General features: G+C 40.7%; 2 protein-coding genes across 3 annotated transcripts in view; both read right to left on the reverse strand.

Moving 5' to 3' along the window:
* Positions 1-26,992, reverse strand: part of SRPX (sushi repeat containing protein X-linked) — a 98,744-nt gene extending 71,752 nt beyond the window's left edge. Inside the window, exon 1 of the mRNA XM_079910351.1 lies at positions 26,781-26,992. Coding sequence (XP_079766477.1) covers positions 26,781-26,883 — 103 coding nt within the window. The 5' untranslated portion in view covers positions 26,884-26,992. The remainder of the gene's footprint in view (positions 1-26,780) is intronic.
* A 32,619-nt stretch (positions 26,993-59,611) lies between these two features.
* RPGR (retinitis pigmentosa GTPase regulator) lies at positions 59,612-121,691 on the reverse strand. 2 transcript variants are annotated; one of them, XM_079909887.1, is made up of 18 exons: positions 121,510-121,691; positions 119,571-119,696; positions 118,820-118,912; positions 117,308-117,370; positions 114,678-114,836; positions 113,571-113,720; positions 110,084-110,242; positions 107,568-107,723; positions 102,699-102,823; positions 100,127-100,312; positions 99,006-99,177; positions 91,109-91,206; positions 90,657-90,722; positions 87,248-88,195; positions 77,201-77,344; positions 75,105-75,162; positions 73,537-73,613; positions 59,612-60,266 (listed from the first exon to the last, which is right to left on the reverse strand). In XM_079909887.1, exons 1-18 carry the CDS (start codon positions 121,535-121,537, stop codon positions 60,057-60,059), a joined length of 3,018 nt encoding a protein of 1,005 aa, XP_079766013.1. In that variant the 5' UTR covers positions 121,538-121,691; the 3' UTR covers positions 59,612-60,056. The 2 variants fall into 2 exon arrangements, with proteins under 2 accessions (XP_079766013.1, XP_079766012.1); XM_079909886.1 differs by lacking the exon at positions 87,248-88,195 and having other exon boundaries at positions 77,180-77,344.
* Between the last annotated feature and the right edge of the window lie 205 nt (positions 121,692-121,896).

Raw genomic sequence — 121,896 nt, forward strand, 5'->3', positions numbered from 1 at the left:
CACAATCACGGAAATAATAAAGAAAACCAAAGAAGTATCAAAAACTAAGGATGGGCAATTTTCAAACAGGTAAAAATATGGAGTGTGGAAACCATAGGCATGAAAAATTTCAATTCCACCCTAGGCTTTATTTTAGAACATATTACTAAACAGAAAAATAGGAAGAATTTTTTGGGGTTTTTGTTTTTGTTTTTTTTATTGAAGTATACTTGATTTACAACGTTGTGTTAGTTTCAGATGTACAGCACAGTGGTTCAGTTATATAATATATATATGTGTGTGTGTGTATATATATATGTATATAAACACACATACATATTTTTTTTCTTTTTCAGATTCTTTTCCCTTATAGGTTATTACAAAAGATTGAGTGCTATACAGTAGGTCCTTGTTGTTTATCTATTTTATATATAATAGTTTGTATCTGCTAATCCCAAACTCCTAATTCACCCCTCCTCTCCCCTTTCCTCTTTGGTAACCATATGCTTGTTTTCTATGCCTGTGGGTCTATTTCTGTTTTGTAAGTAAGTACATTTGTATCTTTTTTTTAGATTCCACATATAAATGATATCATATGATATTTGTCTTTCTCTGTCTTACTTCACTTAGTATGCTAATCTCTAGGTCCATCCATCTTGCTGCAAATGGCATTATTTCCTTCTTTTTTATGGCTGAGTAATATTCCACTGTATATACGTACCACATCTTCTTTAACCACTCCTCTGTTGATGGACACTTACGTAGCTTCCATGTCTTGGTTACTGTAAATAGTGCTGCTATGAACACTGGGGTACATGTATCTTCTTAAATTCTTTTAAATGGTGATACTTTGGAATCAGGTTTGGTTAGCCTCATTTCCTTCGTTTACTCAAGAGAATGTCTCCTCTGATATAAGGCATCTCATTTGCATCAAGACACATACACCCTCATTTTACATCCCTGTGACTGGATGGTAATATGTTCAGTGGTTGTAAATACCCTAAAGAAATATTGATTTATAAACTGTGTTTGTAAAAGCAGGGACTTTTCAGCTTTTTTGACCACAACCCACAGTAAGAAATAAATGTTATGTCAGTACACACATACATTCGTATGACTGAAAAATAAGTTCTTCAGAGCAATGCTTAAGGTGTGATGCCCTCTTGTATTTTCTACTCTATTCCATTTAAGTTTTGCAAAAGTGCTGGCGTGACCCACTAAATGGACTTCATAAGCCACAAATGCGTAACACTCAGGAGATGTGCTGTAGGGCTCTGTGTAGACTACGAGGGAAAGAAGAATTAAGAAGAATAGATTTTGTGGATGAAAAATGTCACCTGCCATATCAGTAAACAAAGGATGGTGCAGCCGCCCCCAATGGTGCACCCTGAGGGTCCTCAGGATGGAGAAAAGCAGGATACTGGCCCTAGATAGTTAAGGTGCATATCTAAGGAATGATTTCCATGAGCCCAGACCCTTGCATCTTCCCATACATAGAAAAGCGCTAAATTCAGTAACTTGATGTCTCGTTTTCCTTCATTAACAGTAATGTTAATGTTGATGTTCAAACTACCTGGTTTTTGTTGCAAAACTCCTGTATATCCTTGTTGCTCCCTTACCTCTTGGAAACAGTCCCTCAGAGTGATCTAATAGGCTGTCTTCGGGGCTTAACTCCTCAAAAAAATCGGCCAAATAAAACATAATTCTCAACTTTTAGGTTGTGCATTTTTTTTCAGTCAACAGTTTGGAGAAGATACAAAGTTGCAGAGGACAGGATCTTAGTTGTGTTCCCCCCAAAACAGGCCCTGAGACAAGGACGTGGGTAGGTCACTGGGGAGGTGATCCCAGGAAGCCCGATGCAGAAGCAGGGAGACTGACAAAGGAGAAAAAAAGAGAAAAGTCCATGATGATGCGTTACAGAGCAGGCTGTTTCCGGGGACAACCGGGATGCATTCCCATGGGGGACCCTCTGGGGAACTGCAACCAATGGGACTTGGCAGCTCGGGCACTTATCCACTGACTCCTGCCCTGCCTTGACTGAGGGCTGGCCCCAGGGCTGTTAAACCTCCTACTCTTCCAGAACCTCCTGCTGAGCCAGTTCCCACAACACTGGAGAAAGCATGCAGGCAGAGCCTCTCAGACACAAGGACATCTGAGGCGAAGAGCCGTCCCCAAGAGTGGGAACCGTCCACCTGGGCTGCAGGAAGACAGACAGGTGGGCTGAGCGGGGCGGGGGTGGTAGTGCATTGGATACGGGTGGGCAAAAAGGACAGATGAAGACATCATCAGAGGCAGTAGCCGGTTGGACACCTACAAGGAGATTATAAACATGAAGTCTTGTATTCCTCTTCCCACTTTAAGCTCTACATACCCAGTATGGGGGGAACTGGCAGACTTGGGAGAGAATGGTCAGCTAGTTGCCCAGATTGTGAGCTAGCAGGTGAAGCCGCTTCTAAAACAAAAGAGAAAGCAACAGTGACCAGGAAGAAGACAGACACTAAACCACAGAAGACTAGTTTATCCTACACTGAACCAACTGCACTGGGAATACCAATTAGGTTCACTCTTGGGGCCACCTGAGAATGACACAGATGTGCTGGAAGATGCTAGAAAGAAGAACCGAAAAAATGACCAACGTGGGCTACCTTTCATAGCAAGTAAATAAGTAAAAAAAAGAAGAAAAAAAAAAGGAATAAAGTTTGTTGAATGGTGAGGAAACTTTAGATTTATAGCCTGAAGAAAATTAAACTTAAGGGAAATAGAATCCTTGTGTTTTGATTTGATTTCTCCTGGATAAAAATAGAGACAAGGAGACTCACTCTGTATAATTCCAAAAGTGAAAACCAGGGACAGTGTCTGGAAGTTATCCAGAGGCTGGTTTCACGTCCCTTTGAGGCAGGACTTTCTAAGGCTTCGAGACCATCTTGGGACACCGTCAAAGCTCACTGAGCCTGGACATGTTCCCACAAAGCTGGAGGATGCTGGGGGAGCAAGTGAGATGGGGGTTCCTACTCTGGGGATTAGGCTGGAGGTCTAAGGCCCTTTCCAAGGTTAAAGTCTATGGTTCTCTGGGCTTCCCGGGTGGCGCAGTGGTTAAGAATCCACCTGCCAATGCAGGGGACACGGCTTCGAGCCCCGGTCCGGGAGGATCGCACATGCCGCAGAGCAACTAAGCCCGTGCGCCACAACTACTGAGCCTGCGCTCTAGAGCCCACGTGCCACAACCACTGAAGCCCGCGCGCCTAGAGCCTGTGCTCTGCAACAAAAGAAGCCACCGCATTGAGAAGCCCGAGCACCGCAACGAAGAGTAGCCCCCGCTCGCCGCAACTAGAGAAAGCCCACGCGCAGCAATGATGTCTCCCACACAGATCCCCGGACCAACCTATGTCATTGAAGAACAACCTTTGGGGAGGGAGGGATGGGCAGAAAGATGGAGGAAGGGACAAAAAAAGACTCTAAACATAAGAGAGAGGAATACTAAAAGGCAGAGTGCTGAACACCTACAAAAGATCATTCCATCAGCTCTGGGGAGGAGGGATAGATCTATGGCTTTCAATCCACCGTTGGTTACACACTTGGGCTCCTGCTCCTGTAAAAGAAAGGTGGGGAAGGGGGGGAGACAGAAGCCTCAACAAGTAAGCATTTCCTATATCTCAGATTCAAAGTAAAAGCAGAGAAACAAGAGGTCTCAGCGCTGCCATTTTAAAAATAAGCTACAGCCTCTCACACATATTATATTGTTGGAGCCTCAGAGCACGGATGTGCAGGAAAACTATAAATCCAGATGTGCCCTGGCTTGTTAGCAGCGTGCACAGCAAATATTAAACAAGCAAGAACCCCAGGGTGGGGCTAAGATCCCTGCATGATTATCGGTCTGATTTTTGGCTACAGCAAATGCCTCTTTTTAAGTAGGATTCAGCAGCGCTGATGGTACAAAGATTATGCAGGTGCCAGGAAGCAAAAGTACCCTGGAGAACAGGATAAAAGGGCTTTAAGAGGGAAATGAATTTTTTTTTTTTTTTTTTTTTTTTTTTGCGGTACGCGGGCCTCTCACTGTTGTGGCCTCTCCCGTTGCGGAGCACAGGCTCCGGACGCGCAGGCTCAGCGGCCATGGCTCACGGGCCCAGCCGCTCCGCGGCATGTGGGCTCTTCCCGGACCGGGGCACGAACCCGTGTCCCCTGCATCGGCAGGCGGACTCTCAACCACTGCGCCACCAGGGAAGCCCAGGGAAATGAATTTTTAAGATGGACGAGAGAGGTGACTTGTTGCACAATAAAGGGTATTAGTAGAATATTAAGTTTGGAAGCCCAGGCATGAAATCAGGGTTCATGCCCTATGCTACTGGTCTCCTCTTATGCTTTTCCCAACCTGTCCACCACCAGTCATCCCTATTCTGTAGACTTTTTATAAATGTTTTATTTAAAGAAAAGTGCATAGTTCAATGACTTGTCCCAAACTGAACACACCCAGGTCAAAGCGCTCAGATCAAGGAATGGATCACGCCACTGTCCTAACTTCTGACACCATTACAAGTTGACTTCCTTTCATATACTTAAAAAGTGCAGAAAAGAGGGACTTCCTTGGTGGTCCAGTGGTTAGGACTCCGCACTTCCACTGCAGAGGACATGGGCTCGATCCCTGGTTGGGGAACTAAGATTCTGCAAGCCTGACTTCCCTGGTGGCGCAGTGGTTAAGAATCCGCCCGCCAATGCAGGGGACACAGGTTCGAGCCCTGGTCCGGGAAGATCCCACAGGCCACGGAGCAACTATGCCCGTGCGCCACAACTACTGAGCCTGCGCTCTAGAGCCCGCGAGCCACAACTACTGAAGCCCGCACCCCTAGAGCCCGTGCTCCACAACAAGAGAAGCCACCGCAATGAGAAGCCCGCGCACCGCAACGAAGAGTAGCCCCCACTCACCACAACTAGAGAAAGCCCGCGTGCAGCAACAAAGACCCAATGCAGCCAAAAATAAATTAATTAATTAATTTAAAAAAAAAGATCCTGCAAGCCATGTGGCGCGGCCAACAAAGAAAAAAGAAAAAAAAGAAAAGTGTGGAAAGAAAGTTGAGAGCAGACGAAAAACTCAGTGTGGTATCTTTGGTTGTGAGTGGATTAAAAATCCAATGTGGTGTCCTGAGAGGTGAGGTTCTGCGAACAGCACAGTGACTTTCTAGAAGACTTGGAGTAAAACAATGGAGTGGGATGTTAGGAAGCCTCATCCACCTCTGCGACCACCCAGTTGTGTGCCTGTGGCCAGCCCCACCACCCCTCAGAGCTTTGGGTTCTTCCTGTTTAAACGTGGGGTCGGTGCGTTCTACTGAAGATTTTCAAAGTAAGACACAGGCATTGTATCAGAGGGAAAGACTTGGTTTCAAGAGTGTGGGCATGACTTCCCTGGTGGCACAGTGGTTAAGAATCCGCCTGCCAATGCAGGGGACGTGGGTTTGAGCCCTGGTCCGGGAAGATCCCACATGCCACGGAGCCACTAAGCCCGTGAGCCACAACTACTGAGCCCATATGCCACAACTAATGAGCCTGCGTGCCACAACTACTGAAGTCTGCCCGCCTAGAGCCCGTGCTCTGCAACAAGAGAAGCCACCACAGTGAGAAGGCCGCGCACTGCAACGAAGAGGAGCCCCCGCTCGCCGCAACTAGAGAAAGCCCGTGCGCAGCAACAAAGACCCAATGCAGCCAAAAATAAATAAATTTTTAAAAAGAAAACAAAAAAAGAGTGTGGTTAAAAGGATACAGATGAAGAGGGAGATGGGACTGATAAATGACAGTTGCTGGAGAAAAGGAGAGAGGGTCTCAGATAACAGGGTTGGATGCTCTAGTTGAAAGGAGCATCGTTCCATCTTAGACTTCAAGCCTGATTTATATTCCGAAAGTGTTTTGCTAAGCTAATGATGAATTACATGTCAACATTGTTGGTTCACAAGACAAGACTTCAAAAGAGCCTATTAAATTGGGGGATTTGGCTTTGTGGATGTTTCCAACAGAACTTGGATGTTAACACTAATGTTGTTTTCTGAACCTCAGCTATCACTGAGGAATTATGCTACAGTCATTTTCAGACATCTGCTCAAAATAAGGATGTGTGACTGGTTCACCTGTGATTAGAAATAGCTTGGGTGGTGTAGGAAGCTGAGCTAATTACTGTGCTAGGGCCGCCTCGTACATGACCTGCGCAGAGAAGCCACACCCTTCCTCATACTTCACTCTTATAGATAAGTGTCTATACTTTCAGTTGTGTTTTAAAGCTGCTTACCAATACTAGTGCCCAAAGAAAAGCAATTAATTGAAAAGTTTACCCAAAGCCTCATCTGCATGAAAGATTATGTTTTACTGACTCTCTCCCAATTCCACAATTTCCATTTCTCAGACTGAAGGCAGGATTGTTCAATCGCTACTATAGGACACACAGCATTGGATGCATAATCAGTCTGCATGGTTATGTTCCTTTAATTATTAACATATATTTGTCGGCATTACCTCATGAGAAAAAAAGCTTTGGATGGAACTGGGTTTGCTTAAAGGAACAAAAGTAACTTATACCTGTGTCAGATACAGATACATGATCCTTCTGCACTTTCAGTGTGACTCCATAAGAGCAGTATTCTCCACTTTTTAAATTATGATTCTTTTATTCTCTCATCCTGGTAGATATATCTTTGGAAAGCAGAAAGTGTTTTCCAGTGATAAGCATTCCAATCATTTCTCTAAATCGTAATATTTATAAAACCTCATGCAAAAGAATTTTCACCAACTGCAACAAAGTCGAATCAAAAGTTATTTATCACGGTCTAATAATCTACTTGGTACCACAGTCAAGAAAATGTAGGAAAGAAAGAAAAGAAGAAACAAAAGAGAGAGAGAAAGAAGGAAGGAAATCATCTATTTGACCACCATGAAAATGATCATATAACTTTAGAAAAACAGATCACAAGATTCCAATTTCGGGTAAGATGGAGTGATCACACTCCAACTCGTCCTTCCTACCAAATGCAACTAAAAAACCTGAACAAAGTGCACTGAACAGCTATCTGAGGACTCTGAAAAGTAAACATGGAGAAGAAGGCAGAATTTGAAGTACCACAGAATTGGTGGTGACGTTCCCCTGGGAAGTACTCAAGTCAGCCCAAATACAGAAGTAGACACTGGATGCTGAGAGGGTTCCAGAAGAATCTCTCTAGCTCTGGTTCAAAGAGTGGGAAAGAGGATTCCTAATGGTCAGAGAAAGTGGGGAAAATTCTCCAGTTTTTGCTTGTTTGCTGTCTTTGTTTTCTTGTGTCCCAGTCCCCAGGTAATCTTGTGGTGGCAATGGGCAGCTATAGCAATAGCAACATAGGCCTGCAGGCACCTAAGACTCTGGGTAAGGGGAACTTTTCTTATTGGAGAAGCTGTGGTCTCAAGAGGGTGGGGAGATCACCCATGGCTTTTTGCCCTTCTCTGTCTTCCCCTTGCTTGGTTTATTTTTCTCAAGCTTTTTTCTCTATTGTTCAGGGGACTGTAGGACAAGATCAAAAGGTCTAACATTCAAGGCATCAGAGTTCAAGAAGGAGAGAAGAAAGAGTGCAGCAGGATGCAGCTAAAGCGGTACTTAGAGGGAAATTTAGAGCACTAGACACTCATATTAGAAAAAAGGAAAGGTCTCAAAACAATAATCGCAGCTTCCACCTTAACAAATTAGATAAAGAAGAACAAAATAAATACAAAGGAAGAAGGAAATAATAAAGGTAAAAGCAGAATCAATGAATACAATAGAGAAAAATCAATCAAACCAAAAGTCGGTCCTTTGAAAATATTCATATAATTGATACAACTCTAGCAAGACTGACAAAGAAAAAGAAAGAAAGAAATTACCAATATCAGGAATAAAGCAGGGGATATCACTTCAGATACTATGTACAACTCTACACATAACTCTGACAACTTAGATGAAGTGGACCAATTCCTCGGAAATCACCAACTACCACGAATCACCCAGGATGAAATCAATAACCTGAATAGTCTCCAAATATTAAAGAAATTAAATTTGTAGTTAAAGTCTCCAGGTCCAGGTGATTTCACTGGTGAATTCTACCAAACATGTATAGAAGAAATAACACCAATTCTGCAGAATCTCTTCCAGAAAGTAGAAGAGGAGAAAACATGTCCAAATTCATTTTACAAGGCCAGCATTACTCTGATGCCAAAACCAGATAAAGAAATTACAAGAAAATAAAACTACAGGACAATATCTGTCATCAACATAGATACAAAAGTCCCCAATATAATATTACCAGATAAAACTCAGCAGTACATAAAAAGAATAATATACCAACATCAAGTGTCATATACACTGTGAACGTAAGGCTGGCTTAATAGTTTAAAAAAATCAATCATGGGCTTCCCTGGTGGCGCAGTGGCTGAGAGTCCGCCTGCCGATGCAGGGGACGCGGGTTCGTGCCCTGGTCCGGGAAGATCCCACATGCCGTGGAGCGGCTGGGCCCGGTGAGCCATGGCCGCTGAGCCTGTGCGTCCGGAGCCTGTGCTCCGCAACGGGAAAGGCCACAGCAGGAGAGGCCCGCGTACCGCAAAAAAAAAAAAAAAAAAAAAAAAATCAAACAATAAAAGAAATCAATCAATGTAATCTACCACATTAACAGACTAAAGAAGAAAATTCACATGATCATATAATTGACACAGAAGAAACATCTGTCAAATTTTAACATCATGACAAAAACTCCCAGCAAACCAGGAAGAGATGAGAACTTCCTCAACCTGATGAAGAAAATCTACAAAAAGCCTACAATTAACATTATACTTCATGGTGAAAGATTGAGTGCTTTCCCCCTGTGACTGGGAATAATGCAAAAATAAATGCAAATAATAATCCACTCTCACCACTCTTATTTAACATTATATTGGTTGTCCTAGCCAGTGCAACAAGAGGAAGGAAGGAAGGAAGGAAGGAAGGAAGGAAGGAAGGAAGGAAGGCACATAGATTGGAAAGGAAGAAGTAAACTTGTCCCTATCCACAGGTGGCATGATTATTTATAAAGAAAATCCTAAAGAATCTATGAAATAACTCCTGAGGTTAGCCAGGTTGCAGTATACAAAGTCAAAACACAAAAATCACTTGTATTTCTATATACTAACAAAGAATAGTTAGAAAATGAATTTTTAAAAAATATCATTTCCAATAGCTCCAGAAAACAAAATACTTAAGTATAGTTGACTCTTAAACAACACGGGTTTGAACCGTGTGGGTCCACTTATGCAGATTGTTTTCAATAAATATATGGTCAGCCCTCCATATCTGTAGGTTCCACATTGGCTGATTCAACCAACTCCATATCATGTACTATGTTTCTGAACTGTGGTTGGTTGAATCCATGGATACGGATTCTGCGGATATGCAGGGCCTACTATGGGACCTGAGCATCCACAGATTTTGGTATCAGCGGCAGGTCCTAGAAACTAATCCCTCGCAGATACCAAAGGATGACTCTATAAATCTAAAAAAGCATATACCAGACCTGTATACAAAAAACCTCAAAATGCTGATGAAAGAAATAAAAAATGATCTATATAAATGGAGAGATAACCGTGTTGGTGGATTAGAAGATTCAAAATAGTAAGGATGTTATATCTCCCCAAACTGATTAATAGATTTAACATAATTCCAATCAGATTCCCAGTGGGCTTTTTGGGTAGATGTAGACAAGCTTATTCTAAAGTTTATATGGAATTTTTAACCAAAACAATTTTGAAAAAGAAGAATAAAGCTGGAAGAAGCACACTACCCAATTTTCAGACTATTTACGAAGCTACAGTAATCAAAATAACGTGGTATTGCTGCAGCAATAGGCACACACATCAATGGACCAGAATAAAGAACAAACAATCAGCAAAAAACCTGCCAATTAATTTTTGAAAAATGTGCAAAGGGAATTCAATGGAATTTATTATATGTCAAGTATACCTCAATAAAGCTGCTTAAAAAAAAACAACCTGTGTAGGGACTTCCCTGGTGGTTCAGTGGCTAAGACTCTGTGCTCCCAATGCAGGGGCCCCGGGTTTGATCCCTGGTCTCGGAACTAGATCCAGTCCTGCGTGCCGCAACTAAAGATCCTGCATGCTGCAACTAAAGATCCCGCACGCCACAAAGATCCTGTACACGGCAACGAAGATCCCGCGTGCCGCAACTGAGACCCGTCGCAGCCAAATAAATAAATAAATAAATTCAAACAAAACAAAACCTGTGTATTCCTCTGTTTTTATTTTTTTTCATTTTAGGAATTTCAGGAATGTTAAATGCATGAAGGGGGCCTTTGGGATTCATAGAAATGGAAAATTATTTTTGATACTGCAGCTGTTCATCCAAGCTTCTTTATCCAAATTTAGAAACTAGGTGAAAAATATTCTGTTACTTACTCCTTATGTAATCAGTGTCCTTATTAAGCATTCAGCATTGAATTTAACATTAGGTCCCGGAGAAAAAATAATATATGAAAATGTAAAATAATCCATTTCAGATTACAAATGAATTCAAAGAAAAAATTAAGGTCAAAGTAAATCTCTTAGATATTGATAGTGCCAAGGAACAACTAAAGCTCTTTGTTAAGGGGCACAAATGATGCAAGTTCCTTGAAATGAAAGGACATAAGAACACTTGAGGGCAGAAAAAAGTAGGTAGTGGGAGATTTTTTAGGGAGACCTAAAAACCAGGCTGGCTTGGAAAAGCATGGTGGGAGACACCCACGTCCACTTGAGCTTACAGTAAATGACCTGCCTCAAATTGCTAGTGGCCAGTGGTTACCTAACAGTCATGGTCAGCAATCTGTGGGTGTCTGTCACATGAAGTCCAGTGAGGGAGAGAGAGAAAATGGCTAGTCAGCCCTCTACAAGGAACAGAAATGTGTGCAAGTTGTTTTTTGGGAGTTCTAACCATAACTTATATTTGCACAGTGCATTACAGATCACTCCCCTAGGAGAGCAGGTGGCATTGTTCACATTTGGCAGATAAAAGCAGGAACGGGGTTGGTCAAGTTTATCCAGCTAGTAGGTGAATAATGATGTTGAGCATCTTTTCATATATCTTCTTTGGTGAAGTGTCTGTTAAAATATTTCCCCCACTCTTTAAACTGGGTTACCTGTTTTCTTATTGAGTTTAGAGAGCTCTTTATATATTCTGGATAAAAATTCTTTATCAGATATGTCTTTGCAAATATTTTCTCCAGTCTGTGGCTTGTCTTTTCATTCTCTTAACTTTGTCTATCAAAGAACAGAAGTTTTAAATTTGGATGAAGTACTTTTTTTTTTTTGCAGTACACGGGCCTCTCACTGCTGTGGCCTCTCCCGTTGCGGAGCACAGGCTCCGGACGCGCAGGCTCAGTGGCCATGGCTCACAGGCCCAGCCGCTCCGCGGCATGTGGGATCTTCCCGGACCGGGGCACAAACCCGCATCCCCTGCATCGGCAGGCGTACCCTCAACCACTGCGCCACCAGGGAAGCCCCCCTTTTTCTTTTTTTTTTTTTTACTTTTTATAGCTCATGCTTTTGGTGTCATAACTAAGAAAGCCTTGTCTAACTCAAGTTTGTAAGGATTTTCTCCCACATTATCATCAAGAAGTTTTATAGCTGTAGTGTTATATTTAAATCTATGATCTATTTTGAGTTACCTCTTCTTTAATAAAGTGTGCCTTTGATGAAAATAAGAGAGAGAAGTACTAGGGAGTAAAGAACAAAGGTGATGCCAGTACCAGTCAGCATTGGGAAATGGACCTTGGATATTCCCAGGACTCCGCATTTATTCCGTTCTATGGACCTGCAATGAATCTGGGCATGCCACATTCTGTAGCTAAACAGCCTAATACATTTGGATAGCTAACCTGGGGTCCAGCAATTAATCAGAATGCTCCCAGGAAACATCCTGGGAAATTAAGCTCACATTTCCAATACACTCTTCCAAACCAGCTCTGTAGTGGATTGCTTGCAAAGTTGGCCACCAACAATTCCTCCCACCCTGCACATGTATACCACTCTTCCCATCTTAAGAGGTGGAATCTATCCACTACCACCACCACCCTGAAAGCAGCTGTGCTTAGCAATTTGCTTTGATGAATAGAACGTGACGGGAGTGACGTGCCTAGGCCTTAAGTGTCCTGGCAGCTTTGGCTTTCATCCCCTGGGAAGCCATCTGCATGTTAAAAAGTCCATTTACTCTGCTGGGGAGAAAGGCAACTGTGGGGGGGGAAGAGAGAGAGAGAGAGAGAGAGAGAGAGAGAGAGAGAGAGAACATAGAGAATAGGAGACTGTAAAGAGGTAGAGAGAGAGGCCCAGCTGGCCCAGCCATTCCGGTCATCCCAGATGAAGTGCCAGACACGGGAGGGGAGCCATCTTGGATTTGCCAGCCCCATATGAGCTGGCCCGGCCAACATCACATTAAGCAGAGATGAACCATCCCCACTGAGCCCTGCCCAAACTGCAGAACCATGGACAAATAAATGGTGGTTGCTGTTATAAGTCACTAAGTTTTAGGATGGTTTCTTACACAGCAATAGCTAACTGAAACACTCCTCAAGCTTCCTCGTAGAAGTCTGCCTTACAGTTCGCTTCCTAACCTAGACAGCTCTATTCAGCAGGCATCAATTCAGCAGTAGAAAGAACTCTGAATCTTGGGTTAAGTTCCAGCTGAGCCATTATTTGTGTGAATGCCCCCAGAAGACTCTAAGATAAGGTGCAGGTGGTTCATTTGGGAGGCATCCCGGGAGGCACACTCACAATGACAGACTGGGGAAGAGAGGCAGGGAAGGGAGGAAACTCAATAAACGTACCGCTGGCTGGGCAACCGTGGCTCCATCCTACTGGGGACTCTTCCTCCCTCTTTTGCATCCAAACCTCAGCTTTATGTAATTTCTTTCCCCATTAAGGCTACTCCTCCACTTTTAACTTTATTTCATCCAGGAAAAGAAAATAATAGTGGTAAGGTGGGGGACTGGTAAGAGAGTGACCCCCGCCAGGCATGAGGTCTCAGAGATGTCCCTGCTTCTACAGCTGCTTCACCTGAGAGGATGCTCCATCCTCCATTCAAGCTCTTTTGCACAAGACCCCATAGGGACAACTTTAGGCAGAGTTGATGGTACCCACCGTCCCCAGGCCCTCCGCCTTGAATTAGCAGAGACAATTAAGACAGCATGTGGCTTGCGCCATTTTAATTTTGGTCATATTTTACACGGCTAACAAAAAGAAAGTTAAAAGGATAACTTTTATAAATGAAGGCATTACCCTTGTCCAAGGGAAATTTTTTTTTTCCCAGTTTAGTCTCCTTCTATTATTTAATTTTCGGCTCATTGTCTAAAGCTGGAAAAGAGGCAAAACAGGAAAAAGGCACCTAACTCTGTGGAGATCAGCACAAAGCAAAGGCCCTCAGCAAATGCCAACTCCGGTTCCCACCAAGGGCATTCCCGAAGCCCTGGAGGCTGACTGTTGGCATTCAACATAGTCAGAACCAAAAAAGGTCTAGCCTTTAAAGTAAAACCAGACAGCGGAACAAAAGCAACAGCGTATGTGGTCTTCCAAAGGCTCAACTGTCCTCCACAGAGGTCAACTGAGACACAGTCAAAATCCAAGAAGGGAGCGAGGCTGCAGCGAGGCCTTCAGCAGAAGGTTCCTGATCGAGGCACTGGCTGAGGGAGGCTCTGAGGCTGGATTCGAGCTCTCTCTTGCTCCATATTCACACTGGGGGGCCATCACATCGCCTCTGTTTCCTGGCAAACATGGTGCTTCTGCTTCTTTACAATTCTGCTCAGAAGGCGAAACCACATCGAGAAGCTGCCTCACCTCCATTTAAACAAAGATACAGAAAAGATCTGGGCAGCAGAACTCGGGGGATTCCTCTCACCTTCAAGCTCGAGCCTCACTGCCACTGGGATTTTCAAACTAAGTGACAGTACAGCATTGACAAACTCTCTGATGGCAAAGAAATGAAAAGCGTTCACCTGCAGGTCCAAGGCTGTAACACCACTGGCCCTGATAGCAAAGGAGAAAGTTCTAGAATGAAAGGGAGGGAGCTGAGCTCTGAGAAGGAACGCGCAGCTACCCTGGGCTAAGAGGCTCTGTCTGGGGACAAACCACTTCCTCAGATCTGAAAGCTTCCTGAGACTTTCCATGGACAGAAAGAGGGCCACTCACTGTGGGCAAGGGCACCAGCAAAAGACACTTGGACCTCACTGACTTGGAAAGATGGGTTTGGGATTTGCACGAGGAAATTCTGCAGAAGAGGAAAGAAGAGTATTCTGAAAGGAGACAATGTTTAGAGGAGGAGAGAAATACATCCCAATGGCTGCGCCCAGCTTTCTTCACATTTTAATACACAAAAATGTTGCAAAGAACACAACGTTTACAACAGCCAAACGTTGGCAGCTTTCAACTGGAGTAAACTTCTTTTAACCAAGTAGGCACAGAACTGCCTAGCAGGCCAGAAGTGGGACAGATGGTGTTACCCAAAGATTTTTTTTTTTCGTTCTTTCCCCTCTTTATAGCCTGCAGTGCTCACTGCCACCAGTAAATGCTTCAGGCAATTCAATGTCATCTTCCCAAAGGACCTGTGCTGAAACCCAAAACACAGTTCCCTTTAAAAACAACAAATAAGAAACACTAGTCTATTAAGATGCTGTGAGAAAATAACTTGGAAATGTCCACACCAGTGGTTCTCACACTCGAGCGGGCATCAAAAGCACCTAGAGAGTTTGTTACAACACGGTTGCTGGCCTACCTTCCCCCAGGCCCAGCTTCTGATTCAACAGCTCTGGGGTGGGGCGTGAGAATTTATGCATCTATTAAGTTTGTACGTACTGCCGTTGCCGGTGGTCTGAGGACCACATTTTCAGATTCTGTGGTCCTTGTTATTTGTTCTCTCCCAGAGGGGAACAATTACGTTAGCATATCGATGACCCTGAGCCATCCTGCAGTAAAGAAACCTACGGAACTTATTTACCATGCATTCTGCTGCCCATAGAACATCTAGGAATCTCTCTGGGAAGCAGCGCTTCAAGGAAGCCACTTTGGGAAAATGTTCTACTAGGGATGGTCCTGACCAGCAGAAAGATCACAGGCTCCTGAAGGAACAGCCACCAGCAAGAGGCAGACAGCCAAGTCAAAGCCTCAGCAGCGATCGGGGTAAGGGGCAGTGAAGGGCTTCAGGCCACACCATAGAGCAGGACTGTGGCAGGGCAGCAGGTCTGGAGAGCCCCGAGCCTGCGGTCCAGAAACCCATGCAGCATCCAGGACGTCTCAGGAGGTAGCCAAGGCCAGTCTGCCTACAGCTTTGGATCAGGACCCTAGGCCTTGGCCAAGAATTGGTGAGAATAAACGGTCCCAGTTTCTAGAGGCTATCAGGAGGTTACCAAGCCTCAAACAGAGAGAATGAAACATCCAGTTATCTGTCAGATAAATGTGTTCAGGGCTAGTTATAGCATGCGGGCCTAGGCATCTTAAAAGACCCCCTGACTAAGGCCGAGACGAGTCCTGAGCTGAGCATCATGGTGAAGGCGCAGGAGCCACAAACACTTAGGGATCTTGTTAAAGGGAGGCTCTGATTTCATAGGTCTGGTTTCTACATGACTGTAGAGCTCCCTGACCAAGCAGGTCTCAGTCTATACTCTGAGTAGCAAGGCCCTAATTAAGGGGTTGGCAAACTATTTCTGTCAAGAGCCAGAGAGTAGATACTTTCAGCTTTGCAGGCCATATGTTCTCTGTCACAACTACTCAACTCAGCCACTTATCACCAAGTAGCCACAGACAACACCCAAACAAATGAGTGTGGCTGGGTTCCAGTGGCACTGATATCTAAATTTCAGATAACTGTCACGTGTTACGAAGTAGTCTCCTTTTGATTTTTTTCAACCACTTGAAAATTTTAACACCATTCTTAGCTCACTGGTCATACAAAGCCAGGAGTTGGGGTGCTGTGGCTTGGCAAGACTTAGTTTGCAGACCCCTACCACAGATTGCTGCTCTCCCCACCCCAGGTCTGCCAAAGCAAGACACACAGAGGAGGGGGGATCAGGGAAACCTCATCTCACCAGACTCCCTGGGTAATCCCGATGAAGCCTGTCCAGATATTGGGTTGGCCCAAAAGTTCGTTTGGGTTATTCCATACCATCTTACGGAAAAACCCGAACAAACTTTTGGGCCAAGCCAATACCACTGCTGGGCTGGGAACTACTTATTCACTCAAAGCCCTGAAACGGTGGGAGGGCCCCCCTTTTAGTGCTAACAGTTCAGCCTTCCTGACTTGCCCAGTTCAGGGGGGGTTGGGGGGCTTCACATGAGGGGTGGGGTGTGCTGTCCTGACTTCCCCATTGGTGTCAATCTCACCCATCCTCCAAGGGGCTGCCTTCTCCCTAAGCCCGGCGGCGCCGGTCTCTGGCACAAAGATGTGTAGCCCCTGTGTCTTTAAGGGTTGGTCAGTTGCAGAAATTCTCAATCCCAGGACAGGGTTTTGCTAGAGAGGCAGGGACCGCCCTAATCACACTCGTGTGGCCTTTTTTTTTTTTTTTTTGCGGTACGCGGGCCTCTCACTGCTGTGGCCTCTCCCGTTGCGGAGCACAGGCTCCGGTCGCGCAGGCCCAGCGGCCATGGCTCACGGGCCCAGCCGCTCTGCGGCATGTGGGATCTTCCCGGACCGGGGCACGAACCCGTGTCCCCTGCATCGGCAGGCGGACTCTCAACCACTGCGCCACCTGGGAAGCCCTGTGTGGCCTTTCTTAAAGAGCTGCAGTTATTTCTAAGCTGCAGCTGAGCTGCTGGGCAAAGGCACGTGAGGACCCTGTTACCCGAAGATCACCGAAGATGTGCTTTGCTACTGCTGGCCGCACTCCAGGCAGGAGGACTTCAAAGGAGATGAAGTCGAGTGCACCCCGAAGAGTTGGGTTTGTTTTTGAGTTAGAAGAGGGAGCAGAAAACGAAAGTCTGTACACGCTTATCTCAGGAATGTCGGGGACTTAGGAAAGGAAGTCTAGAAGATGCCATGATGACGGCAAAGCCAAGGGAAGAAGGGAGAGAGGAGGGAGGACAGCTATTTGGCGGCCCTTATAAACAGGCCAGCCACTCCGTCTTGGCAAAGGGCTGAATTCACCCAGCGGACCAGTCCTCAAATTTCACTGTGTATAAGAATCATCTGCGGGACCTTGTTGAAATGCATACGCTGATTCACTAGGTCTCGGGTGGGGCCTGAGCTTCTGACTCGCTTGCTAGGCTCCCAGGTGACCCAAGGATTCAAGCTCGCGAGGATGCCGCTGACACACAAGCACAGCTTTTTGTTTTGTTTTTCTTTTTAATAGAAGCAAACTGTCAAAGCACATGGCGCCCATAGCTCTTTCCCACCTGGAGCTGAGCTACGGACACCCAGGACTGCAGCACAGATGGGTGTCCAGGGAGTTGTCTACACCACAGCACCCACCATCACACCCGTCCAAAGAGCAGGCGGGGTCTCACACCGTGCTGCCCTCCACTCTTTAAGTCTTGAGTTCTGGGCCTGCCTCTCTATCCTTTTCCTACTCAGCACAAAGTCTGTCCCCTGACCAAGCCCTGTGCCCACGCATTACACGTGCCTAGACAAGGCATCTTTTTCTAATCCACCCAAAGGCACCTTATGGACTAGCCGCGCCCTGCAGCCAGCAGTGAGAGGGTGGCAGGCATCCTTAGATGACTCTCGCCAATATCCTGCCACAGCTGGCAGCACAGACACTGCTTTGTCACTCAACCCTTGAGTGGATGCTGTTAATGAACTGAGCTTTCATGACATCACTTAACCAAAAAGACAGATAATCTCAAGAGCTGATAAAAATGTGGAGAAATCAAAACCATCACACACTGCTGGTGGGAATGTAAAAGGGTACAGTCACTTTGGAAAACAGACTGGCCGGTCCCCAAATGGCTAAACACAGAGTTACCATATGACCCAGCCATTCCACTCCTAAGGATCTACCCAAGAGAAATGAAAACATAGTCCACACAGAAACTTGTATATGAATATTCACTGCAGCATTACTCGTAATAACCCAAAAATGGAAGCAACTCAAATGTCCATCAACTGATGAACAGATAAAATGTGGTCTGTCCATACAATGGAATATAATTCAGCCATAAAAAAGGAGTCAAGTACTGATACCTGCTACAATATGGATCAATCTTAAAAACATTATGCTAAGCAAAAGAAGCCAGACACGAAAGGATACTGTGTGATTCCATTTATATGGAACGTTAAAAATAGGAAAATCTAGAGACGGAAAGTACTTCCGCAGTTGCCTAGGCCTACGGAGAGGGCGTGGGGAGCAATGGCTAAAGGGTGTGGAGTTTCTTTGGAGGGTAATGAAAATGTTCTAAAACTGTGATGGATACACAACTCTGAATATACTACAAGTCACTGAAGTGGTTTAAATGGGGAAATGGTATGTGGATAATATCACAATAATGCTGTTAAAAACAGCATGACCTATCAGCTGCGGTGCTCAAAGCAAGTGGCATAGAGAGGGATCCTTTGGGACCTCGACAAGACGGGGCAAGGGCTAGCTCTGGGGCAGCAACTTCTCAGAGCCCTGAGGAACACCCAAGCAGCCCCGGGTGTGAGACTCTGAGATTGCGGCCAAGTGTTGGTATGAACAACCACGCGGAAATACACCAGGGCGCGGCTCTGGGAGTGCCCGAGGTGCCACTGATCCTTGCCTGCCTATCCCTGGTGCCCGGCCCGATGCCTAATGTGTAGTGGCTGCTCAGAAACTGAACTCTGTCCCTGCCTGTGGAGGAAAGGGAATCCTGGAGTCGGGGGACTGAGTTCTAAGGCCAGCTCTGCTTCTAACTCCCCGTGTGACCCCAGACAAATCCCTTCCACTCACTGAACCTCAGGGACTCATCACTGAGACGTGGGGAGTTACGTCTCGGGCGCCCTCCCAGGCTGAGATGCCACATGAATTAGGTGGCCCATGCAGGGGAGCCTGGATGTGGATGAGAAGCTCCTGTGGGCAGCTAGATAGAGCCCGAGACACCCAATCAGCAGGTCAGTCCCGGCCAGAGGTGTGCTCCCTTACAGATTTCACCGAGACCCACCGAGAGTCCCCCGGGGGCCAGGCTCCCTGCTCGGCCACAAGGGCACAGAATGAACAAGACCCCAGTGCCTGCCCACGTGGCTGAGGCCGTCGGGTCCGTGAGTAGCTCCTGGTGAAATAGTATGACCCTCCTCTTTGAAAAGCGGACTTCGAGTCGAAGTGGAAACAGGATTTCAACCTCAGATATTTAAAGGAACCGGAGACTTTGTGTGGCAAATGCTGAGTCAGTGGCAACAAGTCTGTCAGAGTTCCTAGAGGGAACGGCCACACTGGGGGCAGAGTCTCAGAAGGCCGGGGACGTGGCCAGGCCACCGCTTCCTCACCCCTCCACCAGGGGCCTGCCAAAGCTCGGCTCAATTCTCGCTCGCCCCGTGGCCCTCATTGAACCAGTGTTTTGGAACATTCTTGAATCCCTGGGACTGGTAGGGTCATCAGCTCAGCCACCCACACAGCTAGCGGCAGGCCAGAGGCATTCAGCAGAGGGTCCTGGGCTGCGCTCGGCATGGAAGAGATAGATGTTCATCAGCCCTAACTGGGCAGACGCTGCAAAGAGCCAGTGACAACAGGGGGAACAGCATGGAACCCATCACACAACAGGTCACTGTAAAAGCAGGGCAGAAGAAACAGGGCAACGATCTTCCAAGGCCAAGGCAGAAAGTCCACCCCCAAATTCTATAATTGGATCTATTACTCATTAAAAAAAAAAAGCTTTAAAACCAATATACTCAATTTACAACACCAAACCTCTGGGATAATCCAAGCCACTATGTCCAAACCCATTTATCTTCTCCCTGGAGAACAACGTATAAAGAGGCATGCAGTATGAGCTAAGGATTACGGGGCAGTGAATCACTCAGCTCGGGAATGATGACTCCAGAAGTTTCTGAGCCTAGAGTGTGCCCGTAAGACCCACGTGCAACCAATTATCATCTGGGCAACTTGGGAGCTCAGCAAAGCTACCAGCGACTTTTCTCTCAAAGAAGCTTTATCCTTAAATCTTTTATCTGAAAAATCCTGCCCCCTCCCCCCAAAGTCCCTGGTGTTTCTAAGTCTCCTAGAAGATTGTCCTGGGGTGATTTGAAATTCAAGAGCCTCAGCAATTAACTATGCCCCAACTTGTTGCCTGTCCAAATGGATCTTTCGTTCAGAGTCCTGCCAATTGCCTCTGACACCTCGCCTTTCTTTCTCTTTGGGGATTAGCAGCTTGGAAATTCTGGTTGAATCCTGCAGGGATATTGAAATAGAATGTGTTGATTCCCTGTCACAATGACCTCAATCATTCAATCAACCCACAAATAGCCACTAAAGATCCTGCCCCTAGTCCCAGACACTGTGCTAAGTGACACCGTGCTGTGCCAAGATGCCAGCCCAGACCTGCAGGTAATTACCACCTATGATTAGGACTGTGTTGTTTGGTGTCGATTTTTAAATGAGGAGAATGGGAAATTGTACCGCTCGTTATAATTCCGGAGGCCACCTGATCATTGGTTCAAAGTTCCCCTACTCTGGCAACTTCATCGCACTTTCTATGTTGACTTTTGTGCCCATTAAGTGCACATTCTCTCATAGAATTCACAAAAGTATCTGGTGAGGAGTGATTTTGAATTGGGATAGGGCCTTCTCCCCAGAAAAAGAACACCCACACAGATTTTTGTTTCCAATTTCAAAATGTTCTTAGAGAAGGAAGCCCAGAGACACCCTGCATTAACCTTCCTTGGGCCTGTAGTTGTCACTACCACTGGCATCAGCATCGCTCAACATCACTCTGCAATCTCCGGGCCCAGGGTTCCTGCGTGGCTCCTCTCTGTGCTTCACAGGGCTTGTGGACCCATCTGTGTTATAATATTTACCCCCATGGATAACCTGGTGTCTATTTCCCCACAAGACAGAAAGCTATTGACAGAAGGAATTCCCTACCGTTTTCATCCTAGTATCCCATGCACTCCATCCTTCCATGTCCACTTTAAAAAGAAAGTCTCTGGATACAGCCAAGGTTCCAAGAGAGAAGGCAGAATTCATATATCCAAGAGAAAGATCCAGGCTTAAAAGACGCCATAAACAATGGCCAATAAAAGCCGACAGTCAAGAAATCACACAATCAAGAACTGAGGACTAATACAACATTGTAAATCAACCATACTCCGATAAAAGTTAAAAAAAAAAAAAAAAGAACTGAAGGGCTGGCTTGAGAAATTCCTTATGAACTGGAACCCAGGCAAGGCGATTATTCACACTGCTATTTGGAAATGAATCCTTAACCTGGGTATTGATCATAATTTGGCTGCTAGAATTTCAGACTACGTTACAACCTGGCAAGTCAACCTTCTTCTCGTGAAACTCAATCTTCACTTTCAATTACCCATTTGAGTTGCATTCTCTGAAAGGGGAATTGATGTAGCACACATGTTTGCGTTGACTAAGGAAACCATTCAACCCCTTTGGAAGGGGCTCTAGCAAAGCGGCCAACAAAAATAACAAATGCAAACTCCGGCTTGTGGCTGCAGTGTCTCTCATCTTACAAACCCCAGCGGAGAAGGTTATTGCTCAAAGGGAGGGTGTTCACGGATTTAAAAGCAAACCTCTACAGCCAGCAAGGCATCGTCCCTGTGTATGTAGGTTCATGGTGGCACAAGCCCTGTTTACCTGCACGCGTGTTTCTCTCAGCTCCTCCGGCCAATGGTCTGTCACCCGAATTGCAGGAACTATTAACTCGATAAGTACAAATATCCACTTGGCTCCAGGGTCTTGGCTAGGCACCGTGGGAAATACAGAGGGGTAAGACAGAGCAGTGCCCTTCCTTCATGAGCTCAGAATCTACAAGCGTAAAGGAATGCATAGCTCATTGTAAGGTATGGCATGTATGATAAATATCACACGAGAGATATGAAACACCGTGGGTGTTTAAAGGAAGGCAGACGCTTCCCAATCAAAGGATCAAGTAAAAGTTTCATCGAACTGGGGGGTGTCGCTGGACAATGGGCAGAATTTAGACACACATGTGGCTGCAGGGAAGCATTCCAGGTGCAGAAAGCAGTAATCACCAAAAAGAGGGAAAATGGGACTCCAGGTCCATAAAAACAGGTAGTCTACTTTAGCCAGATTTTAGGAAGCTAGGAGAGAAGGACTGGAAAATTAGGCTGTGGCCAGCTGCCCTGTTTTTTTTTTATAACTTTATTTATTTATTTTATTTTTGGCTGTGTTGGGTCTTCGTTGCTGCGCACGGGCTTTCTCTAGTTGCGGCGAGCAGGGGCTACTCTTCGTTGTGGTGTACGGGCTTCTCACTGCCGTGGCTTCTCTTGTTGCGGAGCACGGGCTCTAGGCGCGCGGGCTTCAGTAGTTGTGGCACGCAGGCTCAGTAGTTGTGGCTCGTGGGCTCTAGAGCGCAGGCTCAGTAGCTGTGGTGCACGGGCTTAGCTGCTCCGCGGCATGTGGGATCTTCCCGGACCGGGGCTCGAACCCCGTGTCCCCTGCATTGGCAGGCAGATTCTTAACCGCTGCGCCACCAGGGAAGTCCTGCTCTATGTTTTTGAGTAGAGCAATGCGATCAAAACAGTACTAACGTTGCCTCAATTTTAAAAATTAGAAATAAAATGTTAAAAAAAACCAGTACTGAAGTAAAGCTGTACTTAAAAGAGCAGTATCTGGCCATAAAAAGTAGAATGAGTTGCTATAAGAGAGACTAAAAGTGAGAATGTTATAGAAATCACCGAAAAGAAAAGGGCAATATTTCAATTACGGTGTGAGGAAGGTCTGAAGACGGTGCTTTAGCGATGGTTTCTGGTGTCTCTTTCAGCTCACAAATCTGGGAAATGAGAAACAGTAATAGCAGGATACCGTACTGAAAGTGTTATCAATAAGAAAATGCCAGTTGAAAATGCCCTGCTCTCCCCAGCATTTTCCTTTTTAATGCAGAGGAATTTTGTCAGTTGATTACATGTTTTAAACCCAAATAGAAATATCTAGCCTAGCCTGCTCCTAATGTGACTTTAATTGTATATCCTGAGCCAGGTGTTCAGTTCCTAATACTTATCTCCAAATGTGGCATTTTAAAAGACTGCTTTGGCTGGTGTGCTCTGGTTTGGCTTTTAGCCAACCGCACTCGGTTTTCCTGGCTGGTGAAACCACACTACTTTACCAGTTTTCTCCAGGCATCAGATTCATGGAGCCTTTCTTAGTTGGCCATGGCGTTCATCCTCCATCTTCAGCCTTGCTTGCAGAAGGAGGTGCAGTGAACCTCCAAAATCTCAGATGTAAATGAGGCTTCAAGAGTTCAGGGCTTCCCTGGTGGTGCAGTGGTTAAGAATCCGCCTGCCAATGCAGGGGACACAGGTTCAAGTCCTGGTCCGGGAAGATCCTACATGCCGCGGAGCAACTAAGCCCGTGTGCCACAACTACTGAGCCTGCACTCTACAGCCCGCGAGCCACAACAACTGAGCCCACGTGCCACAAGTACTGAAGCCTGCACGCCTAGAGCCTGTGCTCCACAACAAGAGAAGCCACTGCAATGAGAAATCCGCACACTGCAACAAAGAGTAGCCCCCGCTCGCCGCAGCTAGAGAAAGCCCGTGCGCAGCAATGAAGACCCAAGGCAGCCAAAAATAAATAAAATAAAAAGAGTTCATTTAAGAACATAATAAAACAGAAATGCAAAGCAAAACCGCAATGAGGCAGCGCCTCACACCTGTCAGAACGGCTATTATCCGAAAGACAAGAAACAGCAAGTGTTGGCAAGAATGCGGAAAAAAGGCAACCCTTGTGCACTGTCGGTGGGAATGTAAATTGGTGCAGCCACTATGGAAAACAGTATGGAGGTTCCTCAAAAAACTAAAAATACAGCTACCATATGATCCAGCAATCCCTCCTCTAGGTATTTATCCAAAAGAAATGAAAACAGGATCTCAAAGAGGTATCTGCATCCCCATGTTTACTGCAACATTATTCACGAGAGCCCAGTTATGGAAACAGTCTAAGTGTCCATGAACCGATGAATGGATAAAGAAGATGTGGTATACACATACAATGGAATATTATCCAGCCATAAAAAGAATGAATGGAACGTTGCCATTTGTGACAACATGGATGGACCTAGAGGGCATTATGCTAAGTGAAATAAGTCAGAGAAAGACAAATACCGTATGATCTCACTTAATATACTGTGGAATCTAAAAAATGAAACAAACAAGCAAAACCTAAGCTCATAGATACAGAGAACAGACTGGTGGTTGCCAGAGGGGAGGGGGAGTGGGGAGTGGGCGAAATGGGTGAAGGGGATCAAAGTGTACAAACTTCCAGCTTTAAGATAAATAAGTCATGGGATGTAATGTACAGCATAGTAACTATCGTTAATAATACTCTATTGAGAGTAGATCTTAAAAGTCATCCCAAGAAAAAAGAATTTTGTAACTACGTACAGTGATCGATAGCAACTAGACTTACTGTGGTCACCATTGTGCAGTGCATACAAATATCGAATCACTATGTTATACACGGGAAACTAATGTGTTATATGTCAATTATACCTCAATAAAAGCAAAACCAAAGAACAGAGTAAGAATACTATCTTATAGGCATACAAACGCAATCCAACACAGACAACTTTGCTATGAATTTTCCATACATTTCATGTGGGTTTTTATAGACACTGCGTCTTTGCTAGGCCGCAAAGAATAAATCAGAGAGCCAGAAAAGCTGCATCAGATTCAAAGATGGAAGAACTCCAGAGACCTTCTAGAAGTGGGAATGGGAATGATTTACTCTCTCTCTGACAGATTTGCTATTAAATCTCAGATGTTTATATAAGTGGGGGAGGGGAGATGCCGATGGGGCCCTAGATCCCCATCTCCCTCTTTCAGAGGTTCCTGATTCCAGGCCTCTTACCAGAGACACAATGTCCACTTGCTGAGAGACTGCCTCTGAAATGATCTTCAAAATCTCTCTGTCACCCAGCACTTAGGGTGAACTCAGCTGACATGATTCGCCTCAGGACCCACAGGCCTAGAGAGTCTCCCCTCCCCAGCCTTCCGAAACCTCTGGCTTGGACTGAAATACCCTCCGTTGGAATCAACAGCCCCAGCAGAGCACATTTCCTGAAAGACCTCATTGGGATGTGCCAACTTGGGGGAAGCCTGCAGGCTGGCGCCAGAGGGAGCTGGGCCAGCCAGGGCCAGTTCCCAAAAGTAGTGAGCGCCCAAGCTGGAAACCCACGATTCTGTGGGTGGCTGGGTCCTGGCAGCAAGCTACGCTGTATAAGGGTAGAAGCTGAGGGAAGGAGAGCAGAGGGCAGGGTGAGGGAAGGGAGGAAGGTCAAATGGAAAGAGAGAAGAGGCCCCTTGACTGAGGAAGGCTCTGCCAGACAGATGTACAGGCGGCTTAGAGACGCCTCCCAGTTCAGCAGGAAAGGCTGCTTCTAGCTTCTCAACTTCTCCCCCTGCACCCTGTCCAGTACTGGCTTGCCCCTGCCCTCTACCTTCATATTAACCCGACTCCTGCTTGGGGGGTGGGGGCACTAACCTGCCCGGGGAACAGGGGGCTGGCCCTTGCCTGGCACAGAGGATAAAGTCTCCTTTCCACTTTGCCCTGAATCAGTTCCTACCAAAAAGCTTAACACTTACAACAGTTCAAAACGCAAATGTTCCTCACTTTACACGTTTGATTCATTCATTCATAAGGGGATGTGCAAGGAATTTCCAGCAGCCACCCCTACATCTCCCAAGCATGCCATCTGGGAACCCTCCCCCCTCCATCCTTCACCCAGAACTCGGTAGGTTCGTTTCTCAGACCCCAGACTTAAACCACCCACAGTGTTGAAAGTAAAGCCAGACATTTGCCCGCCACGTCACCCACTTTCCCATTAACACTAAACTAAAATGTGTCCATGGATTTCCTCTCCGGGGCGACAGGGGTGCATCCATGTCCCCCAGCTCCCCCGAAGCTCTTTGCTATCTTAAGACTCTTGGATGAGGGAGTCAGCTGGACCTTTTTAAAGGGCATCTCCAAAGAAGGTTTTGTCCACACCAGAAAAGTTCTAATAAGTACCAGGGTCCCCTTAGATGCTACAGACCACGCCCCCCAGCAACAAGAAGCCACACCCCCTGTCTAGCAGAGCCCGCGTGTGTAGTCCTCTTTCCCTGGGGCTAACCAAGCGCCTGCCACATGTCACCGCTCTCAGCTGGCACCTCTCTCCCGGAGGTGCAGACTTTCTCGGAATCCCCAGCAGGGGGGGTTGGGGGATGCGGGAGAGGCTCCGCCCGGGCCTTCCACGAGAGTCTTTTACTGTGGCTCGTGCCCTGCAGCCCCAAGGGGTGGCCTGGGGCCTCGAGTTGGAGGGGGTAGGGGCTCCTTCCAGGATGAGCTGCCAGCCACCTGGTCCCTGGCCGCAGGCAACTGTGTGAGAGGCAAAACTCCGGCGGGGTGAGAAAGTAACCCGCGGCCAAACTTCTCCTGGTCGCCTCCAGCGCCAACGGGGGTTTGATTGGTCCCCCTGGAACCCCAGGCGCAGAGGGTCCTCCAGCTCACGGCGCCCGGCGACGGGATGACAGTCGGCTCTCCCCTCCTGGTGCCCGCACGCGAGCCCCGTTCCGCGTCCCCCGCTCCCCCGGGCGGCGAAAGACGAAGTCCGCGCAAACAAAGGGCGCCCCGCACCACCCTCCGGACCGAGCCGAGGGTCCCGGCGCCCAGCTGGGGAGGCTGGCCCGCCTACCCTACCTGGGAAGCCGCGGCTCGGCGGGACTCGAAGCAGCAGCAGCAGCAGCAGCAGCAGCAGCGGCAGCAGCGGCAGGAGCGCGGGCCGGAGTGCGGGGCTCCCCATGGCGCGCCCGGCGCTGCGCTCGGCTCGGCTGCGCGGCGCGCTTCCCGGGGGCGGGAGGAGACCAACCCGACCGAGGGGCTGCGCGCGGCTCGCGGAGGCCAAGCTGGAAAACTCCTCCTCTCGCCTGTCTCCCTCCCTCCCGCCCGCCCGGGGCCGGCCCTCCTTCCTCCGCCTCCCCGGAGCGCTGGCGCGGCTGGGGCTCCGACCCACCCCCCTCTTTTTGTGCCAGCGCTTCTTCTGGAAGCGGGGCTGACACTCACGCACCCGCTCTGGGGGCCTGAGCGCGCCAGGGGCGTGCCCTAGCAAACCAGATTATCCTAAAATATCTTTTTGTTCCCCAATTGCGCGCCCTTTCACCACGAATACACACACTGGTGGCCCAAACACCTCCCAGATCCGGGGCCCCTACCACAAGGTCATCTGTGCAGAAAGCTACGTGAGTCACACGGAAAGAGAAGGGATAACCGAGGGGGTCCAAGAATGGCCCACCGCGGCAGGTTATTATCGCCAAGTTCGCGGGTTTGACCCTTCGGACCACGCCCCAAGTTCGGCGTCATTATGCCCATCCTATCCAAGAAGGAACGACGCTTAGAAACTTGCCCAGGTTCATGGTTACGGGCAGAGCAGGGATTTGAACTTAGGTGTGTGGCTCTGCCAGCGCCGACGTCCTTGCTACGGCTTTTTGGTTTCTCTTTTGCAAGGGAATGAATCAAGAGTTCGTGCCGGCTGCACTGCAGTTTGGGATGGGGCTTGAAGTACTCTTTCTAGGGTCGGCTGATGGGCGAGCACAAGGCCCAGAAAGTTCCCCGCCCCACCCACAGCCTCGGGAATCCAGCTGGTGTAGTTTACTGCAACCAGATTTCCCCATTTCCTGGATTGTTCGCAATCACTCCTAGGACACCACGATCAGCCTGGAGCCTCCACCCTGTGGCCTGGCGTCAGGATAGGGTTTCTAGGTGCCTGCAGGACGGATCAGGTTTCTTCTTCGAGGCTTTCTCAATTTTTTTTTTTTTTGGTAAACCCCTAAGGCAGGACCTCGCCCCTTTCCTGACCGAAGGAGATCTTAGCTAAGGCAGATTCCAACTAGGGCGGCTGCATTTGGTCGTGTAGTATGGGCACTGCACGATGGCCCCGAAGGGGCAAGTGGGTGCCAAAATCCAGCTGCCTCTGGGGTCACAAGAAGCCTGTGCCTTGGCAGAGGCCATGTTCGTTGTGGAAGGGCAGCTTTCTCCTCGCCTCAGCAGTCTGGTCTGTTAGCTAGGCTAAGGGCCCTGGGAACATCCATCCAGAGGTTTTCGATTTTTTTTTTAAATCTAGATGGTGTGCTCTTTTCCCAATTCTCACAAAAACCTCTGCCTTGAACTACCATCTTATCCCCTCCAGTGCCTGGGGAGCTTCGCTCCATCTCCTGCGGGTTTCTCCATTACTGCTACCTCTTCAAGGATCCAACAACCCCTCAATAACCCTCTAATCACAGGACAATGAGGGAGGTCAGGCTCTTCTGTGGCCTCCATCACACCAGACTCTCCAGGGAGTGGTTCTCAATCCTGTGCACACACAAGAGTATCCTGGGGGAGCCTTAGAGAAATACCCTATCTGGACTCGACCCCAGACCAATGAAACTAGAATCTTTAGGGATGTGGCCTGGCGTTTGAACAGATGGATTAGTGTTGTGCCCCCATGCTCAGTGGTGCAGGTTTTACAACGGGATAAATTCTAGGCCAGTGTTCCTCAACCCAGGCACTATTGACATTCGGGGCTGGATTCGTGGTCGGGGAGGGTGGCCGCTCTGTCCGCTGAAGGATGTTTAGCTGCATTCCTGGCCTCTATGCCCCAGAGAGCAAGTAGCAAGCCCTCATTTTACTCACTTGTTAACAACCAAAACATGTCTCCAGAAGCTGCCGGATGTCCTCTGGCAGAAAAATTGGCCCCAGTCGAAGACCACTGCTGTAGGCCCATGAGTGGGCACCCCAAATTCTAGGTCCAGGTTGGTCTGTTAATGGGCACCCCAAATTCTAGGTCCGGGTTGGTCTGTCCAGTGGCCTTCCTTTCCTATATCACCTCTGAAGCAAGCTTTGCTCACAAAACGCGGCACACATTCTATTATTGGGCTGACAAGGAACACCTGGCTCTCTCCTAGCCCCTGAATCTGGCTGAATTACAAGCAACACCACATTCGATGTTAGGAGTTGCTTTCTTTGCTACTTTAGAGCAAATTCCAATCAGATTTATAATAATAATTATAATAAGTTATAATAACTATTATTTTTATTTATTATAATTATTATTACCAGGCCTCTCTGGTAGAAGGGATGAGGGCAGAGGGAAGCTTAGAAGAGATTATCCATCCATCCCACAATATCTTGGTAGACAATAGGATGGTTAAGTAGATTCGTAATCTATCAAACAACTGAACCCAGAAGATGGGGTAATGAGTGGATGGAAACAGGAAGAGAAGCCACTCAGGGAGGGCCACAGAGCTCTGATCTCTTCCTGTCCTGCCGGTCCTAACTACTAATGAATTGGGAAAAGATGCTGTTGGCATGAGACACAAAGATAGGCAAGAAATAAGTTTCAAGCATCTCTATAGGCAGGAATGCTGTATTGACTCTGAACATTAAAAGGTAATAAGGATAAATACGATGCCCTACATTAGATCTCAAACTCCAACTACACAGATGCAGAGTACGGGAAACGTGGCTTCTCAGTAGTACCTACCATACTTAGTTGCCTACAGGCTACGACAGACTTCCCAGGCACCTCAGGGCGCTGCTGACAGTGCCTGTTCTGTCCTCTGAAGCATTCCAAGCGCTGGGCAAAGCGCCAAAGGTGAGAAGGGAACACAGCCCTCAAGGTCTGGCACGGGTGTGTGGGGGGCACGTGTCTTTCCACCGTGTACAGTGTGGAGGAGGCTGCATTAAACAGCACAGCCTTTGCCCCTGACTCAGAGCAGAATGACCCACAGTGGAGAAGGAAGGAAAAGGAGTCCCAGGATTCCCCGCCCCTCCACTTTCTTCCTTGAACTTGTAGACTCCAAGAAGCCATTGAAGGAGAACCTGGCAGCCCCCTACCTACTGCAGGCGAGAGATTTCCTGAGCACGTCAGTCAAGGCCCTTCCCTCCATGTGCCTCTACCATCTTCCCACACCTCTTCATCCCCCCACCCTCGCAAACCAGTTCTTCTCTTCCCACATCCCTCCAGAGTAAAGGACCGGAAGTTTAAGGGGAACATTGGTGGCTCACTGTACCTTGGGAAATGGTTGGCAGTAGAATAAAAGTTGAGGAGACACTCAGGAGTGATGCGACCTAAGACAGTGCTTCTCAAGCTATCTGTGGCGAAGGACTGTTTTTCAAAATTTCCCAGTCCGAGCCTGGGATTAGCAGATGCAAACTATTATATATAGGATGGATAAACAACAAGGTCCTACTGTATAGCACAGGGAACTATATTCAATATCCAGTGATAAACCATGATGGAAAAGAATATGAGAAAGAATGTATATATATATATATATATGTATAACTGAATCACTTTGTTGTACAACTGAAATTAACACAACGTTGTAAATCAGCTATACTTCAATAAAATAATTTTTTAAAAAAATTCCCAATCCATTTTTGATCAAGGCTTTTCTAAAATCAATAAACATGACTCACTAGAAAAATAAAATGGGAACAAGTCAGAGAGGAGCACGGGTCTAGGGACTGCACTTTGAGGAGCACAGTTATAGTGGATTTAGTCTTTTCCATCCTGTACTTATACAAACTACAGACCACACTAAACTCTCCAGGTTTCCGAGAACTCAAGACTCAAAGGACAAGGAGATCTGACCTCAGTCTACTGGAATCATGCTAAATGAATGCCAGAAGGGTAGGGTGAATTGGGCTGGTATTTTTGCTCTGGTATCTGTTAAAAATCTAGATCCGAGAGGGTTAAGGTAAGAGTGCTCAAGATCAAGATGAAAAAAAGCTAATGGCAGTCCAAGAATGGTATCTGTTTACAATCCCCTGGCTTAAAGAGATTTCTTCCCTTTCTAGAAAAAATATTCAGAATGAAACAACACAAGCTCTAAGGGATGACAAAATTCTGCAGCATTAAGGGAAAGGGAATGCTTTGACTCTAAAGATTCAAAGGAAAAACACCTTGTTTGTGAAAATAATCAGCTACAGAAAAGGGAAAGCAGTTTTAGAAAATATCTCTTTGGTGTATTCAGTAAAAGATTCAAGAAGAATGCTTTTATAAAGTAGCAATAGGGGGTCATACAGAGAATTGAGAAATGTAAGAATGCAGAGATTCAAAAATGAAATTAATGCCTTTCAGTTTCAGTGGCCAGGCTTGGAAGTGATCATTCCTGTCCTGACAACAAGATAAAGCTGGGCAAACAGAAAAATCCATGACTTTTCTCAGACTCAACAAGGAACTGAGTTTTCAGGGCAAATCACCACCCATCATTATCTGGAAAGACAGGCATATCCAGTCACAGCTGAGATCTGCTTACCTGGAGCAGAAGACGTGCGGGAGCCATACATTGGTAGGAACACTGAAATGGCAATTTAGAAAGATTGCTGAGGGCTGAGTGCGGACTAATAGGGAGAGTGAGAAACTCCTGGGGGCTGAAGTCATAGCAGAGACTCCCACACTGCTGTAGGCTTTAACTCCAAGAACCCTACCAGGTTTTCATGGTGAAGGTCCAAGAAAGCCCCCTCCTGCTCTGGCAGGGAGAGGGGAAGAGGAATCCTCCTGAAATATGCTCAGAGACTTCTCCAGAGAAAAGGGTTACTCGACTTCACCAGAGCCTTATCTCACCTCTGAGAAGGGCTTGGTGACGAATTTCCAGAAAAACATCATTTGAGGAACTGCTCATACGGTTTTGGAGGGATCTGCCGACCACAGATACTCCAAATCTCTGTCACAGGTGTGATTCCATCAGTCAGGCTGAGTCAGTAGAACTTGAGCCCCAGGCCACTGTAATTAGAGGGGTAAGTACAGGTCTCAGGCTGGCCAATCAGAGGCTCGCTCAGCGACAATTTTTTTTTTTTTAAATACAGCAGGTTCGCTCAGAGACTTTTAAAACAAAGCCCGGTTGAAAGAATTCCTCTTATTTTCCTCTTTGGTTAGACATTGTATGAATGTGACCTAAGAAATGATAGTTTTGAGTGGGGCTCAGAACAAGAGAAGACCCTGTCATATGTCTGGGCCACTTTGTAAGCTGCTCTGTCACTTGGGCCACGTGACCCAGGAGATCTACTGGTGCGCAGTTTGAAGTCTTTGGCAAGCCCCTCTAGGTGAAGCAAGATCCAACCCTTAAAACTTTGCAGCAAATCCCTGCCATCCTTGGTGGATAACTACGACCCTTTTCAGAATCAACTTTTGGCTTTTTGTTACTGGGCCTTCCTAGAGATGAAATGCTTAACTGTGGACCACCAAGTTACCATGTAGCCTGAGCCACTCACCTTGAACTAGTGTTGTCCAACTAGCCAAGCCATACAGTTGGGTATTCATAGCAGCACTCCACCATCAAATGGAAGTGATACATATGTAATCAGGCTCGTGCAGGCTTGGAAGGCATAAGTTGCATTAGGAAGTGGCCCATATACTTATGGCCCCTACTTCTGCTACATTACCTTCTGTGTTCCAGCCCCCATCTCTGGCCTGATGGAGCGTTGCCAATGGCCAGTTGACCGAGGAAGAAAAACCTCAGATAGTTCTGCCTGGCATGTAGGTACTGCCTTAAAGTGGAGTGTGACAGCACTACCGCCCTACTCTCTCACAGCCCTAAAGACCAGCAGTGAGGGGGAATCCTCCCAGTAGGCAGGATTATGAGTAGTCTACCTGGTTACTTGAATAGACATATTGGATATGGATTTTCCTTCTTTGTCCACATGCTTCTGCCCAAATTCTCATCTGTGGTCTTATGGAATACCTTACCCACCATCATGGTATTTCACACAGCACTGCTTCCAATCAAGGAACTCACTTCACAGCAAATGAAGTGAGGCAATGGGCTCAGACTCATGGAATTCACTGGTCTTACCACGTTCCCCATCATCCTGAAGCAGCTTGATTGAAGTGGAGAGGCCTTTTGAAGACAGGGTTAACGCACAGCTAAGTGGCAACACCTTGCAGGGCTGGGCAAGGTCGTCCTGGATGCTGTATATGCTTTGAGTTGCCATCCAATACATGATGCTGTTGATCCCATAGCCAATATTCATAGATCCCTGAGCATAGCCGTGGAAATGGGAGCGGCACCGTTCGCTATTACCTCTAGTGATTTATTAGCAAAATGTTATTTCCCATCCCTGTGATACATAGGCTCTGCTGGTCTAGAGGTCTGAGTTCCAAGGAGAGGAATGCTTCCACCAAGGCACCCAGCAATGATTCTACTGAAATGGGAGTTAGGATTGCTGCCCAGACACTCTGGGTGCCTTGTGCCATTGAATGAACAGGCAGAGAAGGGGGTTCCTGTCTGACTAGGGTGATGAATCCTGAGAGGTGATTATCAGGAAGAAATTGTGTTGCTACTGCCACACAATGGGTACCCCCACTTCCTGCTTTTCTGGAAAGCAGGAAATCCTTAAGAGTCCCTCTTAATACTCCCATGTCCTATGATAGACATCAACAGAAAATTACAACAACCCAATTCAGGCAGGGCTGCTAATATCCCAGAACCCTCAAGAATGAAAGTTTGCGACACTTCACCAAAGAACCACGACCAACAGCTGAGGTGCTTGTTGACAGCAAAAACGAATACAAAATGGTAGACTATGGGAAGGTAGTTATAAATATCAGCTGTGACCATTTGACCCTCGCAGAGAGACTGCAAGTTATATTTCTTCCTAATTTTAATACAGATATGTTTGTATATATATATATATTAACTAGATATTTTTGTTTTCTTTCTTTTCTCATCTCCTTATCATCTAATGTGACATATATTAATAATATTTTATATCTCAAAGATATCAAAGGAAAAGAATGAACATCACCAAGGACAAAAAAAGGACCTTTGTATTCTCTTCTGGGGAAAGGGTTAGCATTTTTTGGTTGTATGTGGAATAGTTGTATAACGCTAGGCAGGAGAGCTTTGGCATTGTCTTGATTCAGATATTAAGTATACTTTAAGGAGATGTGTATGGATGCCAAGTTGACTAGGGGTGGATTTTAATGGCTTCGTGATGCGTCAACGTGGCTAGGCTGAGCTACATTTCCCAGAATTCACTCTCTTGTTTCCAGTTAGGGGAGATTCTCAGGAGATTTGGAGGCTGGAAGAGAAGCAGTGGCCATTTTGTAGCTCACACATGTTGCCGATTTGCTGACTTACCTCGTTGGTGTGAAGCAGCAGCTCGGCTTGCAACTGCTCTACCCTCCCCTGATCCTCCTTCGGCTTCTTCAACTCCGAGGCCAGGTGTATGTGTTTTGCTGTGTGATGAAGAGCCCCCGCTGGAGATCCTCACAGCCAAGGTCAGAGGCAATAAGAACATGAGTTCCATTTCTTCCTCATGGGGCTCTAGCTTGTGCTTGTTGGTTCTAACCTACCTTTGATCTCCCCCACTCCACGTTACATCCTCCTTCCCTACTGCCTGCTCCATGAACTTCAAGCTCCAGCATTAGACTCAGAGACAACAGCCATAGAGAGACTGCTTAGTAAGCGCCCACAACTGCAGAAGAGCGATTCCCTGTAACAAATTCATATTGGACTTACGCAATTTATATCTGCTTCTCTGGTTGAACTCAGACTGATACAGGTGAGGAGCGAGTGTGGGGTGAAAATAAGTTTAGTTTAGAACATGTGAAGATTGCAGTATGGGGGGAACCAACAACGTGGGGACTGTCTAGTGCTAAGATAATTTGAAATTCAGTAGGAGAGAGGAGGAGAGGGGTATAGATTTGAAACGCCTGCATGGAGGTGAAAGCGGAAGTCACTGCAGTAGATGAGATCCTTGAGGACACTGCAGAAAAAGGAAGAAAAGGAAAAAGAGGCTTGGAGAATACAAGTCAAACAGGGAAGAGTGAAGGAAGCCATAGCAAACATCAGCTTCCGTATCTTGACAAGGGACATCTGAGTCCCAAGGGGGAAAAGGCCTTTTTTTTTTTTTTTTTTTTTGCCAGATAAAACTTGTAGAAAGGAAGGATAAAACTTGTACAAGGGAACATGACCCAGTTCTAGAGGCTGACAGAAAATGGAACCCAGTAAGGAAACATCACTTAGATCCTGTAGTTAAATCTCAATCCTGTTAGGACTGAGTCTCATAACTTCAAAGCCCTCACCTTGGGTCGTAACTCGGTTTGTGGCAGCCTAAGAGAGGAGCAGAGGAGCGGGCCAGAGCACTTCTGAAGCAGGAATACTTTAATGTGGCAACAGGAAACAATCGATTGGTATTCCAGAGGCTATGCATTTGAAAAGGAGTGTAACTCGTGTGAGACTGGGATGTTTTTGCCAAAAGACTATCCTCAGATATGTACTTGCATCCAACTGTGATATATTGATTGCCCAAAGAAGACCCCAGTCCTTGGCCCAGTCGGGTCTGCTCAAGGCCCTGTGGTGATAGTTCGGGCCCTTTCACCCTTTATTCCGAACAAGATTCTAGGGCTGCCAACTTTGGAGATGGCGCAACTGACCCCCTGCAGAAGGTTGCATCCATCATACCGTCTCCCCACTCTCCCCTTAATCCTTGCTGATTCTGTTGATGTTGGCGCATCCCCGGGGCCTCTGCCTTTTAGAAATGCTGATTCATCCAGAAAGCATCTGCTGGAGGTAACAGCCTTGTCACATGTTTCAAGTCACAGAAGGATGTGTTGGAGGAGAGGAAAAGCTTTCATTTACTCTCTTGTAATCAACCCGGACGTCAGCATCACAGCAAGGATTGGGGCTGGAAAATTAGTCCCGGAGGCTAAAGAAGGGCTTCCAGCTGCAAGAGGAACAGCTAACACACATGTTAGCTGTATGTGTGTGCACAGTGTAGGCTGCCTCCCCCTTTGGCTGTACCCATGCCCTTTCTCCTGTTCCTAAAGACCTTTCTTGGATCTCGAGAGTTTCTGGCTCATTGTGAGGTCTTCAGGGAGGCTGGAGCACATGCAGAAACCCTGCTGTTGGCCAGAGGTATGAGGGCTCCAGCCAAGTACAAAAACAAGTCAAGTTTAGAAACAATGAGTTAATAGTCCTTCGTGGGTTGCATTGTGCTGTTAGTGATAACTAATCAAAGGCTTCATTTAGTCAAATCCTGTTGGACTTTTTTGTTCCATCTGCCTTTCAAGGGTCAGCCTTTCTCTGACCCTGGTAAATAGCCAAAGAAAAGTTGCTGCAAGGAAAGTTACAAGATTTGCACAAAGGTCCACAAGAGTTTAACACACCCAAACCAAATAAAGATTCTGAGCTATCAGCATTGGGACTCTACAGTAATATTTTTCAAGTGGCTGCCTGAAGCTTTCCCACATTGCTCTGGTCCTTCTCTCCCTCTGCCAGAGTGGATCCAATTTCTGTTTGTCTGGAACATATAAAATATAGGTACTTTCCCCACTTGCCTCATGGTCTGTTCTTTTTTTTTTTTTTCTTGCGGTACATGGGCCTCTCACTGCCTTGGCCCCTCCCGTTGTGGAGCACAGGCTCAGCGGCCATGGCTCACGGGCCCAGCTGTCCCGCGGCACGTGGGATCCTCCCGGACCGGGGCACGAACCCGTGTCCCCTGCATTGGCAGGCGGACTCCCAACCACTGCGCCACCAGGGAACCTTCTTTTTAAAAGGAGGATGTATGATCTGGTACAATGAAACGCAATGTTGGTATATCTTATTCTCAAATGGATGCTATTGCATGATGGTCATATTATATAGTTTCCTCCAACTCTTTCTTTCCCCATTCAAAAAAGTTGCCTGAACTCTCTGCTTCCATCAACCTACTCCAATCTGGGTCTGCACACACTGGTCCTCTGAAATAACTCTTGCTGTCATGACCTGCATGTTGTTTGCATCAATGGATATGTTTTAGTCCTCATTTCTATACACTTCTCAGAAGCATTCAATACTAATGGCCACTCATCGCTTCAAGTAACTTGAACAATCTTTAGCTTCCAGGATACCACACTATCATACCTCGAACATCTCTGCATGCTTCTTAGTGTTTCTGGCCACCCACCAGTCTCGGGGCAACCATTAAATGTTGAATTCCATGGAATCTCTATACTCTATCCCTAGGTGATCTCATCCACACTCAGAGCTTTACCAGCTAAACATTAAGAACTCACAAATATGTACCTTTAGACTCTCTTATGGGTGCCTGACCTTACTATATAACTTCTTTTCGTTGTTCAAATGCACCTCCAACTCCACACATACTGAATAGATTCAGAACCTCTAACCTGCAAATCTCGTTGTCCTCCAGCATTCTCTGTGTCTGTGACTGGCACCACTATTCATCCTTGACTCCTTCCTTCCCCTCCAGCCAACCCATCCCTAAGTCCTGTATTTTCTTCCTTATGATGCTTGAATCCAGCCATGTTGCTCTGTCTTCACTGCCACGCACTTGGCCCATGCTCCATCCCATCACTTCTCAACTGGACCCCTATCAATGACTTCCTAAGTGGTCCCTTGCATCCACTCCTGTATCTCCTGCAACCTCAAAATCCTCTCCATTTGCTGCAGTCAGACCAAACCATCACTCACAGGCTTAAAACCCTTTGCTGGATGACCGGTACATGTACACGAGAGAGCAAGATTCTGAGTGTAACATACAAAGCTCTCTTTCATCTGGACCCTGTCTATGCTCATCCAGCCTCAACTCTCAAGACCCTTACCTCACTCTTAGTACTGCCGTCACTCTGATTTTCTTTCAGTCTGTGCTGTGTTCCTTTCTGTCTCAAGGTCTTTGCACATACTTTCTTCTGCTTACTTTTTCTACTGCTTATTCTAGGTAACATCTCCTTATTTTCAGATCTTATCTTTTTTTTTTTTTTTTTTGCGGTATGCGGGCCTCTCACTGTTGCGGCCTCTCCCGTTGCAGAGCACAGGCTCTGGACATGCAGGCTCAGCGGCCATGGCTCACGGGCCTAGCTGCTCCGCGGCATGCGGGATCTTCCCGGACCGGGGCACGATCCCGTGTCCCCTGCATCGGCAGGCGGACTCTCAACCACTGCGCCACCAGGGAAGCCCACTGATAGGGTTTAGATATGAGTCTGCAAGCAATTGATATATTATGGTCTCTGTGCAGTCAAACCTCTCTGCTAATGATAATCTGTGTTTGCAGCCACTCCCCACAGCACTAGCGTCACTGCCTCAGCTCCACCTCAGATCATCAGGCATCAGAGTCTCATAAGGAGCATGCAACCTAGATAGCTTGCGTGCACAATTCCCAGTAGGGTTCACGCCCCTGTGAGAATCTAATGCCGCCGCTGATCTGACAGGAGGCGGAGCTCAGGTGGTAATGCGAGCCATGCGGAGCGGCTGTAAATACAGATGAAGCTTCGCTCACTTGCCCGCTGCTCACCTCCTACTGTGCAGCCCAGTTCCTAACAGGCCACAGATCACTACCAGTCCATGGCCTGGGGGTTGGGGACCCCTGTCCTACATGACCGTTCTGCTCCTGGCTTGTTGCAATGCACAGGCCCACTTCTGTGTTTCTGGTTACATTGATCTCTCTTCTTCAAAATCTACCTTAAGCCTCACCTCTATAATGGCTTTCCTGACCCCTCCAGTCTACTGTGACCTCTCGTTGACCACACCACCCACAGGGTCACTCAGCAGACACTCAATTCACAAAGGCTTTCTAAACCACTAAAATGTCAAATACACATATTTCTATATGCATTCCTAGCTTTATTTCTGATCACATTTCAGTAGAGTCGAGTGATTCCTAGATGTGACCACACACTAATTTACTGCCACAGAGACACAGAGGTTCGATCACTTCAAGAACATTACCAGATAGAAAACAAAATTCTATCAAGATCTTGATGCTGGAGAGTCAAGACCCATTACTTACCAGCAGAGCATCAGAACTTTTGAGATTCAAATAAATGCCTCAGTAATTTCTCACAAAAATAAACATAAAGAATGTGGAATCCTTGAATGCCAACAGTCTCTGGTAAATTCTTGAAGCATTTCATGTATGAGCAACTGCAGTGCAGAAACCCCGTGGTGTTAACTCTTGGTATTTCTAAAGTGCCTTTGCACATAGTCAAATATTTGATGAATGGGTGTTGAATCATCATTCATCATACTTTGAGCAATTAATTCTATAGTGAGAAATGTCACCTCAAATAAGCATTAAGAGATCACACAATTAGATGTATTGAATCGTTCATTTAAGCTCTCATGTGGGAAAGGTATTAAACCTTGTACAAACAATAGGAAGTCATTCATTTATTTAAAGTGTTTTCTTTTAAATTAATAGAAAATTAAACGACATTTCTCCAAAGAAGACATATAGATGGCCAAAAAGCACATGAAAAGATGCTCAACATCACTAATTATCAAAGAAATGCAAATCACAATGAGATATCACGTCACACCAGTCAGAATGGCCATCATCAAAAAGTCTGCAAACAATAAATGCTGGAGAGGGTGCGGAGAAAAGGGAACCCTCCTATACTGTTGGTGGGAATGTAAATTGGTACAACCACTATGGAGAACAGTATGAAGGTTCTTTTAAAAACTAAAAACAGAGCTACCATACGACCCAGCAATCCTACTCCTGGGCAAATATCTGGAGAAAACTATAATTCGAAAAGATACTTGCACCCCAATGTTCACTGCAGCACTATTTATAATAGCCAGGACATGGAAGCAACCTAAATGTCCATCAACCAAAGAATGGATAAAGAAGATGTAGTACATATATATATAATGGAATATTACTCAGCCATAAAAAAGAATGAAATAATGCCATTTGCAGCAACATGCATGGACCTAGAGTTTATCATACTAAGTGAAGTTAAGTCAGCAATATCATGATATCACTCATATGTGGAATTTAATTTAAAAAAATGAAATGATACGTCCTGTGAATGAAATGACTGCATCCTGTGCTCCGCAACGGGAGAGGCCACAACAGTGAGAGGCCCGCGTACCGCAAAAAAAAAAAGAAAGAAAGAAAACCCTATCAGTGAATGGCAAGTAAAAACAAGCTCAGGGCTCCCACTGACTGTGCATTATGGTGAGTTGTATAATTATTTCAGTATATATTACAATGTAATAATAATAGAAATAAAGTGCACAATGAGTGTAATGTACCTGAATCATCCCCAAACCATCCCCCCACCCCTGGCCTGTGGAAAAATTGTCTTCCACGAAACTGGTCTCTGGTGCCAAAAAAGTTGGGGACGGCTGATGTAGGGAGACAGTGGGAGAGGCAGCTGGAAAGGAAAACTGAAGCCAAGTTATGCAGGTTCTTGAAGGGCAGCTAAAAGCTATGCACTTGATTCTAGAACCTACAGGTAAGTGATTCTCAAGGAATATGCAATATGGCCTCTTAGGGTTGTCAAAAACACCTGCTTCTGGAGAGCCTGATTTGCACCACCCTGCCAGGGTTGCCCTTCTTTTCCTTTCCTTCTTTTCCAGAATCCCTTCTGTAGTGAAACAGTAAGTAACAAGCCCCTGTGGCTGATGGGCACGTGTTGTTTCTCTGGGTAGGTTGAAGCAAGAAAAAATAAAATGAAAAGATTGAAAGTATCTATAATATGATCTGTAGATACACATTTAGGGTTTTTTAAAAGCATGAAAGTGATAGAAATAAAGCAGTCTCTGAGGAAGAGGACTATGGCAGAGGGCACCATGAGTAAGAAGGAAAATCTAGAGGCAGAAGTTGATGCCTCAGACACTGTTGGCTGCCAACCCAACATCCACCCTTTGCATCTTCACTGCTGGTAGAGCCCCAGCTTTGTTCATTTCTCATTCACGCTCCACAAGAATTAGGGGAGTCTGATCCCTTCCCCTGCTCGAGAGGCAAATCCTATTTGGTTTAAGCCAGTCATGACAGTCCTGCTCTCCCTCCCGGGAATCTGTTTTAAGGGAGTGCATAAGACACAGCAGCACATTGAGATTTGAGGGGACACCTGAGAAAGATTTATTCACTTCTTGTTGCAGATCAAATTCCCTAAAAGGCAGACTCTGAGATGGCAATGAACATACAGAAGGGTCATGAGGTATACCTGAGATCAACACCTGTGAGATGAAAGAGAAGGCAGCAAGATGTGGCAGAGGGAGAAGTTGGGCTATGATGTAACCACAGTGAAGGTCTCAGTCAACCCAACAAGGAACTTTGAAGATGGTCTTGCAGAGTTGTTCTGAGTCGCATTGAGGAGGCTGGGCCCTTATATGTTTGTGACAAACAGTCATTGGATATGGGCTGCTCCCAGGAAGGGAACATGAACTTGGGAAGACAGTTATAGTCAGCAAAGAGCATTTCCAAACGGGCTGACAGCTGCAGGTTCTCTGAAGGAAACACCCTCAGCAGCTGGGAAAATAAGTCCCTTTAAGCCTGAAGAGGGGGACTTCCCTGGCGATCCAGTGGTTAAGACTCTGTGTTTCCACTGCAGGGGGCATGGCTTCGATCCCTGCTCGGGGAACTAAGATCCCACATGTAGCGCGGTGCGGCCAAAAAAAAAAAAAAAAAAGCCTGAAGAGGGATATAGGCAGTACATCACAGCATCCACTCTACTCCTAAAACAATTATACAGACAAGAGAAGTCCCTCTTTTCTACTGATGTTATGTATGGATGTGATGCCTCGAATGCATCACCCATTTCACAACCAGCTTGAGGCTGGAGCAAACACAAACGGAGAAGGGTTGGAAATGAAGAAAACTACAAGAGAAACAGGACCAGAGTCCAGACCTCTGGTACCTGTAGCCTACCTGGATTTCTGGACTGCTTGATATCAGTGGTAAGACATGTCCTTACTGTTTGTAACAGTTGAGTTAGGGTTTTCTCTTACTTGCATCCCAAGCAGCCTAGCCAAGGAGTGGCAGGTTCAGGCAACAGATAATAAGGTTTGGAAAAACACAAAAAGAATGGGAAAGAAGGGATAGGTAGAAGAAACATGACAAAGAAAGCACCAGTAAAACCGAGGTCCTGGCAGCATATGGGATATGATGGTGACTTCTTTTTTTATAGTTATCACAACTTTGTTTTGGGGATGGTCAAATAAATTAGATGGTACCAATATTCTGGCAAATATTTAAAGTGATTAATATGGTAGATATGCGTTTTGTGATAGCCCAACACCTTTCCAAATGGTACCCCAATTTCTTTCTGGGGACCTACCACTCCCTATTATAAAAAATTTGGTACTATGAGAAATCCAAATAGCTCCCCCTCCAATTGTGGAAACCCATGGAGTTTCAGGAGGTCACGTTCATCTGATTCTTCCTTATTTCCCCAATACAGAGTAAGGTATGTATCTTTTCTTGGTCATTTGGACCTTGAATCTAGAACAAGTGACAGAAAAATGACAAAACGGTTGGAGTTTTTTTTTTCTTTAACCCAATAGCAGGGCCCTGACCGTTCCTATAGTGCCTGTTTCCTGTGCACCCTGCCCCCACTCAAAGCTGGCGTCCTTTTGCTTGTTTCCAAATTGTTTTCTTCTGCCTTCCGGCCCATATTGTGCACTCCTGAAAGCTTACTCACTTCCCACCAATATCCAGTCTCTCCCTTTAACAACAGAACTCCCATAACAAGGTCCTACTGTATAGCACAAGGAATTATATTCAATATCCTGTGATCAACCGTAACGGAAAAGAATATTTAAAAAAAAGAATATTTAAAAAAAAGAATATTTAAAAAAAAAAATATATATATATATATACACAGCAGAAATTAATAAAACACTGTAAATTGACTATACTTCAATTTAAAAAAAAAAGCTGAAAAAAAACCCCCAGAATTCCCAAGCTTTACCTAGGCACTTGGATTCCCAGCTCAGGATGACATTTCATCCTTGTTTGCAATTTGGTGTGGTCACGAGGCTAAGTATTGGTCATTGGAGCGAAGCAGAAGTAATGTATGCTATTTCAACTTGTTCCCCTACAATGGAAGGTTCACGTGCTCTCCTGAGCCTTTCCCTTTAATTTTGGCTGGGAGATGATGCGAACTGGACCCAAGCTATCTTGAACCATGAAACAAATGGAAGCCCTATATTGACGATGGCAGAGCAGCTTTACTAGCCTTGGATTGCACATTTCTGGACTGTGATCTGAGAGAGAAACGTATACCCTGAATAAACCACTGAATAGTAGTTCTCTGTTGCAGCATCTTGACATGTGCCCTGCGTGATATAACTTCCAATAAATTCTTAATTTATGATCAAATATATTTATCTGACACACCAAAGAAACTAGTGTTAAGAATATGAAAGTTTTAATAAAATTCAAGCTTTTGTGGGGTTTTGTATCCTAAATATTGGTGCACATGAAATATTTAAACAGTTCGGCAGCCAAGAGAAGCTTCTGCAGACACTGGAATATTTATAGTGTAAGACAGGACGAGTCATGGTATTTGTGTTTCCATAAGGCCAAGGAACCATTTTCATCTTGGATCCAATCTAGAAATTATTTTTCCTGCCAAAGCCTAACTTGGATAAAATCCTCTCCTCACCAATGTGGACCAGAAGCCATAGGAGGAGAAAACTGAGTTTCCACTGAAGAGAACAGAGCCACAGCACAGAGAATGTGATCTTATTTCCAGAGTCGTATGATAAAAGCAATGTGTTTTTTTTTGCAGTGTTGAAGGGGACAAACCTGCCTAGTAATATAGTTGCTACATCTCACAACCTTAAAGTAAACTTTGAACAATTACTCAAAGTAGACTTAATTTTCTATAAAATTTCCAAAGACCCTATGGCACAGATATTCACTGACCACTAAATATTTATGTGCTCCCCTACACTTCCCAGCCTTCTTGCACTTAGGCAGAACCATGCCGCTGGTTCTGGCTATAAGTGTGATGCATCATTCCTAGGCTTTAGCATTTAAGAGTCAATATGTATAGTCAAAAACCTCCCTACAAAGAAAATTCCAGGCCCTGTTGACTTCACTGGTGAACTCTACCTACATTTAAGGAAGAAATAATACCAATTCTCATAAACTCTTAGAGAAAACTGAAGAGGAGGAATACGTCCCAACTCATTCTATGAGGCCAACATTACACTGATAGCAAAACCAAAGATATTACCAAAAAACACCAAAAAAACTACAGATCAATTTCCCTCATGAACATAGATGTAAAAATTCTTTAGCGAATTGAATCAAACAATATATAACATAAAAAGTATAATGCATCATGAAAAGGGTTTAGCATAGGAATACAAATGTTTTAACATTCAAAATTCAATCAATATGTTTCACCACATTAACAGACCATAAAAAAACTAGATGATAATCTCAATACATGCAGAAAAAGTATTTGACAAAATTCAACATCCATTCCTGGTAAAAATTTTCAGCAAACTGAAACTAGAAGGAAACTTCTTCAACCCAATAAAGAGCATTTATTTACAAAAGAACTGCAGCTGATATCATACTTTATGGTGAATGACTGAATGTTTTTCCCTTAAGATCATGATGTCCACTCTTGCCACTCCTATTCATTATTGTACTGGAAGTTCTAGCCAGTGCAATCAGGCAAGAAAAAGAAAACAAAGGTATTCAGATTGGGAAGAAAAAGTAAAACTGTCTATTCAAAGATGAAATGATTGTCTATGTAGAAAATCCATCAGAATCTTCAAACAAACAATTAGAACTGATTAGTATAGTTCCCTATACTGTAAATTATATAAACAATTGGAAGTTGAAATTTAAATATAGTACCATTTGTAATAGCATTAAAATATGAAATATTTAGGTATAAATCTGACAAAAGCTTGTAAGATCTGAATACCCAAAACAATATTAAGTGAAATTAAAGTTCATGGATCAGAAGACTCAATATTGTTAAAATGTCAATTCTCCCCAAACTGTCCTATACATTAAACTCAGTTCAATTCAAATCACAATCTCAGTAGGCTTCTTAAACAGAAATTAACAGACTGATTTTAAAATGAATATAAAAATGAAAGGGCCTAGAAGAAAAGAAAAATTTGGAGGAATAACACTCCTTGACTTGAAGATTTATTAAAAAGCTGCATTAATGAAGGCAGTGGTGTTGGCATAAAGGTAGACAAATAGATCAATGAAACAGAATAGAAAGTCCAGAAATAGGTCCACACATATAAGGACAATTGATTTCCGATAAAGGTGCAAAAGCAATGCAGCACAGAAAGGATAGTCTTTTCCTTTAGTGCTGTTAACAATTAAACATTCATATCTCAATAAATAAAAAACTTTGATCCATACCTCACACTAAAGACAAACATTAATTCAAAAAGGATAACAGTCCTGAATGTAAAACAAAACTATAAAATATCTAGAAGAAAACATAGGAGAAAATCTTAGTGACCTTGGGGTAGGCAAAGATTTCTTAGATATGACATCAAAAGCACAATCCATAAAAAAATAATGTTAAATGGACTTCATCAAAATTAAAAACATCTGCTCTTTAAAAGGTAGTGTTAGGAAAATTAAAAGGCAAGCCACAGATGGAGAAAAAATATTTGCAAATCACATATCCATAAAGAACTCTCAAAACTCCATAATAAGAAAATAAACAACCTCACCAATTTGGAAAAGATAATCCAAAGTAGATATATGGATGGCAAATAAGCACAGAAAAGATGCTCAACATCATTAGGGAAACTCAAATTAAAACCATAATGAGAACACTATATACCTTTTAGAACGGCTACAGTTGAAACAGCTTACCGTATGTACCAAGTGTTGGCTAACCCACTTCGTTGATTCACACTGGATTTGTAACCTGAGCTCAGAATAAACCTTTGTTAAGCCACTGGCTTTGAAGTTAGTTCATCAGCATAGGATAAATTGGTTTGTCCATCAGGGTTCAATTAGGGAAGCAGAACCACTGTAAGCCACATGGAATTTCAAATTTATCATAAGGATTAGACCTTAGGCAATTGTGGGAATTGGTGAGGAACTGTATGAAAAACTTCTCTGCTTATGGTGATGAGCCTGAAGTCACTGCAAGTAGCAGGGCTAGCTGTCAGCAAGAAAAGCTGAATGTGAAGTGGGAGAGAGCAAGGACAAACTGGAACTCACAAAGTGGAAACCATCTGTCATTACCATCTCCAGCTTCAGTGATGTGGGTGACCTGCAGAAATTGGCATCTTTTGTTATGCAGCTGCATATGCAAGTGGCCCAGAACTTGAAGTTGAAGGTCAGGCAGGAGCTGAAGAACCTGTGGGCCCAGCTGCTATCCGGTGCTAACAAGGTAAGCCAGCATACCAGTGGCAGCGTGTGCACTCTGCAGTATTGCCTGGTACCTTACACTGACTTTCAGAGAATAATTACTACTGAATCTTTACCTTCTACAATCTCTTGTGGCCAACCAGAAATCAGAACCACACAAGGAAGGCAATCCTGAGAAACACAGTTCCGGGGTTAGCTAAGCTGACACAGTACAAAGCCAATAAACGTAGCCTAACTCAACACAGACCCCAGCGGATATGGCAACGTGACACCGAGAAGAGGACTTATCAACAGAACTTGAGTAACACAACAAAGTAAAACAAGACAGGATCAAAATGAAGAGCATTTTATTAGCTACACCTGGCTAAGGATATTCATTTCTTCAGAGAGAAAAAAAGGAAATTAATGTGGAAGTGAAATAATTACTATACACAATTTAAAGTGTCGTGATTAAGAACACGGGTTTTGTAAAGTTAGAAATCCATTTACAAGCTGTGTTTTTTTTTAAATCATCTCTTTTATTTTTATTATTTAAAAAAATTTTATTATTTTATTTATTTATTTTTGGCTACGTTGGGTCTTCATTGCTGTGTGCGGGCTTTCCCTAGTTGTGGCGAGGGGGGCTACTCTTTGTTGCGGTGCACGGGCTTCTCATTGTGGTGGCTTCTCTTGTTGCAGAGCACGGGCTCTAGGCACATGGGCTTCAGTAGTTGTGGCACAAGGGCTCAGTAGTTGTGGCACACGGGCTTCATTGCTCCACGGCATGTGGGATCTTCCCAGACCAGGGCTCGAATCCGTGTCCCCTGCATTGGCAGTCGGATTCCTAACCACTGAGCCGCTAGGGAAGCCCAAGCTGTGTGTTCTGATGCAAGTTCATTATCTTCTCTGTGACTCACTTCTACATTTGAAAATTGGGATAATAACTCTTCTCATAGGCTTGTTGTGAAGATTAAATGACTTAATAAAGAGAAAGCACTTAGAACAGTGTGTGGTGTATCAATGCTTATTAAACGTTGTTATAATTACTGTATATAATCATGCTTTAACTTTGTAATGAAATATATACATTTATGATTCTCATTGTCTTCATGAAGTTCTCAATGAAATGCTTCCTCCATGTGTTATGGAAGGTAGATACTTGGAATGGCAGTGTCTGCCTGACAGCTGAAGGCAAGGTTCTGGTGTCCAGAATGGAGAAAACCAACTCTGCAGTTCTCTCTTGCTGAATGCTTCCCATTCAAGAAAGTGACTGTTATATTATATACCTCATTAACATGAATTATTATCACTTCTATATATTTATATATCTCATCAACAGAGGAGTTCTGACATAGGAAAATGATATATTCATTCCATGAATAATCAGAGAGAAGGCAAAAACTGTCTACTTTAAAAAAAAAAAACTCTTCTAAAATCTTCCCTGTGTGTTCAGTGAAGACTTCTCAGGTAAAGTCAAAGTAACAATCAAGTACAACTGCCGTTTACCAGACTCAGTTCTGGACCTGGGATGATTTTCACTAGAATGTGTGTACTTGTGGTGTGTGTGTGTGTGTGTGTGTGTGAGGCTGTTACCAAATCAGAGTTTATATTTAGTAGATTTTCACAGCCAATTTGGTTGATTTTATTGTACTATTTTAAAACAGTCAGTACCTTTTGGGAGGAAGGCCTGGGGAGCCATGATTATGCAAGACCATACTGGTTAAGAAAGTTTATATAAAGCCTTCTCCTTTTTGTAACCTAGATATGGCTGAGCCTTTCCAATTGCTGTTAGCCCAAAGAAGTCTTTAATGCTATATAAAATATCATGGACTTGCATCCTAGTGAATCTCATGTCTGGGGTTTTTCCAGGGTAGTGAGCAGGGCTCTCCTCCAGTACCTGGAGGTTATGGATGATTCCATGCCACGGTTCACAAAAGGGGTTGACTCTGTCCTCGTCTCTAGCGGAGCCCGTAAGGAAAAATATTTCCCCAAGTTCCTGTCTCTTTCTGTCCACACTGTTCAACTTAACCTAGATCAATTGTGGATTTTTTTAAACTGAGGGATCACTGTGGCAAAGACTTGTTTAATAACAGAAGCCTGATTTTTATCTAGGCACATTGCTTCCCAGAATAAAGAACTACATGTTCTGCCTCTGAACCCCTTGTTGTGGAAATATGATCAAGTTTTAGCCAATGAGATTTAGCGGAAGTGGTGTAAGCAACTTTGGGAAGAGTTGTTTAAAGGAGCTAACTCAGTTGGGGTTGCTTTTCTTCCATTCTCTTTCCTAGACTACATATGTAATGGCTGGAATTCCAGCATCTACCTTGGGACATGGGGTGACCTTAAGGACAGAAGAAGCCACATGGTGAGAATGGCTGAGCAAAAGTTAAGATGATTCTAGATCCCTGATGATTTTGTGGAGTTGTCATAACAATTGAAGACTGTCTACCTGTGAACTTGTTCTATGCAAGAGAATAAACTGTTGTGTTTTTAGCTACTATATTCAGGTCTCTATTACTAGTACTTGAATGCAAACATTGATATAGTTAGGAAACCTTAGAAGGTTATTTACTTCCTGGCTCAGGTCTTTGCCAGGATGGTACCTCCAGTGGATCCTCCTTCAGCTCTTAATCTAGCTTTCTCACCTCAGGGTGGTGACAACTGACTAAATTCCAATGGCCGTTGAATCCTCTCCTATATGACTGCCTCATTCCTTTATACAGGAGGAATTTAACCCCTGGGTTCCTTCAAGCACTGAGCGATATCTTTGATTTCAGCTAGCAGACCTGGAGAGAGACCGGTTGTTTGCTCCAGAGCAGTCTCAGTTTTATGAATGAGGATGGTTCTGGATCATCCAATTCTAGTTTAAACACCTCCTCAATGAAAACTGCAAGGTTGATGGCCCATTTAACTATGCCACCCATTGTGTCAGTTTAGGTCCTCTGGAAAGCAGGTGCCAATGTGAATTAGATGTGTAGGATATTTTTTGGGGGGTAACGCCTGTGAGGGATAAAGGGGAGAGGATGAAAACCCACAGATTTGCCAGACAGAAGTGATGGATTTGGTTTGTAACAGAAGGGGAAAACCCTCCCAGCTTTGCTAGTCCAAGGCTGAGGTCCTAGGTTGAGGTTGATTATAGCCAAATATTTAATGGGGAGATCCTGAAACCACTGAACCAGAGAAGTGCTGAGATAAGTCCATACCAACCTCATAGACTGCTAAACTAAAAACATGAGGGAGACCCAAAAGATCCTGGGGAAAAGTGAAAGCCAAGGGAAACATAAGAACTGGCTGCAAGTTTGAATGCATTCCTTAACTATGTACAGTTCAATCAGCAGAGGGTGGAAGCCTTATGAGCACAACTGTTTGAATACAACTTCAGCCAAATTAACTGGCTAACCAACTGAGCTATTCAGACACAGAAGCAACCTTTAGGAAGTTGGGCTAAAATGCAAAACTAATTAAAAATCTGAACAGAGACATCAGCAACTGGATACTGGGAATGAGGTGGGATGATGGGGGTTGGAGGTGGGTGAAGACAGATTCTGCAGTTTAAGTTCAGACAAGTAACTAAACATCAAACAAATAAAACAACTATACAAAAAACTTCCAGAATTGGAAGATTGGGATTGGCACACATACACTAATATGTATAAAATGGATAACTAGTAAGAACCTGCTATATAAAAAAATAAATAAAATTCTAAAAAACAATTCCAGAAAAATAAAACAATCTTGAATTATTAGAATATATTATATAAAATATTATCTAAAATGTCCATTTTTAAACCAAAAAGTACTGGACATACAAAGAAACTGAAAAGTGTACCCCAGACTCAGGAAAAATGTGGTCAATAGAAACTGACTGTGAGTGGACCCAGATATTGCATTTAGCCGAGAATGTCTTCAAGGTAGGTGTTATAAATTTGTTCAAGTAATTAAAGGAAATTATGTTTAATGAATTAAAAGAAAATATGTTAATAATGAGTCAATAGAGAATCTCAATAGAGAAATAAAAATCATAAAAAAGGACCAAATGAAAATTGTAGAGTTGAAAAGTACAATAACTGAAATGAAAAATTTAACAAAGCTGTTTAAAATATCAGTTTAGTCAATTTCTTTAGTTCTATCTTTTGGTAGTTAGAGAGGATAAATTATTAGTCTTTTCCTACTAAAACATAGACAAATTTCTAAAAGGCAGAGAAAATTATTTTCCAATGGTGCTTATGTTTCTACTTCCTTTTTTCTCTGGAAACTTTTGAGGTGGTTAGTAACAAATTGTTGAAATATGAAAACAATTTGCCAACTTCCAATGAGCCTTACACAAATATACGAAGAAATTTTCTGGCAGTGGTTTTTGGGAGGTCAGATTTTTGCCCCAAGATTTAGAGGGTTTGGTAGGCTATTTTATCATTGATAAAATCATTTACATTATTTTCAGAAACTTGAACATGGCAGGTAGTTGCTCAAAGGAAAATGTACTGTGCTTGTATTACAAAACCAAATTCCTTCAGCTTCTTCAGCTATGCTTAAATCCAAATAGTTCAGAGGGAGGGTCCATGTTTCTCTCTGTTATTTGGGTTTCCATTTCTCTTTCAACCTTGGCTACTTCAATCCCTTCAAGGCCTCTTTTTACTGTCTCTTATGGTTTATGAAATGTCACATTTCTTCCAACTTCTCAATTTTCTCTTTTATGATCATTCCCCTTAGTATTAGATACCAATCCTGAGGAAAGTGTGCTTCTAGGCCTCCTTTTGAGGATTCAAAATCTACAGGATTGGGAATTTTAGGGAACAAGTGACATACAGGCTTGGAAACTAAACACCCATTGCCTAATTGACATTGATTTTATCAGTTTACACATACTTCTTACTCCTTTTCTTATTGCTTCACCCACACACTGTCTGAGCCCTGTGTCTTATATTTCAATTCTTGATGGAAGTAAAGAATTTGCTGGTTTCCTAAATAAAACAATCCTGCTACTAAGAAGTCATAACCCTACAATGGAGTTCTGACACTGACCTCATGCTGAAGACAGAGGTGTGGTCTTTTGGAGTACCTTCTCTTCTGACCCCTGAAAGTACTTACTTTGATGCCTTTGTGGCTGGAGTAATCCCTTTATTAATGATTGTGAAAGATGGCCAAAATACTATCCAATATGTTACTCTATTCAACTTTTCAGGAAAGAGGAGGCATAAAATCCCTTGTAAGCCATCTCTTCTTGGAAACAAAACTTGCTTTCAAATCAATGCAAATGCAGTCTGTTACAAACATAGGAAACAGACAAAATGTATTGATTATTTCATTTGTTTGATGTTTAGGCCCTTCTACGAAAATAGGGGATAAATTCCTGTATCAGTAGATCACTGACACTTTCTATTTTTCTGTTTCTCCTTTTTCTACCTCTTCCCACATGTACAAATGCTGCTGCCATCACTACCACACAAGTCAAAGAATCACTTTTCTAGCACTTAAGTGGAGAATGAAGAATGGGATGAGGTTATATTCCATATGTGCATTCTTCTTGGAGTACCTCTGTGATGCTCATCCCACTGACCACATCCAGTTTATAATATGTGCTAAGACATATGGTACACATGTTGTGGCTATGGATAATATTTTTATATACTGTAATAATGAATGTGTAATGAGTGAATTTTTCTCAAGTCTATGTGACTATCTGTGTGGGAAGTAGGAAGGAAGGAAACACGCCTGTGTGGATCTTCACTGAATACTCTGGAGAAGAACAGAGGTAATAAACAAAACCTAGAGGACAAGACCATTCACTAGGGGACAAGGGAAACAATCAGGGGTGATGTCAGCAGGTCCTTGTGATCAAAAGCAAGAATAGGGTGGGAGGCCTCCAAAGCCCAAATTAAACCTTTATATATTTTCCAGTATTCTTAGTAACACACAACTATGCTTTGGAAACTTGGCTTTTTGTGCTGTTGGCAATGTCTTAAAATGAGTTTTAAATTATAAAAAGTATAAAGTATTCCATACTCCTTCACTCTTAATTGTGAAAGTACATGGATATGCCCTCCATTGGCACACAGAGTAAGTATATTCAATTGTGTTGAGCCCTTGTTTTCCTAGGCTTACAATTAGCCTACATTTTTCAATTTTCCTTACAGTAAGTTGGGCCCATGCCATTGAATGCCAGTGGAATGTGGGCATAAGTGATATATACAACTTCCAGGCCTGGAGGATGGCAAGACTCCAAGGGAATACTAAAGCCACCAAATGATAAGAGACAAGATTCCTGAATTACTGTGTGGAGGAAGGTCACACAAGTGGTACGTAGATACCACTGGTGTATTTTGACATGTCCAAGAAATAAATACTCAGTTAACTCAGATTTGGAGAGTCTTTGTTACAGAAGTTAAACTACCTAGACTAATACAACTAGTATCTTTCAGAGAAAACAATGTGGAAATTTCTTCTAATTATTATAGTAGTTTGCTTGTGAGAGACAACATTCTGAAGTTTTGTAGTAATCAGTTCAAATAAATTATTCTCCACTTGATGTTATATCACAATTACCTTGGAAGCTATTTTAAAAGATATGACCAGCCCTAGCCTTGACCTAGTGAATCAGAACCAGGTAGGTCATAGGCAGTTACGTTTGAAAAATTTCCCTGTGTTTTACATATACCCTTGGCTAACAACTACTACTCTAAGATAACCCAAATTTTACCTTTAGATCAAAAGTTAGATTTTCAAGTCTCATTGTCTTAGGTCCATATAATTTATTTGACTGAATTGGGTTTTTTAAAAAGTATATTCAATGGTATTGTAAAAATTAATGTAATAAAACTGACCTTTATTGGGTGTACAGTTGTTACAATGTATAGTTTTAGGCAATACCACCAAAATCAAGATACAGAACAGTTCCATCACTCCAAAAACACTGCCTCCTACTATCACTTCATAGTCACACTCTCCTCCTACCCCAACCCACTGCAATCACCCAAGGTCAGCAGAAGGAAGGAAATAATACAGATCAGAGGAAATAAATAAAATAAGAGATATAGAAACAATAGAAAAGATCAATAAAACCGAGAGCTGTTTTTTTCTTTGAAAAGATAAACAAAACCGACAAACTTCTAGCCAGGCTCACCAAGAAGAAAAGAGAGAGGACCCAAATAAAGTAAAAAATGAAAAAGAGGAGAAACAACAACCAATACCGCAGAAATAAAAAGAATCATAAGAGAATACTATGAACAGTTATATGCCAACAAATTGAACAATCTAGAAGAAATGAACAAGTTTCTGCCAAAACTGAGTCAAGAAGAAACAGATGATTTGAACAGACTGATCACTAGAAGTGAAACAGAATTTGTAATAAAAAACTTTCTGCAAACAAAAGTCCAGGACCAGATGGCTACACTGGGGAATTCCACCAAACATACAGAGAAGAACTTATACCTATGCTTCTCAAACTATTCCAAAAGATCGAAGAGGAAGGAACACTCCCAAATTCATTCTATGAAGCCACCATCACCTTGATTCCAAAACCAGACAAAGATACTACAAAAAAAGAAAATCACAGGCCAATCCCTTTGATGAATACAGATGCAAAAATACTAAACAAAATATTAGCAAACCAAATCCAACAATACATTAAAAGGATCATACACCATGACCAAGTTGGATTCATTTCAAGGTCGCAAGGATGGTTCAACATATGCAAATCAATCAATGTGATACACTACATTAACAAAAGAAAAGAACCACACGATCATCTCAATAGACACAGAAAAAGCATTTGATAAAATTCAACGTCCATTCATGATAAAAACTCTCACCAAAGTGGTAGAAGGAACATATCTCAGTATAATAAAAGGCATTTACAACAAACCCACAGCCAACATAATACTCAACAGTGAAAAGCTGAAAGCCTTCCTACTAAATTCAGGAACAAGACAAAGATGCCCACTCTCACTACTTCTATTCAACATAGTATTGGAAGTTCTAGCCATAGATATCAGACAAGAAAAAGAAATAAGAGGTATCCAAGTTGGAAGGGAAAAGTGAAACTATCACTATTTGCAGATGACATGATACTCTATATAGAGAACCATAAAGACTCCACACAAAAACTATTAGAACTAGGGAATTCCCTGGTGGTCAAGTGGTTAGGACTTGGTGCTTTCACTGCAGTGGCCCAGGTTCAATCCCTGGTTGGAACTAAGATCCTGCAAGCCGTGTGGCATGGCCAAAACAAACAAACAAAAACTATCAGAACTAATAAATGAATTCAGCAAGGTAGCAGAATCTAAGATTAATATACAAAAATCTGTTGCATTTCTTTACACTAACAATTAAATACCAGAAAAAGAAAGTTAAAAAAAAACAACAATCCTCTTTAAAACTGCATCAAAAAAATACCTAGAAATAAACTTAATCAAGGAGGTAAAAGATCTATATGCTGAAAGTTACAAAACTCTGATAAAGGAAATTGAAGATGATTCAGAGAAATGGAAAAATATCCCATGCTCTTGGACTGGAATAATTAATATTGCTAAAATGGCCATACTACCCAAAACAGTCTACAGATTTAATGCAATCTCTGTAAAAATACCCATGACATTTTTGACAGAACTAGAACAAATTTATATGGAACCACAAAATTTATATCCTTATATGGAACCACAAAATCCTAAAATTTATATGGAACCACAAAAGACCCAGAATTGCCAAAGCAATCCTGAGGAAAAAGAACAAAACTGGAGGCATAACCCTTCCAGACTTCAGACAATACTACAAAGCTACAGCAATCAAAACACGTGGCATTGGCACAAAAACAGACAGAGATCAGTGGAACAGAATAGATAGCCCAGAAATAAACCCACACACCTATGGTCAATTAATGTATGACAAAGGAGGCAAGAATAAAGAATGGAGAAAAGACAGTCCCTTCAACAAGTGGTATTGGGAAAGCTGGACAGCTACATGTAAATCAATGAAATTAGAACACTCCATCACACCGTATTAAAACATTAACTCAAAATGGTTTAAAGACCTAAATATAAGACATGACACCATAAAACTCCTAGAAGACAACATAGGCAAAACATTCTAGGACATAAATCATAGCAGTATTTTCTTAGATCACTCTCCCAAGGCAAAAGAAATAAAAGCAAAAATAAGCAAATGGGACCTAATAAAACTTAAAAGCTTTTGCACAGCAAAGGAAACCATCAACAAAATGAAATGACAATCTATGGAATGGAAGAAAATATTTGCAAACGATGCAACTGACAAGAGGTTTATATCCAAAATATACAAACAGCTCATACAATTCAGTATCAAAAAAACCCAAACCCAATAAAGAAATGGGCAGGAGACCTAAATAGACATTTCTCCAAAGAAGACATATATATGGCCAACAGGCATATGAAAAGCTGCTCAACATCACTAATTATTAGAGAAATGCAAATCAAAACTACAATGAGGTATCAGCTTGCACCAGTCAGAGTGGCTATCATCAGAAAGTCTACAAATAACAACAAGGTCCTACTGTACAGCACAGAGAATTATATTCAATATCCTGAGATAAACCATAATGGAAAAGAACATAAAAAAGAACATAAAAAGAACATATATATAACTGAATCACTCTGCTGTACAGAAGAAATTAACACAACATTGTAAATCAACTATACTTCAATTAAAAGAAAGTATATCACACACAAAAAGTCTACAAATAAATGCTGAGAGGGTGTGGAGAAAAGGGAACCCTCTTGCACTGTTGGTGGGAATATAAATTGGTGCAGCCACTATGGAGAACAGTATGGAGGTTCCTGAAAAAGTTAAAATAGAACTACCATATGATCCAGCAATCCCATTCCTGGACACATATCCAGAAAAGATGAAAACTCTAATTTGAAAAGATACATGCATCCCAATGTTCATAGCACCACTATTTACAATAGCCAAGACATGGAAACAAGCCAAGTGTCCATGAACAGATGACTGGTTTAAGAAGATATATATATCTTCTTATACACACACACACACACACACACACACACACACACACACACACACGAAATATTACTCAGCCATAAAAAAGAATGAAAAAATGGCATTGCAGCAACATGGAGTAACCTAAAGAATATCATACTAAGTGAAGTAAGTCAGACAGAGAAAGACAAATACTATATATCACTTATATGTGGAATCTAAAAAATAATACAAATGAACCTATATACAAAAGAGAAACAGACTCAAAGACCTAGAAAACAAACTTACAGTTACCTAAGAAGAAAGGGAGAAGGGGAGGGATAAGTTAGGAATATGGGATTAAGAGATACAAACTACTATACATAAAATAGATAAGTAACGAGGATTTACTATAAGCACAGAGAACTATATTCAATATCTTGTAATAACCTATAATGGAAAATAATCTAAAATACACACACACACATATCTGAATCAGTTTGCTGTAAACCTGAAACTAACACACTATGTAAATCAGTATTCAATTCAAAAATGAAAGTTTCAATTTAATTAAAAAGTTTTCCCAAATTAGCTTACACTTTTATATAATTTTTGTAATTCTTAATCACTCTCTGCAGTAAATTACATAATTATACCAATTAAGGAGTTAATATAAATCTGATGCTAAGTTGGAAATTATAAGTTACCTAAAAATATAAAATCAAATATTCCTATGTATAGAACTTTAATGATTTTAAGCAATTAATAGACTGAGATATTATAATAGAAAACTTCTGTTGTAATAAACACACTCATAGGGAAAATTCTGTAACTTTTAGAAGTACTGTGCTACTATCTAGACAAATTCTAAACAAAGTACTTGTAAAGATTACTTCTGAGAAACTTCAAAAGCTTTTCTAGAATATAAAAAAATTTTTTTTTCATCTTGGGATAGATGTTAACCACGAATCAGATAAGATTTTTCTTAAAATAAAAACATATTAATGTCATTTAAAGTTAGATATAGCTCTCTAGTCCACTGCTAACCTTACCTTTAAGATATCTCATTTATCATAATACACATATTATACATACCAGATGAAAATGAAAGCAAATGGAACTAGTTGGGAATGCAGCTTGGCCTGGTCAGATAAGATTTCCTGCTGTAGTTTTCGTAAATAATTTTAGGGTTAGGATAACATTTCCTGACGTTTCAGTGATTAGGACTGTGTATTAACATTATGCCAAAGTAGTCATCTGTCACAATTGTTGGAGGGACTGCTATTAAGCCTGTTTGTCTGTTGTCTCTTAACTTCAATGTAGCTTCTTCCAGCAGAAACATCTTACTTTATTGTATTCAATACAGTTACACTCCATCATCCTCCCCCAACTCTCCACACTCCCAAGAGGGCTTAGTATGCATTTGTATGCAATAAAAAAATTACCTTCTTAGTAGAATCATCACTTTTCTAATTAATTCTTTAACTCTCATTTCCTGCTTAAAATCTGAGGCCAAACTAGGGAAGATTACAATTGAGATAAATCCAGGGCCTAATTAATTATTTCAACATGTTTTCCTTGTAAACAAACTCCTCTTGCCAAAATAATGTATTTTGTTTAAAACAGAGGTCACAATTTGCCCTTTGTGGGCAAAATTGGGCCTGCAGCTATGGTTTGGCTCTCCCTGTTTATGTACATGCATGCACATATGGACATGTACACGAATGAGTTGTCTATATAAAAACCCGCATTTCCACCTTCTTTTTAAAATGGCTGAGGGGAAGCCGCCCGGCTAGCTCAGTCGGTAGAGCGTGAGACTCTTAAAATGGCTGAGGGTCTGGCAACACTGGGCCCAGTACTGAGAAACAGCAATTACCAGGTAGAACAGATTGGCAGCAGCTCCATTACGCTTATCTGTTTAGCCTCTGAAAATACTTCAGTTATGCGATCCCTGGTTTAAATGTAGTTTTTGTTAAATTTAATAAAATATCCCCTCATTCCTGAGATGAAGACGCCAATTTTCTGATTTGAGAGAGGCCCTTTCCCAGAATAAAACTGATGTTAGTTTCTACTGCTGCATAACAAATTACCATAAAGTTAGTGGATTAGAACAACATATAGTTATTATCTCATAGTTTTCATGGGTCAGGAGCTTGGGTACTACTTAGCTAGGTCCTTTGCTCAGGGCCTCACAAAGCTGCGATCAGGGTGTCAGCCAGGTCTATGGTCTAATCTGAGGATTGGGTTCCTCTTCCAAGCTCACTGGTTGTTGGCAGAATTCAGTGCCTTGCAGTTGTAGAGTAGAAGCCTTCAGACCCTAGAGGCTTCTCACCCTGGCACATGGCCCTCTCCATAATATGGCAGTTTGCTTCTTCAAGGCCAAGAGGAGAGCATCTCTACTGCTTTGAATTGCTCTGAATTCTTCCAACTCTGACATCTAGATCTTTTTTGAAAGGGCTCGCCTGAATAGGTCAGGCCCACCTAGGATTATCTCTCTTTTGCTTAAAGTTAACTCATTAGGAATCTTAATTATATCTGCAAAATATTTCATCTTTTCCACATAATACAACATAAGCAATGGAGTGACAGCTCATCATATTCACTGGTCTCCCCTACTCTCAAGGGGAAGGGATTATTCAAGGCAAGTATACCAGCAGGCAGGAACCTTGGGGGCCATTTTAGCATCCTGCCTATCACAACTGGCATGTCTTAGTATTACTGTGAGTTTCACTTCCACTTGGCTTCTATAGTTTATATTTTGGCAAAGTATTTTTACAATACTGTACTAGTACTATAGTGGCAATAGCAAAATTTTTTATTAAACTTACCTTTAATAAAATTAGAATTCCACTAAATGTAATATAGGAGACTATTTTGTAAGATTTCAAAATCACATCTATTCTAGACTAAAATCCTTACAGCCTTTGTACGTGAAACACAAAGATGGAGTATTTTTGTTTTGTTTTGTTTAAATGGGGCAATGGTCACTGTGATTGAATAAGCAAATGTTTTAGTCAGAAGTTAGAATGGGAAAAATGAAGGTAGTTTGATCAATTAAATAAGTAGCATCTGTGAGCACAGGAAAGCAATGTTTCTATTAGAGCAGACTTAGCAGCTTTACCCTTCCTATTCCTTGTGGCAGAGCACTGTGTGACACAGCCAACCTTAGTTACCACTGTCAGTGCTAGAGACAGCTGCAATGAGCCAGTCTGGCTGTGTCCGGTTCTCCTAGACTGGTGATCTGTGGCATGGTCAAACAGTGCAGATAATCTGCAATGTTTTCATGTCAAATCACCTCCCTAAAGAGAGGAGTGGGAAGCAAAGAAATTTCAACACAGTTTCTCCACAAAGATGTCCTGTTTATACAGTTGCCCTGAGACTTTCTTTACTCAAAGGGAAATGCATTTTGCATCTTTCAATATTTTAAAATTAGATTTTTTTTGCCCCTGTTTTGTCAACTGATAACTCCAAGTACCTCCAAATTTTATTCATATTCACCCATTTAAACAGTGGAACCGACCAGCTATAGTTTATTAAAATATGTTCATTAAAAACAATTTTGACTCCGTTTTTGAAAATTGCAAATACATTAAAAACTGTTAGTGTCATGAGATTGCAAATATTGCCTTATGAAATTATAAAGCAGTAAAATTTGGTAAAAACTATGAAATATCTTAATTTAAGTTTCACATATAAAAATATATTTTATATTGCAACACTGAACAGTTAAGGCCACAACGCTTGAAGGAGAGTCTGAGATACACATATTCTGAAATTGCTTGCCAAAAATATCAGCATTTAAATAAATATCAAAACTGGTCATACTATTCAAACCAAATAAAACACGTTCTTAAGTTATATCTTTAAAAGTTTGTTATTAGAAACTTTCTGTCAGAGCTCAAATGTTTTTCAAGTATAAATTACAATGGGCATGGTGACCATGAAAACATAAACATATATTCACAGTATTATGCAAGATTTTGACCTTCTCTCCATATTTGGGGGTGAGGTATCCTGATGATTTTGCCCCATGTGCTTCTTGTTGGCATCTTTCTTATTCTTTTTAAAAGCTATTTTATCTCCTATTGATTTTATCTCTGGGAGTGGCTCATTATTATTCTGCTTTCTACTTTTCTGGCTCGTCAATGACATCCTTTTAAAGAGGAAAATCTAGAAAAAAAACACACAGAGAATTCATTTCAGCAAGCGAAACAGTCACTTAACAGTATTTAGGGGGTATAATTTTCAACAAGTCTTAACATTATTTCATCACATCTTTATGAGGCACCACAATGGTACAGTCTTAGCATCCACCAGCCTTTTTTCTTTTACCAATTGCAATCATGATTCTTCCCTAAAACAAGACCTTTCAGGGTTTACCCTTCAACACTATCAGTGCTTTGGTAATATGTTAACATTTTTCTTCAAAGAACAAATTTAGTATTTCACTTTGTTTTGTTATAAGAGAAAAAGATGAAAACCAGCATCTTCTAGAGGACATACCTCCCCATTCCTGTAGATCAGAACTTCTGGCAAAGTGTTAGTGCTGCCAAATGATGGGGGTGGGAGCCCCAGGGGTCTGAGTAGGCAGTTGGATATACAGACCTGCTGCTCAGGGGAGGCCAGGGCTGCGGACAGGCAGAATGCAGATGACAGCTGAAGAGACGAAAGTAGACTCCATAACCCAGGGATTCCAGGTGGGCAGAAGAGAAAACAGAAGAAAAGAGACTGAGGAAAAGCCAAGTGTGAAAGGTAGGCAGAGGAAGAGGAGCCAGCACTGGGGACTGAGTTTTGTAGGAACAAAATCAGGAAAAAAAGGCAACTCAGAAGTCAGGGGAGGAAAATATCAAGAAGAGAGTGGCCAACAAGGCACATGCAGGAGACATCAAGGAAGATGATAACTGAAAAGTTCCAAATGATTTAAGCCCTTTGAGGATTTAGCCAGAGAGAAAACAGGATTCCTAAAGAATGACAACCCAAGTAATGGTTCTGACAAGATGCCAAAACCAAAGAACAGCTGAAGATCTGGCTCCTTCAGAAATTAAAATGGTGCGAATAATAATAGCTTGCCTTTAGCCTTAAAGAATGGAGGAACTAGAATGAAAAGTTGTAACCCAAAAAGTTAGCCTAGATAGAGTCTATGAACTAAAATGGGAGAACTCCTGTTCCTGCTATTGTGTAGGAATATACACATCTTGAAAAATTCTGCCACTACAAAATGCCGAGAAATGCTTTAGAAGTATACAAAATATAATTTTATAATGTGTGGGTAAGCTCACATAAAATGAAGGGAAATCCCTGTGGGACAAAAAAAGAGGGAGCAGGAAGCCTCAGGGGTGAGTTGAGTACTGAAATGGCTTTTACTGATCTCATAACTTCAACTCTTGGATTTTAACAGATTTGATCTCACAAAATATGGAGAAATGGAACTGAGACTCCTATGTAAAGTGGGGACCCTCTGAGAACTAGGCCTTTAATGTAAGTCCACCTACAAACAATGGAAGAGAACAAAATAACATGTCTCTCTCAGCCTAATGATGTTTTCCTAATGTGAGTTTGGGGTTCACATGTACGGTACTGGTGGAAAACCCTTAACTGAGACATTGACTAAAAGCTGTCCCGAAATGGTAACACCCAGGGAAGCTAACAGAATTTTATATAAATTCTCTATGGATGGACTTACAGTAATCTAAGCTTTAAAGGATTTCCACAAAAAGTCCTGGTTGAACATGAATTTACAATCCAAATTTCAAAACACAGAAGGAAACAAGACACCACTAGCAAGCCAGCCAAAGCAACAAACAGATTTAGACTCTGGAGGATGTCTGACGTTGGAATAACTAAATACAGAATATAAAATAAGTTTGCTTAAATTATTTAAAGTACTATAATAAAAAACAGGGTACTAGGTAAACAAAACAAGGTAAAAGATCAGATTGATTTGAAAAAGAATCAAAATAGAATTTCACTTCAATATGTGAAAAACATAACTGAAATTAAAACTCAATAAGGAGGTTAAATAGCAGATTAGTCTCAGATGAAAAGATACTATGAAACAGACAAGCTCTGAAATTTCCCCAAATATCACTTAGATACAGAAAATATAAAAGTAAAAATTAAAAGACATAGATAACAGAATAAAAAGTTTTATTATACTTGAGCTCCAAAGAGGAGAGAGGAAATATTCAAATATATAATGGATGAGAATTTTCTTAAAATGATGAATGACATGAATTCTCAGATTCAAGAGTCATAATGAATTGGAAGAAAGTTAAAATAAAAAACCCTCACATCTAGGCATCTCATAGTGAAATGAAGCACATCAAAGACAAACAAACAATGTAAAAAGCAGCCAGACAGAAATGACAGATTATATGTGAAGTTACCAGCAATTATACTAAAGCAAATTTCTTAAGAGCCACAATGGGAGCAGATACTAAAAGAAAATAACTGTCAATCAGCCATACCACCATTAATTTTCCAGTGAGTAGCAACTGCAAAAGTTAACTTCAGAACGAAATTTATGGCAGTAACTTCCAAAGGATTTCTTCAGGAAGAATAAAAAACACTCTAGAAGGGACATCTGAGATGTGAAAAGGAATGGTGAATAAAGAAAGCGGTATAACAAATAATGATATTTGATTGATGAGGTTAAAAAAGTTCATAGAATACTCGATATAATAACATGTAAAATGGGAAAAAAACGAGTGATAGGAGAGAAAACTCTTCTAAGATCCTGGTAATATTTGGGAAAAAGGAACATTGATTAGCTTTAGATTTTAGGTACATGTTAAAAAGTATAAAGTCAGAATCCACCTTATAGGCCATTTACAAGAGACACATCTAAAGTACAAGTAGAAGTATAAGAATGAAAAAAGATATATTAGGAAAATGCTAACCATAGGAAAACTAGTATAGCTATAATAATATTTGATAAAATAAAGTAGCATTTTTTTAGGAACAAAGAAGAATACTACCAGTGGTAAGATAATAGACTTAAACCTAATGATACCAATAATTAGATTAAATATAACCGGTCTAAATGCTCCAATGAAAAAGGCAGGGCCTTCCCTGGTGGCGCAGTGGTTAAGAATCCACCTGCCAATGCAGGGGACACGGGCTCGAGCCCTGGTCCGGGAAGATCCCACATGCCGCGGAGCAACTAAGCCTGTGCGCCACAACTACTGAGCCTGCACTCTAGAGCCTGTGAGCCACAACTACCGAGTCCACATGCCAATACTATTGAAGTCCACATGCCTAGAACCTGTGCTCCACCACAAGAGAAGCCAATGCAATGAGAAGCCCGGGCACCACAACAAAGAGTAGCCCCTGCTGGTTGCAACTAGAGAAAGCCTGTGCGCAGCAACGAAGAACCAACGCAGCCATAAATAAATAAATAAATAAATAGGCAGAGGTTTTCAGATTAGATAAAAAAGCAAGACCCTGGTGCTCCAGCAAATGGTGAAAGCTCTCTCAGATACCTACATCTCAACGTGAACACCCAGCTCCACTCAGTGACCAGCAAGCTACAGTGCTGGACACCCTGTGCCAAACAACTAGCAAGACAGGAACACAACCCCACCCATTAGCAGAGAGGCTGCCTAAAATCATAAGTACACAGACACCCCAAAACACACCACCAGATGCGGTCCTGCACACCAGAAAGACAAGATCCAGCTTCATTCACCAGAACACAGGCACCAGTCCCCTCCACCAGGAAGCCTACAAAACCCACTGAACCAACCTCCCCCAATGGGGGCACACACCAAAAACAATGGGAACTACGAACCTGCAGCCTGTGGAAAGGAGACCCCAAACACAGTAAGTTAAGCAAAATGAGAAGACAGAGAAATACACAGCTGATGAAGGAGCAAGGTAAAAACACAACAGACCAAACAAATGGCAAGGAAATAGGCAGTCTACCTGAAAAAGAATTCAGAGCAATGATAGTAAAAGATGATCCAAAATCTTGGAAATAGAATGGAGAAAATGCAAGAAACGTTTAACAAGGACGTAGAAGAACTAAAGAGCAAACAAACAATGACGAACAACACAATAAATGCAATTAAAAATTCTCTAGAAGGAATCAATCGCAGGTAACTGAGGCAGAAGAATGGATAGGTGACCTGGAAGATAAAATAGTGGAAATAACTACCGCAGAGCAGAATAAAGAAAAAAGAATGAAAAGAATTGAAGACAGTCTCAGAGACCTCTGGGACAAAATTAAACGCACCAACATCTGAATTATAGGGGTCCCAGAAGAAGAAGAGAAAACGAAAGGGACTGAGAAAATATTTGAAGAGATTATAGTTGAAAACTTCCCTAATATGGGAAAGGACATAGTCAATCAAGTCCAGGAAGTGCAGAGTCCCATACAGGATAAATCCAAGGAGAAACACGCCAAGACACATATTAATCAAACTATCAAAAATTAAATACAAAGAGAAAATATTAAAAGCAGCAAGGGAAAAGCAACAAATAACATACAAGGGAATCCCCATAAGGTTAACAGCTGATCTTTCAGCAGAAACTCTGCAAGCCAGAAGGCAGGGCAGGACATAGTTAAAGTGATGAAAGAGAAAAAACCTAAAACCAAGATTATTCTACCCAGCAAGGATCTCATTCAGATTCAATGGAGATATTAAAAGCTTTACAGACAAGCAAAAGCTAAGAGAATTCAGCACCACCAAACCAGCTTTACAACAAATGCTAAAGGAACTTCTCTAGGCAGGAAACACAAGAGAAGGAAAACACCTACCATAACAAACCCCAAATAATTAAGAAAATGGTAATAGGAACACCTATCAATAACTATCTAAAATGTAAATGGCTTAAATGCTAGAAACAAAAGACACAGACTGTCTGAATGGATACAAAAACAAGACATGTATATATGCTGTCTACAAGAGACCCACTTCAGACCTAGGGACACATACAGACTGAAAGTGAGGGGATGGAAAAAGATATTCCATGCAAATGGAAATCAAAAGAAAGCTGGAGTAGCAATTCTCATATCAGACAAAACAGACTTTAAAATAAAGACTATATGTTTTATTATAGTAAATAAAGAGACAAAGAAGGACACTACAAAGAGACAAAGAGGGACACTACATAATGATCAAGGGATCCATCCAAGAACAAGATATAACAATTGTAAATATTTATGTACCCAACATAGGAGCACCTCAATACATAAGGCAATTACTAAGAGCCATAAAAGGGGAAATCAACAGTAACACAATCATAGTAGGGGACTTTAACACCCCACTTTCACCAATGGACAGATAATCCAAAATGAAAACAAATAAGGAAACACAAACTTTAAATGATACATTAAACAAGATGGACTTAATTGAAATTTATAGGACATTCCATCCAAAAACAACAGAATACACTTTCTTCTCAAGTGCTCATGGAACATTCTCCAGGATAGATCATAACTTGGGTCACAAATCATGCACTGGTAAATTTAAAAAAACTGAAATTGTATCAAGTATCTTTTCCGACCACAACACTATGAGACTAGATATCAATTACAGGAAAAAATCTGTCAAAAATACAAACACATGGAGGATAAACAATACACTACTAAATAACCAAGAGATCACTGAAGAAATCAAAGATGAAATCAAAAAATACCTAGAAACAAATGACAATGAAAACATGACGACCCAAAACCTATGGGATGCAGCAAAAGGAGTTCTAAGAGGGAAGTTTATAGCAATACAATCCTACCTCAAGAAACAAGAAACATCTCAAATGAACAATGTAACCTTACATCTAAAGCAATTAGAGAAGGAAGAACAAAAAACCCCCAAAGGTAGCAGAAGGAAAGAAATCATAAAGATCAGATCAAAAATAAATGAAGGAAACAATAGCTAAGAGCAATAAAACTAAAACTTGGAGAAGATAAACAAAATTGATAAACCATTAGCCAGACACAACAGAAAAAAAAAGGGAGAAGACTCAAATCAGCAGAATTAGAAATGAAAAATGAGGAATAACAACTGACACTGCAGAAATACAAAGGATCATGAGAGATTACTACAAGCAACTATATGCCAATCAAATGGACAACCTGGAAGAAATGGACAAATTCTTAGAAAAGCAAAACCTTCTGAGACTGAACCAGGAAGAAATAGAAAGCATAAACAAACCAATCACAAGCACTGAAATTGAGACTGTGATTAAAAATCTTCCAACAAACAAAAGCCCAGGACCAGATGGCTTCACGGGCGAATTCTATCAAACATTTAGAGAAGAGCTAACACCTACCCTTCTCAAAGTCTTCCAAAATATAGCAGAGGGAGGAAGAACACTCCCAAACTCATTCTACGAGGCCACCATCACCCTGATAACAAACCAGACAAAGATGTCACCAAAAAAGAAAACTACAGGTCAATATCACTGATGAACATAAATGCAAAAATCCTCAACAAAATACTAGCACAAAGAATCCAACAACACATTAAAAGGATCATACACCATGATCAAGTGGGGTTTATCCCAGGAATGCAAGGATTCTTCAATATATGCAAATCAATCAATGTGATATACCATATTAACAAATTGAAGGAGAAAAACCATGTGATCATCTCAACAGATGTAGTAAAAGCTTTTGACAAAATTCAACACGCATTTATGATAAAAACCCTCCAGAAAGTAGGCATAGAGGGAACTTACCTCAACATAATAAAGGGCATATCTGACAAACCTGCAGCCAACATCGTTCTCAATGGTGAAAAACTGAAACCATTTCCTCTAAGATCAGGAACAAGACAAGGTTGCCCACTGTCACCACTATTATTCAACATAGTTTTCGAAGTTTTAGCCACAGCAGTCAGAGAAGAAAAATAAATAAAAGGAATCCAAATCGGAAAAGAAGAAGTAAAGCTGTCACTGTTTGCAGACGACATGATACTATACATAGGGAATCCCAAAGATGCTACCAGAAAACTGCTAGAGCTAATCAATGAATTTGGTAAAGTAGCAGGATACAAAATTAATGCACAGAAATCTCTTGCATTCCTATACACTAATGATGAACTATCTGAAAGAGAAATTAAGGAAACACTCCCATTTACCGTTGCAACAAAAAGAATAAAATACCTAGGAATAAACCTACCTAGGGAGACAAAAGACCTATATGCAGAAAACTATAAGACACTGATGAAAGAAACCAAAGATGATACAAACAGATGGAGAGATATACCATGTTCTTGGATGGGAAGAATCAACATTGTGAAAATGACTATACTACCCAAAGCAATCTACAGATTCAATGTAATCCCTATCAAACTACCAACAGCATTTTTCACAGAAGTAGAACAAAAAATATTTCACAATTTGAAAGGACACAAAAGACCCCGAATAGCCAAAGCAATCTTGAGAACGAAAAACGGACCTGGAAGAATCAGGCACCCTGACTTCAGACTATACTACAAAGCTACAGTCATCAAGACAGTATAGTACTGGCACAAAAACAGAAATATAGATCAATGGAACAGGATAGAAAGCCCAGAGATATACCCACACACGTATGGTCACCTTATCTTTGATAAAGGAGGCAAGAATATACAATGGAGAAAAGACAGCCTCTTCAATAAGTGGTGCTGGGAAAACTGGACAGCTACATGTAAAAGAATGAAATTAGAACACTTCCTAGCATTATACACAAAAATAAACTCAAAGTGGATTAAAGACCTAAATGTCAGGCCAGACACTATCAAACTCTTAGAGGAAAACATAGGCAGAACACTCTATGACATACATCACAGCAAGGTCCTTTTTGACCCACCTCCTAGAGAAATGGAAATTTAAAAAAAATAAACAAATGGGACCTAATGAAACTTAAAAGCTTTTGCACAGCAAAGGAAACCATAAACAAGATGAAAAGACAACCCTCAGAATGGGAGAACATATTTGCAAATGAAGGAACTGACAAAGAATTAATCTCCAAAATATACAGGCAGCTTATGCAGCTCAATATCAAAAGAACAAACAACCTAATCCAAAAATGGGCAGAAGACCTAAATAGACATTTCTCCAAAGAAGATATCCAGATTGCCAACAAACACATGAAAGGATGCTCAACATCACTAATCATTAGAGAAATGCAAATCAAAACTACAATGAGGTATCACCTCACACCAGTCAGTATGGCCATCATCAAAAAATCTACAGACAAAAAAAAAAAAAAAATCTACAGACAATAAATGCTGGAGAGGGTGTGGAGGAAAGGGAACCCTCTTGCACTGTTGGTGGGAATGTAAATTCACACAGCCACTATGGAGAACAGTATGGAGGTTCCTTAAAAAACTAAGAATAGAATTACCATATGACCCAGCAATCCCACTACTGGGCATATACCCTGAGAAAACCATAATTTAAAAAGAGTCAGGCAGCACAGTGTTTATCACAGCTGTATTTACAATAGCCAGGACATGGAAGCAACCTAAGTGTCCATCAACAGATGAAGGGATAAAGAAGATGTGGCACATGTATACAATGGAGTATTAACTCAATCACAGAAAGAAATGAAATTGAGTTATTTGTTGTGAGGTCGATGGACACAGACGTAGAGAATGGACTTGAGTACATGGGGAGGGAGAAGGGTAAGCTGGGACGAAGTGAGAGAGTGGCATGGACACATATACACTACCAAATGTAAAATAGATAGCTAGGGGGAAGCAGTCGCATAGCACAAGGAGATCAGCTCGGTGCTTTGTGACCACCTAGAGGGGTGGGATAGGGAGGGTGGGAGGAAGGGAGACGCAAGAGGGAGGAGATATGGGGATATATGTTTATGTATAGCTGACTCACTTTGTTATACAGCAGAAACACACCATTGTAAAGCAATTATACTCCAATAAAGATGTTAGGAAAAAAAGAAGCAAGATCCATCTGCATGCTGCCTAAATCAAATGTACTTCAAATGTAAAATCACAAATGGGTTAAAAGTAAAAGTATGTTAAAAGATGATAACTCTAATCCAAAGAAAGCTAAAGTGGCTATATAATATCAGATCAAGTAGATTTTAGAGCAAAGACTATCATTGGGTATAAAGAAGGTCATTTCATAATGATGAAGGAGTCAATTAATTAGAGCAGGTAACAATTCTAAACATTATAGAACCAAATAATAGCTTTAAGATACATAAAGCAAAAATTAATAGAAGTACAAGGGAAATTAGACAAATCCACAATTTATAGTCAGGGATTTTAATACCTCTCTTTCAATAATAGAACAAGTAGACAGAAAATCAGGAAGGATGGAGAAGACTTGAATAACACTATCAACCAACTTGACCTAACTGTCACTGACAGAACACTCCACCCAACCACAGTATTCTTCTCAACCTTCTTCTCAAATGAACATTTACCAAGATAAACTTGATTCTGGGCCATAAAATGTGTCTCAATAAATTTAAAAGGAATCAATTCAGACTAAGTATGTTCTCCAATTACAATGTAATTAAATTAGAAAGTAATAACAGAAAGATCACTGGAAAAATCTCCAGCAACACTGAAATTAAATAACCCATGAGTCAAAGAAGAAATCAAAGGGGAAATTAGAAAGTATTCTGAACTGAATGAAAATGAAAACACAACATATCAAGTACTTCAGGGGAAATTTATAACACAAAAAGCCTATAACAGAAAATAAGAAAGGTCTCAAATCAGTGATCTCAACTTCCATGTTAAGAAACATTCAACAAAATGTTGCTAAAGGAAATTTGAGAAGATATCAATAAATGAAGAGAAATGTCATGTTCATGAATTAGGAGACTTAATATTGTTAAAATGTTAATTCTTCCCAAGTTTATCTGTAGATTCAAAAACAATGCCAAATCAAAATCGCAGCAGGCATTTTTTTCATTAATTGACAAACCGATTATAAAAATTCACATGGAAGTGCAAAGAGTCTAGAATAGCCAAAACAAGTGTGAAAAGGAGCAAAGTTGGAGGACTAACAGTTCCTGATTTCAAGACTTATATCAAAGCTACAGTAATCAAGACAGTGTGGTACTGGCACAAGATAAACAGATCAAAGGAACAGAATACAGAGTCCAGAAATAGGCTCACACATAAAAACTCAATTGCTTTCTGACAAAGGTATGAAGGCAATTCAGTAGAGGACAGGCTTTTAAAAAAATTTTTCAAAAAATGGTGCTAGAACAATGGGATGTCCATATGCGAAAAAAAGAACTTCAATTCATACCTTTACCATATAAGAAATTAACTCAAAATAGAATACCACTCAGCAATATAAAGGAATGAACTATTGATACATGCATGGATGAATCTCAAAACAGTATCAGTTATTTGCTGCATACAGCAGGGGGATGTGGGGTGTAGACAGGGATCACAGAGAGGCACAAAGAACCTTCTGCTGATAATGGCACTGTTCACTCTCTTGATTGTGATTATGCTTTCACAGCTGTATATGTATGTCAAAACTAATCAGATTATATACTTCAAATATGTGTAGTTCATTATAGGTCAATTATACCTAAATAAAGCTATTTTTAAAAAGCAGGGGAGTAATTATTGGGTGGGTCTGAAAGTGATAGTCTCAGGTATTAAGCCTGAAAAAACTGACAGCAACAGGATACCAGATGTATAATTGACCTCAGATTTTCCTCACAATAGAGCAAAGCTAACTGTGTACTTGGGGCAAACATGCTGAATTGTGCTGCCATGGTGAATAAAGCTTAGCATCAGAGAAAAGGAAGCCATCAGGAAAGGCAAGAATCCACAGGCATAATTTTTGGTGGACAAATTCTCATCTCAGCCTCTTATATTTATGGTAGTGACAATGAATAAGAAATCTATTGACTGTGAACTGGCATGGGGAACTATCCGGGGATCTGCCATATTCTAGCTAGTTTCTGAGGGGTGGCACTGGATTTTTAACTTCTCTATCTGCAGCCTTTAGCCTTGTGCCTGGCACATAAGAGGCACCCAGTAAATATATGCTAAATAAGCACATGAATAAACTAATTCCATGATGGGAAGAAATTATTATTAATAGCTAAAAAGCTTACTGCTTTTTTCAGTAGCTTACTTAGGTGGAAATTAAGCCAATAACACATTTTTCTTAGCAGCTAACTGTGGATTCAAATTTGCTACAGTTTGGAAAAGCAATATTTGGCGATTTCCAAATATAACAATCAGAAGATCTCTGCCACCAATTAAAATTATGGGTCCTAACCTGGCTATCTGAAACATTTAAAATCATCAAAACAAAATTCAATGGTGAATTCTGTCTTGTAGAGACCAAGAGTGTACTTCTTTCTTTTTTTTTTTTTTAAATTACCTTTGGAGTGGCTGTCTAATTAAGGGAAGGGATGTAAAATTTCAAACACATGCTTATCTTGATATGAGTAATGCATCATTTATTTTCCAAGTTTTAAAAACAGTTTGATTTGTTTGGCTTAGATGGTATAAATAGGTTAGAGACATTGTAGATTAAAATATATAATGTGGGAATGATTGAAAAAAATCTCATCTAAATCATCTATTTCCTTTTTAAAAAATATAGAATAACAGACTATTCTTTAAGTAGGAAATACATTTATTACTGCTTGACTTTTTAAAATATAATTTTCAACACTTTTTCTTTTCTTTATCCAAGGAAATGCATACTTACTGAATTATATTTTTCCATTAGGTATAAATGAGAATTTAAGCAGAATCAAAGTTTAAGACTGAATTTGTCAGCCTGGCACTCTGTATCCTGGCCTGGCCTCACCTTTGTCCCATGGACTGGTGAGGCTCCCTGATGCTACAGTAGGTGCCTGCCACACAGCATGCCTTCCCTGGCTCCGGCCTCTCCTGTCCTGCGTATCCAAATCCTACCAACTATGGACAATGCTGAAGACGGGAGAGCCTGAAAAGTTCCCTAAACTCGACCACGTATTCTACAATATGCATTTTCATTTGGTCAGAGGTGTGTTTCAAGTATTTTTTTCTGCTGCTTCATTTCATTTTTCCTCCCCTTAGGTTCTTAGGTCTCCTGACTCCTTTACTTTTTATGCTTCTCCCTCAGATTTGATTTTCTTTTCCAGACTCTTTCCCTGAGCTCTTTATAACTGAAAAAAGTTTTCACATGAACATTATGAAGTATACTGGTGGAATATCTGTTAAATGTTCTGTTCTACTAGATGGAGAATCTAAAAAGTTCTTAAACCTTGATGAAATGTTCTAGCGATGCATGTTATAATTCTAAGAAGGATAATAATTCTGAAGTGTCCTTTGAGCTAGGTCACAGACAACTTTTGGGTACGGTAATCCAAACTTATAATTTTATAAAGATAAAAATGGTCATGAAGTAATTTTTAGTAAAAGATAACAATATGGAGATTTGGGCTAAAATAACTTCTGAAATTTCTGAAGTAATTCTGAAAGGAATTTCAGAGTGGCATATACCTACAAAGATGGCAACAGACAGGCTGTTTACTACCCTAAGGGCGGCTCCTGGTTTTACCTTCATCCTTTCCTCTTTCTTACCCCCTCACATTTTACAATTCATTGTCAACCAAAAATATTTACTGAGCATCTACCATTTACCAGGAACTGTGATAAGTGCTAAGGATACACTAGAAAGTGAAACAGAAAATAGTTTATGTCCCCAAGGAGCTGAAGGCCAGTGGGGAGATACAGACATAAAGTAAATGAATATACAAATGACTATGTAATTGCAAACTGTGACAAATACTAAGAAGTATGAGAAAAGGGTGCTCTGTGAGAGAATAATAATGGGACATAATAATTTATATAAGTGCTGCTGGTTACAAAAGGCCTCTGTGTGGAAATGACATTTAAGCTGACACCTAGGTTGAATAAGAATTAACGAGGCTTTTCATTTTTCTTGTCTTCCATGTTACCTCCTAACACTTCTACCTGGAAATGTGTTCTCATGATTAAATAAAGTTTTTCTGCAAGTGGAAAGAGTAATTTACTTCCAAGAAGAAGAAATGTATCCATCAGACTTGTAACAACTCCAAAACAGGTACTAGGAGAGACTGGAGTAGCATGTTGTAATGTTTTCTAAGCACAGTCACCTTTATGTTTTCATTCATCCTATTTCTTGGCTTTGCCTTACTCTCTTCTAGACTCTCAGGATACTATACTCTTATAATTTAAGCAGTAGAGTTCTTTTACATATCTTTCATTGTAAGATGAATCAGTATGCGTGGGATGATTGAAAGGAACATGCTATTTTTTTTTTTGCAGAGCAATCTGAATCATAATCTAAAATCCAATAAGTAAATATGCACATTAAAAATGTGAAACATCACCTGAAATTCGTCACATGTTCTTGAGTCATCAAAACTCATATTAAGGGAGTTAAATTATGTGGATCACCATATAAAAAGTAGTAGAAGCAATTCAATACTTTAGCCTTAACACTAAAATGAAAAATTCATTTCACTTACCTTCTTTGATTTTTTTGTTGATTTACTATCTTCCAGGATCTCTGAAGAATTGCTCTTTGCACGATCATGCATATTTCCTATGATAGGATATATTTAGAAACATTTTTTCTAACTAATTAGAAAAAGAAAAGTCCTGAGGCTTTCAGTGAAACTCTATCAACCATGAATTATGGGGTAATACTAAAGAGTAGTGGACAACTACATATTTCCTGAAAAATTAAGGCAAAAATCTCGGAATGACCTGACCGATGTTGTAAATGTTTAGATGACCAGTACTAAGTATAGCAAACGTAACAGTAAATGTTAGGGAAGACTTCTGTAAAATATAAATTACCTTTAAAAAAAATTAACCTCATTGTAGTGAAATTATTTGTACTGAAACGGACATGTCATTTTTTTGGTATTTCAAATTAATCCACGTTATATAGTTGAATAATGATCTTTAAAGTAGACTCATGAAACATATGCATTCTTCTAATTTTATATTATCAACAACTTAAATCTTACATTTAATTTCTTTTTAACACTTTAGGTTATATGCTAAGAATACTTAGAGATGACAAATATTTTAACATTTTGCTTAAAATATTCTAAAACTTACTACTCTTTTTGCAGAAGTTAGAAGGAAAAATGTATTAAGGGAACTATTCCTTCTTCTGCTTAAGTTCTGATCAGATATCCACTACCACAGACGTTATTTGTAATGACATCGCAGCAAAAGGCCCACTGTGACGTGATGGTGTGGAAACATAATATAGGGGTCATATAGCAAAAGCACCAATGATTTGGGTGTAGAAACTGTAGGTCCCAAGGGCAGTCACGGTCTCCTCCGTTCTGTGGCACCTGTTCTCTGACATCAACAGCAAGGTTTGGGAAAGGACTCCTCTGAAACGCCTGTGGTAAGATCAAAGACTCAGGTCTGGGCTCGGGGGGAAATAACTGGATGGCCTGCTGTGGCTCTAGACCAGCCTGGACATCAGCGATGGGGTCTGGCAGTGCTCACCAGACATATCAAGATCTGGGACAAAAGCCCAATTTAATAATACTGATTGAAAAAAAAAGTAGTAAAAAGGCTGTTCTAAACCACTTAACACTGACACATGAGCAGCCATGAAGAAGCTGTGGTGGTGATCAATGAGAACACATAAGCCTGTGTCACATATTTCATAGCTTATTATGAGGGTCATGTGACAATAAAAAGTGTAAAACAGACATATGTGTAAGTCATAATTCTTTAGTTAAAGCACATATATGCATAAATATCTGTATGTACATATCAACGTAGTATTCTATGTACCTAGCCTTTTTTTTTTTTTTTTTTTTTAAGCAGTACACGGGCCTCTCACTGTTGTGGTCTCTCCCGTTGCGGAGCACAGGCTCCGGACGCGCAGGCTCAGCGGCCATGGCTCACGGGCCCAGCCGCTCCATGGCATGTGGGATCCTCCCGGACCGGGGCACGAACTCGTGTCCCCTGCATCGGCAGGCAGACTCTCAACCACTGCACCACCAGGGAAGCCCTGTATCTAGCCTTTTTAAAAGTATGCTTTTGAAGTCAAATGTGCTCACACCTTTTGGATTTTCACTGTATTCATGAATGGCCTGTTCCTCTCGGTTGGCTTTTGTGTCCTATAAACAATAAAGAAACAATATAATAAAAAACAGATTTGTGCTGAGCTAGAAAACCTAGTCTTGGTTTTAAGCAGGGCTCTAGAGTCAGTCTCTAGCTAACAACATAAACATGTGACAATTACTTCCCTTTGCAGGACTCCTGCCTTAGATGCTGGGTGATTGCTAATGTCTTTCCTAGCTTAAAATTGCATGATTAGGGCTTCCCTGGTGGCGCAGTGGTTAAGAATCCACCTGCCAATGCAGGGTACATGGGTTCGAGCCCTGGTCTGGGAGGATCCCACATGCCGCGGAGCAACTAAGCCTGTGCGCCACAACTATTGAGCCTGCGCTCTAGAGCCCGCGAGCCACAGCTACTGAGCCCTCGTGCCACAACTACTGAAGCCCGTGTGCCTAGGGCCTGTGCTCCGCAACAAGAGAATCCACTGCAATGAGAAACCCACGCACCACAATGAAGAGTAGCCTCCGCTCGCCACAACTAAAGAAAGCCTGTGCAGCAACGAAGACCCAGTTCAGCCATAAATTTAAAAAAATATAAATAAATAAATAAAGTTCCCTTAAAAAAACATCGTATAATTAACAAGAATTGTATATTTAAGAATTCTACTCAAAGAAGATTCAGGAACATTAACTGGTATAGGAATTAGCTCAACATTTTATAATGTCAAATTGGAGTTTAATGAATCCTATGCTAAAGAATTTCAGGGACCACCATAACTGGAACTCATAAATGTTCTTTATAAAACAGAATCTTTCCCTCCCTCTTTTTTTTTTAACATTTAATATTTAGTTATTTGGTTGTGCTGGGTCTTAGTTGTGGCAGGCAGGCTCCTTAGTTGTGGCATGTGGGCTCCTTAGTTGCGGCTTGCATGCGGGATCTAGTTCCCTGACCAGGGATTGGACCCGGGCCCCCTGCGTTGGGAGCGTGGAGTCTTAACCACTGCACCACCAGGGAAGTTCCATTGTTCCCTCCCTCCAAAAGAAAACAATAACTGCTAGAACATATTTCTTCCTCAGTGAGAGGAAGGAGTCTTGGAAAAAGAAGGAAGCAAGGAAGAGAATGACCTCTTTAGCACAATACCATTTTGTAAATAGAAAAAAAATACACACAAAACAACAACACATGTTTTACAATTACACATTCAAATAAAAGGACAAGCATGTTTCAATGGTTGGCTATGTTAGGGAAAAGGGGAATGAGGCTCAAAGGGAATCAATTTAAATAAAGAGAGAAGCACCTCGCACAGACCAGTGATGATAGTGTTTCATCAATGAGAAGGGAGGATTAACTCAGAGCTCTTTGCAAGAGGTCCAAAAAATGAAATGAAAATGAATCAATACAGTATCATTCAGTTTGGGTTTCTGAATTCCATACCTCTGAAATGAATCCAGAGTAGTGCTAGCAAACGAATGATTTCAAACCTACCATCTCCTAGCAGGGTCGCTCTTCTATCTGCCAAATGGAAGAGATGTTTTTGGCATCCCTAGCTCCACTTTCAGGATGACTTTCTCTTCCTCAGTGAGGCCTCCTCCCATTCCTCCTATGAATACTTTCTTCTATACCACATCTCTGCAGAACTGATCACAACCTCAAACACTGCTGTGAACAACTTTTATTTGTCCATGTATATGTAAATATACACACGTATGTGTGCACATACACATCTCATTTCTGCCACTAGTACTGGGATGCTAACGTTGTATTTTTATCATTTCAAGGACCTGGGGCTGAACTTCTTGGTTAATTTCTCAAGAGTGTACTAAACTGGCCCATATCAATTGATTTCCATTCATTTGAAGAACAGAATGCTACCAAGAAATCTGGAAAGAATGCTAGAGAAAAAAGGGTGTCTGATTCATAAATTTGTCAAAGCTTGTCCTATAGCACATGAACAAAGTTATTCATGGAAATATTTCTGTTCTCCAAGGAAGCTGGAATCTGCCCTCTGCAGAGACCAGGGGACCCATATGCTTTCTCTTGGGCAGGGTCTTGGGATTTAAGCACTTATCATCATACCTTTTCAATGGCTGTCAATACCTTTTTAACTGAGTTGTTGGTTTCACTGTGTTCGTCTGCAGGAACACTTTTATTTTCTCCTGTAGCTTTCTTCTCGCCTTCTAGATATTCCTTAATTTCCTCATGCACGTCTTCTGGCTCATCATCTTCTGAAAATTCGTGATCCTGTGACAAAATTGATGATCAGGGAAGAGTTAAAATTTTCTTCTTTAAAAAACAGAGATTTGATATTGCTGTTGTAAACAATTTATACCATCTCAAAGAACATATAGACTATGAATTCAAATATTAAAGTCAAAGAAATAAAATACTGAATAATCCATGCTGCATATCAAGTTACTATATTACCAAGGATTTCATGCATGTTACTCTATTTTAACATTTCCAATGACTAGGGTTCCCAAAGTTCTTTTTACCACCTATGGTAAGGTTAAAATGGAAAAACAAAATGCTTTCTGGGCTGTCTCAAAAGAATGCTTTTAAATAGTAGAGAAGTTAAAAAGCTTTCTATCTACTGTAGCATTATAACATAATCATATGTATGTATTACGTTCATTTTCCAAAACATAAGGATTTAAAATCACTTCAGAAGTACAATTCACCAATATTCACAAGAGAGAGGTAACTGTAATTACTTACATTCTGGGAAAAGGATAAAGGGACATAGGCACTTTAAATTGTTTGCTCTTGGTTATTTAAAGCAGATGGAAAACCAGACAGAGGGAGAACTTAGTCCATCTGGCTCCTGTCAAGCTAATCCAAATTACAAAACAGCCTGTCTATGGATTTGATAGACTGGTAATAAATCATGTAATGCTTATTAAGGCAGAAAATACTAGTTTTACCCTTTATTCTATACTGAGATTTTTTTTTTGCCATTTCATATTTTGGGTGGAAAACTGCTTATTTATTGTCATTAAGAGACTGGACTCTTTATTGGATATTTTTTCCTACGCTTTTCATTTATGCACTTCACTAAAGGCATAATGACCCCTAAAATAGGTGACACAGTAAGCAATCTGTGCCATTCACTCCCTTGAAGAATGTTGTTACAAAGTTCACCTTAGCCATATTTGCCTGAGACCATATATGCCCTTCATATCCCTTCAGCACTGTAACTAGCTTCTCATGGTCACCTTCCTAGTGGCTATTTGGCTAAGGATAAGCCTGACACCCAACAAAATCTTTACTGGGTGGTTTGGAAAGAATGTCTCTAATAATTAACTCACCTTTTTTTCTGGCAAAAATACAAATTGTGAGAGTTCAGGCTAGGGAGAGAACGTGTTTGTATTTCACACCTTAGTAAAACATGTAAGTGGCATCCTCAGGCCAACAGCCCTAAGGGTATGGCCTAATAGCATTCCCACTGAGGACAAGCAATCTGCAAGTGAAGCCTTGAGATTTAAGAAAGAGTTTCAGAAGTTACTCTGGGAGGGCTTAACTTAGTAATTAAGGTCATGAGGCAGTGCACTCAGGAGGGGAATGTGGGAGAAGGGAACAGGGTACCAGGGTAGAGAGTTACATTAAAGGATGTGCTACGTGTTTAGGTTGGGTAGGGTTAACAACAAGGTAGCTACCATTTACCAAGAACTTCTAAAGCTTTCTTTTTCTTCTGCATGATTTCCCCTCTAAGTGATATATCATGGCTAGCCAAATGCACGTTATGGGTAGCTAAAATGATCAGAGATCATTTTACTTTGGAAGGGAATGGGAAGCAAGATTACTAGATTTAAGACTTAGGCCTGATAAACAGATGTATTCATAAATGTACATATATGAAGGCCAACTAGAAAGAACAGAGCTCCCGAGACAGAGAATTTCAGACTCTGCCCACTTATCTCCCAGAGGGAGGGTCAGTGAGCTGTATTCTATCAAAGTCCTCATTACTTGGACAGTTTGGCAAATCTAGGACCTGGGTCAATTCCAGTTGTGCTAGTTTACTAAGGTATTAATGTAACCATAGGATATCATGCTATTATAAGAAGAAACATGGAGTTATAGCTTATTTTAGAAATAAGCAAAACATCTCTTTTATAATGAACTACAATTTTACTCATTAACTTCATGTAAATCTGTATCAACAATACACTATATCACTTTCTAAAGTTTGAGAAAGCTCTTAGAAAATGGCATCTGCAGTAGAAATCACATCATCAATCATGACACTTTGCACTTAATTAAGCACATTTAAAATTAATCTACATATATCTGGACAACTACTTTAAGTCACATACAGCACTTACCTTCAAACTGAAATAATTTAGGAGAGACTGGCAGAATACTGTCATTTTATAAAAAGAAAGGATAAAGTTTAAATACATTCTTGTCACCAGAACCACATATAATGTAAACAGGTAATCTGGAGTGGTCAGTGGAAGTGCATCTGGTGTTAGGACCCCAGCGAAGAAGTGAATGGGCCTGGCTTCCACCAAAGGACCCTTATTTCATTGGTCAGACACAGCATGAGGAGCTGCAGTCTTTGGTCTGGCCCAGGGCAACACTTTTTACATTTCTTATGGGAAATACCAAGAAACCAAATGTTCCCATGAGGTTTCAGTTTGCTTAAGAAACAATTACATTGTATGCTTTAAAAACTAGAGACTGCTATCAGAAGTCTGCCTAGTGGTCACCCTGGAGGGGGTGGCGGATGGGAAATGGCTGGCAGGGGATTGAAGGGGAGCTTCTAGGGAGCTGAACTGTGTTTTTCCTTGATCTGGATGTTGACTATATGGGTGTGTTCAGTTTGTGGAAAATACATTGAGCTATACATGTATGAGATATATACTTGTCTATGTATTAACGTCAAAAGAATTTTTTTTCAAGTTAAAGACTATAAAGTGTAAAATTTTGTGCTACAATTCTGGATTCATGACATGCCTCAATGTCACATTGGGTAGAAAATGTTTTCCAAACAAGTTAAATAGAGCATAAAACTTCATATCTAAGTCATCGGGTGGAAAGTGTATATTTTAAAATCTCAATTTCAAGATATGTTTTTTTAGGACAAGAAGAGCTAACATGTAAGTTCAAGTTTTAACTACACTAGACATCACTGAGGCAGGAGTGGAGAGTGGGAAGGGCACTAAATACAAAGACCTAAACACTGTTTTCCAAAGCCTTGCTCTACTACTCTTGGCCTGAGCAAGGTTACTTAATGTATTTCAGTCTATCTGTAAAATGGAAAAATGACATTAGCAACACCTACCTAGGAGGGTTTGTATCAAGATGAAAAAGATTGTTTACAGAGAAAATAATATGAGCAAACAATAAGTACTTGTATATAAATATAAGTGATTTTATAAAGGCCATTCTATAAAAAGATAGAATCCCAAGTATGCACTGAGGACTGTCAAAAAACAAGAAGCTTGGATGCTTTTTGCCATGTCCCAGATCTTATCAATAGAAAATAGTTCACTTAAAACGTACACTTCTTTGCTCTACCTTCTCATACACATCCCTTTATTCTCTGCCAGGTGCCCGGTAGCTAGAGCAAGCGAGGGAAGAAGGCGGACGCCTATCAGGAGCAGCCCCTGGATGGCAGGGAAGTGGGGGGTGGCCTCAGCTGGGCTACAGGCCAGTGTTGCCACAGGACAAGATATTCCTAGACCCTCAGGTTTTCCAAGAGAAGTCCAGAAAAATATTTTTTCAATGTAAAATCTCCTGGTATTTCAATGTTGCCATCTGATTCAAATGTTTAAAAAATCACTATGTACACCAAACAAAATAAGTCTGCAGGCCAGACTGCACCCATGGGCTGCCAGTTGTGACTTCCAATTCTTCACTTCTAATGACACTACTTTATAATCTCTACACTTTCCCTTCTTTCTGTGTGCCAGTCCCTTACTTCATTCCTAATTCTGTATTTTTATCACCAAATATATTACAGTTTGACTCTGATAAGTGGCCTGCAAAAATGAATGTAGTGCTCAGGGTACAGAACATCTTGCTGGTTCACAGTTTTATTCTTGTTTTCAGTTTTACTCTATTATTTTCCCCGTCTTTTTCCTTAGATGATTTATCTTCCTCTCTATCTTAAACAAATGCATGATCCATGATTACACTTTATGTGTGAATTATTTTTTAACTATGTGATAAAAACATTAGGATACAGAGGGAAATCTGTGGTCCGGTGACAGCACTAATATCTAAATTTTAGGCTAACCATGTGAGTACCATCAGGCTTTCGTCGTGGTTCAAATGTTGAGGGGCAGTATTTGACCCATGTATGGTGTGTAATGAGAGTTTCACTCTACCCCATATTTAAGGGTTATCATTATCCACTTCATTTCCATGGATCTACCTCCATAAGCTAATTTTTGGGGGGTTGCTACGCTGTATTTAAAAAAAGTACGGTTTACAGGCACATGAAACTAAGTTAAACTCATGCACATCAGCCAGTGACTTGGAGATTCATGAGGGGAGCACTGTACCTGACTTGGTATGATCAGAGAGGATAATTAGAGTGATGCAGGTTAGCATTTGCTGAGTACCCCTAACATGTTCTATGTGTTAACTAATGTAAATATCAAAAGACCCCCCCCCCTTTACTAAAAGAGGGATATAAGACTCAGAAAGGTTAAAAAAAAAACAACTTTCCAGGTGTCCACTCAGCTAATCAGTGAAGGGCTGGGTTTGGAACTCAGCCCTACTGGACTACAGAGCCCATGCTCTGAACCAACTCTGCCCAAATAATTTACAGACCATAATGGCTGCCCTCAGAGTTGTTTCCTCACCACCCTGCGCCACCCACTGATATTTAAAGCATTGCATACTCCTCTTTTTTGTTGATAAGCTCACTTCAGCAATACCCTATTCTTATGTAACCATCGTATATAATAACAGCAAATAAAAATTTAGAATTTTTCCCCCCAGAGCAGCAAAGTCTCTGGAACATACATCTCCCTTTCTAAATTAAGAAATATGCCAGTAGAGCTCTTTGATATTTATTTCTCAAAATCTAGTTCTGATTCTATGTCTCTGAAAAGCGGACTTCCTGGAGTTCACTCTTTGATGTCAACGTGGGCCCTGCCCCCGATCCTCTCTGCAGCCCTCCACTGCTCCTTCTTCCTTGGTTTTGGGGGCCCCTCTGTTTCTTAGAAAGTGTTCTTACCCTTCCTCCTCCTCAGGCTTCCCTTTTTCAACCTCCCCTTACCTACTGATGTTTCCCTGAATTCTCTTCAGTTCTCTTTTCACAATACGAATGTTGCCTCTCATTCAAATCCACAGTTTTAACTACATTTATAAGCTGCTGATACTCAGCATCTTCCCTGAGCTCCAAACCCAGATGTGTATCTGCCTGCTGAACATCTCCTGGATCAACAAGCCCCCAGGCAGTCTCCTCAATCTGTCCCTACTCCTCAGTTCTCAGTCTCCGTGAATGGCACTCTTTCTTCCCAATTTTCCAAGCCAGAAATAAGAAAAGCTTGGACTTTACCTCCCTCCAAGCTCCATATCCTTACTAAGCTCTCCAATTCTATCCACAAATCTCTCTCAGTAATAGAGGTCTGCAACTCTCCATCCCACTGTCCTAGTCCAGCCCCTCTTCAGTCTCTGCCTGGTCTACTGTGACTGACCCTGGTCCTGTTCCCTTCTAATCCACCCTCCATATTGCTGCCAGAATGACGCTACAAAAGCCCAAGTGTGATCATCTTACTCTTTTTTAACATCTTTTACAAACACGGAAGCTCTTGTGCCCCTCTATCCAGGTCAAAGGATACTCTAGGCTGCAGTCACACGGAAATACTCTCCTGGCTTCCGTCAGCCTGGCTCTCATCACCCTGCCCCCTCTTTGCCTGGATAGGTTTTACTTTTCATGACTCAGTTCAAGTTTCACCAGCACTCCCGGAAGCCCTTTCCTTGTTTTTCCCAGTGGCAGCTGAAGTGCCAGCCCTGAGGCACTCTACTGTGCTGGTAAATTTTCTGGTCAGCCTGTAGAAACAGCCAAGAGTTCCTTGAGATCAGGAGCCATATCTTATAAAGTGCTCTTTCTTCTTATTAACTAAGGGATTTAATGGAGGAAAGCCATAGATTTGTTTTCAAATCATATTTTTATCTTTGGGCAGTCTTGGCTAATAACATGGGGGTATCAAGAAATATTAAGGGCACTGTTAAACAACAGTTAAGGCAGAGTCATAGGAACTCTTTTTACCTGGTGTTCTTTCACGAAATCTATACCTACCTAACATCCCTGATAGGTTAGAGGAGCACAGGAAGTTGATTGTAAGCAGCCCTCACTGCTTGAGATCCACCTGATTCGGGGTAGCTTCTGTTCTCTTTTTGGTGCTTGGTACATAAATATTTGTTGACTGAATAATATGTACCAACTCTAAGTTATGTGTCAGGTACTGGGCATATAATATCACATTTAACTTTCACAATGGAAAGAATGAAGGAAGAAATTACAGCACCTTTCTCCGAGGTAGCATTTTATTTTTAATCTACATGTATACAGAAAATTTACTTCTATAGTGAAATAATAGAAAACATTTCAATTGCACTCACCTGGAGTGCTGCTGGTCAGCAGCAGCAGATGTTTCTGTGGTACTTCTTTGTAGCTTACCTTATTTTTCTGCCAGAGTCCTCATTTGAAACTGTAATTCAATGGATTCTACATATACAACTCACACTTGCCTCAAAAATGATGACTGATAAACTACAGTAAAAGCATGATCAACCAGCAGATGGGGACAATAAAGGAGGAACTAGTTATTCCAATCTACTTAACCAACTATTAATTCAGGTCTGAAAATGACTAGGCCGGTGCTCTTTTGACCAGAGTACCAGGCATGCATGAATTACTGCTTCTAAAAGAGCACAAAGATTTTTGGGGGCCAGGGAAATGTGAAGAAATGGGTAAGAAATGCTGTTTACAATTGGTTATCTAGACTGGTTCAAATTCTGAGATGCACATATTTTAAGAACATCATTTCAGTATTGCCGGCTAATTATCTCTTCAGTGGAAGATGAATGCCCATACCTTTAACTTGAGTTTAAGAGTTTCTCATCTCCTTGGAGGTTTTTTCTTTAGGAACTCCACTTCTGTCATCCATCTTATTTAATCTTAAGTCTACTTCTAAGATAACCACGTTTTGCACCAGATTTAACAACACAGCACATACATTTTAATCAAAGTATTAATTCAATTCTACTAACACTAATGAATGTGGTAGAATTTGCTAGAACACTGCAATGCCAAATCCGTATATTTGGTTGGTCAGTGGAAGCTACCAGAGAGCCTTGCAGCTAAGACAAAATTTATAACTACTCCTAGGAATTTCTTCACTTCCTATCCTAGTCTTTTTCCTCATATTCTTTCTCACTCATGAAAAATCAAATGTGCAAAGAATTCAACTACACAAAATTCATAGGATGTTTACCATCACAATCCTCCTTGATAAAAGTAAGTATAAGAAATTCCTCACGTCTAAGATATAGAAATGACTGGGGAAGGAAAGCTATGAATAAACAATAATGAAACAAACTAGCTGCACTACATACAATGGAATTACTCTAGTGGAAATCTAGCCTCTCTAAAATTCAATATCTAACATTAGTTTCTCTTTTCACAGACAACTACTGACTGTATACATTTAATTTTTATTTTACTTGAAACATTCTGACAAACAGCAAACAAAGAATTACAGAAGAGTGAATGAAGAATACATTGAAGGTAAGTAATAGACACTGGGAATGGCAGTACTGGGAATGAAGGTCTGACAGTACAATGAAAGCTCAGAAATGATAGGAGTTTAGAAGCACAGAATTACGGAAGACAAAAGACATTAAAGGTGTCATAGTTTTTTAAGAGTAAAGAACATTTCATGGAAAACTAGATTAATTGTAAAGTATAATTTTTTTTCCTTAAAAAATTTTCTTATGCAAATAACAAACACGTTAGAATGAAAGAATCTAAGAGTTACAAGGGGCTACAGTTATCATATCATCTAATCCATTCTATTTTACAGATAAGGAAACTGAAGCCCAAAGAGTAGCTTTGCTTGGCAATAAATACTTAAAGTTTTTCACACTTTTACAATATGCGTTCATCCCCATTTCATTAGATATTCTGTCATTTACCAAACAGTAACCAAAAGAGACATTAGAGTCTAAGTTCTGAACCCAGCTGTCACTTTGTAGATTGCTGCAAAAAGGACACATAAAAGGTAAAAAGACAGCACTATTTTTTTTAAAAATGTGAATTCCTCATTTTAGCTTTAGAATACCACCCATTCTTATAAAATTATTCTATACGGTAGGGAAACTGTAATCACAGACTGAAAAAACTATGCTACCATAGTTATAAGAAATTAGACGTTTTTATAACCCTTAAAGATCTGTGCCATTTTTAAAGGGACTTACTTGTATACACAAAATACTTTTTACAATATACTCGTTTCCTAAAACTGTCTTTAATGAGGAATAATATTAATTATATACTATTATCTTTTGATATTTTCTACTTATATATTTATAATTCAGGGGAAAATACACCAAAATATTAGTTTAAGAGAAACCAAAATTTACCAGTGCCTCAAGTTATCTTTATCAGTTTCTACTGTACCACAGGTAAGGTAACCATGACATAAAATCAATATAACAGAATGAGTGCCTATTCTTCATAATGTGTTCAAGTTGTTTGGCTGGACATAATCAGGTCCAATTTAAAGTTTGTTACTTCAATTCCAAATAATGTGGTAATACATTATTCCAAAATGTTTTGGAACCTGATGGCCCATTTTCTAAGAGTTGTTTTGACTGCACTGGCATTTTGAACCTCTGTACTTCATGCTCTTTCCCCTTTCCTTCCCTGTTAGTAATAAACTTTTTTGGATATGTTTTATCTTTGTCATATTTCACAGATCCTCTCATCTTGCTCCCTTTGCTGGATTCTCTTCCTCCACCCTGTCTTCCCTGCCTTCCACTTTCTTCATTGCCTCTCTCCTGGTACTTTCCCTCCTCTTCCTCATCATCCTCCTCTTCTTCCTTCTCCCCTTCTTTCCTGCTGTTTTCTTCCTCTTTCCTCTCCCTCGCTGCCCCCTCCTTCTCTTCCCTTTCCTTGCCTTCCCCCTCTCCCTCTTCCTCTCCTTCCCCCTCCTCCCCCTCTCCTTCTTCCTCTTCTCCTCCTTCTTCCCCCTCCTTTTCTCCCTCCCCCTCTGCTTCCTGCCCCTCCCCCTCCTCCTCTCCTTCCTCCTCCTCCCCCTCTCCTTCCCCCTCCTCCCCCTCTCCTTCTTCCTCTTCTCCTCCTTCTTCCCCCTCCTCTTCTCCCTCCCTCTCTGCTTCCTGCCCCTCCTCCTCTCCTTCTTCCTCCTCTCCTTCTCCTTGCCCCTCTCCCTCCTCCTCTCCTCCTTCCTCCTCCCCCTCTCCTTCTTCCTCTTCTCCTCCTTCTTCCCCCTCCTCTTCTCCCTCCCTGTCTGCTTCCTGCCCCTCCCCCTCCCCTTCCTCCTCCTCCCCTTCTTCTCTTTCTCCCTCTCCCTCCTCCTCCTCTCCTTCTCCCTCTCCTCCTTCCTCCTCCCCCTCTCTTTCCCCCTCTCCGTCCCCATCTCCTTCCTCCTCCTCTCCTTCTTCTCCTCCCTCCTCTGCTCCCCCTTCTCCCTCCTGCTCATCTCCCTCCTCCTCTCCCCCCTCTTCTTCCTGCCCTTCCTCTTCTCCTTCCTGCCCCTCCCCTTCTTCTACTTCCTCCCCCTCTCCTTTCTCTTCTTCCTCTTTCCCTTCTCTCTTCTCCTCTCCTTCTCTGTCTTCTCCCCCCTCTTCCTCCTTGCCTTCCTCCTCCTCTCCTTCCCCCCCTGCTTGCTCGCTCCCTTCCCCTTCCTCCAGCCCTTTGTTTCTTTCCTCCTGATGGCCCTGTTCCCTCTCCTTTTGCTCCCGTTCCTCCTCCTCTTTCAGGTCTTCCTCTCCCTTACCCAGGCTCTCCATTTCTCCTCCTCCCTTGTCTTTCTCCTCCTCCCCCTCCTCACTTCCTGTTCCACTCCTCTGTTCCACTCCTGAATTACCCTCCTTCCCGATTCCCTCACCTCCACCTTCAGGCACGTGCTCTGCCTCTCCCCCTGGCTTTCCCTCGCCTTCACTCACCTCTGCTCTGTCTGTAAGGTCATCTGACAGGAACTTTGCTTCCTCTTCCTCTTTTTCTCCAGGCACCTCCTCATTTATATCTATCTCTTGCTCCTCTATTCCACTTCCTTCTGAATCATCTTCTCCTTCCTGCTCCTCTGGGGTGTCTGATACGTGGTCACCCTTAAAACCATATTTTGCCATGTATTTGGACATTCTGTGTTCGATCTCTTCCTCATGTCCTTGTTCAATAAATTTTCTGCTATACCGCAAGTTTTGGTCAGTTTCCACTTCATCCTTTTTCTCTCCACTGCTAAATTCTATTGACTCAGGCTGCTTGAATCCATCAGCTGTACCCTGCTGACTTTCACTATCACCTTCCAAGTTACTGTCTGGCTCCTCCATAGATTCTCTTTCACTGTCAAAGATCATATCTCGCTTGTTACTTTTACTTTCCTTAACAAAGTTTTTATTTTCTTCATCCTCAATATTCATGTCTCTATTTGGTAAGTCGTCAAGGAATGTATCAATATTTTTTCTATTCTCTTCACTTTTTCTTATATCATTCAGACCTGTCATTTTCACCAGACCAGTTTCCTTCTCAGAGACTATTTTCTCCACTTCTGAATCCTTCTGACTTTGTCCTTCATCATTTTCCTTTTCTATTTCCTTACTCTTAAGTGGATAGACGCCATGCTTATTTTCATGTCTAAATATCCCTTTTTGCAAACTCTCTGCACTGGTGTTGGCCTGAGGCCTTTGCTGGCCTGAGTTGTTACCTACGTCCTCATCTGAAAATGCTTCCATAGTCACAGCTGCTTGCATCATGTACATTCCTTTTGCCAAAAGTTGTTTATATGCTTTCCCTTCTTTCATCTTTTTGGACATCTCTTCACTTTCATATTCATTACTACCGCCATTTTCAGTATGAGCTGTATGCTGCTTCAGTTTCTCAATTGTTTCTTGTTTCTGTAAATTTTTTCAAGTAATCGTCATACTACTATTAGTTGACAAAGGTAACTTATCTATTATAAAATACTGCCAAGATTCTACATTATTATAAATTTCACTAGAATAAAAATGCCCAGTTTTATCAGACATTTTGCTCAGATTTTGGGTTCTTTGGGGGGATAATTTATGCCACTCTCTAAGTCTGTGGAACATCTAATTTTGATTTAGTAACATATATCTGTGTTTAACTTTCAAATTTACCACCTGCCTTAACTTTGACATTATGCACAGTACCATCAATATTTATTCTCTGCCCCTTTTCTTAATCTGAATCAATTCTTAAATATATTTCCAGACTGATTTTGCAAAATATTGCTAAAAAATGTATGGTTTTCTACCTTCCCTATCGTTTTGTCAAATTTTGATTGGTCTTTTGATTCCATGAAATTCTCAAAATTAAAGAAAATAAATGAAAATATGAAATTTTAAAAAATTTGAAATAATGAATAGCTTATTTCTAGAAGAAAAAAATCTAAAATGAGAACTATAAGTGAGAAAGTTCCTTGGTGGCCTAGTGGTTAGGATTTGGAGCTTTCACTGCAGAGGCCCAGGTTCGATCCCACATGCCGCGGCCAAAATACAAAAAACCCCCAAAAAAACAACAACAAACATAACTACAAATGAAATGTTTTTATCAATACACTAGATAATAATTAATATTTTTCTTTTCTAAACAAAATCCTTTGAGTTCTCAAATTTTTGACCCTCTTCCTTTTATCTACTATATTCTTTAATTATAATAATTTGCATACATAAAAAACACTATGAGAAAAAAATACTTAAGGTAAAATATAAGATTTTATAAAAACTTTATAAACTTTTATAAAAAACATATAATGAAACATTGAGATTTTGATGATACATTAAGAATATGAAATTAATTTCCTGCTGGACAAAATAAGGCAAATAACAAATTGCTGACCTAAATTCTACAAGCTAATGTATTGAAATAGTCAATGAATTTGGGTCTCTAGACAGTAAAACATCACTAAATCAAGTTTTATAAATTGTGACGAGTGCTAGGCCTAGGAAGAGGTCATTTTTCGCTAAGTAAATTATTAAAACAGCACAAGTTAAAAATTAATATATAAAATATAAATTTTATAATATATAAAAAATACTATAATAAATCTTTTTTTATTCACTAAAAATACCTAGGCTTGGTAGGGCCTCCACTTAAAAGGACTATGTGAAGTATAAAATACATGTCAGTTTAAAAGAAAGTGCTTTCCTTTTCTGTTTGTTCTAGGTGTCTTCTTTAAAAAGTCATGATTCTTTCAAGAGCCCTAAGAGAGACAGAGGCCCAGCTGCCAGAAATAACTTCTAAATGTATGTGCCTAGCACAATAAAGCAGCACAGAAGAGGCAGAGCCCAGAGTCTAAGAGGAAGGAAAGACATACAAAAGATGTCTGCTTGGAAGTATAGTCAAGTCAATAGATCAGTCAGTCACTGAGCTTCCATAACTGTGTTAGGAGAAAAGCTCTTCCATATTCAAAAAGAATGCTGTTATTCACCATGGCTCTCAGTAAAATATAGATAGGACTAATGAGGATTGGCACTAAATTTTTATAATTTAGCAAGATTCTCTTGGATTTCAGTGACTTTGATTTTAAGGATTTTTATTTTAACAATGTGGCAAAGGCACTAGAAATAGAAATTAAATGTTTTCTGCAGCCTTCGTCCTTCAATTTACATTTCTCTAATTTACTTTTCTAATCTTCAACCCTTCATCCTTTCACATCACTGGTCCTTAAAGCCAGGAAAAGCAAATGACTTCAGGACAGGCCTTTATCTCTCCAGGGTTGTGAAAACCAGAATATTCCTTACTCTTGCTATTCATTTGTTATTCATTAAAGGTCTCTCTTTATCACCCACGCATAGTTTCTGACTAATTTCCAAATGTTTAATCTTGTTTTTATGCTACCAATTCCTTGATAAATTAATGCCTATTCCAAACATTGTAAAAGCAATTACCAAATATTTCAACTAAACCCACAAAATTTTAGAACTAGAAAAGATGTTAATATCATCCTGTAAGGTCAGCAAGGTAACTCACCCAAAGTCATACTCAACCAAAGTGTGAGAGGCACTCATAGACAGTAGCCTCTTCCAATACTTAAGAACTGTGATAAAAATCTTTTGCCTTGACGGTAACAAAGTATGGCTATCGTCATTTGTTAGTGACTCCAAAGAGCAAATTTCGGCAGGGAAATTCTGCCACTCTTCTTGCATCACAGAGAATACACACCAACAGAATAAGCCCAAATTGAGGCTCTATATATTGTATCCCCGTCTTTTAAATCCTAAAGTAAGTGAATGCTTACCTTTCTTGTGTTCTTTCCAGAAACCTTTCAAGAAAAATATAAATAATTTAAAGTATTCTTACCCATCATAGTGAAAATAACTCTCTATATTATACCTTTTGTTTTTGAACTGGTGATAATTTTAATGATTTTTCATTGGAATTCAGGCTCATCATATGTGTCTGAAATAAATTTTAAAAAATATGTTCTAAAAAGAATAAAGACTAGATATATGATTATATATTTATACATATGATTATATATTTATATATATGATTATATATTGATTTTTAAAAATATATAAATGAAATTAACACAAAACAGTCCATATAGTCATATAATCAACTCTCAATTGCATACTAATAATGTGAGAGTTGAAATGAATTTTACTGTATGTAACCTATACCTCAATAAAGCTGATTTTAAAATAATGAATGAAACCAAAACAAAAACAAAAGCTTTTCTATGTATATAACGGCTTAGGAAGTAGACATACATATACACAGACATACACATACAAATACATGAGGAACTTATATCTATATCACATAAATAGGAAAACCATTACCATATTTAAGACATCAGTAGTTTCTCCAAGGCTTTCTGAATCCTCTGCTGAAAAATTGTCTGTCTCTTTCCCTTTGGTTATTTTACGTTGAAAATAATCTGAATGATTAAAAGAGAAAAGAGAAAACAAGATTTCAACAGAAAAGTGAAAGACAACTAGACAATAAACAGAAATTATTCTGTAATATAAAAGTACAGTTATAATTTTACTAAAGGTCCTTAAACCTCATATTAAGGGAACTGAACAGAATTCATTCACAGTGATAACAGGTTTTAAAATCTTTTTGAAAATTTAAAAACTATGACACTGATGAGATAACAATTGCTTCATTCATGTGAACAGGCAAACATTATTCCTTTGGGGTAAATACTACCCAAGTATCAAGCACTGTGATGGCCAGACCCCAAAAAGGTCTCCAACAACCCACATCCTCTGCTATGCATACCTCTGTGGAGTTCTCTTCCACATTTTACCAGGTTGGTCTGTATGGCCAATAAAAAAAGCAGATATAATTGTGATGCTATTGTGGCTTATGTCTCAGTTCTCTCTCCCTCTCTCTCTCTCGCGTGCGCGCGTGCACACACACACACTTTCTTGGAAGCCATGTTGTGAGCATCCCCAGGGAGAAGCCCATGTGCTGAGGGAGTGAAGCCTCCTGCCGATAGCCACGTGAGTGAGCTTGAAAGAGGATCCTCCAGACTCAGTCAAGCCTTCAGATGACGGCAGCCCCATCTGACAATGTGACTACAACTACATGAAATACCCTGAGCCAGAACCACTCAGCTAGACTGTTCCTGGATTCTCGACCCTGAGAAACTGTGGGAGATAGTAAATGTTTGTTGTTTTAACCTAAGTTTTAGGATCATTTCTTATGTAGCAACAGAAAACTAGCACAAGGACCTGGAAACTTTTATAGAAAACTGCAAGGTTATTACATCATAAAGCAGATAATTAAAAGTTACAAGCTTTATTTGACCTTACATTTTTCTCAATTACCATACCCCCATGTAGCACACATATACTTATTTGAGAGGAGCTCCTTAATGAAGTCTTCACTAAAAATGCCAGTCCACAGTGATCTCTCCCTTGTAAATTCATTCAATTCAAATGAACAAATAGTCTGTCTTTATTCCATGTGAGGTATTATGTAGGAGATATCAACTTAAGTAACTACTAAATCTTAATGAACTTATAGTCTAGAAGAGAATACAAAACATATTACATAGGGGAATGAGAAAGCACATCCAAATGTTGGGAATCAGGAAATGTTTCACTAAGGAGTTACAGGGAATGATGGATAAGTAGAATTCTGAGAGGCAGAGATGGAGGTGGATGGGGAAGAAAATAAGCCTAGTGCTAAAAGAAGCTGTGGAATGGCTTGTGTTGAAGGCTTACCGTGTACTTGGAACATATGCTTTTATACATGTCAGGTTAATGTCATGACAATAAGAGAGCTAAGTGTTATATCCCCATTTCACAAATGAATAAATTAAGGTTCAGTGACTCTTTTGGTGTCAAGTGTCAATCTCAAGTCTGCCTTGACTTCACAGCCTTTCCACTCAGTCTGACTGCGAAGAGCTCAGTTTGATTAAAATCAGGGGTCAGCAACCTTTTTCTGTCAAAGGCCACATGTTAAACGTTATAGGCTTTGAGGCCATACAGTCTCTGTCCTGATTATGCAAACTCTGCCACTGAAATGTGAAAGTAGCCACAGACAATACATAAATTAATGGGCGTGACTGGCTTCTAATAAACTTTATAAAAACCGGTGGCTGACAACCTGGAAAAAATGGACAAATTCTTAGAAAAGCACAACCTTCCAAGACTGAACCAGGAAGAAATAGAAAATATAAACAGACCAATGACAAGCACTGAAATTGAAACTGTGATTAAAAATCTTCCAACAAACAAAAGCCCAGGACCAGATGGCTTCACAGATGAATTCTATCAAACATTTAGAGAAGAGCTAACACCTATCCTTCTCAAACTCTTCCAAAATATAGCAGAGGGAGGAACACTCCCAAACTCATTCTACGAGGCCACCATCACTCTGATACCAAAACCAGACAAAGATGTCACAAAAAAAGAAAACCTCAGGCCAATATCACTGATAAAACATAGATAAAAAAATGCTCAACAAAATACTAGCACACAGAATCCAACAGCACATTAAAAGGATCAAACACCATGATCAAGTGGGGTTTATCCCAGGATTGCAAGGATTCTTGCAATCAATCAATGTGATACACCATATTAACAAATTGAAGGAGAAAAACCATATGATCATCTCAGTAGATGCAGGAAAAGCTTTTGACAAAATTCAACACCCATTTATGATAAAAACTCTCCAGAAAGTAGGCATAGAGGGAACTTACCTCAACATAATAAAGGCCATATATGACAAACCCACAGCCAATCTCATTCTCAATGGTGAAAAACTGAAAGCATTTCCTCTAAGATCAGGAACAAGACAAGGTGGTCCACTCTCACCACTATTACACAACATAGTTGTGTAAATTTTAGCCACAGCAATCAGAGAAGAAAAAGAAATAAAAGGAATCCAAATCAGAAAGATGAAGTAAAGCTGTCACTGTCTGCAGATGACATGACACTATACATAGGAAATCCCAAAGATGCTACCAGAAAACTACTAGAGCTAATCAAAGAATTTCATAAAGTAGCAGGACACAAAATTAATGCATAGAAATCTCTTGCATTCCTATACACTAATGATGAACAATCTGAAAGAGAAATTAAGGAAACACTCCCATTTACCACTGCAACAAAAAGAATAAAATACCTAGGAATAAACCTACCTAGGGAGACCAAAGACCTATATGCAGAAAATTATAAGACACTGATGAAAGAAATTAAGGATGATACCAACAGATGGAGAGATATACCATGTTCTTGGATGGGAAGAATCAACATTGTGAAAATGACTATACTACCCAAAGCAATCTACAGATTCAATGTAATCCCTATCAAACTACCACTGGCATTTTTCACAGAACTAGAACAAAAAATTTCACAATTTGTATGGAAACATAAAAGACCCCAAATAGCCAAAGGAATCTTGAGAAAGAAAAACGTTGCTGGAGGAATCAGGCTCCTGGACTTCAGACTATACTACAAAGCTACAGTAATCAAGACAGTATGGTACTGGCACAAAAACAGAAATATAGATCAATGGAACAGGATAGAAAGCCCAGAGATAAACCCACGCACATATGCTCACCTTATTTTTAATAAAGGAGGCAAGAATATACAATGGAGAAAAGACAGCCTCTTCAGTAAGTGGTGCTGGGAAAACTGGACAGGTACATGTAAAAGAATGAACTTAGAACACTCCCTAACACCATACACAAAAATAAACTCAAAATGAATTAAAGACCTAAATGTAAGACCAGTCACTATCAAACTCTTAGAGGAAAACATAGGCACAACACTCTATGAGATACATCACAGCAAGATCCTTTTTGACCCACCTCCTAGAGAAATGGAAATAAAAACAAAAATAAACAAATGGGACCTAATGAAACCTAAAAGCTTTTGCACAGCAAAGGAAACCATAAACTAGAGCAAAAGACAACCCTCAGAATGGGAGAAAATATTTGCAAATGAAGCAACTGACAAAGGATTAATCTTCAAAATTTACAAGCAGCTCATGCAGCTCGATAACAAAACAAGAAACAACCCAATCCAAAAATGGGCAGAAGACCTAAATAGACATTTCTCCAAAGAAGATATCCAGATTGCCAACTAACACATGAAAGGATGCTCAACATCAGTAATCATTAGAGAAATGCAAATCAAAACTACAATGAGGTATCACCTCACACCGGTTGGAATGGCCATTATCAAATGTTCTACAAACAATAAATGCTGGAGAGGGTGTGGAGAAAAGGGAACCCTCTCGCACTGTTGGTGGGAATGTAAACTGATACAGCCACTATGGAAAACAGTATGGAGGTTCCTTAAAAAACTAAAAATAGAATTACCATACGACCCAGCAATCCCACTACTGGGCATATACCCTGAGAAAACCATAATTCAGAGTCATGTACCACAATGCTCATTGCAGCTGTATTTACAATAGCAAGGACATGGAAGCAACCTAAGTGTCCATCGACAGATGAATGGATAAAGAAGACGTGGCACATATATACAATGGAATGTTACTCAGTCATATAAAGAAACGAAATTGAGTTATTTGTAGTGAGGTGGATGGACCTAGAGGCTGTCATACAGAGTGAAGTAAGTCAGAAAGAGAAAAACAAATATCGTATGCTAATACATATATATGGAATCTAAAAAAAAAAAGTTTCTGAAGAACCTAGGGGCAGGACAGGAATAAAGATGCAGACGTAGAGAATGGACTTGAGGACACGGGGATGGGGAAGGGTAAGCTGGGACGAAGTGAGAGAGTGGCACGGACATATATACACTACCAGATGTAAAATAGATAGCTAGTGGGAAGCAGCTGCATAGCATACGGAGATCAGCTCGGTGCTCTGTGACCACCTAGAGGAGTTGGATAGGGAGGGTGGGAGGGAGATGTAAGAGGGAGGGGATATGGGGATATTAGTATACGTAGAGCTGATTCACTTTGTTATATAGCAGAAACTAACAAAACAATGTAAAGCAATTATACTCCAGTAAAGACATTAAAAAACCCCCAAAAAACCGGTTGCTGGCCAGATTTGACCCATGGGCCACAGCCTGCAGACTTGAGACCTAAATTAAGGTTATAAGAAAAAGGCTGCTGAGAGATGAAGCTAGAAAAGCAGGTGGGAGTTACATGGGGAAATTTACATTTATTTAAAAAAAATATTAGGTATCCTCTGAAGACATTGGAGCAGATGGGAACTAAAGTGTACCTGAAGGAGATTAAAATAGAAAAGTACTAAGCAGGAGAGATTGGAGATGGCAGAAAAAGGAGGTTTGGAAAATAGATAGTATACCATTTAAGCTCATGGTCTTGGCCTTATACTTGACTGAGAAAATAGAAGTCGTCAGAGGTGATCTGCTTTATCTTCTCACCAACAAATGTACAAATTTACCTACATTTTCCTGTTAAAATGTAGGATGTGTCTTTCCTCTTAACAAAGACTGCTCTGTATGCCAGCCCCTCCTGTCTTCTCAAGAGCTTTGCACCTTTGGTCATATCCTCTCTCTCGTGTGCTACCAATCTCTCTGGGACTACTGGCTCATGTCCATTAGGCACAGCGGTCCCCAAGGTCCTCAACCTTTCTGGCACCAGGGACCGGTTTTGTGGAAGACAGGTTTTCCACAGTTTATAAAGTTTTTATAAAATCTTATATTTTACCTTAAGTATTTTTTTCTCATAGTGTTTTTTATGTATGCATAAAAAACAGCCCATTTCTCTGCTCCTCTTCAGGACCAAAATAGGCAAAAGAACTATCTACACACTCTATCTCCTCTTCACGTCCTCATTTCCCCTTCATGCCTCAACTTTTAACACTCTGCCTTCTGTCCTGATCTCTCCCTGGAACTGCTCTTGTCAGGATCACCAAAAATCTCCATGATGCTTAATCCATGGATGCTTCTTTGAACTCCTTTTCCTTGACCTTTGAGCGGTACTTTGAATTCATGACCCTACTCCCTCCTCATGACCCTCCTCCTACCTTACTGGCTGATGAGGCTGGGGAAGGTGGTTTTGTGGGCTCTTCCTCTCCTCCCCTCTAAGTGTTAGACATTCTCAGGGCTAAATCCTGGGCCCTCTCTTCTTGCTACTCTACTCTCTAATAGGTGATTTCACCAACTTCCATGGATTATCAATACCATCTCTATGTTGACGTTTTTCAAATTTCTGTCTCTTGTCCACACCTATCTTCTAAATGTTATTCTTTCATTTTCAACTGCCTGCTTGATATTTCTGCTTGGATGTCTCACAGGTATCTCAAGCTCAATTTTTATTTTTTTTTCTCAAAGCAGTCGACCATCCTCCTGCCTACACATCTATGTGTGACCCATTAACGAGCAAGTTCAGTTGTTTCTATGACTAAAATGTATTTCAAATCTGCAAACACCATCATCTCTTGCAAAAGGCTCTTAAGTATTCTTCCTACCTCTAGTCTGGCATCCCTACATCCACACACCGGCAAAAGTGATCATCTTAAAATATAAATGGCACTGGAGCGCATCACTCCAGTATTTAAAACCCTTTAATGACTTTCTATTACACTTAAGAGAAACACTCAAATCAAATAGGCCTCTCATGGCCTATAAACCCATGGATATTTTTCTGCTGTCTCTTTTTCCAACATCATCTTGTCCTGCCTTTTCCCTCACTCTCTGAGCCCAGTGATCTTCTTTCCTTTTCCTATAAACTGCTTCCAAACCTTTACCTACATTATTTTCTCTGCCTGTAACATACACATCTCTCTTTGTGTGGCTACTTTTTATCCTTTATGTTTTAGCTTAAATGTCACTTCCTCAGTCATGTCTTCCCTGACCTCCTTCACTCCATGAGAAATACTGAAGCCTGCAAATAATTTATAAAAAGTCACATTATATGTTGGATACAACTTTCAAAATATTTTTATTAAGTTGGTTTTAGCAAACAGTCACAAAAAGATATGGGATGGCTTTTCCTTTCGCTCTAGCTACAAAGTTCTATCTTCACATTCAAATCTCTTGAAGTGGGAAACAACTTGTCCCAAACCATAAACTTCTCTTTTCCTTGCACACACTGTTGCCAGAATCTACTTTTCCCATGTACAGGGATGAAGAGCACCAGTGATTCCTATCTCCAAAGGAAACATACAGAATTTGTGGGTGAGATGTAGGAAACCCAGCTCATTATCAAGGTCTTAGATGTAGACAACATTCCATTCCTATGGCCCACAATTCTTGACTGAGTTCCTGATCCTTTGTTACCTCAACCTTTTATCTAGGTTCCTGAGCCCAAAGATATTAAAATTATCTGTGCCACAGTTCTTAATCCCAGATGCCCAGATTTTCTTCTTAATTCCAAACGTACTGCTTACTCTGATTTCCTACCCTAGTTTCTTGTTCTGCCCCTATCATCTGGGTACATGCCCTGTAGTAACATAAACACACTCCTACGATACACAAATGTCTGTAAACAAAACTATTTAGAAGAGGTGTATAATGGCTAAAGAGCTGGAATTACAATTTAAAACATGAAATCTGTATCTAGTAGGCAGTGGGGTTAATAATAACTATGCCTATATTTATGAAGAGGTTTCTGGGGGTGCTAGGCTCAATGCTAAGTATTTTATATGCCTTATCTCATTTAACTGTCATGAACTCTCTAAAGTAGGTATTATTAAAGTTATTTCAAAGATATGGAAACTGAGGTGTAGAGAAATTAAGTAACCTTCCCAAAGCCAGTCACATAGTTAATAAATGTGAAAGCTGGCATCGGATCCCAGATCAATTTGACTCTACATCCCAGGCTCTTAACCACGATGCTATATTGCCTAAGGGCAGAACTTCACATAGGTCTACAAGACCTGCATTCAAATCCTGTTCACTTATAAAACTGAGTAACCTGAGTCACTCAATCTCTTCAAGCCTTGCTTTTCTCATATACAAAAATGAAGAATATAACTCCCACCTAGTTCATGGAGTTGCTTCTGGGTTTAAAGAAGATAATGTAAGAGAAGGTGATATATATGTTATACACTGCTTTATAAAAATATGCTGCTGTCATTACATGGGATTTTTAAGGTCACCAGAGATGCTTTCTACTAGTAAGAGTATTCTTGGATTTGAGTTCACATGAGAGATGTCAGTCTCTAACTAGGAAGAAAGCAATTTAGTTAGAGAAAATAGCTTGAGATGAACATGAAAACAATGGAATAAATGGTACATTTCTTCTGAGAGCAGGCAGAGCATCAACTGTTACCTGGTTCCATTGGCAGCATAGGGCCCTCTTTATCAGGCATCCTCTTCTCTAGCAGATTAGTTGTAGACATACAGAAAGGAACTGAACGAGGTGGAAAACAAACAGGTGGTATGAGACTCCCTGCAATTGGAGGTAGTGTTCCTGTCGTTTGAATACAGTCTGGGGATTTCTCCTTTAAAACAAACAGGTTAAATAAACTGTTAGATAATGTTATATACTTAATATTGATATAAACCACCCTGAGGTTGCTAAAAATATTGAAGAGAGAGACTTCAAAGTTGGCCAACGTCCTACAACATTCACTTTTTAATAATCCCCAAGGGCTCAAAAATGTTTTGTTTTGTTTGCCTCTGTATCTAAGTTGCTCTAAATTGTCAATTTGGAAGTCTGTTTTTCACAAGATGGGGAAAAGTGTGTTTGCTCTACCTTCCCGGAAAAAAAAAGTTACTCAGGAGACACAAACCAACAACAACTACAAAATACTTATGGGATATTTCTCAATTTTTCCATATATACTTTTTCATAAGAAAAATGAAACTTAACTTTTTTTTTACCACTAAAGGAATACATTTTGGAACTTAAAGCAATTTTTTAAAAAAAGGAATGTCTCTAAAAATCATTTGGCATTTTATTTTTTTTAAATGTAAGTGTCATTGAATAATTTTAAAGCACAGAATGAGAATCTCTAAATTTATTTGAGAAAGAACATTCCCTCTCTCAAATAAAGCCCTTATTTCTTTGTTTTCTACCTTTCATTAGTTATAATATATATATATAACCTTTCATTGCTCATGAGGTATTAGCTTTACAAGATAAAAGCAAAGTAGAAGTCAATCCACAGATGGTTGAGAAAACAACTTAGCATTCTATCTGAGGTGATAAGATAGCGGTAAGTACCACTGTCTACAAGCAAAGGTTATCCACGATCATTTCAATTTTCTAGTTTGTATATTTACCAGTTTAATTCTGAGTTTGCTTTAAAAGTTTGTAAGCCCTCAATTCTAATCATTTTATTTAGTAAATTTACCTAAGAAGACCCTTCTTTGGTTTAAAAAGAAAAAAAATTTGTTTTCTTTACAGTGCTAGACAACATTATTATATAGAATAGGCCACAACTGTACCCTCTCTCTTCGCCGCACACGTGCTGATAAAGATCTCTGCAGTACGTTTCCTGAAGTCAGATCACTGATGGGCAGAGATGTAGCTGAAGGTAAGCAACAATCATCTATTTCATCTAACTCAACATCTTCTGCCCCATCAAGTCGTGGAGTGGCAAAAACTAGCATGTGACATCCACCGCAAGCAACCTGCAGCATAAATTCACAGATAAATTAATTGACACTGGCTTCAAACACAAATGGGTTTGTTTTGTTTTTTATTTTTATTTTTGGCTGCGTTGGGTCTTCGTTGCTGTGTGCCGGCTTCTCTCTAGTTGTGGCGAGCAGGGGCTACTCTTTGTTGCGGTGCACAGGCTTCTCGTTGCGGTGGCTTCTCTTGTTGCAGAGCACCGGCTCTAGGCACGCAGGCTTCAGTAGTTGTGTCACGTGGGCTCTAGAGCACAGGCTCAGTCATGGTGCATGGGCTTAGTTGCTCCGTGGCATGTGGGATCTTCCCGGACCAGGGCTCAAACCCGTGTCCTCTGCATTGGCAGGCTGATTCTCAACCACAGCGCCACCAGGGAAGCCCCACAAATGGGTCTTTAACAGTTTTCAGCTACAAAACATTAACTTAGCGGTAGACTTCCTAGACTGACTGAAATCTCTCTCTCTACAAACACACACACACACACACACACACACGAATTACAATATATTCTTTTTTTAAAATATTTATTTATTTATTTTTGGCTGCATTGGGTCTTCATTGCTGCACACGGGCTTTCTCTAGTTGCGGTGAGTGGGGGCTAGTCTTCATTGCAGTGCGTGGTCTTCCCATTGTGGTGGCTTCTCTTGTTGTGGAGCACGGGCTCTAGGTGCACAGGCTTCAGTAGTTGTGGCACGCAGGCTCAGTAGTTGTGGCTCATGGGCTCTAGAGCACAGTCTCAGTAGTTGTGGCGTATGGGCTTAGCTGCTCCACAGCATGTGGGATCTTCCTGGACGAGGGCTCGAACCTGTGTCCCCTGCATTGGCAGGCAGATTCTTAACCACTGCACCACCAGGGAAGCCCTTACAATATATATTCTTTAAACACTATTATTGAAAACTAGAACAAGTTTAACATACCATTTTACTTTCAACTGAATATACAGTATAGAGAAAAAAACCTATTTGGCACATTATATTTCTCTTTACAAGTTAGAAAATGCTATTTTAATCTTGGAGCAACACTAACAACTCGAAAAAATTACTCAGACAAGTTCTACTTGGAAAGAAGGGACCCAAGAATAAATCAGTCTCTTGGGATAATTATGTCTTTATACATGAAGATTTTTTAAGTTTAATGCTTAAAAGTCCTGAGAGCAAAACGCAAGCATGCACAATGATAGAACAATGAAAAAGGAAATCAACATCCAAACGATTTTGAGAAATAACTGATTTTCAATAAAATGCTTTAAAAAACATTGTGTTTGCAATACACAGACTTCTGGTGTCTTCATAGTGTTCTACATGACATAGAAGAGCATACTCTGAACCTTTCCCTTCGTATGTTCAAAGTTAAAATTGATATGTTTTCTGTATAGCACCTTTTAAAAACCATCTTCCCGGGCTTCCCTGGTGGCGCAGTGGTTGAGAGTCTGCCTGCCGATGCAGGGGACACGGGTTCATGCCCCGGTCTGGGAAGGTCCCACATGCCGCGGAGCGCCTGGGCCTGTGAGCCATGGCCGCCGAGCCTGTGTGTCCGGAGCCTGTACTCCGCAACGGGAGAGGCCACAACAGTGAGAGGCCCGCGTACCGCAAAAAACAAAAAACAAAACAAAACAAAACAAAACAGAAACCATCTTCCCCATAAGATTATAAGCTTAGTCAATGAAAATCTGGTCACTGTGTTCATCACTGCATGCTCTGTATTCCTCATCCTCAGTCCAGTATCTTGTACCAAGCAGGCATTCATTAAACAGGTGTCAAATCAAGGAATGGAAGTGTTCCATAGTACGAGGCTCTGAGCCTTTGGAGAACAAATTCCAAGTAATATTATCATCACTGAGTAAACAAAATTTTCAAGTTTATAGTTCTTAATTGGCAAAAGTGTTAGAAACAACAGAGATACAGTGCCTGATGGAGATGCCACTGAAACAACACCTTATCCAAATAACACTTAACCAATTAAATATAATTTCAAAACGCTTCATTTATTATCAGATATTTTTCTTGTGCAGGATTTGAGAGTCCTAGTGATATCTAATCCAGCAAATATTTACAGATGACCACTGTGAGTGAGGCACTCTGCTGGGAGCTACAGGAAACACAAAGCTTCCAGGCATGGCACAGTCTTGGCTCTCAAGAGACATATGAAAATGAAGTAGAAGAGTCAAGATTAGGGCAGAAAGGAAGATGTTAGAGGAGGAACATTAGAAAAGGGACAGATTTTCAGAGTGCCGTGATGTCTGACATTTGGCCTTTAGGACACAAGTATATTTACTAGATATAGCTATGATATTTCATATAAACAGAAAAGTACTTATTTTCTATGAAATACTGAAAGACTCAAATATAGGAATATGAACATGTAAACAGGGAAATGTGATGTCCTTACCAACTGTACTATAAACTTCAAAAAATTAGAACACAAAGTAGGAACGAACTGATTGGCAAAACTCTCCAGTCCAAGTCCTAATTTTCCATGTCGACTGTCTCCAAAAGTATACATAAGGCCTAAATCTAAAATGAAAAAAAGAGAGAATTATAAAAGTGTTACTTTCATGGATCTATTTGTAAATAGACAAATACATTAACTTACATTGCAATTTTCCCCTCATATTCTCCATTAAATTTACTCTGCTCCACTGATGTTTCCACACTCTCTATGGTTTCTGTTGTCCACACATAACATGAGGCAATAGATACCCCGAGAATAAATCACTAAGCTCTTGGTGGCTTGTGAAGTTGAGACCCAGGTGTGTGAGGTGCTGTGTGGAGCAGCAGCAACCCAGCATAAGATCTTGTGATACACACCATCATCTCAAGAAGGAGATTTTTGTATTCTGACCTCCTACATCCCAATACAATCTATTTTCTTTTTTCCTCAGGTCACTGATTAGGTCAGGGTTTTTCAACCTCGGCACTACAGACATTTGAGGCCAGATAATTCTTGGTTGTATGGGTCTGTCCTGTGCATCGTGGGATGTTTAGCAGCATCCTTGGCTTCTACCTACTAAATGCCCATAGAATACCCTGCCTCTGCAGTTGTGACAATCAAAAACATCTCCAGACATTGCCATGTGTCCCCTGTGGAGACAAAATCACCACTAGTTTCGATCAATCCAACTGTCTCTTTTACTTCTGCTTCAGGGTTGTGGAAAGCTGCTGAAGGAAATGCCATAAACCAACCAAGCTGCTGGTCCCTATATCAATACTGGGGTCCCCTATATAGCTGGGCCAAGATGATGATGAGTAATTTTGTCCCTTCTCTCCAGTTAATCGTTTTGCCCACTGCCATAGCAGGTATTCTGTACATTCACTCCTCAAGCCTTTCTTTCATACTCTCCATCTCAAGTGAGGCAAGTGCCATGGAAGCAGAAGGAAAGGAAAGGGTGCCAGTATAGGTGCAGAGGAGGGGCTCTCCCTCCAGTCTGGAGATTAGGAAAGGCTTTTAAACTGAAGCTGAAAGGATTAGGGTTTAGTTACAAGAAGAAGGGAGCAAAAAATCTTCCAGGCAGAGGCCAGCAGTACATACAAAGGCTGTGAATCAAGAGAAAACACAGCCCAGTCAAGAAGCCAAAAGGCAACCAATGTGTCTGGAGCACAAAGGTGAGAGTGGTATGAGATGAGCCTGAAGAGGGAAGAAGTAATCACACGACAGAGGATCTTATTAGCTCATATTAAGCATTTTTGAACTCTATATTAAGAACAGTAATAAGCTAAATGAATGGTTTTAAGCTGGGAAGTGACAAGATCATATATGGGGACTTGTACTTTAGGATGGCAAAGTAATTGTATAGTAAGAAAAGCCGCGAGAACTGCCTGAAAAAATAATTAGAAATAATAAAAAAATTCACTAAAGTGGAAAGTTCAAAAATTATTAAAAACAAATAGATTCCCTATAAATAAGCAATAACCAGCGTTTAGATTCTAAATTTAGATTGTTATAATTCTTACTATTAGGTATTTATTTCCTTTCTTTATATATACTCCTTATCATCTTTTTGCTTTTTTTGACCCTGATATTCTTATTCAAAATGTTAAGGTTTTTTTTTTCAAACCTGATTATCTTTAGCCAGAAAAAATAAACTCTGATCAAGCTGCCTGATCACACTTCCAACCTCAGAGAGCTTTTTAAAACATGAGCCACTGGCTATAATGGGGAACTGGCAAGAACTTACAGAAAACTCACTACATATCTCTCATTAGTCCTGGACAAAGAAAAAATTCATAACACCTGTCCCTGGGGAGGATTCATGAGCAAAAAAGTCAAATAATGTTCAATTGTTTGTGCTATAACTTCTTTCATCAGGAGGAAAGGTATTATGAAAGTTTAACCAAATAACCTAATTGTATGTTAAATGATCCATAAAAAATGTGTATTTACGATCAGTGACAATTTAGAGTTGATGGAAAATGGCAGTAAAGACAGAGAAACTGAGCTTAAGACTTGCAGTAAGGCATACATATCAACAACTCTTCTGGGATTGTGAATGAACAGTAATTCTTTACATTCTATATAGTTCAATTTCATGCAACATTAATAAGGACACTGATACTTGAAAATGGGCAGATAGTTCTCTCTGCAAAGTTCTTTGGGGAAGAAGGGACAGTACTTGGTAATACCTTGTATTTGCTGAGTGCTAGTTCCCCTAAGCATATACCATTAGATGAGGTTCATCGTAGCAGAAACTTGCAAAAGAAGGGGAAAATGCAGAAATACCAGTATCCCGATTATTTCAAAATACTATATGATTTATGACTTTTTAATGCTTTACTTTTTAGATAGAAATGATGAGCTACAAACAGAGAAATTACAGAGCCTTTTATTCCAAAGTAATTAAAATTATGGAGAATATATATTTTTTGTAATTCAAATGAAATATATTTCACTTAATTTTTATTCTTCTCAAATTACATATTTTCATTTAATGTGTCAATAGTTTTAATTTATTGATGTATTTGTGAAGCTTTACGCTCATTTCTTTTTTAACATCTTTATTGGAGTATAATTGCTTTACAATGGTGTGTTAGTTTCTGCTTTATAAGAAAGTGAATCAGTTATACATATACATATGTTCCCATATCTCTTCCCTCTTGTGTCTCCCTCCCTCCCACCCTCCCTATCCCACCCCTCTAAGGGGTCACAAACCACCGAGCTGATCTCCCTGTGCTATGTGGCTGCTTCCCACTAGCTACCTATTTTACGTTTGGTAGTGTATATATGCCCATGCCACTCTCTCACTTTGTCACAGCTTACCCTTCCCTCTCCCCATATCCTCAAGTCCATTCTCTAGTAGGTCTGTGTCTTTATTCCCATCTTACCCCTAGGTTCTTCATGACCTTTTTTTTTCCCTTAGATTCCATATATATGTGTTAGCATACAGTATTTGTTTTTCTCTTTCTGACTTACTTCACTCTGTATGACAGACTCTAGGTCCATCCACCTCACTACAAATAACTCAATTTCGTTTCTTTTTATGGCTGAGTAATATTCCACTGTATATATGTGCCACATCTTCTTTATCCATTTGTCTGTTGATGGACACTTAGGTTGCTTCTATGTCCTGGCTATTGTAAACACAGCTGCAATGAACATTACAGTACATGACTCTTTTTGAATTATGGTTTTCTCAGGGTATATGCCCAGTAGTGGGATTGCTGGGTCGTATGGTAATTCTATTAGATTTTTAAGGAACCTTCATACTGTTCTCCATAGTGGCTGCATCAATTTACATTCCTACCAACAGTGCAAGAGGATTTCCTTTTCTCCACACCCTCTCCAGCATTTATTGTTTGTAGATTTTTTGATGATGGCCATTCTGACCGGCGTGAGACAGTATCTCATTGTAGTTTTGATTTGCATTTCTCTAATGATTAATGATGTTGAGCATTCTTTCATGTATTTGTTGGCAATCTGGATATCTTCTTTGGAGAAATGTCTATTTAGGTCGTCTGCCCATTTTTGGATTGGGTTGTTTGTTTTTTAGTTATTGAGCTGCATGAGCTGCTTGTAAATTTTGGAGATTAATCCTTTGTCAGTTGCTTCATTTGCAAATATTTTCTCCCATTCTGAGGGTTGTCTTTTGCTCTAGTTTATGGTTTCCTTTGCTGTGCAAAAGCTTTTAAGTTTCATTAGGTCCCATTTGTTTATTTTTGTTTTTATTTCCATTTCTCTAGGAGGTGGGTCAAAAAGGATCTTGCTGTGATTAATGTCATAGAGTGTTCTGCCTCTAAGAGTTTGATAGTGTCTGGCCTTACATTTAGGTCTTTAATCCATTTTGAGTTTATTTTTGTGTGTGGTGTTAGGGAGTGTTCTAATTTCATACTTTTACATGTAGCTGTCCAGTTTTCCCAGCACCACTTATTGAAGAGGCTGTCTTTTCTCCACTGTATATTCTTGCCTCCTTTATCAAAGATAAGGTGACCATATGTGCGTGGGTTTATCTCTGGGCTTTCTATACTGTCCCATTGATCTATATTTCTATTTTTGTGTCAGTACTATACTGTCTAGATTACTGTAGCTTTGTAGTATAGTCTGAAGTCAGGGAGCCTGATTCCTCCAGCTCCATATTAATTATCTATAGGTGAGTCAGTCATTTTAGGGAAGTACCTTTATTGAGTCCTACATTGGCAGCACCTAGTTTCTGAGGTTGAGAAGTAGACCCATAGCACCATCTCCCCAGATAAAGGGGAAACTACAGAGCAGAAGAGCTAGAGGACCCAGGTATTCATTTAATTAATAGTCTTTGAGGTACCTTTCTGTCTACCACTGTGGAGAAAGTATGAAGGTGTTACTCCTGAAAACGCCTCCCAGTGGCAGAAGCATCATAAGAATTTACTCAGCCTGAATGTAGCTGTCAGACTGAAGAGGGAGAATATTTTAAAATAAGTTCTTTCTTACAAGACTTTTCCCTTTGGTCTGAGCAGAGTTCAGAGCCTTCAAATTGATACAATTTCAAAAAGATTCCAGCTTTTTACTTTTTATACTTCTGCCACAGTATAACGCTATGGTCTTACCTCTGATAGCATTGACACATTTTGAGGCTCTAAACCTTTGGATCATTTACACTGATTTTAAATTAAACTAAGATATGAAAAAGGAGTTTACAACTTTACACGTTGGCATATTAAACAAAGAATTCCATTTTCTCAGTTATTATTTCCTTTGCTTAAGTTAGATACTTTCATCCCATACAGTATTTATCTTGTAATAAAATATACCCAGTTCCGTAAGTATATTAACAGAAATTCTGATCTGTACCTGTTATCAAAGCTGTGTGGTTTTCCCCACAGCAAACATAACTTATTTTCTGATCCTTAATATTTTCAACGGCTTTGGGTTCTGAAGTTTCAAAAATAAAAGTGCCAAGACCCAGTTGACCAAACTGTCCCAGCCCAAAGGTGTACACGGCCTTCTCTGAAAGGGGAGGGGCAAACACAAGAAAAGGATTTCAGAGGTACAGGCACTGTCACCATTATATCTAGAAAAACAGTGCTATTCCACCTTTTATAATGAGGGTTAAGGGCCTCTCAAAGAAATACTCATATAAGAATACCTAATACTTACGTATACATTCCTCAGTGATAAAGGAAGAGAAAAATGACAAGGTACACAATTGCAACAATAATGGCATGGGCCTGATTTTATCTTTTACATATAACCATAGAAGGAATTGCTAAAGACACAAAAGTCGGTGAACTACTACCTAAAAAGTCCCTATAATTACCACTCAGTTTGTTAAAAATCATCAATTGTCATTAAGCTAATTCCTTTCACTGCCCTAACTAAACGAATAGTGTTTCCTACAGAAGTCCTTACTTATTAACAGTAATTTAATGGAATAACCTATTTTAGAAAACAATTTCAGAGGAGAATTAGCATGAGAATGAAAACTTACATCAGACATGCTAGATTTATTCACAGGTAAAGCTCATTTACTAGGAAATGCAATAATAATCAAAGGAGGGGAAAAGCCTTTCCTCTATATTAAATTTTTTTTTTAATTTTATTGAAGTATAGTTGATTGACAATGTTATGTTATTTTCCTCTGTATAGCAAAGTGACTCAGTTATACATATATATATTCTTTTTCATATTCTTTTCCATTATGGTTTGTCACAGGATACTGAATATAGTTCCCTGTGCTATACAGTAGGACCTTGTTGTTTATCCATACTATATTATATTAATATTTTTGAAGTGATTCCAAAGGAACTCCAATAACAGTAAATATTAGCTCACATAGTCTTGAGAAATGGAAAAGCACAAAAATAGGATAAACGAGTGGTGATGAAAGCGTCCTTTAGACACACGACTCTCCCTGGCCCCTGCCTTAGCATATAAAATAACATAACACATGAAGAATAAGTTGCATTTCTGCCTATAGAATAAATTTTCAGATAATTTATAAAGATTAATTTTGAAGTTTAATTCCTAACATAAATCTTTTAGAAATTATATGAAAATTCACTTTATCAGAAGAAGTTTAAAAAAAAACTTAAACCTCAGAATTATTTCCAAATTTAGAGTTGAGGCCTGGAAAAAAATTATTTCTCACTTTGAAAAGATTCCATCTGGAAATTGTAATTCTGGGAAACCATAGCTTTATACACATGACTGGGACTAGAATAGGAAGTCAAGGAAAAGCGATGTAAGAGAGGAAAATCTAAAGATAAAATATTGCTTAATCACCTTGCAACATTTAAGCATTATCATCTGAGAACTGGATATTACTTAAAATTTGTCTAGAACACTTCTAGCTTTGGGTTACTGAAGATTAAGTGGTGACTTCAGAAACTGTTTATTTCTTTTTGACCAAAATATATCATAACCATTCACTATCTAACTGCATTACCTCTATACTACTCATCTAAAATAAATCGAATGCTGAACAAATTTGGGAGCATCAATTTAGTAAGCATATTAACAAGTAGTAAGTCTATTTTAATTATCCTGACTAGAATCCTGAGAAGTCACATGTCATACCAAATACAAAGTTCAGAAGCCAAAAGTGACATTACTATTAAAGTTCTAACTTTTTTTATTATCTGTAATTTAAAATCTTAACACTTTAATGAATTACTATAACAGAACATAAAAATCACAAAGAAATCACCAAGTTAGACATTGTGAATATCAAAAAGAATTATCAATGACAAGTAGAAAACAGTATTAGCAGGGAGCTTCTCCAAAATAAGATATTTCAGAAAAAATAATGTCAATTTTAAATAAATATGGAATACATATATATGAGGAAAACAATTTGTTCTTGAAAATGAGCTAAAAAACCTTATGTGCTGCCATTAAACGTGTTAAGATCATGAAAATGTCAATTATGTTAGCAAAAATAATTCAACAAGATTCATTTTTTTCTACTTAAAAATTTCTTCCACAGGCCAGAAATGCTTATTAACTATAGGAACAAAAGGTGGGGTTCTTGATGGAAAAAGATGCAAAGCCAACTTACATGAAGTATCTAAAACAGTCAAACTCATCGAAGCAGAGACTTGAATGGTGGTTGCCAGGGGCTGGGGTAGGGGGAGAGGGGAGCTGCTAATGAATGGGTATAAGGTTTCAGCTCTGCAAAGGTAAAAGTTCTAGAAACCTGCCATACAACATTGTGCCTATAGATAACAATACTGTATTGTAAACTTAAAAATCTGTTAAGAGGACGGATCAGATGTTAAGTGTTCCTACCACAATAAAAATAAATGAATGTAAAAAAAGCTGTTTTCATTAGCTACCAAAGAAAGCAGGGAACGGAGCCGCACACATACCTGTGAGCGCAACTGTGTGCCCTCCACCACAAGCTACTTGGATCACCTTCTGAGGAATTCCAGGCACCAGCTGGGGCACTTTGTGATTGATCAGCAGCTTTTCGGGAAGACCTAACTTCCCATACTCAGGTTCTCCAAAGGTGTACAGTTCTCCCTCCGCTATTGGAGGAAAAGGACAGTGATCGATGATGACAGAGACATGAACAAATACCGGTCTTTTTGGTACATGTTCTCACGTTTGATAAAAAAAATGTAGAAAATCTCAACTTAATAAATTTGACCTTTCTTGAGATATTTTTACTGAATGGTAAGGAAATAAAGGTAGATTTTCCCTTCCCCTTGATTATTCTAATCCAAAATCTTCCTGAAGAATTCACGACCAGCACTACTAGTAAAAACTAGAAAATTATTTTACCTGTTTCACAATATATAGAAAAGATGATCTTACTTCTACCTACTTTCAATAAAGCAAAATGACTCGACATTAAACCCCCATAAGGACATGGATTTTGTCTTGCTCACTATGGTATTGCAAGAACTTAGCAGTGTGTCTAGTACATTAAACATTTAATGAATACTTGGTGAATAAATAATTGCTTTTAATGAAACTTATTGTAGAAAACCCATTTATGTGTGAAGTAAATATGGTGACTCTAAAGATAGCAGATTTTACTCAGTTAGATGGCACTTTTTCCAGAAAGATTCTCTTATTAAGGAACTCATGACATTTAATCACTGCCTTGTCCATACCAATACTATTTATTTTCTTCTGTTATCACACGTCCCACGCTATACTATGAGCTTCTTGAAAGCAGGAACTTTTTTTATTCATTTCTATGAACTGAACTGAGTTCTATAAAACAGGAATTTAAAAACTGTTGTAAATACATAATCTAATCCAAAGATTATGACACAGAACGCATCACCACTGATATGAGGAAAGAGGTAACACAGCACCTCTTGTATTATTTGCATGTCTCCAAGAGAAGCATGACTGACTGACTGTTGACCAACCCCTGGGAATGTGGCCCTTGGGAGTGTTCTTTATGTTGGTGATTGATGTTTTTGTTATGTACACCTGGAGAAATGAATTATGCCAGCTTAGCAAGAAGCTAAGAGAGGCTTGCTTTGCACAAACTTCAACACTGATGATGTGCACCTGGTTTCACTGTTGAGGGACCCGAGTTGCAGTTGCCATGACTAGTTGCTAGCAGGATGTGCCTACATGACACCAGCCACCCACACAAAAGCCTCAGACCCTGAGAATAGAGTAGGCTTCCCTGAGCAGAGACATTACACACACATCCCTGTAGTCTGTAGTTCACTGCCAAAGAGAAAACATGTCCTGTGCGGCCTTGGAATAGGAAGGACCAGGAAGCGCATACTGGACCTCTCTGGAGGATACAGATCTTTCCTGCTGCTTTTGCTCAGTATCCTTTGCTGTAATAAATCTAAGCCACGAGTACAACCAGCTACTGAAGCTTGAGAGCCCTTCTAGCAAATCAGAACTTAGGGAAGTTGTATGACATCTAACGCACATGGTATGTGCCACTTAAAACTTGGTCAAATACTGCAAACACAGCTATACTCATTTTTTAGATTGATCTGTACAAAAAATGAAGCTTTCTGAACCACAGTTTTCTCTGAAGTATTCGGCAAACACTGGCACAGAAGTGCTCAGTAAGTCAGCACGCTCCCCCTTTTCCCACGCTTCTTGCCTCTCATATGAAAGGAGTTACTAAGTCCAGATAAGTCTCTTTCTACTACTGTCTATAAATTCCTGCTGCTCCTCACACCTTAAATGGGTGAATTGTATGGTAGGTGACCTATACATCAATAAAGCTGTTTTTTAAAAAAGGCATAAAAACAGAAAACAAAACAAAAAAGTTCAATGTAATGCCTATTGGTTAAAACGAATAATTCCACTTGTTTCCCTACTGGCTAAAGCAGTAGTAAATAAAAATTGTTTCTGGGAGTTTTATTAAGGCCCAAATATAAGACAATGCTTTTGATTATTTGTTCTTGCACGGGTATTTTTTTCCCTGTTTTCTGTTTCATAAACAAAGTGAGTACAGACTATACCAACCCCAGGAGTTGCAAATAAGTTGGTATGTGGTATTGCCCCAAGGAACACAGTCAATTTATCATTCATTCACTCACCTCCTCATTCAACAATATTTATTGATTGAATAAATATTGTTTCTTCAAGACACAAACTGACCCAGTAGTGAACAAACCCAGCCAAGTCAGAGTTTGCCTTTTCTTGGTAACAAGTTGCTACCAATTCATTGGTAAACCTGGGGGGCACTGGGATAGGTCAATAAGCACTTTCTAAACCTGAATCTGAGGTGCACAGAATAGGAAGTAAATGTATAAAACAATATTTAGAGAGATATCTAAGAGGGTCCATGGAACTATTTCTGCTGGGTGTTTTTACTGTTAGGAAAACCATAAATAAGATGGAAAACCATGATCATACTTCTGGTATTACTACCAGTGTAGATGTAGGCTATAATAGTTAGAGTCCAACATTTAAAATATTTTAACTAAGATAGAGAAGGTTGCCAGTGAGCCCAGGAAAAGGAGAAACGGGGGATCCTGAGAAAAGTCCCAACAAAGGAAAGCATATCCCATACTGAACCCCCTTCCTTTTTCATCTAATCTTCATCCCTATTCCTACAATGAAAATCTATGACTCATGTACTGAAACAATAAGAACGAATTATCAGGACAAGAATAGAGTAGGTCAAAGTACAGAGCCAAGTGGATCCAGAGAAAAGAGGCTCACAGGTCTTGTTTTTAATGCCAAAGAGTCTAAGAAGTTTGAGAGCCAAAATTTAGAAGGGTTTCTTATGCATAAATTTTGTTTTCCTAATAGATCTAACATTCATTAAAAAAAGTTAAGGGACTTCCCTGGTTGCACAGTGGTTAAGAATTCGCCTGCCAGTGCAGGGGACACGGGTTCGAGCCCTGGTCTGGGAAGATCCCACATGCCGCCGAGCAACTAAGCCTGTGCACCACAACTAATGAGCCTGCGCTCTTGAGCCCATGAGCCACAACTACTGAGCGCACGTGCCGCAGCTACCAAAGCCCGCGTCCCTAGAGCCCGTGCTCCGCAACGAGAAGCCACTGCAATGAGAAGCCTGCACACCACATCAAAGAGTAGCCCCTGCTCACCACAACTAAAGAAAGCCCGTGTGCATCAAAGAAGACCCAACACAGACAAAAATAAAAAATTAATTAAAGAAATAAATAAAATAGTACCATCGATATTAAAAAGAAGTTAACACGTCAGATAGTTTAAAATTATAAATACTCATTACTGAAATGAAGAAATACTGTGACCTAAAACAGACCAAAATTATTTCATTACATGGAGTACCATGACAATATTTCTATAGAAATGTAGAATGTTATGACATTTTATTATTTAGTAATAACTTAGAAATGGGAGATAACATGAGAAATCCAAACTGTTCTGTCTTACTTGTTACAAAAGCTGAATGGTAATATCCACAAGAGATCCAGGAGATAGGTTTTCCAATGGTCACTTGATGAGGGACACATATACTAGTTATATTTTGTAAACCAATTTGCCCCTCAGAATTGTCACCCCACATGAAAAGCTCTCCATCCTCTATAAAGAAAACACAAAGAGGAAAAAAGGTTTTAAGAGGTAGCAGTGATGGCAAGTTATTATACTTCCAACAGAGCATTTATTTTTTAATTTAGAAAAATTATGTATCTTGAAAGAAAAGTACTACTAAGATATTTATACCAGGTAGCTACTTATTACAATTTCTTTAAAAAAAAATTTTTTGGGGCTGCGTTTGGTCTTCGTTGCCGTGCACAGGCTTTCTCTAACACTGCACGTTACACAGCTCTCCGGACTGGAATGAAGCAGCACACCAGCAGCTTCTTCAGTGAGACACGTTTATCTCGGCTCCAAATTTTAAAGAAATTTCTCATATGGGCTTTTGATAGGGAGGGCAGAGAGATGCAATGACCATTACAAACTTTTTTTTTTTTTTTTTTTTTTTTTTTTGCGGTATGCAGGCCTCTCACTGTTGTGGCCTCTCCCGTTGCAGAGCACAGGCTCCGGACGCGCAGGCTCAGTGGCCATGGCTCACGGGCCCAGCCGCTCCGCGGCACGTGGGATCTTCCCGGACCGGGGCACAAACCCGTGTCCCCTGCATCGGCAGGCGGACTCTCGACCACTGCGCCACCAGGGAAGCCCTACAAACTGTATTTTAATAACATATATCCAACAGATTTTTAGGATGTTTCTGACAGCAACTTCATTAAAGCTGAAATATAACTTTCAGAACACACAATGAAGATAATGTTTAAGAATATCTAAAGGAACAGATGGATAGCACAGCTTCGAATTTATTTAACAATTACCTTCTAAACGTCTGTAAGCATAAAGTTGTACTATATGTCATGATTTTAAGTTCTATTTTAAACGTCTTCTGAAAACACATGGTCAATGAAAGAAAACTAAACAGTATTGCTGTCTTCAGTTTACTGACTTGGTATATTCTGGTCTAAAAAAAAGGGATGTGTCCCAGTTTGAAGTGGAAAAAAGTCTTACCAGTCAGCGCAGCTGAAGTGTTAGACCCAGCAGAGAGTTGTTTAATCTTATGCTGGGATGTAAAAAAACTAATTAGATGAAAAGTGTTTCTCTCTTCAGTATCACCAAGTCCCAGCTGTCCTTCAGTATTTCCTCCAGCGGCGTATACTTTGCCTCCTTCTGCACACAGAAAAGAAAACATCAGTATACCATAGTCACCATCTTTATGAGGCAGACCAGTGTATATCAGACAGTTCCTCTACTACCAGTGAAGAAAGCTGAAAGCTGGCATTATCCTACAATTTGGTGAACAACTTCATTTAGGCGTCAAAAATACAGCAAAACAAGCAAGGCTCCACATTTTTGTGAGATTTTATAAATCATTCTAGAGTTTAAGTAGCAATTGAAATGCACAGAATGTGTGGAATGCATTTTCTTGCTAATGCAGAACTATTAACTCAGAGTGAAAAAGAGGAAAGTAATTTCCAAATTAGATTATAATCCAAATCAAACTATTTTAAAAGAGATGTGGTTCATTAATTTTACCTTCCATACCCATTAAAGCTAAGACATAATAGATAATAAGTAAAATGAGGCGAATACAAGAAGAATATAATTAGAAACGTGAAAATTCTATGTTGTGTAATTATTTTAATTTTCTAGCTAAATAGAAAGCCAGTATAGCATTGTGTTTAGGAGAGAGGACACCAGAATCAGACTTCCTGGGTGCAAATTCTGGCTTGCCACTTATCAGTTGTGTAACATTGGGCAAGCTATCCTTAACCTCTCAGTGTCTCATTTTCCTCATCTGTAAAATGGGATAATAATAGTGCCTACTCCATAGAGGTGTTATGAAGATTAAATGAGTTAACATTTATAAAATTCTTAGAATGGCACTTGGCACACGGTAAGAACTATATAAATGTTAACAATTTTCTTAATCACATTAAGAAATATATCATTCCTAGATAATAAACATTGCCAGTAAGCTCTAAAGTAATGACACATAAAGATATACTTATTGGGACTTCCCTGGTGGTGCAGTGGTTAAGAATCTGCCTGCCAATGCAGGGGACAGGGGTTCGAGCCCTGGTCCAGGAAGATCCCACATGCTGTGGAGCAACTAAGCCTGTGTGTCACAACACTGAGCCCACGAGCCACAACTGCTGAGCCCGAGAGCCACAATTACTGAGGCTGCGTGCCACAACTACTGAAGCCCACATGCCTAGAGCCCATGCTCCGCAACAAGAGAAGCCACCGCAATGAGAAGCCCGCGCACCGCAACAAAGAATAGCCCCCGCTTGCCGCAACTAGAGAAAGCCCACACGCATCAACAAAGACCCAACCAGCCAAAAATAAATAAATAAATTTATTTTAAAAAAAAATATACTTATTAAAATTAGTTATATCTGTCATAAAAATGCACATGGAATTAAAGCCTCACTAAATTACAGGGGAAACTTAGGACAAAATCATTCTGAATCAGTAAAAATTTAAAACTAGATATTATTTTAGAAAAAATGAAACCTAATTGAGGAAATAAGACTAGGTTTCAAATGGAAGATACTACAAGGCCACATGGAATTGAACCACACAATTTAACACATATGGAACAAACCAGAGTTGGTGGTATGCTGAAGCAGTTCAGAGAATGACATAAGGAAAAAGTTGAATAGTCACAAAAAGCTCCATGGATGAAGTAAGACTTATACTGGATCTTAAGAGACAAGAATCTGAGTCCATGGATGAAGTAAGACTTATACTGGATCTTAGGAGACAAGAATCTAAGTAAGAGAAAGAGAAAAGACATTTCAGCAAAGGAAAAGTATGAGTGAGGGCAGAGAGGTGAGGCAGGGGCCGAAGCAGTGAGAACAGCCTGAAGACAGAAGAAGCTGTGTTTGTGGGAAAGGAAGTAGGAAAGACTGCTCAGTGGTCAGGGCCTGGATGTCTAATTGTTCCAGCAGGATTGCTGAAGACTACCTTTTCTCCACTGAACTGCCTTGGCACCTTTGTCAAATATTACTTGGGCATAAACATGTGGGTCTATTTCTGGATTCTGTTCTGTTCCATTCATCTCTGTCTGTCTTCACTGCTAGCACACTGTCTTGATCACTGTAGCTTTACAGTAGGTCTTGAAATCAGGTAGTGCTAGCCCTCCAATTTTGGTCTTTTCAAAATTCTTTTGGCTATTCTAGGTCCTTTGCTTTTCCATATAAACTTTAGAACCACTTTGTGAATTTCTACACACACACACACACACACACACACACACACACACACCCTGTTTGGATTTTGATTGGAATTGTGCTAACTCATATCAATAGTCTTTTGGGGAGGGCTTCCACTCACCCTCAGAAAAGAAGAGGGAAGAGCAAGATCAGGAGCAAGCGGCCCCTGAGGTGTGCACACAGGTAAGGAGATGCTGTCCCTTGACATAATCCAAGAAAAGAAGCTTTTTCTTCAGTCACTTAACATTTATCTGCATATTTTCATAGGCAAACAAGTGTACTAACCATTTACATTTTTTAAAAATCCTAATCTTACTGTTGCCAAGTTACCATTTCTATTAATTTTACAAAGTCACAAATGTTACAGGAGTGAGACCTCAGTCCTCAAATTGGGCAGGAAGTCATACAGATTGAATACTATACCTGTTGAAACTAGGGTGTGGTTCCTTCCACAGGCAGCAAATTTCATTTTTTCCAGTTTTAAAGCTAAAAATATAAAAATATGACAAGATATTTTATGATTATGGAAATGACAAATAATCCAGGTCAAATGATAACCAAGTGGTAGCACAGATTTAAACCCAGGCTTGTCTGACTCCAAAGTCAATGTTCATAACTAATAAAGCAAAAGTTTTTGCAAGGACTTGTGCATCATAGTAACCAATGGTGCTTTGAAAAAAAATACAAATAGCTCAGCCCCACCCCTGGAGAATCTGAGTCAGTAGGCTTGAGGTAAAGCCTAGGCATCTATATATTATTTAAAACTCCACAAGTAATTAACATGTGCTGAGATCCACTGCATTGTTTTGCTGCCTCTTCACCAACCTGATCTATTCCCTAATCTGCCATCACCATCATCAAGCTTACTTTCTACCTGCCCCACAAAACACTAAGTCCAATATTCATAGGCATACACCTATGTTAAAGTTCTTCATTCATTCATTTACATATTAAAAACTTTTACAGAACATCTCCTAAGCTCTTAGCATAGGGGCTACAAAGATCACTAAGACAGAGTCCCTGGTCTCAAGGATCTCATAGTCTAGACAATCCTGTTAGCTTGATTAGATATTTGAGAGTAAGGATCATAGGCACTGTAAATAAACCCAAGGGTTTAGTAGACTGTGCTCAGTAAATACTTTTTGACCGAGTGGAATACTTCAACAGTTCCACAGCAATATCTATAAATAGCATGCATATGATAAATTACACTGAAATTTTGAGCTGAAATTAAAAATTTGGCTACAAAGATAAAGAATCCTGCTCTTGTCATATCCCAAGGAATCTCCATCACCATTCAAGTATAGCTGATGTTCATAGGTTATAACCAAACAGAAGCTTTTGCACATAATGGCGAGAAAGCTTTGTAAAGATGTAATATGTCTCATATTTTCTGGGACAATCCTGATTTGAAATATTTTGTCCTGTTGTTCTTGTAAGAACACTAGTACTAATCAACTCCTAGTTCTAATATTTTCTTCAGCACAGCTGCTAACTATACACAGCAGGGTAAAGTGTGTTTTATAAAACCAACAGAACCATAATGTCCACAACTCAAACAAATGAGACAGAGCTCGAAATCCTAACATATCATATTGTTTGTTCTCTGTATATACAGTAACAGTAATATTTAAGTTGGTTTACAAACAGGCCAAAAAAAAAAAAGGATGTTCAAGTGCAATACTGTAGAATCATTACTTCCTTTGTGGTCTCTGGGTTTAAAATCAATATGATTTTTAGACCCTAACATATAAAACTAGTTCTGAATATCACATGAAAAATAAAGTTAAATGCCAATAATATTCAAGTAAATCTCAGAAAATAAAGAACTAAAGACTTTATTATTTATAATATATTAAAGAATTACACAATCAATATAAAAGTACTTTATACACTTTAAGTATTTAAAGTGATAAAGAAGAAAAGACCCCAAACCTTTGACACACGTTGGCTTGTTAACAGTCGATTTTGATCCTAATCCTAACTGACCCCAGTTGTTACTGCCAAACATGAAAAGCTTATTATTTCCTGGTGGGAAGGAAAAAGAAATAATAAATCGAAGCGGTTGCAACATAATGTGAGAAGAAGTCATCACAAAGCAATAAAAATGCTGTACTTAAACACTGTCATTGCTTTTCTGTGTTGAAACAGGCTCCCTTGCCCATCTACCTATAGCCATATTCTGTTAGGTGTAAAGAGTTTCTAAGGGCTTCCCTGGTGGCCCAGTGGTTGGGAGTCTGCCTGCAAATGCAGGGGACACGGGTTCGTGCCCTGGTCTGGGAAGATCCCACATGCCGCGGAGCGGCTGGGCCCGTGAGCCATGGCCGCTGAGCCTGCGCGTCCGGAGCCTGTGCTCCGCAACGGGAGAGGCCACAACAGTGAGAGGCCCGCATACCACACACACACAAAAAAAGTTTCTAAGATTATACAGTAATAATTTTTTGATTATATTGATAAATTCAAATAGATTTATTCTAAGAAAGTAATATGTATAGAAAAATCACACTTAAATATACTAAGGGAACTTAGAAGTCACTCTTGATAAATCAATTTGTCAAGAATTATCTGGCAAAGTAAAAAAAACCTCCACTTTCTGTATATCTTCAACATGTTTCAAACACAGCACATTTATAATACTTAGGATTCTCTAAGTATTACTATCTTCATTTAAGATTTTAACACTAACCTGTAATAATAGCAGTATGTTCATCTCCACATGAAAGATATATAGGTATATCATTTTTAAACCAGAATTTGCTGGGATTATTTTCAGCAAATTTAGTTTTCCCAAACGTAAACACAGCACCCGAATCTGCAAATATATGAGAGTTTGGATTTCACAACTTTTATTATGTTGCCTGTTAACTAAAATATTTTTCCAGTAATTTATCTATACAGATCTCTTGTCTCCCAACAGCTTGGCTTCTGCTCCAGCACTGTCTATGCCCTCCTTCTTTCATCTTAACTCAGTTTTATTCCTCAGACTTCATTCTAGTTTTATTTATGAAATCTAATAAATTAATTATGTATTATTCATTTACTGGTGTAAAGTAAGAAATATACTGTCACAATGACTAAGAGTCCTGCTGTCACGAGGTGGACCATCTACTCCCTGGAATGAGCTGATACACTCAATGCCCCCCTCACGCTGGTAAACACCTCATGGTCTAGCCCTTGACTGAGGGCTTTTCTCCACACACAGAAACAGGACAGTATTGAGTTTCATCATTAACATCGTGAGGACGCAGGATGTTGAGATTTTTACATTCTTAAATTAAGTCATTAAATGCTACCTGATGGGAGGAGTATTCACAAACTATTTTAGTCCAGTACCATTTTGGAGAGAGATCAAAAACTCCTACCAGATCCCAGTAACTATGTAAACACACACACACACACACACACACACACACACACACACACACCCCTCCAAATAGGAGGACACACACACACACACACACACACACCTCCAAATAGGAGGCCAGACCCAGCTTTTGAGGAAATCTCAAGGAGGATGATCACACATAAAGAAACTAAACGGGTACCAGAAAGAAAAACATAGCAAACACAATTATTAATAATAAATATTAATGCTCAAGAGACTAGCCACTGTGGAAAACCTTCTGAGAACAACTGTGAGGTGTGTCAGTTCAAACTGATAATTGACATTTAGGAGGCCAGGTTCTCGAACAGGCTCTGAGTTTTTATAGACTGAATAATTTTAACTGTTTTGTCCTGCTCTGGGTTCCCAGGAAGCCTTCCCCGTTACCTTCACCCCAAGCCAGGGTTTGGCGGCTCTGCTCTGGCCCCCTGGCAACTACTGTCAAACGATCCTGTCATTTTGTTTAGTTTCTTGAATCTCTCACTAAGCTGTGAATTTGAGGCAGGAATTTAACCATGTTTGAGCCCAAGAGCATGGCAGAAACGCAATACATATTTCAGTGAATACATGATTCTGCTCTAATCCAGTGTTTTTTCAAACTGTTGGTCGTGACCCATTGGTAGGTCAGAAAATCAACTTAGTGGGTCACAGTGACCATTTTTAAGAGAATGTATTATAGAAAAGATCTGAGCGCATCTACAGCAAGTACTGTTTCGTGAAACTTCTATTTCTGTTACACAATACGTACGCGGTACCGGGTCTCAATGCCAAAGGTTATTTCTGGAGCTCAGAGGAAAAGTCTTAAAAAACCACTCGCTAACGGCTCCCTCCTTTCTCCAAGTCGTTTTCCCCATCCTCTTTTACCCCACTCCCCCTGGTCACTCACTCTTTACTGCGTTCAATACACAACCGGGTTCTGAGGACCTCGAAGGAAGTACTCTGGGAACCTCATAGGGAGGTAAAAACTTCCCCCGCCTTCGAGAAACTCATCGCAAACTTATTTTAAAAGAATTAGAAGACGAAAGACCAGCACCCCCTTCCCCGTAGTCCGCCCTTCCGTCCCTCCCCTTCTTTCCTCTCCCCTCAGTCGCCCACGGGGGCGCGTCCAGAGCTCCGACCAAAGTCAGGCCGCCGCGGCCCGGGCCTGTCCCCCGATGGGACCGGCCCGGAGGCGGGGCCTGGCCGCCCGCCCGCCCGCCGGCCTTCCCTCCCGGCCGCCGCCACCGCCGCGGGTGTCACTCACCGGGCACCACCTCCTCGGGTTCCCTCATGCCGAAAGACGCTAAGGGGAGCCTGCGCCTGGGCCGGGAAGGGGTTGGGGGAGACTCGGTGGGGCCTAAGGCAGCGCCTCAGCCCCGAAGCCGACCCTGGAATCCCCCTGGAACCCCAAAGCGACCCTCTGAGCATCGGCGACTCCCGCGTTCCCGGAAGTCAACAGACAGCCGCTAGGGGCAACGGAGGCGGAGCGTTCCACAGCGAGGCGGAGCGGGCGCCTGCGGGAGGGGGGCGGGCGGCCGGCGCAGCGCAGGCGCAGACGCAGACGCAGACGCAGACGCAGACGCAGGGGGCGGTTGCGGTAGAGGCCGCGCGCCCTCTGGTGGCCCGGAGAGGAGGGGCAGTCACGCCGCGC

Source organism: Stenella coeruleoalba (genome assembly GCF_951394435.1).
Source record: "Stenella coeruleoalba genome assembly, chromosome: X".
NCBI classification, from domain to species: Eukaryota; Metazoa; Chordata; class Mammalia; order Artiodactyla; family Delphinidae; genus Stenella; species Stenella coeruleoalba.

Bases quoted from the DNA above. Each gene is read 5' to 3' on its own strand.
- RPGR (XM_079909887.1), bottom strand. From the start codon at position 121,537: ATGAGGGAACCCGAGGAGGTGGTGCCCG. The intron at 114,837-117,307 runs GTATAGTATTCA...TTCTGTGTGCAG, and splicing joins CCACACCCTAGTTTCAACAG to AAGGAGGCAAAGTATACGCC. The intron at 107,724-110,083 runs GTATGTGTGCGG...CTCCCCTTTCAG, and splicing joins GCACACAGTTGCGCTCACAG to AGAAGGCCGTGTACACCTTT.